The sequence below is a fragment of the Wolffia australiana genome, chromosome 6 (genome assembly GCF_029677425.1).
Source record: "Wolffia australiana isolate 7733 chromosome 6, ASM2967742v1".
Taxonomy (NCBI): domain Eukaryota; kingdom Viridiplantae; phylum Streptophyta; class Magnoliopsida; order Alismatales; family Araceae; genus Wolffia; species Wolffia australiana.
In genome coordinates, this window is record NC_135840.1 from 12838683 (window position 1) to 12979601 (window position 140919).

General features: G+C 42.0%; 4 protein-coding genes across 8 annotated transcripts; 2 read left to right on the forward strand and 2 right to left on the reverse strand.

Moving 5' to 3' along the window:
* The first annotated feature begins 9692 nt into the window (after positions 1–9692).
* On the forward strand, positions 9693–11377 carry LOC144704899 (cryptic loci regulator). Its single transcript, XM_078577478.1, has 2 exons — positions 9693–10144; positions 11038–11377. Exons 1-2 carry the CDS (start codon positions 9779–9781, stop codon positions 11191–11193), a joined length of 522 nt encoding a protein of 173 aa, XP_078433604.1. The 5' UTR covers positions 9693–9778; the 3' UTR covers positions 11194–11377.
* Positions 11378–31389: 20012 nt separating this feature from the next.
* EMB3012 (embryo defective 3012) lies at positions 31390–90129 on the reverse strand. Of its 4 annotated transcripts, XM_078577151.1 has the most exons (36): positions 89653–90055; positions 89089–89354; positions 87301–87476; positions 86993–87209; positions 85576–85919; positions 75560–75739; positions 75295–75433; positions 75077–75225; positions 68740–68851; positions 68079–68650; positions 67814–67937; positions 67447–67724; positions 67086–67202; positions 66944–67006; positions 62435–62626; positions 56917–56976; positions 56779–56847; positions 56356–56502; positions 56140–56259; positions 55817–55933; positions 52621–52776; positions 52472–52534; positions 51920–52032; positions 44468–44873; positions 39767–39869; positions 39546–39673; positions 39352–39423; positions 39105–39189; positions 34226–34333; positions 34006–34147; positions 33842–33913; positions 33507–33753; positions 33373–33427; positions 33198–33289; positions 33066–33126; positions 31390–31968 (listed from the first exon to the last, which is right to left on the reverse strand). In XM_078577151.1, the coding sequence occupies exons 1-36, from the start codon at positions 89829–89831 to the stop codon at positions 31613–31615; spliced, it is 5880 nt and encodes a 1959-aa protein (XP_078433277.1). In that variant the 5' UTR covers positions 89832–90055; the 3' UTR covers positions 31390–31612. The 4 variants fall into 4 exon arrangements, with proteins under 4 accessions (XP_078433277.1, XP_078433281.1, XP_078433280.1 ...); XM_078577155.1 differs by lacking the exons at positions 31390–31968; positions 33066–33126; positions 33198–33289; ... (2 more) ...; positions 33842–33913; positions 34006–34147 and having other exon boundaries at positions 39069–39189; positions 89653–90128; XM_078577154.1 differs by lacking the exons at positions 31390–31968; positions 33066–33126; positions 33198–33289; ... (3 more) ...; positions 34006–34147; positions 34226–34333 and adding an exon at positions 37472–37787 and having other exon boundaries at positions 89653–90128.
* Positions 90130–94565: 4436 nt separating this feature from the next.
* Positions 94566–95951, forward strand: LOC144704661 (cytochrome b5-like). Its single transcript, XM_078577156.1, has 3 exons — positions 94566–94724; positions 95410–95476; positions 95537–95951. Exons 1-3 carry the CDS (start codon positions 94632–94634, stop codon positions 95785–95787), a joined length of 411 nt encoding a protein of 136 aa, XP_078433282.1. The 5' UTR covers positions 94566–94631; the 3' UTR covers positions 95788–95951.
* A 13705-nt stretch (positions 95952–109656) lies between these two features.
* LOC144704534 (Pentatricopeptide repeat (PPR) superfamily protein) lies at positions 109657–118705 on the reverse strand. Of its 2 annotated transcripts, none has more exons than XM_078576983.1 (13): positions 118583–118705; positions 118350–118503; positions 118108–118270; positions 117919–117984; positions 117661–117758; positions 116030–116147; positions 115739–115945; positions 112930–113006; positions 112169–112259; positions 111760–111825; positions 111610–111687; positions 110593–110694; positions 109657–109856 (listed from the first exon to the last, which is right to left on the reverse strand). In XM_078576983.1, exons 1-13 carry the CDS (start codon positions 118611–118613, stop codon positions 109764–109766), a joined length of 1344 nt encoding a protein of 447 aa, XP_078433109.1. In that variant the 5' UTR covers positions 118614–118705; the 3' UTR covers positions 109657–109763. The 2 variants fall into 2 exon arrangements, with proteins under 2 accessions (XP_078433109.1, XP_078433110.1); XM_078576984.1 differs by having other exon boundaries at positions 118586–118703.
* Positions 118706–140919: the final 22214 nt, after the last annotated feature.

A 140919-nucleotide genomic window follows, 5' to 3' on the forward strand; every position in this document is an offset into this window, starting at 1 on the left:
CCGTCATCCTTGATTTAGCATTATCTGTTAACTTACAGTCATCCGTCATCCTTGACTTACCATTATCCGTGGTCCATCACTTACCGTCATCTGTTATCCTTAACTTACAGTCATCCGTCATCCCTGATTTAGCGTTATCTGTTAACTTACAGTCATCTGTTGTCCTTGACTTACCGTTATCCGTTGTCCATCACTTACCGTCATCTGTTATCCTTAACTTAGAGCCATCTGTCGTCCTTAACTTACAGTTATCTGTTATCCATAACTTACAGTCATTCGTCATCCTTGACTTACCGTTATCCATTGTCTGTCACTTACCGTCATCTGTTACACTTAACTTACAATCATCCGTCATCCTAAACTTACAGTCATCCATCGTCCTTGACTTACCGTTATCAGTTGTCCGTCATCTGTTATCCTTAACTTGCGGTTATCCGTCATCCTTAACTTACCCTTATCCTTTGTCTGTCTCTTACCGTCATCTATTATCCATCACTTACCGCCATCCATTATCTGTCACTTACCGTCGTCCGTCATCCGTCACTAACCTTCATCCAAAATCTGTCACTTACCGTCATTCATCATCCGTCACTTATCTTTAACTTACTGTTATCCTCAACTTATCGTCATCCGTCATCCTTAACTTACTGTTGTCTGTCCTCCATCTTGACTTCTGACTGGGAGCAGAACAGAAGCCTTAACATGAATTCAATCAAACGTGTAATTGATATTTCAAACTTGCGTTTTCAATATATTTTAACCCGATAGAATTAGATTCTAGTCTAAACTGACGTAGAAGACGATGCCCATAGCTGTAGGTAGATTGAGATGTAGTATCGTTCCTTGTCCCCCAGAGATGTGTAGTATGTTCTCCTGCAATGTGTTCCTCCAAATTAATTATTTAGGGCCTAGATGTCAAGCGATCCAACTCTACGGTAGAGAACAAGGCAGCAAGCGAGTGTACCTTTGTTCGCTTCTTCACCAAACACTTAAGTTTAAGGATAACTGTAGGTCGGTGGCTACCTAAGGTAACTCCAATTTGATGGGTCCCCTTGCTAGGAGGCATCTACCTCATCCCGATCACAAAGAGAGGTTCACCATGATGGGGGGTAAGGTACTTTCTTTCAGAACTTGAACGAAAAGAATGAAAAGGGGAACATTCTTTTTCAATATGCTCAATTACCCACAATCACTCTTCAATATCAAACTTTGAATTTAAGATAAAAAAGGTCAAGATCAGTCGACCCAAATTTAATAAATATGGCTTCCATTTAGCTTCTCTCTATCTCAAATAGCCTTGTTATGTTTTATCCCAAATATCAAGACACCTCAATTAATACAAATAGGGTTCATGTTAAATATCAAGGAATCAAAACAAAATTGATATGTTTGATCCAAATCAATCTCAAGCAGATAATAATAAAATTATGTGTCTGATTTTCTCAACTTATAAGTTATCTCCTATTTTATTTCATTTAAAGTTATTCATTTTAGTTACACTAATTCATTTTTTATCTATTTCAATACGCTACTAAATTGGGCATAATTTTTTCAAATTTCAGAAAGTTTCTCACCTTCCAATCAATCTATATCAATTCTAGTCCTAAATAATTAATGTCCTCTTCAATCAATGATCACTGTTCTCAAACTAAACACACCGTAAGTTTCTTTAAATAATCTCCGACTTAAACATCCTTAATATTTCTATTCAGTTATTATAAATTATGATTCTTCAAATTAATAGATATGTTATCAATTGAGGAAGTAGACATTTTACTCGTTGATTCCACCTTCATGAAGTTGTAGGTTTTCTTGTTCATTTTCATTCTTTAAGATAGTAATCCATATGTAGAATAATGTCAGTTGGACCAAATGTTTCCATAATCATAAAAAATTAAACAATCATAATTCAGTCACCCTAGATTGAAATTTTTACGCAGGTTGATTCCTTAAATATATATATTTTTTCCTTCTTCGTTTTTATCTTCAGAAGAGCTTAGGTGTTATGAAATAAAACGTGAATTAATCGCAAATGTTAGAAACATAGATATCAGTAACAAAAATGAATCAAATATTTTGAAGATCCAATATCCATCCAGGTCCACGAAAAATATTCATAGTATATTTTCATTTCATATTCAAAATAGTAAACATATTTTGAAGGATATTGAAGAAAAAAATAATCACAAGATTTTATTTCATTGAATTAAGATTAAAAGATTAAATGAAATAGGTTAGAAAGGTAAAGGAGAAATTGTTGGAGGATGCACAACAGGGCATGACTGCTCTGTAAAAAATGGGTTGTTGGGCAGACAACTGACACCCTTGTGGGTAGTTATACGGCATTCACAGCTTAGGGAGAAATCAAATAGAGCTTGGATAGCCGCTGCACCAAGGAGTATACTGTTAGTATATGAAGAATGGGGGAGGTGCCAATAGTGATGCATCACCACAATGGTCAAAATACAGATTTTGATGGCTCCCTAAGAAAAAAAATGGAATTTGAAAACAGTCAACTTGTTTTTCTTAGGGTGTTTAGGAAAGAAATTCAAGTTTTTCAAGATCAAGAACCTTCTTAGTGTCTGAATATTTTTCCTATACAAAGAGGATTAGTAGGGAAGTAATCAATAACCAAGAAGAAACATTTGTTAAATCAAACCTCAACCAGGTGTATTGACCTGTAACCTAGGACAATTTTTTTCCTTATGGCCAACCTCTTCTCCGGAAAATTTCAAAATGAGGAGAGAAAAAAAGTAGAATAATATTTATACATAGGGTTTGATTACTAAGTTTTCATTGTTTTTATTCATAATTTATTCTCATGCCATTACTCATTGGTGGGAAGCTAGGGGTTGAAATTTGTGCTCCCCTCCAAAAGGAAGTTTGAGGGATAGTGACCTGAGTGCCATATCCCTCTAATGGCCTCCCTGAATTCCATTTCCATACATTATTCTTCTTATGTCAACATGCTCTACTGACCTCCTTCTTCAAGCCCCATATCACTTCAAGCTTTTAAAATAACTCTCAAATTATGCACACATACTTCCTATGCATAAAATAAATAGTACAAAATATTCATCTGTAATATGAATACTAGATTTCTATTAATTCAAGATGTTTTAATCATAAAATTTAAGATAGTCATGCTTCATTTTATATTATTAATTTTTTTATGTAGCATCCTATGACCCTTTATTCTCAATTGTTTGGGCCATTTTTCCCTTTTTAGTTTTTCCATACTTATATCTTTCCCTAAAAGAGAAAACATAGCTAATCCATTCATGGTGGGGAATTATGATCTATATAAAAAATGCATCAGCATATTTTTCTATTTAAATCATAAATTAGATGAATAATCTTTTGTAGCGTTAAAAAATCTAGTAAATAAACTCGATATAGGTGTTGCTCAACACTTGTTTTGGAAGAATCTTTGTGTAATTTAGTATCGGTACTCATGGAGGTACCTTTTGATTGGAAATATTCTATGTTGAAATTTATTCAAAGTTCTTTCACAAACTTATCTTGTAATTTTTAGGATGTTATCCTTCGTCAAAGTAATTTGAAGCCCTAGCTAGGAACTCATTTTTTATCATTTTTTTAATGTTTGTGAGAATTCCTCACATCAGTTTGTTTTTTTATACAAATATGTTATCATCTACATGTAGTTGGACTAGAAATTTGCCTTAAATATATTTTTCAAAGAGATGGATATTATGCGGACGTCAAACCAAATCATACAACCATGTTTTTACTTATGTTCATTGAATAAAATATTATATTATTATAATTATAATGTGATGTTTATAATGAAGTTCATGAATACGTGCAATGACCTAGTGAATAATGATGAGATCATAATACAATGATTGCTAGTTTTTAAAATGTATTCTAAATATTCCTATTCGATAGATACTCAAGATGGACATCAAATTATCCTAATAGAATAACATTATCTGATCCTACTTATATGATGAGTATGGTTTATCCTATGGCTATTAGTGTGGCAAAACTAAGGACAAATAGTGGGTGCTCTTTGGATAATGAGTTCACTTAATTGATTCAAAGAATCCCTTAATGGTATTGTACCTAAACGGTTGTTATAAGTGATCCATTAACTCGAGACACCAAAGCCATATCGTGGATGGAAAACTATATTTTGACTAAGACTTATGAGTCTCTAACCACATGATTCAAACAAGTCATATCTCAGACGTAGGAAGAAACCCACACGAATGATTGAGTTGTCAATATTGGATCATATGCCCTCGGTATTAGAGAAGATTGACTCAAGGAAGAAAATGCAGGTAACTCTCTGACCAGGGTAGTGAGGATATTGGAGAAGGATTTCTCCAATGATCCCCATTACACATGAGTACTCATAAAACTACGGCTTTGGGTTTGACGACCAATCATATCTTTAGTCATCTGGGAGTTTTGTGCGGATGAAGGTGATACGCTCTATAAGGAATTGGTAAAAGAAATCTGTAAATTGACTCACAGACCGCCCTCGCTTATGATCCTCTTCTTGCAAGAACAAGAGACATTGGCTCCAAGCTTCTCTCTAGCCATGGCCCTGGGCAGAAACCCTAGCCGAATGCAGCTCCCGGCTTCCCCCAGGATACACGCTCCAGAAAAGCTCAAAACCTCCGTGCCCCTTCTCCTTCCCGTCACCTCTATATATAACCTCTGCTTTCTTTATTTCCTTTCTAAACTATTATTCAAGAAACTGTTAGTTATTTTGCCAGCTCAGCGCCAGCTGGCCCCTATCTTTCTGTCCTCTTCTCTTTCTTCTTTCATACATCCTTATAGGGACCGTATCAGAAGGATAATACATACACGGTAGCCAATGATCCCTATCCATGAGAGAGTCTGAACACTACTCGATATCTTCTAGAGCACAAGGCATAGCTTGGAACCACATGGGCTAGAAAATTAACCTATCAATTGGGTTTAAAATATCCCAAGTTAATTAATCTATATGTTGATATAGTTAATTAGAAAGGTTGGCTAATAATTAGAAAGGTTGTGCCACTAAAGTTATTTACTAGAATGATACATGGGTCTAGAGGGTTACATATATAAGTTCATAGGGGCATTGGTGAATATATTATACTTGATGGGTTTTTGAGACAAATCTTAAGTAAAGTATAAATAGGGGAAGGGGCATCATCTATTTTTGGCACCCAGGCCAGCCAGAGCTCCTTGCCTCCTTTATTCATTATGATCACTTCTCCACTCAACCAAATAGATAGTCTTCATGTGAGAAGATCTTAAAGACTTTGAAGAAGAATTAGATAAGAAGTGCAAATCCAAGGGCAACTTGATTGCGTGGATATTTCTAGAGCCCATACACGTAAACGGCTACAGAACAGTCTCAACGCTAGCAAGTCAAGGGTGGAACAAGTTCCCCAATAGGTACATATGATGTATTCATTTTACAGATCGATAATCGATAATCACTTCCATTGCGTAGAGAAACCTGTTTTCTATGATTGAACCATGACACCAGAACCTAACACATAGATAGGGCACACTACTTTATGTGATATGAATGATAATATTAATAAAATTTTCAAGGATCTTGTTTAAGCCCATGCAGAGACTTATTCATAACTAAATGTTTTTTTTCATATAATCCTCTTACATTATACATTAAAAAAACCACTTGAATAAATGTAAGATCCTTGTAACTAGAAAATCCAAAAAAAACTCTTATTTCATCTACTGATATCTTTTTTATTTTATTTCGTCAAGTTGGAAAGTTCCCCTTATTTTTCTCATATATGCTTATTCTAGTGATATATTTTTCATAAAATTTCCTATTTAATATATATTAAGTGGAAATGATATTAGTGTATTTTAGTTTTGGTACAAACTCCTAAACTACATTTATATTAATTTGGGATAACTTATATGCAATATGTTAACACAATATAAACCCATCAGAGAATCATACACTTTATTTCATTAAAGTTTATTTGTGATGGGGATTTCTAAAAATTCCTATGTCTTCAATGCAATCACTCATTTCATTGATTTCATAATCTTCCATTTCAACCTTATCTATTATACAAATGATTTTACACATTATAAAACCTTAAAAGTTTTAGTGGATTATTTTTTTCATTTAATACTTGTAGCATCATTTTGTAACTTTTTTATTTTAAATCATCGTTATGACCTTGAAGTCCTCATTTTGATAATTCAAATCCACAAAATTAACATAAAATATTGCTGTACTCTCCTAGATTTTGGGTTTTGTGCAGTGGAAGATCGTAAAATAAATATAGAGTTGTTTTATAAAATCATAGATGATCAAATCACCTTGTGGGGTGATTTTATGTGAGTGGAATGAGAACAAAAGAGGAACAAGGGGTGCTCAGGTCTGGCTGGAATAAGCACCTAAAATTAATACATATTCCAATAGGATATATAATAATATGGGATTTTCCACCCTCAGTTTAAGAGGAGATATCTTAAGGAAGACGATTCGATAAGGTCCTTGGTCAAGGTATGGAATATCAGTGAAGAGTTCTTTGATGATTTCTGAATACAAAAGTGCTAACTTGGATGACCGATTATGGTTCAACAATTTACCGTACCCTGAGTTGTCTGAGGAGTATCAAGTAGACAAGGGACTATGCATAAATGGTAATCGATGAGAGACAGGTTTCATGAATGATTCGATAAGACTCCTTTGTACCTTCTAGAGTACAAGGTGTAGCTTAGCGCCCCATGGAGTGGAGACTCAACATATCAATTGGGTTAAATTAATCTTTTATTAATTAATCCATTTGATGATAGAGTTAATAAATTTAGAAGGTATTATAGCTTATTAGGCCATTAACGTTATTAACTAGACTGATACGTGGGCCTAGAGGGACATAGAAAAATAATATTTTTGATGTCAGAAGATATACTTAAAATTTGGGGGTTTTATGAAAAATACCCACTTAGTTTATAAATAAGGAAAGACTCTGAATAAGATTCACCTAGTCCAAAATATTTTAGGGTCCATCCCCTTCTTATCCCTTCACCCATTGGCTTCTTTCCATTTTCACTGTGATTGGGATGACATAACAACAACATTGGAGTGTGAACATGGCTCGCTGAGGTAAAGGAGGAGATTCAAAATGCCAAGGATCACATGGATATGTCTAGAGGCAGTACACTTCAATAGCTTAATACATCTCACTAAAGGATCTAATAAATCACAAATCCGATCCATGACAGACTGATTCAATCAATGGTTTTATGGATGTTGTTTTGATTTCGTTCAATGTCTTCCATTACATGATTCCCAACAATTTCATACAAATGAAGGCCATATAACCTAATAGGGTAGACCCATTACACCCATTGACGGGAGCACCTTACCTAAGTTATAGTTTATTTTATTATTAATATTTTATTTTGAAATAGATCGGCCTGACCAATTCAACTCGCTAGTTACTTAGATTGGGTTGACGGATGGGTCAAATGATCAATTTGAGTCTTGACTCCTGAGTCAAAAACCTAAAGTTATGTAACTTTAAGTTGATAAGTCATGTTATTAAAATTCATGTATCTAGAACATATTTAGTACTTTGTATCGTAATGTTAGTAAAATTAAAATAATATGTTATGCATGAAAAAATCTGATATTAGTGTCTATTAACGCCATCTAAACTTTAGACGCATGAAAATGCCGATATTGCGATAGATATTGATATTTGTTATCAGTAGCGTAGCAATTGATATCTAATGTCATCATATTCGTTATGGGTTGTATTCTGTTTCCTTTTTCAATACCCAATTTTCCATCCATTCAAAAATCGATATCCAATATCAGTATCCAGGATGGTCGAACACTAGGATTGGATGTCACATTTTTAAAATAATAAATGCAAGTTGGGAGGAGAATCTAAGAGACAATTGTAAGTATCCAATGTGAATTTAGGCTGATATGTGCACATTTTTGTACTATTGGAGGTTTCTGCATCAAATTTTTTGAAATAAATTTGGGGAGAATTATGAGTGGACGACTCTTCAAAATCTGGAGATCAGTTGTTTTTATTGAGATTTTTGGGATTTGTACAACAATTGATTTGGTCTCCAATTTGATTCTCACAATCAACACGCCCCAACAGGAAGTTAAAATGGAAGGGTGGACAGATGGGAGCTCCCAATTGGTTCGACCTAATATGTGCACTGATTGATCTGATATAAAAATTGAATCTGATCAATGATCCAAGATTGAAGGCTGCATAGGTTAGATCAACCCTTGAGCACAGCCAAGATCCAATCAAAATGATATGTTGCACAGTTGATCAAATCATTGGTGATCTGATCTTATCTGATTAGATCACCATTCCCTTAATGACATGGACAAAGAGTCCTTTAGAATAAAAGATGTAGTTTAGGAAGGCATTAGCACAAATTTGGGAGTCTAGTGTTTTTTACGTTAGAAGTGATGATCATTTTCATATAAATCAATGTGGGGAGAATTCCAGGGATGATAAAAGAATTTAAAATTAATTTAAGGCTGATATTTGTGCTTGTATTGAAGGTTAGATTTCTCTGACCTAAAATTAAATATATGATTAACATATTAAAATTTTAATAATAAATTTGATAATTTTAGTTGATCAATTAGTCAAGTTTTAGGGATCAGTGGTTTCTGGAGATCAGTGATCTGACAATCCTCCCTACTTAGCTGATTGTTAAAGGATTTTATTCATATACCCTATTTTGAGAGGCACACAAAATTTGAGTCTCCTTTTTGTCTCAATCTTGAAGCATCTCTCTCTAAACAGGTTTTTAATTTTAATTTTTAGAAATTTTCATGGTTCATTTTGCCCAGAACTTTCACATGTGAAGTGTGGTCCATCTTTTTTGCAAAATTTTTAGCCAGAAAAAGTATCATAAAACTTCTCAGTCACCCATCCTGAATTGGTCCTACCACAACAAGATTTACTGTGTAGTTCCCTTCTCATGGTATTCATTTAGTCACGCCAAAGCAGATTGAGTTTGAATTCAAATTCCTCATACTTAATCAAAAGGATACAAACTTCATTGCATTAATGGGTTTCTCTCTACCTACCTCGTAATGTGGGCATTCATGATCATTTATTTTTAATGTCATTACATAAATAACATGCGTCATATTATACTGCTGGACGTATTCCAACCCTCCTTTAAGTAATAGTCTTCAAGGATTTTAAATGAAGATGATCTTGAAAGCAAGGAATTCCTTGTGGATTCAGTGAAATTTGAGGGCTCCTCAAGAAATTTTGCTCTCCAATTCCAATTTGGATAATTAAATAAGTTTGAAGGCAAAACTGTAGCATTTTAAAAAAAATTAGTAAGCTTTATCCTTTTTTTACTAAACCAAATTATGGGTAGGATGCTAATTAAAAGAATTAACAGGTTTTTACATTCTCTGCTTCTGAATTTACATGAAAAGAAGATTATAAATAGAGAAATCTATAGTTGTGAATTCCAATTTGGATAATTCAATAAGTTTAAAGGCAAACTGTAGCATTTCAAAAAAAAGTGAAAGAAATTAGTAAGCTTAATCCTTTTTCTACTAAAACAAATTACGAGTAGGATGCTAATTAAAACAATTAACAGGTTTTTACGTTCTCTGTTTCTGAATTTACTTGAGAAGAAGATTATAAATAGAGAAAATAATAGTTGGGAATTTCGAACGAAGAAGATCGGCTAATTTCCCGCCTTCATCGCGATTTCTCCGATCCGCGTTCTACTCCGATGCTGCAGAGATCTTCGGAAATCTGAGATGGAAGGCGAAGAATGGGAGATCTGCAACGACGATGGATTCATCTACAAGCGTCGTAAGAGGAAATCGACGGCCGACCCACCTCAACAGCCCATTTCGGAAACCGAGGATACCCATCAAAGAGGGCAGCTTGTTCGGAGAAAGTTGACTCTTTTGGCCGTCAGGGAGCGGTATCGCAAGGAAATCAAGAAGTTGGATGAATTAGCTGCTCTTTTAACGGCGGATGGCCGTTTTGGAGGCGATTCTGAAGTGCCAGCGGTGGAATTAGCCCTAGAAACGGGAGATTATGGACGTGAGAAGAATGGGCAGGAGGCCTCTGGACGTCTGAACCCTTTTGGTGCCTCGATCGAGGAACTTTTCTTGCAGGTTTGTGCTACCCTTTTGCTTCCTCTCGGAATATTTGATTTGGGTTTTGCTAATTCGTGAAGAAATAAAGAGACAATGTATGAATACTATGAATTATATCACTGCGGAGGTGTGCTGATCTTCCAATAAGGGTTTCGGTTTATTTTGATGAACGACTTGAATACCTATTATCAAAGGGTTTTCTGTTATTATTTCTAGCATGAAATGATTCAATCATCTACCTCGGTACATTAGTGAATGTAAAATGGTAATATTGCTGTTCCTTTTATCAAACATTTCAGTCTTCGGGAAGTATCATGATCATCCGATTGGAAGAATTCCAATTTGTTTTAACGAACGATCTGAATACCTGTGTATTCTAACAACTGATTGCAGAGTTGATCGCTTCTAATTTTGCCCTTCCATTTATCAAGGATTTCGGCCTTTTGGAAGTATCGTGATCATCCAATAATAAGGGTTTTAGTTCATTTTAATGAACGATTTGAATACTTATGGATTTTAAAAGTGCTTCTCTATTTTTTAAGATGGTCGGTCTTTGGGAATTATCATGACCATTCAATGAGAAGGGCTTCGATTTATTTTAATGAACGATTCAAATGCCTATTGGATTTTAAAAAACTGATGGTAAAGTTGATTGTCTGTACCTTTCCATTCATAGATGTGGATCTCAGCCCGCGAATACAGATATTTCCTGTACTCTTTCTTCGGGAAAAAATATTTCCAATAAACTCACAAAGAGAAAATAAGTGTCTTTTGTTAAAAAAAGTGTCTTTGTCAAGAAGAAAATAAGTGATTTTGCTTCATCTCAGGAGATTTTACATGGGTTTTTGCAAACAAGTGAAGAAAAATAGATAAGTTATGTAGATTATGAATTATGTTGGGGGGATGTGCAGGTGGAGGCTCAGGAGGCAATTCTTACGAAGCTTTCAAACATCTGTGATATTGCAGACTCACTCTGCGATGTGAGGGAGAAGGCTGTCGTGGAGTCTTTGCTGAGTCTTCCTGTCTGGGAAAGTCCAAGATCTCTCATGGCGTCATTGGTAGACTGATCTTAAGTTGATCTTATCTCCTCCATAAAGCTGCAATTTGTATAAGTTCATAGTTGATATTTCGTCAAATTGCTCCCACCCTTTGGGCGGTTCATGTACAATGAATTTGCAAGGTAGAAAAAATGTAAGGCCTTCTTGCTGTGAAGTCTAAAGAACTGTCTGGTTTTTGAGAATCTTTTTTGTATTGCTATGGAAAGAAAATTAAAACTCTCATGGCTTCTGTGGTTGACTAATAAAATGAACTTTTGGCCTTTGATCTGATCACCTCTGCAAATCTTCAAAATGTGTAAGATGAAAGCAGATATTTTCTTGAACTGTGCATGCTCAATAAATACGCAGGATATGGCCTTTCATTTTGAGAATACCTTGCATGAATTTGGTAGGATATTGAGGAGCCGTGTAAGATTATCAGTTTCCCATATTTATTTTCTTATTTTATCTGAAACTACAAACTAGGAGATAAACAGAGGAGTAATTGAATTTGCGAGGATCTTATTTTTTGGTTAGTCTGCCTTCAGAAGAAATAAAGTTCTGATAGCTCCAATTATTTACTCTTTAAACATTTCAATTGTTTGTTAAAAGTTTTTTCTGTAATGCTTAGGTCATCAGAACTTTTCAGTATTTAACTTATGCTGGTATGAGGTATTTCTGGTTGTATATTAATTAAGTTGGTTGACATTTGACAATTAATACTCATTTTTCATCGCATTTTGCTTCATTTCTAGTGCAGGCACTTTCTACAATGTACAACTAGGGAAGGTCGTGCGGTCCGGTCCAATTTTTTCGGCCGGCATGCAATTTTTTCGATAGCACAAAAGCACAGATTGATGTGCAGTCCAAATTTGTGCGAGAGAGAGGAGAGCAGAGAGAGAGAGAGAGAGAAAGAGAGAGGGAGAGAATAAGAGAGAGAGAGAGAGAGAGAGAGAGAGAGAGAGAGAGAGAGAGAGAGAGAGAGAGAGAGAGAGAGAGAGAGAGAGAGAGAGAGAGAGAGAGAGAGAGAGAGAGGGGGAGAGAGAGAGAGAGGGAGGGGGAGAGAGAGAGAGAGAGAGAGAGAGAGAGAGAGAGAGAAGAGAGATAGAGAGAGAGAGGGGGAGAGAGAGAGGGAGAGGGAGAGGGAGAGAGAGAGGGAGAGGGAGAGGGAGAGGGAGAGGGAGAGAGAGAGAGAGAGAGAGAGAGAGAGAGAGAGAGAGAGAGAGAGAGAGAGAGAGAGAGAGAGAGAGAGAGAGAGAGAGAGAGAGAGAGGGGAGGGAGTGAGGGAGGGAGGGAGGGAGAAGAATGCCAGAGGTCTAGAGAGCCAGAGCAGAGTGATAGAGAGAGGAACAAGAAAGAGAAGAGCACTAGAGAGAAAGAGAAAAGCTATAGAGTGAGTAACGAGAGAGAGAAGAGTGCGAGAGAGCGAGAGAATAGCACCAGAGAGAAAGAGAAGGGTGATAGAGATAGGAATGAGAGAGAGAAGAGCACCAGGGAGAAAGAGAAGAGCGATAGAGTGAGTAACAAGAGAGAGAGAGAAGAGCGTGAGAGAGAAAGAGGGAGAGAGAGGAACGACACAAAGAGAAAGAGGAACGACAGAGAGAGAAGAGCGAGCGAGAGAATGAGGGAGAGAGAGGAAAGCAATGAGGAGAGAAAATACCACGAGAGAGAGAGCGAGAGGAAAGAGAGAGACAAGAAAACAAGGAATGGCAGAGAGAGGAACGAGAGAGAGAGAGAATAGAGGGACGAGAGGTCGATGTGCGATATGAAAGACTGTAGAACTGTCCGATGTCCGGTCCGGAAAATCAAACCGGACAGCACATTGGACCCTTTTCGCACCGGTCGCACGAAAGGACCAACCCTATGTACAACCCTGACAAATATTCTGTGTTTGTTGAGTGTTGTGCTCATGCTGATGTTTCATTTAAATATATCATTCTACGAATTGGCAACAAAATAAGCATATGAATTTTCCATTTATTATTTTTCAGACCTTCTGTCTGAAGTCATGATGGTACAACAATATCTACGATTGTTTTCTCCCACTTTCTTTTTTTCCCTTTTCATTCATTTTCATTTACTATTTTAAACCTCTCTCCCCATCTTGGTTCTTGTGTACACAACCTCACATCTGCAAATTCAATCTCTCTCCGATCAATTTTTTTAATCATCATTATAGTATGTGATAGTCTCAACTTTAGGGGTTTTAATTTCGTCGTTGGTAATTGAGATTATTAAATAAAACTCATATTTAACCGTACTTAAGAATACTTAGTGATGAGTACGGATCGTCTGCACAGTGAACAATGATTAAGGAATTAGTTTCTTATTATAGTGATGATCAACAAGAGAAGAGATGAAGACGGGAATAGAATGTGTGAGCTATCGAGTAGGAGGACATAATAGTTATATTTTAATTTAACTTAGTAAAGGAAGGAGTAGGTGAACGTAGAATTTTGCACAAAGATGTGCGGATGAAATAGAGAATGCAAACGATACGATAGTGGTTAAATGTAGAATGGTGTGATGGAAAGGATAGAGATGAGATATGGGTTACGTTGGGAGTGAAAGAGTAGCTAAAAAGAGAATAAGAAACCCTATTTAAGCTTACGATGGTGTTGGGAAAAGATCAACATAGGGTGAAAATGCTTACCTTAGATCCTTTTGTTCTGGCCGTATCACGATGATTTGCGAGTGTTGGTAAGCTCTCCCCCTTCTCTAATGCTTTTTCCCACACACCCGGGACACCAAGAACACACTTGATGGATCTCAAAACTCATTATCTTTCAATCAACCCACACAAGTAGGAAGCAAGTTCAAGATGAACTTCACAATGATCCAGGCCTCTATTTACGGATCAGAGGGTATGGATTGAAAGAGGAGGGGAAGACAATGCAACGCTGAAAATTTCAGCTCAATCGAAGTTGTAGATCAAAAGTTATGGCTCGAAGATGAGCCAATCCTAGCCCTTGATTTCCTTCTCTCTCCTCATCAGTGTCCTCGTTTTTCATTTCTGTCACAAAGTCAAATCACTTGAGATTCCACACTTTTCGTATTCTGCGCATGTGCTTTTTGGAGTCCAAGTGTACCTAAAAGGAAGATAAAAAGGGAATAAAATTCAAAAGAAACAGAAAAAATAAAGATTCCTCTCGCAGCTGACGCAGCGGCGCGTCAACGGGCACCGCATTAATGCGAGACCTTTTTTTAATTATACATATATTTTTTCATCCTCTCAGTGGCAGCCACACGAGCGCCACGTTGATTTGCGTGGGCCACGTGTACACGTGGCCTTGCGTGGCACGGCCACATCGACCCCCGCTATACCAAGAAAAAGGGAAAAAAACAAAGTGGAAATTGGTTTTTTGTCTTTTCCTCCCTTGGCCCATGTGCACATTTATTGCAAAGAAAATGCTTTTTTTTTATTGGGCCACATCATCGTTCACCAAAAAAACAGACAAAGCTTTGCGTTAGTCATAAATGCAATCATCGCTTTGCGAATCGCGAAGCAACAATTGCCTGGGTAATGCCAATCATTAACTTAGCTAATGATTGGCTGTCGCCAATCATCATCGAGGGCTATGATTCGTCGCTGTTTGACAAATCGAATGGCGACACGTGGCGGCGCGATTAAAAGGACTAAAATCTTTAAAAATTCATATTAAATAAAATCAAGGCCCAAAAAATACATATATATATATATATATTTATTTTGACTTAGAAAAGTCATATAATTCCCAATTTAATGTCAAAAAATTCCATCATATTCAGTCTCAAAAATTATAATATTTTAGAATCTATTGTTAGAAAATTCCCAAAAACACATAAAATGTAGAAAATCCATGAATTCATTCTAAATTAGTCATTTTAAGCTTGATAACATGGAAATATGAGTGATCTAATGCAAATAGACATGTAAATATGATCATATGAACATACTAAATATGCATGTTATGGTATGATGCTATAATTTTCACCGCTGTCATTTTGAGTCTCACATTTTAGTTCTTCTAATTACAATTTATTGATTGTTGCCACATGAATCTGTCTCTATGATTATGGGTTATAAGGACATCTGCCGTCACCTTAACTTTTGACAGAGATAGTAATGAGAAAAAAACTTTGTTGATGACCTCATTCATTGAATACATCAAATTATTGGTTGTGTTACTAGTCAAGGATAATCTTTTTTGGACTTGATAAAACATCATTGCTTTGTACTAGCAATCAACTGAGTATGTATAAAGCACAAGAAATAACTAGTTGATTACTGATTTTTTTTTTGCAAATTGAAACAATCTGAGTTTGGAAAGAAAATATTACTTTGTAAGCACGAGCCTCTCACTCTCTCTTTTTCACTCTCATAGGCATACAATGTCGCCATATGAAATCGGAGGCTTTTCGGGCTTTCATTTCAGAGTCATTACTCCAAGAAATGGAACCCACTGACTGCACATATACATGGAGAAGCACAATGGGCCTTAACAGGATGCAGAGATAAGACCAGTTTTTGTGCTCACTAGAGCTGGTAGAACGATTCCTATTAGTAGATATGAGATCTTTTCCACGGCCACTATCAGATCATACCCCCATTATATGGGCTGGAAACAAAGCAATCAAAAGGCCCATCTATTCAAGCTCAACAAGTTGTGGCTGCACGAGGCTGGCTTCAAGGACGAGATAACGAGAAAGTGGTCAACGCAGGTCCAACTCGGATCCGAAATGGATACACTCGCAGCAAGAACTCATGGGCTAAGACACCATCTCATGGAGTTCCAGAAGCGCATCCATGAGAAAAGAAGGCAATCCAAATAAAAGGCCTTGCATTGGATCAAAGTTTTGGATGACCTGGAGGATACTTAGTTTTTAGAAGAAGATGAAGCACATGAGTGAAGAAAAAGGAGATGTGTGGTCGTAGAAGAAGACAAGAAGCTATTGATGGAATGCAGACAAAGGTCTAGACAACTGTGGCTAAATGCAGGGGATGCAAACAAAAGATTTTTTCATCTAGCTACTAACGGGAGAAGAAGGATCAACAACATTCAAAAACTGAAGGTGGAAGGCCAGGAACACGTTGGACTACAAATAGTGGGTTGTGACACTGCAGAACACTTCCACTCTTTTATAAAAAAAGGAAGACATAACCGGTGGGTGTGGTGTGGTAAGGGTGTGCGAATGTTGGATTCGGTTCGCAAGGTGGAGTTGATCCGTCCTTTCTCAACGAGGAAGGGGCGCCGTGCCCATACGGTCTGCCCGTATTCTTCTAGAAATGGTTTTTGGGAACTGGTGAGACCGAATGTGATGGCCACGCTTGAAGAATTTCACCAAGGGACCGGTAGTGTGGAGAGAATCAACCGGGCTTACCATTTTCTCCTACCAAAGCTACTAGGCACAGATAGAATCAATGAGTTTAGATCAGTCTTGCTATTCAAATCTATCTATCTAATTATTGCAAAGGTCTTGGCGAACAGGCTGAGAATAGTGATCGGGGAGCTTGTCGGACCCTCCCAATCAGCTTTCATACTGGGCCGCTTACTAGTGGACATTGCAGTTGCAATGGGGAGATCGTAGCTTCATGTGGAAAGTTGACTTCGCAAAACCCTACGACACACTAGACTGGGGCATTTTGTGGGCATCAATGAGAAGGTGGGGCTTCCCAATGGAATGGATCACATGGGTGAAGAGATGTATAACATCACACTCATTCTCAGTGTTTTTGAATGGGAAGCTAGAAGGTGGGCGTATACAACTATAAAGTGGGGTAAGGCAAAGTTTCCCGCTTGCCCCCTACTTTTTGTCCTAGCGACGGATGCACTGGCCACATGCACCAACCTAGCAAAATCCCAAGGTCTCCTAAAGGGATATCATACAACAAGCCATCTAGAGGGTATTCCACTATCGCAAGATGTAGATGACACCATTTTTTTATAGAAGGCTTGGTGGAGGAGGTGAAAAACTTGTCCACCTTACTAGACTTATTTGCAGACTTCTCTAGTCTAAGAATCAATCGGGCTAAATCAGCTTAGGAGGAGGCATCAAAATGTGCAGAGGCACTTGGCACTCCACTAGGAAGCCTACCTATGAGATACTTGGGTTTGCCATTGACCATAGGGAGGATGACTAAGGTAGATTGGCAGCCAGTGGTTGAGAAAATTGAGAGACGACTAGAAGGATGGCAAGCCAAGGTACTATCCAGAGGAGGTCGATTAGTGCTCGTGAGGTCGGTCCTGTCATCAATTCCCATCTTCCACCTCTTAGTGTTCAAGATGCTAGTACAAATCGGTCATAGACTCGAAGGCCTGATGCGTTGTTTCTTGTGGAAAGTTTCTGGGCCCAACGAGGGTTGAGGGCTGGCACTAGTGGCATGGGATATTGGCTGCAGACCTACCAAAAAAGGAGACCTCAGCATTCTACACCTACACTGTATGAACACAACACTACTAACAAAGTGGGTGTCATGGCTTATGTACCCTCGGGAGGACCTAGCCATCCAAATTCTATGGGGCAACTATGGTCGGAGTTCAAACTGGGATGAGAAAGCAACCCCAGGCAGAGGAACATTGCCGTTCTGGTAGGGCCTTAGATAGATTTCCCCCCAAGTTAGAGACTTCTTCTCTGCCCGACTTGGCGATGGCTCCCTATTTCGCCTATGGAAAGACCCATGGTCTTCGGATAGCCCTCTGAGGGAGACTTTCCCTCGGCTCTGTGTGCTGGAGATGTCCCGATGCCTAAGTGGCAGAATGTTGAGACAATATATGGAACCCGAGGGTAGAAGGTGCTCTCTCAGGCCAGAGGGCGGCAGACTTCCTAGGCATGCAACATACTTTGATTCTGTGCCAGCCAAGACATGGCGACCAAGACAGATAGGTTTGGACAGGCGCCCCCTTTTCTGTTCGGAAAGCCTACATGAGGCTATGCCAAGGAATCGAGGATCAACTAACAATCCAGGAATGTCGGGCCATTTGGCGCCTCAAGATTTCACTAAAGCTTAAGATCTTTGGATGGCTCTTATACGCAAGAGACTGATGACGCACGGCTTCCATCGGAGGATATACCATGATACCTTAGCAACGTGCACTTTGTGCACAATTGGTGACGAAGACTGCAACCATTTATTTTTTAAGTGCCATGTCGCTCGTTTGATCTGGACCATCCAAGCGCACCTGGTGCAGAATGTGACATCATAGGATGTCTTTTGGGAGTTCATAAGGCAAGGCGGCCCTAAGAGGAGGGAGGAGGGGGTCAAGCGTTGGTAGTACTATGGGCAATATGGCTACACCAAAATGAGGAATTATTCAGGGAGGGCAAGGTGTCCAAGGACGGGCTAGCACACCACTTTGAGGGCCTCATGGCATCGTGGTTCGCTAGAGGGGTAATCAAATAAGGGAGGGATTGGCCAGGTTGTGGGGAGATTTAGCTACATCCACATGTAAGTTTGGGTGGTTACCACTTTGTCAGGAGGTCGTCTAAAATATCTTTTCAAAGAAAAAAATGTCGCCATATGAAGCTAAAAATAGAAATTATTTTTTCCTTTTTCATCTTTCCATTATCAAATAATGTCTCAACTCTAACATCAGAGCATGGGGCTCTCATTGTTCTCCCCCCAATACTCTGGTTGTGGTTTTGAGGGTACCCTTGACATCTCACTGGATGATGCTGCAAGGAACCAACCATGTAGGTGAGGAGGGTAGAGGATAATGCAGCATGCATACTACTCCGGTGCTTATCTAAGTTTTTGAGTTTACTCTAGTGTAATATACTGGAATATGCTGTTCAAGAAACATTGACCTTTATCCTTGGTGTTTAAGGAGAAAAAGGTTAACTTTGGTTTTCATTTTTCTTGTAAACTCTAGGATATCCTTTACATCATTTTCTATATTCCTAGATATTGGACATGAAAGGAGGCAGAGAAAGTGAGATGCATCAATTTTTAAGCTCTTACCCGTTGAATTTTTTTTTCGCTCTCTACCATTGTCTATCTGCTTGCTCTGAAATGGGAGGGTCACTCTCTTCTCCTCTCTGCAGTTGACACACAATCTGTCTTTTTGTCTTTTGATAGACCTATCTTGATGCAGAATTGTAGCTGAATCCATCAATTTTGATTGATATGGAGTGGAACTTCTGAACTTCAGAGTATTTAATTTATAATAACACTTAATGAAAAATAATGGTGTGTGATCCCCTTCATGAGACCTAATGTAACCATTCTCTCACTGTCTCTAACCATCTCTCCACCACCGTATCTCTATTTCTCTAGAGGATTTTGTGCATCAAGATGCTACAGAGATTGATCGCCGGAGAGAAGCACTGATATTCTATGTGGCCGGTGAGGTAGAAGGCAATGTAACTGGGTAAGTTATGCAATGTGTTGACGTCACTGATATTCTATGTGGCCAACTCTGGATGTTTCCACAAGACTTGAACGGGGTTGGCCATTGACGGTTACCATTACAATCTAGTCAACTTCTTCACGTCACACTTAAGAAGTTTCAAACAGAGATGAAATTTTGGTGGAGATACAACTTGCAGCCTCATGGAAATGTAAATAAAATACTTTATAAAATACATGAAATTTATGAAGGAAATTCTATCCAATTATTCCATCAAATCAACTGCCATACTAAGTTGGATGAACAATACTCTTATATGCACTGATACACAATAGGTTGACAGGAAATAATAAATTAAAGCAATGTAGTAACCATGTGAATTTTGGCACATAAGTAGCAGAAAAGATTACATTACACAATCAAGGGTAATACAAATTTATTCAATCTAATATTAATATAAATTATGAGAATAAACTCATTTACTGCTTAGCAGATTATATTTAGGGTTTGACAGTCCCAGTCCAGTATGGGCTTTTAGCATAGACCTAAACCTTACGTAAAGTTTGTTTGGTTCCGACTCATTCTTGTTTGGTCCCGGTTTGCTCCAATCTGGTCCTGGTATGGTCACATTGATTAATCAATATCAAAGTCAAAGTAGAAAATTGATGTTGATGCTTATGTTGAAAACCAACATAACAAGCTTTAGAACAGCTGTTAATGAATGCCCTTTCGCCTTCCCTTCTTTGTCCCTTCTCTCTCAATCTGCTCTAGGTTGTTCTCCCTCTACACCTCTATTTCTTTATAGAAACTATCAGGGTGAGTATAGATGGGAAAAAAGCTCAATTGAGGAAGAGGTTTGGATGAGTTCTTGTCAGCTGATTTTAAAGAAGAACTCCACTTCATTAAGTAGCTGCCCGCAGATGTTCAAATACACCACATCTATGCTGAGCTAATATATTATGAATTTTACAAAAAAATTAAGTAAATATTTAATAATTTACTTCAAGTTCTGGCCCGGTTCGACCTTTGGACCTTAATCTGTCTAACTAGCTGGTCCGCCCTCAAATGGGGGACCTACTATGCTGGTTCAATTCATTCTGCCCAGTCCTTGGTCAATATTTTCCTACCCTAATCAAAATATGTCCATTACTATTCTTATGTGTATAATTTTTTCTTCTTCTCACAGATTTCTGATTCGTTGGCCATGTTGATGAGGGTGACAGGGCCACTAGAACTATGAATCAAAGCATGAAGCGCTGATGGAGTAGCTGACTAGGATGCTGACACAGTCCGTGGGTGCATCAGATTGAAATGAGGTCAATGACAGAAATTTAATTATAAGGAACATAAAAATAGGGAACTAACACAGGGAACTAACACCAGATCCATCGATCTCTGACCCTGGTCATTGACTTTGTTAGGCAGATGGTTGTTTCCAGTTGAGGGGGACCAACATAGGGAACAAGGGGTACTGGGAGGACCCTCGAGGCTGGTTCACACTATCCACAGCTGAGGAAGGCTCTCGTGAAGGCTTAAAAAGAGGCCTTCAACCCAAATTGAGATATCTTCTGTGATGGCAAGAGATCTGTCCTGGGATTTTCCAGCTAAATTGGAGCTTGTGACAGCTCTAGGGAGGCTCAGCTGGCTCAGTAAGGCACCGGAGCCGGTCCATATTTCCTAGGATTCACGCTAGCATTGATGAAGGCAGGAAGAGGCTCATACCAAATTGAACTCTTAGTATATATGAATGCTTATCTAACGTATTAATACATATAATTAAATAATCTATTTCTTACTACCATTAAAATTCTTATCGCCTTTCCTCTTCATCTTTCCTCTTATATCTTACTAAAATAAGATTCCTTATTCACTAAGGTCAACATGAGTTTCCTCCATAGATATATATCTCTATAATTACTATTAATTACAATAAATAATCATACTAAAAATATCTTCTACTATGAATAGTATCTTAACTAATATCTCTTTGGCTTTTTATCCCTTCAACTTAAATAAGATCTAACAAAATAATTCCTCCAGTACCTAAATTATTGTATCCCCTTATTATAATATTATAAATTAAAATCAATATGGACTACTGTTACAATCAGAATCTTCAGATGTTCCAAAGATTTTGTGTTAATTTTGGTAGTTAAACCTCATTTTAATCACTAACTGACACATGTTTGCTGTCAAAAAGTGGCACTAGTAGTCCGCAAAAAGCTTAATTTGCAATCCTTAAAATTCTGTTTTCCCACCTGCATGTGCATTTTTAATCATTGACTGATACAGATAAAAAACACCCCTTGGATTCCCCCCAACATAATCTACATTATTCCTTCTCCTTAAGTAAAAAAGCACAATGTGTATGCACTTTCATGGTTAAAAAATAAAATTTATTATGATTTGGATCCATTTTCTATTCATCCTTGTATCCCTCCATTCTTTAGATTTAAAATCACTTTTATTGGGATTCAAATCATCTGATTTTTTTCAATTAGTCCATGCTGTCATGCAGAATCATGCGAGTTCAGACTCAGATTAATCATTGACTGTTTTCGTGAAGTAAATGATTAGTCATTATGACATTGTGATTCATGATACCAAAAGGACAACTGTTTGCAATAATGAAGGTGTCAATCCTTGACTGCAGCCATCAGTGGAAGGGTCAATGATTATGTGTAGTCTGAACTCCAATGGTTATGGCACGTGGCAACATGTGAATTAAAACAAGGAAAAAACATATAAAATCACTTTAAAAAATTCATGAAAATTTATTATATGCAATAAATATCCTGACATTTGTTTCTACAAAATAGATATTTCATTCAAATATGTATTTTAATTAAAAGACATATTATAAATTCTGTAAAATTATTACATGATATATATATATAACACAGAATCTAATCATTTCACGCATAATGTAAACATATCTAATCATTTTATGATTGATAACACACACATAATCATTGTAATGAAAATTATTATTGAAAATTCATGTGCCATAATATATATATACTAGGACGGTATGTGATCATCTTCGAGCCCCCAACTTTCGTTCTTGATCAATGAAAACATCCTTGGCAAATGCTTTCGCAGTTTTTCGTTTACTGTAAATCCAAGAATTTCACCTCTGACTACTGAATACAAATGCCCTTGACTGTCCCTATTAATCATTACTCCGACCCCGAAGGCCAACATAATAGGAGTAGAATCCTGTGATGTTATCCCATGCTAACGTATGCAAAGCATGGGCTTGCTTCGAGCACTCTAATTTCTTCAAAGTAACATCATTCTAAATTAGAGTGCTCAAAGCAAGTGCAAAAATGGGAACGACCCGCCCAGCCTCGCGCCGGTCCCCACCCCACTAGGCAGGGGATAACATTGCACGGGAGAACCCAACCAAGACGGCGCTTGTGCCCATAGTCTGCTGCACTGGGCAAGGGATCCCGCGGGCACCAAACGCCCATCACTACTCGTGCGTCGACACACCAGCGCCACGCCCCTCCTGCTGCCCCTCTGTGTGCTGCCCGTCGGGCTTGGAGAGCCCAACAAACGTTGCACGAAAGTGGGCAACGACCGGCGCGAAGTGCCACGCCATACACGATAATGTAAACCCGCCTAGCCCATCGTCCCCGTCAACCGCCACAACAGCCCCATGCCACCCTTGGGCCACCCTTGGGAGACCCCGGGCCAATAGGGAGATGCAGTGCCGCCGGGCGAGAGCACTGCGTGTCACCAATAATGAATCCCACAACGGCGCCCCCACTTGGCGCCACAGCAGTCCGCATCAACCCAACCATTGGGCTTTGTGGGCTGCGGTGCCGCGAGGGAGATCACCACAAGTGACCAAGTGCGCATCGTATGGGGCCCGGAGGACCCCATCAGCCAACCCAGCCTCCGCGCACTGCCCATGCCAAGCATCACGACAGCCCCCTGCCGCTTGGGGAGGGCTGTAGTGGCAGTGAGATGCAGTGCCGCAAGGTGAGAGCGCTGCACGCCACCGAAGAGAAATCCCCATAGACCCAACTGGGGCCATGATGATCTGCTCCACCCAACCATTAGGCTTCGTAACCCACCGTGCCGCCAACTGAGAGTGGTGTAAGCAACCAACCAACCGGGTGTGCATCGTCTAGAATCCGGAGGGCGCCGTCAGCCAACCCAGGGGCACCATTATCGCAGACCGAACTTCGAACCCCGCCACCGCCCAGGGAGAACCCACGATTTTGTAACCCGGCGCACTGACCGCTGGAGATTGCCGGTTGGCTGGATGGGTCACCCACCAGCCTGATTCTTTCGTCGACGACACCCTTGATTTCGATGGACATCTGCAGGCGCGACCGACACACTCGCACTGCTTGGGATATTCAAAGAGATGACAGGTCGGCCGGGTATTACTGACAGGCACCATTGCCCCCCTCTCGCCCCCCGGGCCTGCTGAAAGATGCCCAGCTGGCGGCTGGACGGCTGCGCAAGTGACTGACACAACTTCACATGCGCGGCAGCACCCCCGGCATGACCATCAGTTGAGTTCCAGGCTTGATCCTAGCCCACACCCATTTTGGGGAAACCGGGGAACCATGTGTTCATCGCCCCCCCCATTTGACGCGCGCCTCAGTGCACTCTCAGCCCAGCACAGTGTTTGGCCGTGATCTGGCACGTGCAAGGGCGGCTCTGCCGGCGAGATTGGCAGCGCATTTCTGACCTTTCTGACATTTCCGAACCCACAGCGCACACAACGGGATCCCGGCGACCGATAGCTAGCGCTACCGAGGGAGTCTGGCAACGCGTGGACCTTAAAATGGGACTCGATCAGCCACTTTTTTTTGGATCACCAGAGCTCCGCCTTTCGGCGGTGGATTGCCACCAAACTTTCAAAAAGGTGCAGAAATCTCATGTAGAAACAATAGCCGAGATAAAATTAGTTTTCCTCGGAGATCCCGGAGCAACCCCCTCCGTCGCCGCTCGTCGCCACACAAGCCCCCATAGAGGTTGGGGGTGAGACGACGATCTCCCTATTGGCTGAACAGAATTCGCTGAAATTTTGTCAGCCCTTCCTGGCATCGAGAGCGACCTGCCAACAAAATTTCAGCCCAAACCGAGGCCTACAGCTCCGACAAAATCGTTTGGAAGGTTTTGTTTTCAAAGGAACTCCCCTAATCTGACGTCTGTAATATCAAACTAGAAAGACAAAAAATTTTGGCCCAAACCGATGCCTACAGCTCCGGAAAAATCTATTTGAAACTTTTTGTTTTAAAGGAACCTCCCTTTTCCAGCATCTATTGGGCGCCAAATTTTGTGTGCACTTCTTTAAAAAGCTAATAGAGCGGCACACAAAATTTGAGCCCAAATGGAGCACCAAAAATCCGGAACAAACAAAAGAAGTTTCAAATAACCTCCATAGGCGTAAAAAATAGATGTCCATGCGTGGGCATGGGCAGGCGCTGCGCGTGGGCGGGCACTGAGTGCCAGCGGGCGCGTGCGGGTGCCGGTGCTGCGCGGGGCTGGGCGGGGCTGGCGTGGGTGCCGGTGCTGCGCGCGGTGATGGGCGGGGCTGCACGCGCCAGCTCTGAGCACAGGCGACGGTGCTGCATGCGGGTGAGTGCGGGCCTGGGTGGGGCTGCGCATGGGCTGTGGGCAGGGCTGGAGGCGGGGCTGCGCGTGGGCTGTTGGCGGGGCCTGGGCGGAGCTGCACGCGGGCTGTGGGCAGGGCTGGTCGGGGCAGCGGGGGAGCTGGGGGCGCACCGCTGTGCGCGCGCGCGGCTGTTAGCCATCCGCCCGAAGGCACAAAAGGCACAGGCCATGGGCCAGGGACCCAGGCCCCTACGCGTGCACAGCGCGGCGAGCATGTGAGGGCGCGCATGTGTTTAGGAGCTCCATCGAGCCATCCTTGAGCCATCGTCGAGCCACCCTTCTCTGCCGACCATGGTGCACATGCGGCGCGCCGCCGCCGCCCACCAGTGGCGCACACAGGGCGAGGGACAAGGGCGAGGGGGGGGGTGGGCTCGACATCCTCATATATACATATATCCAAGCATTGATTGGAATTATGGTGTCTAAAAATTTGATAAAATACCTAAAAATCTAAAAGATGAGTATCAATCTAAAAACAGATCTAATGATTTTATGCTTGATAACACAATCATTGTAATGAAAGTTATTATTGAAAATTCATGTCATTAATCAAGTAATTATCATGTTATTAGAAGTCAGAGAGTTGATAACCTCGATTCAGGGGTAATCTTCACGAGAAGGAAGACATCAGGAGATGTGTGCAACGCTTGGAATTTTGAACAGTACAAACTACCATTCGACATGTCTACCAGATGGAATTCCACCCATGACATGTTAGAAGCCGCATTCGAGAAGGGGCACGCCTTGTTCAATATGGCTCTCATCGTTGAACCTCAACAGCGAAACATCCACATCATCAAGATTTTGGAGACATTTTCAGAGGACACAAACTCATTCACAAGCATGAGAATGTTGATAGTTCCACGCTTGTGCTGTGATAGTGATGAAAACTCTCTGGAGGAAATCGCTACTGAAGTTGGAGAACTACATTGGGAACTTGAAAGAAGTGTCACATGTTTCATTTCTCTCCACTACCAATCTAATGGAGACAAAGTTGTCAAACTATACATTTAAGCTGAAGTGCAACACTGTTGTGAACTTCGCAACAATGATGCACCCTTTTAAGAAATTTGCTTCCATGGTTCCATTACACTAATCTGTTGTATTGGGATATGCGTGCCATCTTCGTCAAGTGATGCCAGATTGAGATAGAAAACTTTTCAGCTGTCGGCAGTCTCCATCACTATTTTCCCAAAGGTTTGGAGTTCTACGTGACATTTATCATTGGGCCTCTATCAGATCATTGGTCAGTAGTATCAGGAAATGAATTGGATGACTACATGAATAGTTCTTTCTGTCATACTAAGTATATGTTTTCATGGTTTAAGGAGACTGGGAATGAAAATTCCATTGGCTCACAAAGAAAGCAAAAGGTTCTTTGTCTATTTTGTTAACCAGCACCCCAATGAATGGACTGCTTTGTACTGGTTGGACTTTCATCACATACAACAGACAACTTTGAAGTGCTGGTTGTGACCATACAAAAGCAAGTGTCATACACATAACAATACCACTAAAAAAATATGGAATGATGAGATACCATTAACACAATAAACACCCTTAGTGAGTTCTTGATAACTTACATAAGATCATGTTTTCACTTTATAAATTCAACATTATACTGTATATTTTTTGGATCCCTAAACGGGCACAAAAGGAGGATGAATTTGGTGGGACTAATAAATGAGGGTAACCTTTCAAAGACTACAAACTGCATTTTTCTGCTTAATTAAAACATCCTTTAAAGCATACATCAAAATGAGAAGAGATCACCATGCACTGGTTTTTGCAGTAAATCTGGGTAAGAATAGGGTTGAACGAGTGTTCGGAATGGGACTGGCTTTGAACTTGGAGATGGAAGTCCCCAAAGGCATTGTCCCATTCTAATTTAACTTATTTGTCCAACACAATTTCACTCAGCAGTTAATTACAAGTTTCCTCTCTATAGGTCTCATTCTATGTTTTATCTCTGCGGTCTGTTATAAACAGATGTGTCTTTAACTGGTAATTAAAACTAAATGAAGAAATTTTATTCAGGAATTAAAAATAATACACAAAAGATTATTGATTTTAATATAGTTGGAAATATTTTTGATGAGAATATTGGTGATGTTTGTCAAGTCATCTTGGTCGAACCTGTAATATAGGACAGTGATGTCACTCAAGTCATCTTCTATTTAATCTCATTGTAGGTGTTGTTTGAATCAGCTGGTACAATGACGTTGGCCAAGTCATCTCAGTCAATTTGGTCAGTCGAGACAATGATGTTGTCAAGTCATCATGGTTTGACCTGTCATATGGGTTGGTGAGGTCTCAATGATATGACCATGTTCGGTGAAGGAAAATAAAACGAGATTAGTACATATATATACATATATGTAGAGAGGGAGAGAGAGAGAGAGGGAGAGAGAGGGAGAGAGAGAGAGAGAGAGAGAGAGAGAGAGAGAGAGAGAGAGAGAGAGAGAGAGAGAGAGAGAGAGAGAGATAGCATCTGGTGGTCTCCCATGGCTGAAAACTGTCGTCCGATTGATGGTGAATCTTCCCCTAGCCATCCGATCTCCTAGTAAATAATTTGATGGCTGTGATTATATCACAGTCGTGGGTCTTAACCCGGTGCACCCACATGTGCTATGTCAGCATCCTCATCAGGCTGCCCTATCAGCATCCGCTCGTGTGATTCATCACTATTATTTTATGTGCAGTGAGGCTGCCCTATCGAGGGGTTCCTTTGAACTCGTCATTCACCATAGCCAATCAAGATCCTAGAAAAGAAACAAATAATAGTAAAATTATGTGTTTTAAATCTCATTGCCCAATCGTCTTTAAGATTATATCCCTGCACATAAAATCGATCCATTATGACACAGGCTTCGGGCCGGTTTGGCTCGAAGCCCAGTCATACTTTCTTTCCAATTCTCTTTAAATCACGACCCGTTGGGCTGCAATCCATCTCTAATATTCTCGACCCAGCCTATGCCACATTAGGAAACTTAAAAGACATTATTGAGCTTAGGATTTCTCAATCGATGAAGCTTCATTGCCAATCCTAGCTCTCTCATTTATAATTTTAACTTTTTATAGTATATATTTTAACTTCTTTGCTGTAACTTTAACTTCTGTACACCATTTATAGATAAAATGGCAGATTTTATTAATAATTGCTGATTTTTCACTATAAATGGCTGATTTTAGACATTCATTTGAACCCTGTCTAAAAATCCTGGTTCTACAACCTGTTTTGTTCTTAGCCGGCTGTACTTACCCACCTATGATCTTTGTTTTTTTTGTGGCTGGTAACCCTTATTTTCTCTTCTCATAATTTTTTTTAATAAGGTGGTAGTTTAGGACACATTTTTTTGGGCTTTTTCCGTTTTTTTGTCATTTTTTTATATTTTTGAAAAAATTCCTTTTTTAAAGGTTTTGTGCCAAAATAAAAATCTTGTTCTATGGCCTGTTTTGTTCTTATAAAATTATATCTACACTCCTATACTTTATGTACATATCGAAATAGCCAACTTTCTCTTCTCATAACTTTTCTTTGGCCTTACAAAAATACCATAGGTGTATTTTTGGTTTGGCCCGAAGCCCGTGTCATACTTTCTTTCCAATTCTCTTTAAATCGCGGCCCGTTGGGCCACAACCCATCTCTAATATTCTCTACCCAGCCTATGTCACATTAGGAAACTTAAAAAACCATCATTAATTCCATATCAAAACATTCTAAAAAAATTAATGATATATAAATCCTTTCCGATGTCATAGAATGAAATAAATAAACACTCCCCTCTCGTGTGTGTGCGTGGGCCACTCTCTAAGTGCTATAGGCCTCACATGGTTGTGGACCACCCTGCTGTGTGCCCTTGCACCTGTTGCTGTTTGTGCGCCGGCATTCACCGACTATGATGGGCTTGAGTGCTTTACGCTCACTCAAATGTAGTGTGGCAGCAGTTGCAACGAGCAGCTCAGCTGCTAGCACAACCCCCTTTATTTTATTTCTTCTTCTCTTTTTCCCTCTCTCTTACTCTTTTTTTTCTCAAATATTGACACCCATCCCTGTAAAAATATAAAATAAAATACTAGAGAGAGAAGAATTTTTAAAAAATTTAAAATATTTTCAATGAGAATTAATGGGTTCGTAAATTATGCAAAATATCATGTTAAAAATTATTTTTTATCAATTAGCTCATTTAATACTTGAAATGAGAACTGATACCAAAATGAAGATGATTCAAGTAAAATTAACCCAAAAATGGCCGTAAAATATGTAGTGTTTCATGCCTTATTTTTGGTTCCTCAGTGAGGTCATTGTACTTGATTATGTTGGGCTCATCATATGGGTCGATGACGTTGGTCATGTTGGTTTGATCAGACCAACAAATGGATCGATGAGATTGGTGTAGTCGATTTAGTTGGACCCTTCATATGATTTAATGACATCTGTCAATTCCTCTCAACCCGAGACATGGGTTGATTTAGTTGGACCCATCAAGTCAGTCGGGTTGGTGATGTTGATGAAGTTGTAGCCATTAGACATGTTAGAAGGGTTGGTTTTTCCAGTCATGTTGGTAACATCAGTAAAGTTGCCTTGGTCAACTAGGTTGGTAATGTTAGTCAGGTCGTCTTGATTGAATCCATCATATGGATTGGCGAGGTTGGCCTGGTTGATTCGGTCAAGTCCTCTTGGTAGGACCCATCATAGGGGTTAGTTTGGTTGAGATTGGTGAGAGAATGAGAAGAGGAGGAAAGAGAAGGAAAGAGATTGGAGAGAGAATGAAAAGAGAGGAGGAAAGAGAAAGATAGAGATTGGAGAGAGAATGAGAAGAGAGGAGGAATGAGAATGACCAAGTGGGGAGAGAGAAAGAGGAGAGAGGGAGGAAAGAGATAGAAATAGAGGGAGGAAAGAGAATGACGGAGCGGGGAGAGAGAAGGAGAATAGAGGAAGGAAAGAGATAAAAATAGGGGGGAGAGAGAAAGAGAAGAGAGGGAGGAAAGAGATAGAAATAGGGGGGAGAGAGAAAGAGAAGAGAGGGAGGAAAGAGATAGAAATAGGGGGGAGAGAGAAAGAGAAGAGAGGGAGGAAAGAGATAGAAATAGAGGGAGGAAAGAGAATGACGGAGCGGGGAGAGAGAAAGAGAAGAGAGGGAGGAAAGAGAAAGACATAGAGAGAGGAGAGGGAAAAAGAGCGATGATAGAGAAAGAGAAGAGAGGGAGGAAAGAGAAAGACATAGAGAGAGGAGAGAGAAACATAGAGCGATGATAGAGAAAGAGAAGAGATGGAGGAAAGAGAAAGAGAAAGAGAAGAGAGGGAGAGAGAAAGAGATAGGGAAAGTTCGGTGTTACAATGCTCAAGTTTGAAGTTCTCTCTCCACTCGACTTCAGGGATCAGATTTGTCTAAGAGAGAGAGAAAGAAAGAGAGATATGGTAGTGATAGATAGGGAGAGATAAATGGATCTAAGGAGATAAATAAAGAGAGAAATCTGGAATAATATCAAAGAGATTAAAGACACATAATAGGGAGAGACAGAGAAACATACTGGGAAACAGAGCGAGCTTTAGAGATAGGGAGAGAAAAAAAAGTGAGATCGAAGGAGAAAGAGGTGGAGAGAGATATTCAAGTGATAGATAGGAAGAAATAATTGGAGCATAGAGATAGTATATACATAGAGAGAAAGAGAGTGCAAGAGAGAAAGATAAATAGATATTTTTGGAAGAAAGATATAAACATAAATAAAGACAGTCATAAAGAGTAACAGAGAATCACAGAGAGAGAAATAGTGATAGAGTGAAAACATTATAATACCACTTTTTATTATGCGTTAAAAACATTTTTCTCAAACATTTTTAAAACAAGTGAAAATTATTTAAATTTTTTATAATGATACTACCCCCAACTCCACTTAAATAGAGTGGTACTCATGTTAGGATGGCAGGCTGAAAGTATTTTGCAATTGGAAGCTCCTCGTCTCTTTCTGCGATTCCCATCCCTCGTGATCGTCCCAACCTCACTGCATCTTCAGGCGGCTTATCCTCGGTTGATCCCTGTCTCGTCCTTTCCAAATGTCCTCTGATCATTCCTGTTCATCTCTCCGTCCCCGGAACACACACTCTCTCTCTCTTGTCTACCCATTTTCAACTGCGTCCCATCTCTCTAGAATTGTTGCCTTTCATCATCGAAATTAAGTCGTACTCTCGTCATGAACATAATCCACTCCCCAATAAAATCAAAAGTAAAAGTAAGAAAAAAAATTTTGGAAGCAGTCGTAAAAAGTCAACCGTGTCAAACTAAACCAGGGAAGTAAAAGTCAACCGTGTAGATTCTGCGGAATGACTATTAAAGAGGAGAAAAAAGGTTCATAATATTCCTAGACCTACCTGGCATGCCACATGGCAAAATTACCCGGTCTCGGATGGCATTAAGAGTCAACGGAACATATTCAGGCTAAAAATAAAATAAAAAAGTCAATGCAAAGAGTACTATTTTGACCTAGTAGGTGCGTTGTGGGTCAAACCTTCTCCTCCCTTCTCGCTTGTAGTACGGAGTCTCGTCCAATGTGTGCCGTAGATATTCCACAAACGGCTGTGGCGTGCGTGGCGGTGTTGACGTGGACCCAGGTGTCGAGGTTGATGCCAAATCACCCGACAAAGGGGGACGGGGTGGCGGCGGTGGGGCTGACCTGGCGCTCCCCGGTCTATCCATATATTGCAGGAATATGATAATAGTCAATGCCAGGAGGATCAACGAGACTGCAACGGCTGCCCATAAGAGGCGTGTGTTCCTCTCTCTAGAGCCTGCCTTTTCTCTCTCATCCTCTCTGCTCACGTTGATGTGGGCCGTCTGGCCTGTAAGTCCAAAAATAAATAGAACCGCAACGGACGATCAACCCATAAAAATTTACAGAAATGGGTATTGTGGGATAATAGCCCTAGTATCATAGTGGCTAAGCCACCTGCCCTTTTTTTTATAATTATAAAGGGATATTTTGGTCAAAACAATGGCGTACATAATGGTAAGTTTAAAAAGGACTTCCGGTCATCCCACAACTTATTGATCCTCATAACTTGAAGTGAATTAATAACTAAATTGACTTAAATTGGTAATGGACAACTCCGTCTTTAAGCTGCTTCTCCCCTTTTTGGGATAATCAGGAGGTAGTTATAAAATAATCAAAGACGTGATAAATAATAAGCCCATCTGGATTCCACCACACGAGACTAGAATTAAATAAGAACCTTTTCGTTAAACTACTGACATTGACAAAATAAAAATCCTCAGAAATTTTGTACAGTTAAATGTGATGTACCACGTGTTAGTCACATGATATGATTAGTTAGTTAAAAATAACCTTGTAACACTGTATCCGTATATATACTAGAGTGCAATAGAATTAGACTGTTTCTCTGATGGTTGTCAGTGGCCTAAGAGGACTTTTACGTCCTTGATTGTTCTCTTAATCTCACTTATTGTCTTCTCCATCTGCAACCTAGCCTAAACTCAGATTCTAGCAAAATGTATATGAATAAATCAAGAATTGAATTCCTTAACCCTCAGTAGGGTTAATGAATTCAATTCTTGATTTCCTTAACCCTACAACTCTTGTATAATACAATGCACCCTATTACATTGTATTTATAGGAAGGAGGAGAGAGAATGCAAATGGGCCCATTATCATGGGTCATTACAAGGAGATATCAGAAATACGAGAATAAGCCCATTCAACAGTATCAGTATATGGGAGTTAGATGATGATGGCTAAGTTTTACTTCAAACACTAATGAGCACTTTGACCTTTAAGCTGCTTATCTCTTTTAAATTAATTAAAGACAATTTTAAATTAATTAAAGATTTGATAAATAATAAGTCCATCAGGATTGTAAATTAATAACTTATAAATTTTAACCTTGTGATTAAACTAGTGATATTAACAAATTAGACGTACCAGTGGCTGGGAGCCTGATGACGATGACATCAGAGAATCTACCTTTTTTCAGAATTTCTACCTGAGAGATCAAGCAAATAACATAAGCTCAACCACAAGTCAAATACTATTACAAAAAAATCATTAACTCACCTCATATTCAGTGCGACCAGCAAAGCCAAAGTGCTCTTTCTGGACTGGCTTCACCAAAAGCAACCTCTTTTCCTCCCAAAATATTTCCACATCTATAATCAATAAAAAATAAAAGTAAATAAATGCAATCAGGATGACCACAACGAACCATGGAGAGTTTGAGCTGGAAAAGAACCTGTATTTCCCACAATTGTAAAGCGTGACTTGTTGAAGTCCGGGCTGAAAGATAACTGCGTTCATATGTTAGATTTAACAATCTTGGATAGGGAAAAATGCCCTAAAACTAATGAGTTTTAATCATAGCCATACCTTGTCATCTGAAACAGAAAATCCACCGATAAAGAGAACCTGCCCAGATGATCCCAAAATCTTGGATGGTGTGCTCTTTGGTGACACATGGACAGAAACGAATGACATTCCATTGGCGGTCAAACTTTTAAGATCGTTGACTTTGTCTTTTAACTTGGACAGAGAATCAACCAAAGATCCAGGGGATGATGGGAATAAGACGCAATACAAGGACCCAGTATTGTTGTCTCTCCATGGCATAACGTATCTAAAAATAATTAGATAAATTAACTATTTGCAAAAAAAGAATGATCAGATAATATGAAATATTGGAATATTAAGAAGGAAAAACTTGCCCTATAAAAGGAGGCTCCACATTGCAGTCGTATGAAATATCAGAATCAGACCCAAGACTGATGAGATCATCTCTTCATGAAGACGAAAAACAAAAATTAGAGATTATACCTGGAAATTCAGAACGACAACCTTTTAAAGCCTATGTGGCTGGGCCTACACCAACCTGAAGTGAAGAGAGAATTTGTGCCCCTTTACAGAGATAGGAATGTTGGTTAAAATCTCTGCAGGTGGGTTCACAGTGACCATATCCATTTTCTTCACAGTAGCTGTTGTTTTTAATTTTAAATTTGGAGATTCATATATCACTGAATATAAAAATGTAAGTATCAGGCATTAAGTTAGGTGCCAAAGGATTTATTCAATGAAAGCATAGATTCAGTTACCTTGAGTGACACCTTCGGCAATAGCATGGGCCTTTCCTGAATGTTTGTCAATAGATATGACACTCTGGTTTGTACTTAGCCAATGCCCAGTGATCATGTGTTCTAATCCTACAGACAAAGAGAGTCATTCCTTAAAAACAGATGACTTGGAAGACAACTTGAATGTATAACTTTAAAAAGTTAACCAAATGAATTTTGTGGGCTCGGATAAAATTCTGATCCTTTGGATAAAAGAGTCACCAAATCATCCATGAAAGGTGAAAGATGATAGGATCTTCATTGGGACCCTAATTTCCTTAACTTGTTGTACCAAGGGAAATGTTTTTTAATAGAGGACCGATCAAGGGGGAGAGATTACAGGGGTGGGAGATAGTGCAAGAAGATCATTACCAGGATGAGAGAGAGGACGGACTTGGAGGTATGTGCTTAGCCAAGAGGAGAGAATAGCGGCAGGATGGGCTTTGCCGAGAGATATAGGGGGACTGGGAACATGCGTAAGGAAAAGACTATAATATTTCTAGTGGGATGAAATGCCATGAATACCACTAAACGGGGCAAGGGATCATATCAGAAGAATCCATGAAACTCGAAGTTCAAGAGGGCCCTGGCTGGGATGAGCTGTTGAGACTGCCTGCAGTGGCGCCAGGATTAGGTCTTGAGTAGGCTGCTTCTGGGGTGTTGCGGGAGTCTCAATAGGATTTGTCCCCCCTGGCCAATGATGGCTAGAACGTGTTGATGACACCACAGCTTTTGACGGTGTAGCAGCCCATGGATTATAATATGATTCGCCAAGGCATCTATGTTTGGAAGAAGCCACAGCAGCGGCCCGGTCCAGAAACCTCGGCCCAGCCCGCTGATGATTCAATTTAAGCCCTCTCTCTTGAAAGTAGAGGGCAGGAAATTATCACTGTGAGTCTCCCTCTTTCACCTCCTCTCTCCCTCAGTCCGTGACCCTCATCCTCCTCGTGCCTGCAGGTGGACGCTACCAGCCTCTGTCGTGCGACACCCTCCTTCCTCTGGCGATTCCTCGCCATCCCCTCACCATTCCCATTCTTTCCTTCTCTCCCGGGAATCTCTCTCTCTCGCTCTTTCCCCTCTCTTATCCCAAACTATCTCTCTCGAATTGAAGACATTGTGCTCTACTGAATCTCCGTTGTTCACAGTCAAGAACTGTTACAGCATGTTAGATCTGGTCCTGACTCGGGATCTAATCAGATTATATGTTGTGGTGGTCAACTGATAATCCGGAGGAGAAGACACCAGTTGATTGGAGAGGGGATAGGTTAGTGTTAATCTGCAGGCAGTTATTTCTTCCTGTAAATATGGGACACATATTATAAGTATCCAAAGGATAATTCTCTTTCCTTTTGCGTTTATTTCGTGAGTGTACCATGGCTAATAACTGGCCCACACATAAGGACTCACATTACTTAACCTCACGTGGGAATAAGAAGTATAAGTTAGGTGGGCCCACAGTTAGATGTGTTATTTATTCCATGTCGGAATACATAACTTAAACAAGCCATTCGCCCATCTTTTACGAGAATGGTATTTAAACAAGCTGTTCACATGAATGGAGCATTATGTTCTTTTTCCAAACCCTAGTTTCAGGAGAGTGGTTGGCTGCACTGTCAGAGAGCAGACCTCACAGTTAACATATCTTTGGTTCATGTTAACATATCTGGACTGTTGCTTCTCTCAGGCAGTTCTATCTGTAGTGTGGTAGTGACTACTAATTTTTGCTATTTGGCTGCATCCTGCAGCACTTCTGCAGGGGGCAGAACATCTTGCTATTGGAGAAGACTAAAGATGGATGTCGTTTGTGCTTCCTACCGACATATGTGTGGAGAAACATTGTGGAAGTGAGAGAAGAGTGGAGAGAGCACAGGGCTGGGGGGTCCCTCCAACTACCATGGGAGTTGGCGAAAGACACGGGAACATAATAAGCCAGACATGGGAGTTGGTGAAAGACACGGGAACACAAGGGGGCAAATGCGGGGGAAGGACGGGTCATGGCGCTTGTGTCATGGAATGACATGTGCACGCCAATTAAACAGGGGGGACTTGGGGTGCCTGACCTAAATACACTAAATGTGGCATTATTGACGAAATGGGTTAGACGGATTGTGGGACCGGAGGATGACTTGATTAAGGAGGTGGTGAGGGACAGATACGGATCCAATTTGGATTGGGAGAAGATGATGTGTAATGTGCGAGGGGAGTCGGCTTTTTGGAGAGGGCTGAGGAAGGTATGGACAGTGGTCAAGGAGTTTTTCCGGGCTCAATTGGGGAATGGCACCGGCTTCAGGTTCTGGACGGACAATTGGTCGCCGCATGGACGACTCTGTGATCTGTTCCCTCGCCTATATTCCCTTGCCCGTCACAGGCATGCCTTGGTGGAAGAGTGTTGGGATGGAGTGTGGTGTCCAACTTTTGCGGCCATCTTATCTAGTCAACGGGTGGAGGATTTCTTACGCCTTCAGCAAACTCTGAGCAACTGGAGGCCAATGGAGGGGACGACAGATGGGTGGGTATGGGCATCGGGTCCGTTCTCCAGCCGAGGTGTTTACCAGATTTTGAGACCACACCACTCTGAGGACCCAATCATCTTAAGGGCATGTCGCTCAATTTGGAGGCAAAAGATTCCCTTAAAGGTTAGGGTGTTTGTATGGTTGCTCGCCAGGAAGCGGACAATGACCCGTGTGAGACGGCAAAGGTTCTTCCCTGCTGAATCCTCACTATGCCTTGTGTGTACCGAAGAGGAAGAGGAGTGCGAGCATCTGTTCTTCCAGTGTCGGCTTGCTCGGGCGCTGTGGGCTAGCCAGGGGCTGGCAGAGGTTACGTCGAGCTCGCAGCTACGGGCCACACTGCCGCGGCACAAGCAGGGGACTGACAAGGAGCGGGGGCTAAGATTCGCGGTGCTTTGGGCGATATGGACTCACCGCAACGAGGTCGTTTTCAAGGGGGCGGCAATGTCGGTGGAAAGGGCAAAAAATGATGTTAGGAGACTGATTTTTTGTTGGTTTGGTCCTGGATGAGGGGGTGGATAGGGGCGGAAGGATGGGCTTTTTGGCCTAGACCCGTCTGTGTGTACGGAGGGTCACCAAGCTGGTGATATTCTATATTATTCAAAAAAATAATAACAATAATAATAAGCCAGACTCAAATCTACAAGGGGGTTCCCTCTCCTCAAATAGATAAAGGAAGCCCAAAATAGAACCGAGTCAAATACCTTTATCCCCAACACAATCTCATAGGCTGAAGAATGGATTTTCCATTTGAAGCTCGGAGGAAAGCTAGAGACAAAGGAAAACGAGAAGGAAAAAAAATGATAGAATCTTCAGAGACACAAAGGAGAGTGGCTGAGGAAGGATGAATGCCATTTGCCGATCGATGCTGCTACCAATGGAAGACAAACTGCCAATAAGAGCGCAAGATCCACTGTCAATAGTATTGGGGGAACCAAACAGAGCAACTGTCCCATCGCCACATAACCTCTAGAGACAAACTAAAGCCCAGTGGACACACTTGGTTGAGATGTACTCCGCAAGATGTGGAAGACCTGAGCAATCAACAAAATTGCCTGATAACCTCAATCAACAAAACTAGAGCTTGTAGAAATAAAATAAAGCACATGGTAATGAGACGAGTTTCAATACAAAATGGCCAACACGAGCTTTTATATATCGCCAGTATGAACCCCAGAATTGAATAATAATGTTTTGTATGTCCCCACTCTTCCACTGTCTTGCTATTCTGTTCTATCACAGGAGGAGATCCTTCTACTGATCTTCCCTTGAGGTTGACCAGTTTCTTCATCGTATCAGACCCAGAGGTACCTACATCGTGATTTCTTTTCCCGTCAGGTTGGGTATTGATCCAACTCCTTGTAACACAACCTGTCGGCATCATTTCTCTTTACCATGCTGACCTATCCACGGGGCTTCTGCGTGTGTCTGCAGCCACCAGCATGCCTCAGGCACTCATCGGCAGCCTCATCCTGTCATTGTTGCAGACAACTTCTTCCCATGCATGGACCATCGTGGGCGGCCATTGGCATGAAATTGTGCATTATCGCTATCATAACTCTATGGGTGTTTGTAGGTGCGCATTATGCAGGTTCTCATGTTGATCGCAGATCAATGACCAGATATTGTACCTTCCTCGTTGGTGACCTTATTTCGTGGCGCAGCAAGAAACAGCCCGTGGTTGCTCATTAAAGCGCAGAGGCAGAATTTCAGGCTCTTGCTCAAGGTATCTGTTAGGCCTTGTTCCTCAAGAATATTGTGGCTGAACTGAAGATGTCCAATGATCAGCCTATCCAACCCTTTTGCAAGAATAAATCTGCCTTTAGTATTTCTCCTGATCTGATGCAAAATCACTGCACCAAATGCATTGAAGTGGATAGTCACTTTACTACAGAGAAGCTGGAAACATGACAGTTATTTCTTCCGTATAATCCTCCATCTCAACAACAGACAAATATCTCCACCAAAGAATTGTCAGCTCCTTGATTCCAAGAGTAATGTGATGAGCTGGATATGCATAATATCCACTCGCCAACTTGAGGGGGAGCTGGGAATGGAAAAAAGCTCTTTATTAGTGGTACACTGTGGGTTATTTATGTTTATTAAAGGATGAGATTCTTATACTAATCTTCCCCCTAGGTTGGTCAGCTTCTTCAAGCAATAATTACCATGATTCAGATAAATGACCCTTGGTATAAATTCAATGACCAAGTTGACATAGGTATGAATAGAATGAAATAAAAACAGAGAGTTCCAGTGTCACGTCAAGTTTAATAAAGAAAGAATAAACATTATAAAAAACATCCAAAAATTACATTTGAATAATCTTCAAAGGTGGACAACTTATTTACCATCAAAGCCAGTGACGTTAAATCTTGCAACGCATCCAGTATATATGAGTGGATTTTCTGGATACAAACGAGGACCAGCAAAAACCTGGTCATGCAGAACTAGAATATGTCAAGAAACTGCATGGGACATGTTTTAACCATCACTTACATTTTCACATCTCATTATAAATAGACAATTGAATCCTAGAGTGATGTTCCCCCTTGAATCATTTGGTCATTATAAAGGCATTAATAATTTATGACATACCAAAATGTACGCAGCCTTCAGTGGATCTTGCTTGAAGGAGATCTTAACAAGGGCCCCTCCATGACTTTTAGCCTGAAAAGTTTTATCCCCAAGGAAAAACAATGAGATTAATGAAAGTAGTGTCTTAACATATCCAAAAAATAAAGTGAGGTCAAGAATTGAGGAGTCATCAGCAAACACGAAAAGGGAATCACTTTAATGTGAACAATGTCCCGGCCAGGAGTCTTATCATTTTCGCTGGAACCGAGGATGGACACCACATCTGGGTAATTAGTCTGAACTTCAAGACCAATCACATCAAAAGCCTCACGAAATGGATATCCTTAAAAAGAAGAGGGAAAACTCGTTCAGTCATCTTCAGACGTTATAAATGAGAGGTATTTGATGAATAACAATAAGAATGTCCATAACTTACCTAATTTATCACAATAACCAATAGATACATCGAGCACACCATCTAGTGAAAGATAAGAAACATGAGAAGGAGAGGATCCTGTGTCTGCTCTAATTTGAGTCACCTGTGAAGAAGAAAGATGACATTAGTATAATTCAAAAGTGGAAAAGTTGTTGAAACAAAAATAGCTGATTTATACAGTAGACCTTGAGATTTTTAAACCCCGATTACAGTAAATTTTCCAATTGAAAATTAAAAGCAAATAGTAAATTTGGCTGTCTGGCCCAGCTGGAAAATCAAGCAACTTGATGCAGCATCAGATTGAGGCATAAATCTTTGTCAATATAATTGTAAATATTACGGTGCTTATTAATGAAGCCTAACTGGATGAAAAACCAATTAGATCCAATACCCAGAAATGCTCCATGTCAAGAAATTCATAGTGAACTGCCCTCTCTTCAGAGTACTCAATTAGATCCAATACCACGAAGGTGGACCGGTGTATAAGAGAACTGAGATGGCTTGGGCGCTCTACATACGATGTAGACTCCATCAGATGCATATCGATTTTTTTATTATGGATTCAACATTTCTATCTATCTTGTCTCCAAAATAGATAGAAAGATCAAGAAATGCAGAACAAAATCTCTTTCGATCTATCAAAACAAACCATCTATCAATCTATTTAAAACGTTCATCTCGCTTTTCGCTAATTTCCGCCGCGCCATAATAAGAAAGAAGCTGGTGAAACAGCTTGATGAGCTAATATCTCAAGCGCCCAACAATTCTTATTCACAGGAAAGTCAAAGATTCGATTCGGATTTTGTAGAGCCGGTGCTGCTGCTGCCTGCACGTAGCAACCGAATCTGTATCCTCTCTAAAAGCCGAGCTCGGCCAGGATTGACCCTCACGCGCTCAGGGAAGGAGTATCTCCGTAACCGTCAGAAGCTAACAGCTTTAGTCTCAAAATAAATAGTTGCCTCCTTCAAATACTTTCCTGCCTTTATTAATAGAAGACACTTCCATCTCCCGGTTTTTATTTTTATTGTGCACACGTCCATCAGGCTGTGTCCGAGTGATGCCGCTGATGTCTTTTGGAATTGTGATAGGTCCGTAAAGGGACCTTATCACTGAACCAGCCATATATTTTTTCATATTTTTTGTTATCTTTTATTTGATATTTTTACCCCGTGTCCCTGATATAATCGTAATACTGCTCTTCTGAGGTCCAATTAGAAGTTAACTCTTGTAATGTGCCTAATAACGGCCTGAGAAGACTCGCTCATGTAACCCATAAAAATATGGGTCTCACAAATGATCAATTTGATGTAACCATATAAATATTTCTCAAGTCCCCCTTCCATGCTAGTCGCACAACCATGGGTTAGAGCAAGCATCATCATCGTCGCGATAAACTCTTATTTCCCTAAACCCTAGACCTTCTGCCTTATGCGTGCAACATGAGTCTTGATCAATAGGTTCCAGATGCCAGCAAGGTGAGAAGTTCAAGAGGCACATGCCTTGAGGACTAATATTTGTGAATCACATCAGCAAAAAACTCCAGCATCAGTTAATCTAGGTTGTCACATCATTAATTCCTCATTTAACCCGTACCAAATTTGAGCACCTTGGTCTCAAATGGTATTTTAAATTATGATGGCTTGAATTCTAATTAGTGGAGTTAATATGAGGAATTAATTCTTGTCTGCAAAGGTCTGTGCGATCATCTCACAACAGTTAAGGATGCCATTATTCATGCATGACTTCTTGGACGAATGCTAAACAGATCCGGTTCCAAGTTCATAAAAGTTTTTTCAACAGGAACTATACTCCTGTGACAAAAAGCTATGTTTCATATAAAGGAGGGAAATCTTCAAATGAATAATCTGATGAATCGAAAGTCATCTGGAGATGGTCAATCATTACAGAAAAGTCAAAAATCCTGTGATCATTTTCAGGTGTGGGTATGTATCATGAGGGTCAGACTAAACATTTTAAAGGGTTTCATATGGAAAATGATGCTCTAAGAAATTAACTTGTTAATAGAGAGAAAGTTCCAAGCTTTGAGGAGGACATCTAAATGGTAACTTTGGAAGAGACAGACTGTTAGGATACCAAACAGCCTAACAATTGAATAGGATAACCTTCGCTGTAGAACTCCAATTCAACGAAAATGCATATATCTTTCACTCAGATCGCACTATCGACCCTTGAGTATCCGGATCATTACAAGAAAGAGAAATAAAGGAATGAATTGAGGAAGGAGGGATATCTCGGAACGAAGGACAGTAGAGGTGACGATTTGGGATAACCGGATCGGCAGCCCGACGCAGGAGAAACTCCAGGAGCGTTTCTTGAAGTAGATTTCCAAAAAAAGTGCCCCTCGAGCCAGCCCCATTCTTCTATTTAAACCAGTTTCCCCCCACCTTTAGTGCTGCTCCTTTCCTGCCCTTTTTATTTCGAATTCTCCACGTGTGGTTCACTCCACACGTGCGGTATCCTTGGCCTTTCGTTTCTTTGTCATGTATGTGCGTAGAGGACACTTATCACAGACATGATCCAAATGATGACTGACAGGCCACTCCAACCACAAGGCCAGTGAGGCAAGTGAGCAAAATAAAGAAACAGTTATCCACCTGAGCAAATGCGTGACAACCCATTGGCCAAAGCCACTGTCCTGGTGAGGCAAATCAAGGAATAAATTTGGAACAAAAAGAATGTTGGAAAAGTGGTTACTGCATCTTCAAATTAGAGAGTGTTTCTTGGCAAGTCTGGAATCTGGGAATGTGTGGAGACTGAATGTGGTGAGTGCAACATCAGAGGTTGCAGTTGGTTAAACAATCGTCAAATGGTTCCGAGATTCGAGTGAGTAGCTGCATTGCTGCAATGTCACGTTGCTACTGTCCTTAGTGGGACCATACAGGAGGAATTCTATCTTTAATCAATCACTTAAACTTATCTTTGGAGGGATCATTTAGGGCGGTCACGAGGTAACAGGAAAATCTGAGTCATCGTATTCAACTTTTCTACTTTGTTATCCTATCAGATGGTCACAACTTGTACCAGGTGCTAACGAAGAACAGGAGAGAGATTCTGGTGGAAAAACCCAAACCTGAAAGGCTAAAACCATTATAATGGGGAAGATTTCAGGGAAACAGAGCTGACATGATACAGGGCCACACATAAGAAGCAGTGGGCCAGGGCTGTTTTGAACCTGTTTTACCAGCCCAAGCCTGGAAAGGGCCCCCAACTAGAGATCACCTAACATCTTTAAAATGAGGTCAAGAACAGGAAAACAGAAGACAATTACCATTTTATACTCACTTCTCTCTATACCTTTTCCCACTCTTACCCTTCATCTCTCTAATCCTCTCTCACCCTCTCCTGCAGACATCCATCTCAGCACATGGCATCAACCATTCTCGCCCTCTCCTGCAGATTTCCATATCTGCTCAGGGAATTGGATTCATACTTGGACCATCTTCCAGTTTTCTTCTAGGAACATCTAGAGAATTTGATTCACTTGTCCAAGGGCTACTGATATCATCTACCTCATCCACTCTAGACTTGACATGCTTTCTACCTTTGTGACGGAGAATTTGCAATTGGTGCTGCACATAATCAAGCTGAACATGACAGAACTGAAAAAACTGAGGTAGAGAAATGTTTCATCAAAGAGAGGGTTGTTGAAAAAAGCATCAAGATGGCCTCCATGGATGGAGTTCAACAGGGAAAATCCTACATGCTGTCTCACAGCTAGGGTCGAAGAATATCTATGCATCCACTTGAGTACGGATGTAATACAAACACCAAGCCCTCTATGGGTGATTCGGTCTCCTAAATCCATTAGGGCCATTATGGTCTTACATCCCTGGAGTAGCTTTACCCTGCCCTTTTAAATATATGTAGTCATCCCTTCAGGAAAAGTAAAGAATTATTGGTGTTGACATTATTGTCTCCTTTCCTTTTTTTCTTTTCTTCTTTCTATTATTAGCTCCTTTCTATTATTAGCCCATTAAGGGCCCTTTCTATTATTAGCCCATTAGGGCTCCCTATAAAACCCCTTGTAATCTCTTTGTTTGAGTATCAAGAATTGTTCTTTCTTCTTGTCTTCAATTGGAGAAGTTGTGTTTGGTTCCTGGTCTCTCCTGTCATCCATCTTGGTCTTTTTGGCCTTCTACACATTCCTGCCCCGTGATCATCTCTAGGTTCTTCCCCAGTCTATTCCTTTACCCTCTCATAGATCATTCCTCACCTCCTTCTCAAGAAATCAATTCCTTCATAGGAACCTAACCCCAGACTCTATCAGATTTTTAGCCAGCAGTATAATTCTTCTTGTTTGTCTTCAAAGGAGATTCCCCTTCATGGCTGCCTACCATGAGCTCTGGATTGTATTTCTAATAGAGCTGTGAAGAAAGGAATTGATTTCCTGATATGATGACCCTTAAATCAGCGGGTCCCATGCAAACTCCAACAAATTGTACAAACATCAAATATTTACTATAGAAGGATTTAAACAGAAAGAAAAGAAATATAATGTAACCGAAGTAAGACATTTTTATATTAGGAGGACTAAGGCAAAAAGGGTCAACAGAGCAAGGAGGATTTGATAGAGATTTTTCACTAATCAAGAAGAGGTAGTTGCATAAATAATGAACACTTTTGGCAACAAATTTCTAGGTGAATATCTGTGGGCGAAATATTAAATATATTCAGCATTACCTCTGCTACTCGAACGCATGCCGCTATTTGAAGTCTACCTGACTGATCTTTAGCCTGAATACAACCCAGAACATCAACCCCTTGTGTTTTGATTTTTGTTCCAGAAACCACTATTTCCTCCTGTTGAATGATATCATCCCTTCCACAGGAAGACAACACCGAGTATGTAATGCTTGTTCTCCTTCTATGCAGGTCAGATGGCTTATGCACCTCAGATGTCCCAGGTAAAATATTTGAAGTCGTATAATAAGGAGGAAGAACCCAAGTTATTGGCAAGCCAAGAGCAAGGGGAAGCTCAGGCACGACCATTACTGACCCAGATGCGTTAAAACGGGTCGCCTTAGATCCACCAGAGATATCGAAGTAACAGGAAAATGAGACAGAAAACTTTCCTACACCTTCAGATCTGTTGAAATGATTGCCATAAAATTTCAGAAGCAATGAATAAGATTGTACAATTCTTTCTAATTAAAGGGAATATATGGCAGTCCTTGAAGGAGATGCAAATTTGTGAGAAATTAGAACTAACAAAAACAGCTGATTAATAAGATCTTAATACTTTAAGGTAGGTGGATACACAGTCTTGTCAATGACCCAATTTGTCCGCAGAAATAAATCATTCACCGAAAAGTTTACCAAGAAGATGCCAAGAGAGTGTTCGGACAAAAAAAAAGTTATAACAACTGAAATCATTTAACATTGCATGTGATAGAGGATAATGGAATGTAAAAATAAGGATGAAATGTTTTGTATTCTGTTTCAAATATGACTATTAGAAAATCACTTGCTGTAATTGGAAAAATTAAAAATTACAAGACCTATTGTTGAAATACTGCTTAAAGATAATGAGTCGCGCCCTTGCTAATAGCTATAGCTTGTAGCACAGTGGGTGAGGGATTGAATCTAACATCGTATCAGAGCCAGGTGGCAGGTTCAAATCCCAGAAGCAACACACTGCATGCTTGGTCCATAAATTGGCCAACAGCTGGTTTTTTGGGGAACTCTTGAAGTATGATGTCCTTAAAGATGAAAAGTAGAGCCCTTTCTAAAAGCTATATAGCTTTTAACACAGTAGGTACGTGCTTGAATCGAACATCTATCATTAAATATCCAAATATCAGTGCAGCATCTATCTACTCAGTGCGATGCTGGAAGATTTTGGGCCCAGTATTAAAGAACAGATCGCCATCATAGTACGAGGCTGTAGACATTTCTATTGAATCCTAGTAGTCCGTCAGCTGTTTAGTGAAAAAAATTAAAATGAAGAAATGAAGAACTCAAAATGGAAAAGTATTAAACAAGACTTAGTGTTAGACAGCCTTTATTTTTCTTCTTTTCTTTTCTTTTGTTTTTCTCTTCTTAATGTACTAATGGGCCACAGGATATAAGTGGCCCATTTCGTTTAAGTGATGCGGGCCCCACCTTCTCACTCTGTATGGCCTTTTAAAGGCAAATCCCGTTCAATAGAATTAAGTGTGTTTTTGGCCAAATCCCTAGCCGACAAAGCTTCAGGGCAGAGAGCAGCTGGAGAGGAGAGAGGGCTGATGCAAGTTTGACATGGTATCAGAGCAAGCCTGGTGAGCACATTGCGCCTCCCTTCTCTCCAGTAGAAACCTTCCTCTCTGTTCCACTATCTCTCTCTTGCTAAAGGATTCACTGTTTGTGAAGAGGCATTTCGAAATCTGGAATGGAAGACCAGAACAAGATCTCTACCACTGTGGCCATCACAGACCGAGACAGGGTCACGATTTTGCTCCCTGATATCAAGATAAAGTTCAATGGGCTTAATGCATATCAATGGCGTAAGCTGGTGGAGTTATCTTTGGAGGCTAGGTTCCTTGGAGACCACCTTGTGGAGGATCCAATAACCCCTGGAGATCCAAGGTATAAAGTGTGGAAGTCAGAGGAGTCCGTTATCCATCAATGGCTTCTTGGAACTATAGCCTCTGATATGGTAGACGATTATCTTTATGTGGAATCTGTTAAGCAGATGTGGGAAGAAATTATCAAGAGCTGTTCTAAGCAGCGGATGGATTGGAGAATTTATGAACTCAATGCACAGGCCATTCATGCAAAGCAAGGGGAAGCAACCATCATGGTTTATGCTAGCAGATTGAAGGGAATTTGGAGAGAAATCGACCACTATTGGCCAGTTGAGAATCCCCAGTCCAAGGAAAGAAAATACACCCTCAAGCAGAGACTCTTTACCTTTCTCATGGGTCATAATCCAGAATATGAAAGTGTCCGAAGTCAGATCCTTCATCGTGAACAGCTTCCAGACCTTGATGAGGCAGTTGGAATGCTTTTAGACGAAGAGAAGAGACTGAAGCTTACTCCAGATGCACTTGGGGCAGGTGGCACATCTGGAGCATTCTCCACTAAGAAGAATGATTCCAGGGCTATCCATGGTGAACCAAACGGAATATCTCAGTATGCTGGAAACTCAGTCCAGAAACAGATGCAAAAGGGAGACACCAGGGACACTCTTTTTTGTGTTTATTGCAAGAAGCGAAATCACACTAAAGAGACTTGCTGGAAATTAGCCAACAAGAACCATCAGCAGCAGCAGCAGCAGCCTCAACAGTACAGGAAAGCATATGTAGCGACCTCAGACACTCAAGAAATGGGAGAGATCCCCTTGGGAAAGAATCAGGTGGATGAAGCACAACAAGACACAGCGGAAAGTGTTTATGCACTGAAGGCTGAGGTGAATCGCCTTAAGGGACTATTGGGCTCTACATCCTTGGCTCATTCAGGTAAAACTTTGGCATTGTTGGGATTGACTTCTTTCCTAAATTCTAGTGAAAGCACCTGGATTCTAGATACTGGGGTAACTGATCATATGACCCCAGATCGGAATCTGTTTGCTTCGTACCTACCAGTCAATGAGCCCCACAAGGTAATAACAGCTGGTGGAGGAATTTTGACTGTTGCTGGGATTGGAAGTATAAACCTCAATATTGGTGTACTCAAGAGGGTGTTACACGTACCTGGCCTCAGGGCGAGACTGATTTCATTGCAGAAGTTAGTTGATGACAGTGGATGGAGGTTTGTTCTTGATAATAATGGGTGTTTTCTCTGTGACAAGGTAACCGGGAGGAGGACTTCATCATGTAGAAGGGAAGATGGCTTGCTGCTCCTCGAGGGCTCCCCCGTCACCTGTCTCACCTCCATTAAGCTTCCTCAGGCTGTGGATCGGGTCCTACTGCTGCATAAGCGAATGGGCCATCCCTCTTTTGAGTTACTAAAACTATGTTTTCCCTCTGTTTTTGAAGGAGTTGATATTAGTACTCTGTTTTGTGATGTTTGCCAACTGGCTAAGCACCGAAGGATATCTTACAAAAGTTTAAATGAAAGGAGTTCAACTCCATTTGATTGCATTCACAGGGACGTGTGGGGCCCATGCCCAGTAACCAGTCTCTCTGGGCATAAATGGTTTGTGATTTTAGTGGATGACTGTTCCAGGTTAACCTGGCTATATTTGTTGAAGTCGAAGGCAGAAGTATCGTCTGTGATTGTTCAATTTTGTGAACTAATTAATAATCAATTCGGTGCGAGGATCAAACGACTCCGATCGGATAATGCTAGGGAGTACTTCAATGTGACAGTTAATACCTACTGTGGCCAGAGAGGTATTCTTCATGAATCTTCATGTGTCAACACCCCGCAACAGAATGGGCTAGCCGAAAGGAGAATCGGACATATATTTGCAACAGCTAGGTCTCTACTCTTTCAGGCAAATATGCCCAAGTCATACTGGGGAGAGGCAGTATCAACTGCAATCTATCTCATTAATAGAACTCCGACAAAGGTAATTGGATACAAGAGCCCTATTGACCTTATGTCCTCAATCTATCCTCACGTGACATTGAGGGCTGGGTTGATGTCCAGGATATTTGGGTGTGTTGTGTATGTTCACATGTATGCAGGAAAGCTTGATCCAAGGGCGACCAAGTGTGTGTTTATTGGGTACTCTAATACTCAAAAGGGTTATAGGTGCTATCACCCTGGGTCCAGAAGATTTTTTGTTACAGCAGATCTGACATTTAATGAAAAGCAGATGTTCTTTGCCCATGAGGAGGAGGACACAGGAGAAGCTTCTGTGATAATACAGCAAGACTTCCAGTTCCTAACTCTACCGACGGGAATTCTAAGTGTGGGAGAGGCCATTCCACATGAAATTGGTCAACCGGAGTCAGAGGGTCCAAGATGTGATGAAATGTTGCCACTGGCCTCTGAACAGACGATGGAGATTCAGGAGACATTCAAAGAACCGATTGTGCCCAGTGAAGGAGAAGCCAACGATGTTCCAGTAGGCGATGAAGAACAACGTATTGAACAACCTGATGAGATTTCTGGAACTGATCCAGTTATTGATCAGGAAGAGGAAGACCTGGGATGGCCAATTGCATTGAGAAAGGGTACGAGGAGCTGTCGAAACAAACCCAGATATCCGTTGGAGAATTATGTCTCTTACGCCAGACTGAGCCCACAATACCAAGCATTCTTATGTGCTCTCAGAGGAATATCTGTTCCCAGAAATGTTGAAGAGGCTCTAAAAAGTAGAGAATGGAAGACTGCCATGGATGAGGAGATGGAGGCATTAAAGAAAAATCATACTTGGGACTTAACTTTCTTACCTCCAGGAAGAAAAGTTATTGGGTGTAGGTGGATATATACACCAAAGTTCAATGCTGATGGGACTCTAGAGAGATACAAGGCAAGGCTGGTTGCCAAGGGTTACACTCAATCATATGGCATCGATTACTTCAAAACTTTTGCACCTGTAGCCAAGTTCAATACTGTCAGAATCTTGATTGCTCTAGCTGCAAAGTTGGGATGGAATTTGCTCCAGTTTGATGTTAAAAATGCTTTTCTGCAAGGTGATTTAGAGGAGGAAGTGTATATGACTACTCCTCCTGGATACCAACTAGCAGATAGACCAAATGTGGTGTGTAAATTGCGGAAGGCACTTTATGGCCTGAAACAGTCGCCAAGGGCCTGGTTTGGAAAATTCTCCACAGTCATGAGAAGTTTGGGATATCAGCAGAGTAATGGTGATCATACACTGTTTATCAAGCACAGTCCCTCTGGCTCTATGGCAATTCTTAGTGTCTATGTGGATGATATAATCGTCACAGGAAACAATGAGGAAGAAATTCAACAACTTAGCCAGCAACTTTCTGAGAAGTTTGATATTAAAGCATTGGGGGCCTTGACATATTTCCTGGGTATTGAGGTTGCATACTCAAAAAGAGGAATTTCATTTCACAGCATAAGTACATTCTGGATCTACTCCATAAGACAGGAAAACTTGACAGCAGACCGTTGGGAACACCAGTTGACATCAATGTTAAACTGGGTAAGGAGAACGATAGTCCTCCAGTGAATAAAGACTCGTTTCAGAGGTTGATCGGGAAACTCATCTATCTAAATCATACCCGGCCAGATATTTCAATGCTGTTAGTACTTTGAGCCAGTTTATGAATAATCCATGTGAAGCTCACCTCCAGGCAGCAAACAGAGTATTGCAGTACCTTAAAGCTACAGTGGGACTAGGTATATTGTTCACAAGAGATGAAGATGTGTCAGTAAAGATTTATTCTGATGCTGACTTTGCTGGTTCAATAACAGACAGAAGATCCACCTCTGGCTACTGTACTTTTATTGGGAACAGTCTGGTGACATGGCGAAGTAAGAAGCAGAAGGTAGTTGCTCTCTCAAGTGCAGAAGCAGAGTTCAGAGCCTTAGCACATGGTGTACGTGAAGCACTTTGGATTAAAGGCATCATGGAAGACCTTAGTTTATTCTCCAAGGGGATATTAAACTGTGCTGTGATAATCAATCAGCCATTGCAATTGCTCAGAATCCAGTTCAGCATGATAGGACGAAGCACATTGAGATTGATCGGCATTTCATTAAAGAAAAAATTGATGGAGGAGTTATCACACTCCAGTATGTGAGGTCATTGGAGCAAGTTGCTGACATCTTCACCAAAGGCCTTCCTGGTCCCCAGTTCCAGAGATTCATCTCCAAGTTGGGCATGATCAACATTCACGCCCAACTTGCGGGGGGTGTTAGACAGCCTTTATTTTTCTTCTTTTCTTTTCTTTTGTTTTTCTCTTCTTAATGTACTAATGGGCCACAGGATATAAGTGGCCCATTTCGTTTAAGTGATGCGGGCCCCACCTTCTCACTCTGTATGGCCTTTTAAAGGCAAATCCCGTTCAATAGAATTAAGTGTGTTTTTGGCCAAATCCCTAGCCGACAAAGCTTCAGGGCAGAGAGCAGCTGGAGAGGAGAGAGGGCTGATGCAAGTTTGACACTTAGAAATGAATTTTATTTCATTGGTCTTTTGATAACCAAATATATTTTAGTTCCCCTTAGGCTAAGCCTTGTTTTCAATCTTACACTGCTCGTTGGATCCATATCTATCCTAAACGCTTTTCCAAACTGTGTTTGGCCACATTTATCATAGGGAGATACAATATTGAAAAACAGCTGATAATTTTCATTCTTTTCTTGCACCATTTCTGCCTGCTGTTAAAGCAAATGAAATGATGAAAGCTCAAATTCATTACGAAAAATGAAGATTAGTGATAAGAACCAGCCGGTTCGTATCGGGGTGAAGACGGAGGAGGAAGAGTGAGGGCACCGGGGTGGACGTCGGCGTGCCAGGGTGGACTATGGCAGGGAGGGATCGGCGGAGTGGACGTCGCCGGAGAGCTCGACGGAGTGGACGTCGCCGAGGGAGAAGAGAGAATACTTGAACCCAACCAGTTAACAATTCATGTCCTCCCCTCCCACAAGGAGGGCTACATACTTAAAGGAAACGTAAATGGAATGTTAAGACGGGAATGCCCCTAGTGGGCCTACTGGATCGTATCAATTAGCAACCTATTTTTGTAAAACTCAAGCAAACAGCTGAAATTGGCCTGTGAAGCGCTCTCAAAAACGGCCATTTCAGCTCCAACAAATTATTGGCCACTTAAACTCAATAATCTAAATCAGAGCGGTCATGCATCATCCATCAATGTTAGAATTTGAATTTGAATGAACAGAGTCTTTTCTTAAGCTCAACTTGCATTTAAACAAACAGATGATAATCAGATTTTCTTTTCTTGGACTGAAAATAATTCATGGTAAATTCTGTATTGACAAAAATCAACATACAAAAATTTTTTTATGTCTTGGAATGACCAGATTTTTTGGAAATAGAATCAAGCGGGAAAAGATTGAATGAACATAAATCAATTAGTAATTAGATTTTGTTTGTTATTAAATGATGAGAGTAAAAAGGGGATGTATAGCTCGAAGACATAGAAAAAATCTCACTTCTATCAAGCTTTTGAGGGGCCATGCAAGAAGTCGTTCATAAACCATTACACAACAGAAATCAAAAGCTTCATATTTTTCAAACGAATTTCTTAAAATGTCAGTGTTTGTACGTACCGGCCATGCAAGAAGTTGATGAATCCATATTCTTTGTCATGCAGGCTGTCAGAATCATCTTTCTTCAGATGACTATCCAACCTGAGATGCTGGGCCAGTCTCAAGCTTAACACCTAGATATCATAAACATCGGCACATAAATCACTTTTCGCATCAAGAGACTGATACTTTATGGGAACAACCCAGGATTCAAGAAGAGAGTGAGTAGAATGAGGCAGAAAGAGAAAAAATGACAAAACGATGACTAATTCAGTAGAGGTGTGGTATTTATAGCCCTATAATTTCAAGAAATGCTTATTATTCTTTCCCACCCTAAGAGGATCGTATTAGAGACTTAACATAAGAGAACAGTAAACAGATAGCTTGAAAAAATATGATACAAACATACGATGAAAATAAATTCAACACACGAGACACTTGTAATTTCCAGAAGTTATTTCATGTACTAAACAGAAAGGAAATGAAAGATTATAAGAAATATTCTGAACTTGGCATCCTAAATTCAATAAGCAAAGCGGAAATGAAACAAATAATTCGAGAATTATCATATACCTTCTCATCCTCCACACTCCATTTGTAATCTTTGCAGACTTCATAGAATGAAAATAGGTCCCCCTATCATAAAAGTTAATTAGTTTTTTCAAAAAAAAATGATAAGAGGAAAATGGAATAAAAGTTTCAGAGGAAATCTAGCCTCTTACCTTGGGAAATGAAGGGAAAACAGGCATTTGGCATCCCACACAAAGGTGTTCACTTTGGATATTCAGGCTCCAAACTGATGGAACTCCAACTTCAACTTTGGCAGACGCTTCGCAAAACAAAGACCCTCCATGTTTAAACATAGACACACGAACAGACTGCAAAAGTAGGGTTTAGCAACGAGAAGACACTGAACCCATCATGCAAAAAAACAGACGGAAAGCTCTGCAAACTATGCCCAGTGAAATAAAACTGGAGAGTGAAAAAAAAATTAGGACAAAATTTGTTAAATACAGGGGAAACTAAATAGTAGTTAGTGGCCACATGAGAAGAGCTTCCAGAAGAAATTGAAAGGAGAAGAAATGGTGAAAGAACATTCACAATAGCTCCAACAGAGTGACCGGGGTCTATACACAACAGGATGTTGGACCTGATAATGGAACAACCCAATATATAAGACTAACACTAAATACAAGATTGCATTAAATGCATTTTACGAATAGAAAAAATAACTTAAATATATAAAACCTTTCCAAGATTATGAATGAATGTTTCTCATTTCCAGCTTGGAACGTAGATTCAAGATTTGTCGTCTGCACAAACCTTGGACATAACCTCGTTAGCATATTCCAAAGCTTTATGGTTCTCTTGAAGTAGATGCATCAATCAGCCTACGAAGTCTGCAATCTTGCATTCATCCTTCTGCTTAGAATATCTCTTCTGATCGGTATTCCAGACTTCTTCGACATTGATCATAATCCATCTAAGATTGACTCACAGCAGGAAGCATAGAATCTAGGACCGACGTAAAGAGGATGCCTTTTTCACAATGCTTTATGGTTCTCTTGAAGTAGATACATCAATCAGCCTACGAAGTCTGCAATCTTGCATTCATCCTTCTGCTTGGAATATCTCTTCTGATTGGTACCCCAGACTTCTTCGACATTGATCATAATCCATATAAGATTGACTCACAGCAGGAAGCATAGAATCTAGGACCAACGTAAAGAGGATGCCTTCTTCACAATGCCATTTTGTATATTTCAGATTCGTGGGCAGAGGATCATCAGCAAGGTAATAAGCTTGACCCCTAGGATGCAACGCAAGTTGAACATATACTTTGAGCTCAGCTATTTCACCATGAACACAAACTAAGCTTTGAGGATACTGTTCACAAAGTCCACACTGAAGAGCGTCGACTTGGGTTCACCTCTCATGACATAGATTTTCCTGTTGTTTCGAACTCTGCCTGCTTGGTCAAGCCTTTACAGTACACTAATGGAGCACCACGGCCAGTGCACATACCATAGTCCACTATCAGCCAAAGGGCCCCCAGAGATGATAAGAACCGTGGTGTAGTCATTGTCACAAACATTGCAATACCAAGGAAGCCTGCTGGAGAAACTTGTGGAGATCATTGATATTGTCTAGGTCAATACTAAGCAGCAACTGGCCAATCTCCAGACCAAATGCCTTGCCAAAGACCAACATAAAGCTCTTATGACCAAACTGGATGTGATGGAAATTCATTCCTCCGCTCAAGAAGGTATTATGCGGTCACGTGCTATACAGATTTGAGGCAAAAACCGAGCCCTTGTAACCGAGTCTGGGATCGCTGCTAATCGGGACCAAAATGAGTCTGTATTTATTATTCTCTACATGAATGAAAACCTAGCTATCTTTTTCTTTCTATCTCCTTGTGCTTCGTCTCTTCTTTGGTCATGTTCCTTAGTGTCTCCAAGGGACGCTAGGCGTCGTGACAACTTGGAATCTTGAAATCTTATAGAATCTTCCTAAACTGGAACACTTTGCATAGTACATATGTTATATCCTGAAATTTTCTTGTCTTCCCAGAATGATAAGGGGAAAAAAAGATTGGGTCAAAAGAAAATGCTATTTTGGAGTCTTATCAACAATTTGCTTGTGTAGGTGGGGAGTCGGTATTTCTGAGCCCTTGATTCCATCATACATGATTGAGTAGCAAAAACTTCTGGATAGGTATCCTACGTCAGAACTGAATTCCTTCAGGTTAAAGACTTTCTTTCTAGTTTCTCAGAAACAATTAAGAGATTCTCTGGAAGAAATACGGGCCTCTGCTTCTGACGGCAACATGAATAGACTCTACCTCAGTGCTTGACTTTGATACAGCCTTCTGGTTTTTACCAGAACCAGGTGCCTCAGCGACCAGATTCCACAAAGGATGTTGACATTCCCTATTTCGAATCTAAAACCATCAATGAACCTGCATGGACAGAATCTGAATAAACCTGTTAACAGATATCATCATATTATCCAGATGTGAAATCTAACCCCATAACATTAATGTGACTCAGCGTCCAAGTGGCAGCCTGCATATGGGACACCTTAAGAAAAAGCAAGAATTGACTCAGAATATGAATGACATATGAGCTGTCAGGTCAATTTTGTAACAGAGATCAATCTACAAGGTAGACTCTGATAAGAGTCCTGATTTTTTTCTGCCTCTTCTGACGCTTAAGTTGGTTGATTGTTCATCTCTCCAGGACGTTGATAAGATATCCTCATAAAGGCTTTATTGTCAAGGTCTCCATGTCAAAACTCATTCTTCACATCATATTGCCGCAGTTCCCAATTCGGTTGTTCCCACCACAGATATCAATACCCTCTGTTGTGTACATCCTTGCAACTGATGCAAAGATTCCTGAGACATCATCTATCTGCATATAACCCTGAGACGTCATTTATTTGCTGTGTATCTTCTGACCAAACCATCAGCTTGATAACTGATTGTAGAAACTCGTAATCAGAAAATAAGCGTTGAAAAAGTAAGTCTCAGTTTCCCCGTTAGGGTTTAATACATCTTCTTATAGAGGAGAGAGAGAAGAAGTGTAATGGGTCAGAATAAGAGCTCATTAGGCAGTGGAACTGTTATTAGATATCTAATAACAGAAATACATGGTTTTAAGGACATCTGCTGATAGTGTTCGTCCTACAGAATTCGCCCCTGGCCTCTGGGCACATCGGAATCACTATGAGTTGACCGGTGTGGAGCACAAAGAATTTTATATGCTTTACAGCGTACTGTCTACGTAAGGAAACGATCCAATATGCAAGACTAATATTTATGCATAAAAATGTATTGTATTCACTTTATATAATTCACAAATAGTATAAAAGAAAAACAATTTAATAAATTTCCATGTTCTGAAATTCACTCACTGTATTTCCCATGGAGATTGCTGTAACCCTGCCTTTATCATTAATAAATGCAATATTTTCATCCAAACTTTCATAGTCCATCCCAGATCCCAGGGTAGGCCCTCCTTCTACGGAGAACTAAAAAAGAACACCGAAAGTGTAGAAGTTAAGATGGTCATTTTATGATAAGAAAGCAAGAAAATACTCCATTTAATAAAGAATAAACAATAATGCCATTAAGCATCGGTATACACTCAGTCATTATATCCTGAACTTGAAATCAAAATTTGCTTTGAAATCACTTCATCGATAGACAAAATGTCAACACTAAGTAGAGAGAGTACCATGTAAGAAGCCCCTGGTACAAGGAAAATAGTGGAGGGACTAATGCGAAGTTGCTGATAAACCTCCACTTTTAGAATTTGACTAAATATGTCATGACCAGATCTTAGGCGAGCACTAAACTGAAACGACAAAAGTCAAATAGATTATAGAACCTCTACATAAAGAACGTATAACTGTCTGAAAATCAATGTTAGAGATAGAAAAGATTAACCTACAGAAAGACTGGTAAGTCCCAGATTCCGAGCCTTAAGAAAGAACTTGGAAAATTTTAGTTTTCCATTACTAGCCGCTGGTGACCCATCTTCGTTTTCCAGATCAACAACGCCATCTTCAAAGTGGACATAAATATCCATAAAAGAGTACTACAAGAAAGTGAAAAAAAGAGTAAACAATCCAAGAATTCATCTACGTTGTGACTAAAAGTACAATAATGATTCCATGGAACGGGTACTCTGAGAAAAATTGGACAGCGAAATAGAATATTGGAAGAAAACACTCACAAGAGAGAATACAATGTTTTTTGAAAGGACCCAAATATCGAATAAAAATTTGAATAAAAATTCTTGGAAAAAGACCCAAATATCTTTGAATAACTAAAAGATCATAGGTAAGAAAAGAATATCACAACAATAAACTACCATTGAAGAGTCAAAAATACTTCCATCGGTTGTTCCAACAACTATCTCTAGAGGACACCTTGTTCCCTCCTGTCCAAAAAATGAAGAGTATCAAACAAAAAGATTGGAGGCATCGAGAAATTTCAAAGAACTCTATACCATTATGCTAATCTCATCAGGTCCAATAATCTTAATCCAGCTGATGTCAGCCACAGTAACCTGATAAATTCAAGCATTGAATAAAACCACTGAATGAATAGACTGAAATAAAATAGGAAAAAACAGAGCGCAACCAGATCTTTGAAAATAAGCACCCTTTAAAGGGCGCATTTCAGTGATTGTGAATAGATGTTTTACAGTGTTCAGAGAAAGATGAGAGAAAAAGATGAACAAATAACATTGAATAAACTAAATGTCGATATGTCAATTTAAATTGATATAATCATCAACACTTCTAAGATTAAATTGTCCTTTATGCTTTACCTATAGACTGGAACAAGAATAACTGTAACTGGCATACTTATCAGACCATCATGCTCTTCACAGAGCATTCTCACCAATGGATCAGACTAGTCTTGTACCTCTTTTCTAACTAGCACTTATAAATAGTAGACTCAACCCCACAATTTCCTGTCGGCCATTCCCAATCCCTTGTTGTCCCCGTAGTACTTTCCCTCTATTGAAGACACCTTGTGTTCAAGGTGCCTATGGAAATTTGGGGGCATGTTCTATGGCATAGAGTTCATGTCTAATGCCAACTGAAGTGTTGAGAAGTTAATTTCCCTCGATTGTGGCACTTAAGCTAAAAAGATGGATGTGCTGATATGATAATGTCCTTCAAGTGAGGGAAGAGCAACCATCCAAGTGGACCAGATGACGTATAGGATTATTCAGGGGTTGTCATTGATGTCAAACAACATCAGCAGAGCTGACGAGCTAATTGAATATCTAAAATATCCTATCTCCATCAATTCCACTAATTTTCAATATCTTTTCTATTTCCCAGGCCATGAAATCAACATATATTTATATTATTAGGTTTATCATGTTGATGCCAGAGCACGGATGTTTAACCCACTGTTGATTGAAACCACTGAAGTCAGAGTCTGGCTGTGGCCTCTTCTAAATAAACTTCAATTTTCAGATTCTATAACCTGAATGTAAAATATTGATACCCAAGATTTTAACTGGGTGTTTCACCAACCAATCTTCTTAGAAAATTTAAACAGATTGTCTTATCTTCATCATCCTCTCAGAAAATAGTTTGGTTTGCACTCACAAATCCTGCTAAATCTCAGTATATGCAAAGCTAAATGAGAATCATACTTTCCTAATCAAATATTAGTCCCCTAAAGGGAAATTACTATTTCATGCGACGATTTTTTTTATGTAAAGATGGAAGTTCAACCTAGATAGATAATCGACCCGAAGTTAGTAATGTTGCGTTGCACACCCAGCGGGTCAGAGTGCGTGCCCAGTTTGCGCAACTAATAGTGGACGTGCGCCAACTGATGGTGGACATGTGGCAATGCCGAGAGCAGCTTGCGCACAATGTTAAGGCTGTGAGGCCCCCCCTGATCTTAGGCAATGACTTACATAGAGTCAATGCCCTATAAAGCACATGCTGACTAGGGGCGGTGCCAACACAGGGTAGGGAAACATGTGCTCGGTACAACAGCCTTTGGATGCTGCACATAATGTGTCAGATCCAATGAGTCAATGTTGGGAATGTGACAAGATTGCAGACCAAGTGTTTGAGGAAATGCCAGTCCGAACCACCTGCCAGTGTGTGGTTGAAGTTAGAAAGTGACAAGATTGCAGAGTGTTTGTGGTAATGCTAGTCCGAGCGACCTGCCAGTGCGTGGTTGAAGGTAGAAAGTGACAAGATTGCAGACCAGGTGTTTGTGGAAATGCCATATATGTCTGAACGACCTGCTATTGTGTTGTTGACACCGAGAAGTTACAAGATCGCAGACCAGGTGTTTGTGGAAACGCCACAAAAATCAGAACCACCCGCCAGTGTGTGATAGAAGCCAGGATTTTTCTCGAGTGAGCCGCATCCGACGATGGCAACCTCCAGTATGGTTGATTCATCCAAGGGTGCAGAAGGAAATTGGAGTGCAACCTCTTATAATGTACCATCCATGACTCCTCCCATTGCAGAACCCTTACGATACAATGGTCATACTTTTGACCAGTGGGGACAGATGGTGGAGCTCACTCTTCTCAGTAGAGAATTGGGTCATCACTTGCTCACTAAGGTTGACCCAATTGACTTATCCTATAAGGTGTGAAAAACGGATAATGCTATTGTTCATGCGTTCCTGTTGGGAAGCATGACAAAAATATACTTCTGACAAATGTTTTTTTGAAGACTACAAAGGCGATCTGGGATTATGTTTGGAAGACAGCTCTTAATAGACGCAACCTCTGGAGGACGTGTGACTTGGTTGTGAAGTTGTGGAGCATACAACAAGGAGAAAGGACAGTGACAGACTATGTTAATGAGTTGCAAGCTATGTTGCTGGAATTGGACTTATACCAACCAATCCTGAATCCAGATGAGAGGGAATACACCCTAAGAGATCGAATGTTTAAATTTCTTATGGGTCTCAATACAGAGTATGAGGAACTGAGAAGCCAAATTCTTAATCGAGAGAGAGTATCTGATCTGGAGAAGACCATTAGTATAGTGTAGAAGAGGAGAGTTGTCGTCTACAGCTGGTTCCGGAAGGTTGTGTCACGTTCCTTCTATAAATTAAAACATCATTAAATCAACATAAATTATGGCACAAAAGGTTGGAACAGGTTGTTCGTCATGCGTTGAAACGTCGTAGGGACACTCATGACTCCAAGCAGCATCCCTCTCAATTTATAGCAGGCCCATGGGTCTTGAAAGCAATCTTTGAAATATCTTCTGTAACCTAATCTGAAGGTATTCTGATTTGACTTCAAGTTTAGAAAAATGACAAGCAACTGATGAAGAAGTTCTTCGACAACACAAAATCACCATCCAATCACCGGACCTGTAAATGGGTTTTGGGAGTCTCAAATCAACTCTGCTTCCAAAACTTCAGCACCATTAGCCCAATCTCATCCTATAGACTCTTGTATTGATACAGTACCTAATTTAAAGGATGAGCATTAGGGAAAAGCTGGATGGCACGTGCAGCATTGCTCTGGGGTGGCTGATCTACAGGATCTTCAAAGACTTTGGGAAATGCATCACTAAGTTGTGGTTCAATGCAAGTCTTTAATTTGACCCCTAAGTGTCCTTCCTTGGACTACATTTGTTAAAGTTCAAACATCATGACCTGGTTGGATTTCATCGCCTTCTCCACACCCTTTGCGGACATGTCAGAGCATGAAAGAATGCCATCGCCCTTCAAGGTCATTGTCTTCCCCTTTACTCTGAACATTTGTAACAGCAGTCCCAATGAATGGATGTCCACCTCATAAAGGTTAACTTGGACATTTCCAAAAGAAGATATGTGCCCGTAAATCCGAAAGTCAGGAAGTCCGCGCAAAGTTTGACTTGTTCAGGGAATTATACACCTCTACATACCCCTCGGCCTTGAGTTTGATTATTTCCCAACCCCTTACTTGAAACTGAACCAAAGGGTTGACCCTAAACTTGATTTCCTCCTTCAAGATGACATCTACAAAGCAGTGAGAGGCTCCACTGTCAATCATTACTGTGACCACTTGGCCGTGCACCTCCCCTTTCAAATTCATAGAATTAGGATTAGTAACTCCCTTTGTCGCACTAAGTGGCACTTTTGCAAACTGCATATTTCCCACAACCTCCTGTCCTCCGTCGGACACTTCCTTGCTCTCTTGAACAAACTCTGCTTGATCCAAATCCTCTTCAGCTACAAATAAGAACTACAATGCCTTTTTACAATGTTCTCGAATATTTTCCCAGGGCCTGCAAATCATTGGGGGGCATTCATTGGTAGCTCAAATATCTCATTAACAGGTATCAGTTCCTTCCATCGATGTTAGGAATAATCAAGGTGGTGGTTGGTTTTCTAAGTCAAGAAATTCAATGCATAACTGTTTATAGAAAATGGAGGCATAAGATAAGTGGGAAGATACAGAAGAGCAGTGAGAGGAATCCTGCCACCCTGGGAGATGAGCAAAGCAAAGAATAAAAATCTAACTTACTTAACAACAAGGGTTTTCTCTACCCTTCATATAAGAGAGAGCACCCCTCATACAAGTTGCATATAAGTCTCTATCTCCAATTTTTAGGACCCTAACTAGGCGGCATTCCCTGCCCAGAGGCCTGCGTGCTTATTGGGAGGGCGTGTCCGCGAGAGACTCACGACATTTAAGAACTCAGTCATATTTAGTGCTACACGAACTAAGGGTAGCGATGCCCATCCTGATCTTTCAGGCCATCGCCCCCCCCTGTGCTGATACACTACGAACGGTGCGTGTGCCCGTTCGCGCTTAAGGTGGAACAGATCAAGTGAAGTCAGCGCGTGCTGCGCGCGGGCCGACAGGCGTGAGCACGCGCGTGCACCAAGGGCTGCGCACCAGTGCCAAGCGCCACGTGCGACCACCAACGCTACATGCGAGCGCCAAGTGTCGTGCTGAAGTGCTGCATGCGGGCGCGGAACGCGCAAGCCAGGCAGCGTGCCGCAGGTGCAGCGCGCGGAGTTGTGCGAGGTGCCTCGCAGCGGCCACGCGGGCAGCGCGCACATTGCGCGTGCGGGGCGCGGGGTTGGGAGACATCCTGCCAGGAGACTAAGGCAAGTGGCGCACTGAGAGCGCCGAGGCGGCATGGGGGCACGCCAGTGCCAAGCGCCACGCGCGGCCACCAACGCTACACGCGAGCGCCAAGTGCCGCGCTGAAGTGCTGCTCGTGGGCGCGGGACGCGCAAGCCGGGCAGCGTGCCGCGGGTGCAGCACGCGGAGTTGTGCAAGGTGCCAAGCAGCCGCGCGGGCAGCGTGCACATTGCGTGTGTGGGGCCCGGGGTTGAGAGACATCCCGCTAGGAGACTAAGGCAAGTGGCGCACTGAGAGCGCCGAGGCGGCATGGCGTTCCCGAGGGTAGTGCTGGGCGCACAGCCCCCAGCTTCAAGCGCCGAATGCGGCGGCGTCGCGCAGGCTGCATACGAAGGTGTCAGCATGGGTGCTGGAGGCGTGTGTGATCGTCAAGGCAGCGGTGGCGTGTGTGATCACGGCGCCTGGCCCTAGGGCACATGAGCAGCTGTAGAGCGGGCGCATGCGTGCGGAGCAGCGGCCTCGAGGCGGAGAGGCGACACTACCCTGGCGCGATGTGCCTCATCTCGTTCGACGGATCACCCCTCGTCTTCCCCCTTGTAATTGTCCCAACTATGATGTAACATTTCTACAATATTAATGCAATGACCCTATTCCCCGACGGGGCTGCATCCCCACCATCTCCTTTAACCCCCTTCTATGCGATCTTAAGCAATTGCAAAGACTTCCGCTGCAAGAGATCAAGGCTGCTCAGTGTTTTGTTCAAAGCACTGAGACCGGCACGTGTCAGATTCGAGCCAGAGACATAGCTCGGCATTTGACCGCGTGACACCAATACATAGCATCAAACGAACTAAATGAGGCGCTTGAATGGATACCTCTTTACCGATAAATTAAATGTCACAAATTGAACAACGATTTAGAAAGCCATATCAGAAACGCTCACCAAGGCTGAAGAATGAACCGTAGGAGAAAGGCCACTATCATAAATAGTCAAAAGTGCCACCCCTAACCCCCTAGATGCTAATATCAACAAGGGATAGTGTTCATTTTTTGGAAGCTGAACAAGCTCTGCCACTTTTGTGTCATTCACAACAGCATCAATGAAACCAGTGCCTCCACAAACTGACAAATTAACCTGCATCATAACCCACAATTTTTATTGTAAGAGAAATTGAAAAAACTCTGTAAATGACCTAAAAGTTTTTGAGCATGGAACGTTAGGAGTAAAATGGAAGTAAAAACAAAAATAAGCCACAAAACTCATGAATTTATATAGACTTAAAGGAGATGTCAAAAGTGCACTCAAAAATTATAAAAATCAAGAGAACTGAACGACTTAAATGTGAAAGAACAAGGGAGCATGGGATCCAAAGTTATTCTGGTCAGTTTCTGTTTTCTGACCTTCTAAGTCGTCAACCTCTAAGACTGCAAAAGGTCCAAATTGGTTTTACAAGACAGCTCCAGCTTGTGACTTTGTGATCTCCCACAGACATTCTAATGCTATTTCAATGTTTGGCCATCCCCGTGCATGCCAAAGTTTTCTTTCTCACACTGCTGTTCCCACCCAGCAACATTGTAACCAGTGCCACAGCCATGGCCCTAGGTACCAAAGCCATTACTCTCATTGCTGTTGCTCGCCCATGCTGCCAATGAGGTTCAAAGCATCAGTATAATTTGTTGGCATAAATTTTCTTTCTGGTTTTCCTAAGTTATTTCTGACTTGGCCTAATTTACCAGCCCCAACTTTTGTGGATTTAACTCAGAATGAGTTAATACAAACCAACTTGATCACCCGTACGGTTTTGCTACCGAGTCATAGGGTTCCTTTTTGAAGAAAAAGAGGGAAGACTGCCAGATCAGTGATCAACCCAAAATTAATAATATGTATGATGGTGAAAGATACAGGAGTGACCAGCCAGGTACCTTTTCCATCCTTCACTTCCAACTAAAACAGTAGTATATACAATTCTTCACATAATGTGGTACCGAGTCCAGCGACATAGCTCTTCCCCTAAATACCACCTCATTGTCGTGCAGCCATTGCATCCAGAGCACCGCGTGGAGCCTTCCCAACCCTGAGCGTCCTTTGCACGCACCCCCCCCCAGTGATCTCCAGCATGCTTCATCAGAAGCCACAACCACCACAATGAGCTACTCCAATCTCCAAATTGCCAGCACAAAAGAAAACTCAAAACACATGCGAGAGCAGTCTTCCTCTCTTTGGGCACAAATGGGGCACAACGCTGATGTGTCTAGGATCACATGCTTTTGGAGGATGTGTCATAATTCATCTCCTATGAAGCAGCCATCCAAAAATTTGCACTTGTAATGGGACCTTCTGTTTCCATAAACATCGACAAGTACAGATGATGACCTCACCCTCTGTTGTACGCCCCCCCCCATCCTCTTGTAAACCTCCCAAACTGAAATTGGCAGGCCCCTCCATACCCAGCCATCCTGTGTTCCAATGGTGGGACACAGGTGCAATATGGACTGTTGCATGATCAGGAGGTCTTCCAATCTCTGATCAGACTGAGCACCTTCCATGATTGGATTCCATGTGTCGTCCCAACACTCTCGTACCGACTCTTGAAGATTCCGTGTCAATTCAAAGAGGTGGGAACACTTCTCACAGCTTGCCTCGGGCTGACTAGTCATCAGTCCAATATCAAAAGCAGACTCCATCCCCTAGTTTGGGTTCAAAAACCCCTGAATTTGCAGGAAAATCTGTCCCAGGACCCTGTCAAAAAACTGGATGCCTCTATGATTAAGGTCAATTGCAGTTCCCAGTTCAGCTCTGTGCCATAAGTGTCTTTCAAGACCTTTGTGACCAGGTCTTCTTCCGGTTCCATAATCTTGCCCACCCCGTTTGTCAACAATGCCCTGCTCCTGGCTTGCAGGCGTGCTAGATCTATTGTCTGATACCATGATTATTTGCATCATGTTGTCAGGTATTCAATGAGAGGATGATTAGCATTAGACATACTAATATGTAAGGCCTGAAACATTGCTGAGGCACAGAATGCCATTCTAATCCTTCCTCAGGCCAATGGAAACTGATTAGAAAAATGATAAGTAACTTTCATAGACCACGAACGCTCCCACCGGCTCTAGATCTGTTTGAAAGATCCACAGACCAAGTTCCATCAAACCAAAACACGAAATGAGAGAGTGCGCTCTGTGTTTGCTGCTGCCCCAATATCAATGGACACGAAGAATAACACTTGTTGGACAGCATCCGACATGCAAGGCTTTCCAAGAACTCAACTAAAGAATGAGAACGAGAAATACACTTGAGTCATGTAGGCAGTTGGAAGCCTGACAGGAGGCCCTCCATTGTCCCCCTCCTCTCGAGTGGCAGTAGTGATGGCAGCAAAGCATCAGCTGCAGATACCACCGGCAGCAGCAAAACCAGTGGCTGCAGCTGATGTTGCCGTTGCATGAGAGACTTGCTGCCACTGGTCCGTTGCCACCTGCTGCCGCTTTTGCCATCACTGCTGCCAGCTCACAGAGTGTTTTACTTTCAACCCAACAGAGCCTATCACCAACTATTCCAGTTGGAACAAACTGGTACATTAAATATGTTGATGAATGGATATAACAGGTTAACTACCCTGCCTCACAGAGGAGATGCCAATGCATGCCGTTCAATCTTCTCCGGCACAGGCCATATGGGGGAATACAAAAGCAATTAACCCACAATCCTAGGTCTTCAGAACCATGCTCGTCAAGCAGAATGCCACTTTATCAAAGTATTCAAGCAACCATGATCGTCAAACTATTTGCGAAATTATGGCATCTTGTAGGGATTCTGTGTGTCATTTTTGGAAAAGACGCGTGGGGAGTTTAATGGCAGCTGCACTTGGATAAAATAATTTCTCATTTTCTTTCTTTAAGTTATATGTTTATCTGTAAGCCGATAACGACACATCATTCACCTTATCAAAGTCCACCTAGCCTCATTAACAACTTGCACCCACAAAAAATATGAACTCTCTAAAGCCCAGGGATAAATTCACCAGCCTAAATAAAATTTCCTTCACTCTCTATCTTGTTGTAAGGCCCCAAAGTATGCGGCATTCCTGCACAGAGGCCTGCGTGCTTACTGTGGGGACATGTCGTGTACCGGACTCATGATTGGAGATTGAGTTCTCAAGTGAGACCACTACAAACACACACTCCGGGTGAAGGCCGACCCTGATCTTTAAAGCCAAGGCCCTTTTGGTGTTCGTGTTTGTCGCGCGCAATGGCAGTGGATCACGGCAAAGCCACGCGTGGCTGGGCACGCGGGACTATCGAAGATATGCATGGGGCTGGGTGCACGGGCGCCACGCACTGTGTGCGCGCACAGGACGCACAGGCTGGGTGGTAGAGGTGTGGGCTCGGGCGGGAGACTTCCCGCCAGGAGACTATGGCATTGGCGCACAGAGAGCGCCTGGACGGTTGCAGGCCATGTGGCGCTCCCGCATAGAGTGTTGGGCGTGCTGCGCCCAGCTTGGGGCACCCAACAAGGCGGCGCCTACGCGGACCACGCGCGATGGTGTCAGCGCAAGTGCTTGGCCCGCATAGCGCCAAGGCTGGAATTGGACCAGCAAGTGTGTCGAGTGCCAAGGCCCACTGGCGCACGGTCCCCAGCCCGAGGGCACGCATGTAGTGGCGGTGCCAGCAGGCATGCGCGCAGGGCTGCAGGCCTGATGGCGCAAGGGCAACACTACTCAAGCGCACGGTGCCTTGTCTTGTTACTTCAGTATCTTCCCTGGTCTTCCCCCGTATAATCATTACTACTACTATGTAATCCTCTCTGATAGTTAATGCAATGACCCTATTCCTGTACGGGGCTGCGTCCCCACCTTCTCTCCTAACCCCTTCTAAGCATTCTTAAGCTATTGCAAAGACTTCCGCTGCGACAAAGCAACGCTGCTCAACTTTCTGCTCCAAGCACTGAGACCGGCATGTGTCCAATCTGCACATTATTCCTACCTCAGGATTTGAATGTGTGACACTTGTCCATAGATATATTTACTCTGTTAAGGATATATTTCCTCTCAGACAGTAAATTCTTCCCCAGATAATAATGTTATATTTCTCTTCATGTACCAGCCACCTTGCAGATAAACACCATTACACTATCATCATGTTGCTTGTCTTGAACTGCTTTTGCATTAAGTAAAACTTATTACCCGCGGGATACTCACAGTTCAAAGAAAAAGTAAGTGGGCAACCTACAAGATGTTGGCCACTTTTACAAAGCTTGGAAGAAAGGAAACCCTGCCATAGATTGACTGACTAACAAAACGTAAATAACGCCTTTGTAAGTTCGATTAATGGTTGGGAACACTATAGATTTCCCTTGATCTAGATTTCTCGTAAAAAAGTTAAAGGATAAAATGTAAAGTAAGTGAAACTCTTAAGACGTACCCCTTCAATAACGTTCCAATAATTGGAATATTACCTTTGCATGTGGATGAAAATATAACAGCACTGATTCTGGGATAATCCTGAGCGAGGAGACAAGCTGCATAAGGATAAAATAAAGATCATATCACAGGCAGAAGAATTGACGACCAATGAATGCAAACTATCAAAGAAGGTACCTGCAAATACACAGCATCCGTAAGAGAATCCAACGAAATCTCTGGCAGTGGGTATGCATCTTCAGGATTTCTGAAGATTCTTTCAGAAATACCAGTGACAGTTGCTCGAACAGTACACTGAAAGCAACATCCCAAGAATATGAATATCAAAGGAATCCAAGAGGCCACACTGTGCCCCCATTTGATTTCTCTCCATTAGATTCAAGTGGCTAATGTTGAACCTAAACTAGAATACTTATCTCAAGTAAGAATAAATTAATCTGTCAAAAAAGATTGTGTCCAATGAAAAAGCTTGAATAAATGTAAACCATGGATAAATAAAAAGTAGAGCACATAAAAAAAACAAAGGTCCAGTGATTACCAGTCCTGATGAATTTTCCAGAACCAAAAATCTCTCCCAGTTCATTCCCATGTTTGGAGAACTGTCTATTCCAGCCCATTTTCCTAAGCCTCCACAACCAGTTAACTCCCATTTGAGGGCAAGGGAAGAGGAATTAGCAAAAGGCTTTCCTGATACATGGGTCCCAACAGCAGCCAATCTAATGGTTTGACCATTTTCCACAATGTTTGGGGAAAGATGAACGTTACCAGAACCACGTTCTGCTTGCATTGAAGAGGATATAGCATCCAGAGTATTGGCTGAATTATAAAAAATATATACATAAATGTAAAAAAGCTACGATCTACAATCAAAATGTTAAAGCTGTGAGAGTAAGCACAGTCCATACATTCCTCATTGGCAATCAGTACAATAGAAAATGGGAGACTGCATACAAGGGTCATTTCCACCAATGAGATAACAGCAATTGGATGATTGTCTCCGGCCAAATTTCCACGATAAAATATGACATTCTGCACCATAAACAGAAAAATAAAATATGATAAAGTTTATTTTCAGATAAAAAATGAAAAATTCCAGATAAGGGTTTCACAATGTGAATGGAGAGAAGCTACAACGTAATACAGATGAAAACATGCTGAAACAAAACTTACAAAGTTTCCCACTTCTTGGCATAAAATTCTATACAATGTGCCATGATCTATAACTGCCATCTTTGAAACAACTCTTTCAGAATGCAAACTAGGTACACTTTTTACTTCTGCTGCATCAATGTACTCCACGCCATAGCCCCATTGTACAGGTCCCCCCAGGATCAAGACATCCATAGAAGATCCAGGGGCAAGAAATAATTCATTAAAATTTCCAGAAAAATAATTCTTATCTACTCCTTGTCTTGGAAATTCCCAATGGTAACCACCGTACTGGTCACCATTTCCTGCTTGAGTCGCAGATAGGTCTGGGTACGCAGCAATTTGCACAGATGTCTCCAAAGCAATGTCTCCATTTGGAAGGTGATAACCTGACTGAGTGTTAATAAGGAAGCTTGCATGAAGAACAGCCTGACCAGGATTAGAAGCATAAAAAAATCTCCATGAACAATGGGAGCCAGATCTCCCATCAGAATCGTCCTCTGTTTTATTAGTAACAAGAAATGCCTTGATTTCAGATACAACTCTCCACTTCACAACGAAATTGAAAGCATCACACTGGTCATAATAGCTTCCTGCAGGAAAATAATTCGTTAATAAATAGTCAACATCAGAATGAATGACATCATCAACCTAGGTAACAAAATTTTTTTGTAAGAATCACCGTCAGAAGATTTCAGTAGTACTCCAGCAAATAGATGTGTTCCCACAGCAGCCTCAACGGGAAATTTGTGTGAAAGAGCCATTGAAGCTGGAGTAGAGACCTCTACAGTGATCTGGTGCACATAGGAGATCACAAATTTAGGTTGGACAAAAATAATGATTATGAGAATTGTATATTCTACTGGTTCAGTGGGAAATAACAGAGGGACAAGAGGCCAGGCAGGCCAGGCATATATTTTGTCATGATCATATATATCAATATTAATTTTGGGTTGACCACCGAGTTTGGGTGGTCTTCCCTCTTTTCTATCAAAAAAGAAAGATGATTTGACTTCATGAGGACAGATATCATCAACAAATATGAAACAAGCGAACCAATTTAAATGAAACAAGTTAAACACGTAAAAAATTAAGATGGAAGCGGATGTTCACGGGCCTCGTTACACACTCTGTATTTATTTTACGTTCCGTACATGTCTCTGTATCCGATAATCTATTACTCATTGAATCCAGTGACAAGTGTGCTTTAATCCTTGGAAGAAAGGATATGCCCTTCTCATTAGTGTGCAGGGAACCTGAAGCATTGAGGCAGACACCACGGCTTGTCGATTCAAAATTTTGAATTGACAGGAATGGGAATTTAAAGTACTAACATGAGGACAGATATTGGATTAATCAGATATCAATTAGCTTCCAGGAAATGGCAATGAATTTCATCTACTATGCCCAAAACATAGATTGTTCTTCTAATCAATTACCTCAAAGGGGATAGATAGAACATACCAATTAATTGAGGTATTAAATAGATAATGTCAAAGAAGATGATATGATCCCCAGCATATCTAGGGCAGATTTGGCATTTTGCCCGCTAGTGGTATTTTGTCATTTCCACTCTGCATGTAATCCTCTTTAAATAGTGCAGCCCTCCATCGAGGAGGCCAGCCAAGAAGTAAAAAGAAGCGGTTGATTCTCATATCTCTTTCTCCGTTGATCTTCTTTCTGCAGCCTACCTCCCTCTCACAATGATCCTTCTGGTGCTCTCTTTCTTTGAGTTCTTGCAGATGATCTTACAGCCATTTCTCCAAAACCCATGTTATATCTTGATAAGAGCTCTCAGGTTCTTATCAGAAGTATTAGTTGTCACATCCATGAAGTGGTTCAATAAACTACCAAAAAAAGCAAGAGACTTCATTTTTTTTTGAAAATAAGGAAGGCCACCCGGAGCAGTGGTCAACCTGATACTATTAAAATATAAAGCTGTGTACAATCCATATACAAACTGACCAAAATGGTCTGCCATTCACCTCCCTCCAACCCAAAAAAAATAGCCCATTAAGGTCCTGAATGACATTCTCCATGGAAGCCATCTTCCCCTTGAATACCACTTCATTACGATGCAGCCATATTGACCAAACCACTCATACGAACCTTGATCTAGGCTCGTATTGGAAGGGGGGTAGAGGACGAGGGGAGGTAGAAATTCCCAGGTAAAGAGGTGAAACGGGAAGGATCCAAGATGACGCCGAGCAGAGGGGGTAGGTATCAGCCGAGGACGAGATGCCTGAAGACGCAGTGAGGTAGAGACAATCTCAAGGACCGGGGATTGTTGAGGGAGAGTGGGAGACCAGACCTAGACGAGGAGAGGGGAGACAAGAACACTTCTTCCTTCTTCTTCTTGGCTGCCCTCCTAAAGGGAGGGCATTCCTATTTAAAGGAAATACAATGATAGCTAAATGATTGTAATGCCCCGGTGGGCTAACATGATGAAACTACCCCCTAGGATCCTATCAACCACCACGAGGAGTCTCCCCCAATCCAGCTTGCTCCTGTATCAACCGTCACCAACAGCAGCCCAAAATGCCATGTCAGAGGACACATTCTGATATCGATCCAACTAAATTAGTGTGAAAGATGATCAATATCTTGTGCTATAGTGCGACAGATCTCGCAAAAGTTGTTCACAATGTTGAAAGAAAGAATGGAGGATGACGAGGAAGAACTTGAAGAAGGTAGAAAAACCCGATGGAGATCTCCTCGAGCTCTCCCCTCGGGTTGGCAGGCACAATCCTGCTCCCCCAGCCTTCTCACCTGATTCGGCAACTGAATTATTGATTAAAGACTTTCCCGCTTCTTCTTTATTTATACTAGATCCCGCACATGCTGAGTCCATACGGGTCTTGTCACATGTGTCTTCTTTTCTTTACTCGATACTGCTTGGAGAAGAACCGTTGCGTATCACATTTACACCCGCCATCTGTTGTGATGCCCATACTCCCTGGGCAAAGGGACATGTGAAGAATAGGTGGGAGCAGTCTTCATTGTCTTTGGCGCACATAGGACACTCTGTGGAAGCCGTCTGGAACCATTTTTTGCATAAGAGTTTTGTAACCAATAGTTGCCGCCTCAACAACCAGCTGAAGAGCCTCACCTTGAGAATGACTTTTTGTTTCAACAACATGGAGCATATGGTATTGATTGTCGAATCCTCCAGCTCTTCCCCTCTGATCTTCATATAGGCATCCTTTACAGAAAAAGATGTCCCGCGCCACACTAAACCATCACGTCACTCACTCGACGGGCTAAGATGTAGGAGGGCCTGTTGTATCCCCATCCGCTCCAAAAACCAGGGCTCTGATAAGGCCCCTGCCAGGGTTGGGGTCCAAGCTCCGTCCAAACACTCACAAGTTGTGGCGTGCGGGTTCTTCCAGTGCAAAAAGTCTTGGGAATTCTAGTTTCAGGATGCCTTTATTGGACCAGTTATCTGTCCAGAAACAAAAACCAGCACCATCTCCCAACTTGGAGTCAAAAAACCCGCTGATACAAGGTATGGCTTGACGGAGACCTCGCCAATATGGAGATTCCCCTCAAGTTCTTGCCCAACGCCTCTCCCAATCAATCTCTGTGCCATTTCTGTCTCTCAGGACATTCAAGACCAGGTCCTCCTCTGCTGATCAAAGTCTCACCAACCATTTGGCCAACAATGCCAAATTCATGGATTCCAGGTGGATGATCCCCAAAACCCCCCTAATTCACGGGTCTACATATTACATTCCACATGACCAGAGGCACCCCCTTGCGCTCCTTGTGTTCACGACCAGAGGAATGGTTTCACTATCTCAGTCTTTTGCCTTTGCGTCACTTTGGATGCACTTCTTCCACTCCACCTCCACCAGTTTTGAGGCCTCCATTTAGTTACCACTCTGAAGTGATCTGCTAATGCTCCTCCTACAGCTCGTGTTCCGACATATTCACGGTCCCCCACCTGCACTTGCAGTATTTGGTTCAACAATCGTCTCCCATTCACCATCAAATGAAAGAAGCAAGTGTCGGCGTCCCCCTCCTTCAGCCAAAGCTGTTGTGAGTGCTGCCTCCAATCAAGCTCTAGCTTCTTGTCTTCTTCTTCCACCACCTCTCTGCATGCTTTTCTTTCATTGAGTTCAGCTTCCATTAAGCACCGTGCGTTTTTTATGTCATCCAGCTGCTGAACTCTTGACAGAGCATCATCCCTTCTGCGATGTTTCCCTTCTCGAATTTTTTTCTTGAGCCCAATAAGGTGTTGTCTTAGTCCTGCCAGTTTGGTAGCCAACCTCACCATGGCCGTGTGTCGATCGGGTTGCAATGTCCACGACGATACCACTTCTTCCTTGAAGCCCTTCTCCCATAGCCACGATCTAACTAACTTCAAATATGTAGATCTATTTTGGCCAACATTATCTTGCCAAATAATTGGGATGTGATCCGATAGCGGACTAGGAAGTGCTTGCAGGTCGGCCAACGAGTATTCATCCAGCATTTCCACTGAGCACAAATCTGTCCAAGCGGGAGAGTGTGGTAGGCCCCCTCGTGCTTCGCCATGTATAGGTACAATTTGTAGGCTCCATTTCTTGCAATCCAGCTCCCGAAATGAAGGACCAAAAAGCTGTCGATCCTAGGTCCTGCCCTCCAGTCCCCATTGGTCTATCCCCTGACTCCAGAGTCACATTGAAATTCCCTCCAAATAGTATTGGGTCCCATGAAAGAGTGAGGTCACTCCTTCCAGCTCCTCCAATAGCCTGTCTCGACGGGCTGCAGTAACTAGGCCATGGACCGATGTCACAACACATTGAAAATTGTCACCCCTCCTTTTCATTTTTACTGCAACCACATACTGTCCCATCCAAGACCCTTCTCATTCCAAGAGATGGACTTCATAATTGCTCTGATGGCTGCCCCCCTTGCAGCCACTCCGGCTGCAGCTCCACTTTCTCGGCTAACTCACACACCATTTGATTCGTGATCTGATCCTCCTCTATCTCAATTTCCACTCTGTGGCTGGATGGCTCTTCAATCTCCTTCTCCTTGGTGCTCTGCTGACTTGTTTTGCCCCTAATCATCTCTCGCCTTGGTACCACTTTCCTTGGCAGCCCTTCTTCTAGCAGCCGCATTTGTCCGTTTTTCCCGTTTGTCACCCATGCCTTCTTGCCCTCTACATCAGTCAGGGCCAGTTTCCCTCGACAGTGCACCATGTCGTTAAAGCGTATAAGGTCTATATTCGTGATCCAATGCGTCCTCTGGGGTGCCCTTACCCTCCATTGTCGGCTTTGGGCTTCCTTGTTGATTTCCCCCAGTTGGGATACCCCCATGTCTGACTCACCCAGAATTTCTGGTGGCTGCAGGTGATCTGAGCAATTTTGCTCTGCAACTTCCACCGTTTTGGTTGGGGACGACAGAACGACAAGTGTCGGACATGCCCTGTGTCTCCCTCTTGTGCTGGACTTCCCTCCATGGTCTGTCATCCCAGTTGTGCTCGAATGGGGGAGCCCCCCTCCAGCTTGTCTCGTCGAGCCCCAGGACTCCCGGTGGTGCACAGTGCTGGCGGCAGGATCTTGGGTCGGAGCTCCACTCTAAAGATGCCCCCGTAACCTTGGAACCGGACCGACTCTGGGATCTGATCTCCTTCTATCATTTCGACTTCCAGTAGCACCACATTGGGGTCCCCCAACTCCAAGCCCGTCGAGATGATACTCTTGAGCCTCCCAAATGATGCCACCATAGAGTCCAGTGTCGACCTTCTCCGATGCATAATTGGGACCCCATACGCTTCCACCACAACCCCCACCTTTTGTCACCCTTTGATTCCATCCATGGGGAGAACCCGACGCCATCTTATCTCTGTGATGTCATTGATCCACTGTGTCTAGCCGCAAGTGGTGACATATATCGTCATGGATACCCCCTGGAGAAACAGGGTATTGGTATCCAGCCTCCACAGTTCTGCTGACCCTAATGTCGTAAAGTTCTTCCATAGCCCACCAAACACTTCTGTAGATAACTTTGCATGGATCCACCTCTTTCGCAGCTGGCCAACTTGCTTGCTGCCCTTGGATCAGGTCTAGTGTCTCCACCTGCATATTGCATCCATTGGCTTCTTCTCCTTCTTCCCCACAGTTAAAGTGGCGATGACCTGCCCCTTTACACTGGCGACAGATTACTGGTTCTCTGCACTCTTGAGTGTGGTGTCCCGATGCTAGGCATCTGAAACACTTGTTCTCATCATTGGCATGCCAACTATGTGACAATGGGTTTTTGGGCCATTTTTTTTGGCACGATGGGATATTACTGTCATCCATCCTTTTCATCTTCGCCTCCCCTTGACTCCCAATTGCCTCCGTCTTGTTCCTCTGCCCGCCCATGCTGTCTCTCCCAGAGCTCTTTGTCTCCCCCTTGTCGAGTTTGGAGCTGCGTCCCTTCTACACGCCCCTTCCTCGCCCGGTCAGTAAAGGGCGAACTTCTTGGCTTTACGCGGTGTGTACTCCTGACGTCCTCTTTCCAGTTTTGTCGGTATACTTGTGTGTCACTCAAGCCGCGCACGTACACTAAAGTTTCTGCATGCGTGCGATGATTCACCAACCTTCCTCCATGGCCTTGCACACCTGAATCTGATGAACTCTCCGGCACCGCCTGCCCATGCCAGCCCGCTGCTTCACTGTATTTGCCCGTAAAGTTAGTTTCAGGGTCCTCCATGCACCCAAGAAGAGACTACATTTAAATCATAAATAAATCGTTCAACTTCAATTTTGAATGAATTCAGCAGCATATAGGTTTTGGATTTCGCACAAAATTATTGTTCTGAGGTAAAACTAAAATAGATATGTTTTGAATTCTGAAAAAAAGATATAGCAACACATGGTTCGTAAAGTAGGAGTTATGAAAAAAATGGGCCATTGTCATTCTCTGGTCTCAAAAGTTGTACTTTCGGTGAGCTAGATACTTTTCTCTAAGAGAAGAATTGGAAAACTGATACTACATTGTCTAGGACTGGAAATAAGATAGAAATCCCCTTTCTCATCATAATTTACCTCATCAAAATTTAGCGGGTCAAAGAAAGAAGTCACCCTAATGGTTGAGCGACCAGGATATTTTGCCTGAATATTACCCGAGGGTGAAACAGAGACACAAGCTAAATTGGATGACGACCAAATGTAATCTCTCGAAGACAATCCACAACCTGAAAGAATTAAGCTTGATCAGCAACAGTTTCATACAGTAAAAAAGGCAAAGCAAAGACACAACTGACCTCCAAAACCATTCAACTCGAGTTCCTGATAGACTCCAGGAGCCCAAGGCAGTTTAATGATTTTTGGTTGGCTTATCCTGTCCCCAATTTTAATTTTTACTTCTGAGCATACAATTACCCTCTGATCAACATTGAGAACCTGAAAGAAGGAATCACCGAAGTACCAAAGCCTGTTAATTACTGATAAACAAATGGATAACGGTCCTCATAACAAGGCACAAGAATTTTTACAAGGAGAAAATATATTATGACCAAAACATGCAACCTCTGCCGTTTCTGAGTCCTCAAAATAATATGATAACGATCCAGACAGATATCCTTGTCCTGATGAGCGAGGCTTCAGAATTCTAAAACTGTGCCGTCCATATCCGGCTACTACATCATGAGAGGTTGGGAATACTTCCCATAACTCTAAGCTATCGCCCCCCAGAGCAAGTCTGTTGCTCTGAAAATTATTGAACAGGATAAGGCCAAATAATTAAGATAATCACATTCACAAATATACAAAAAAAAGCATGACGAATATCTATTCTGTTTACTTTTCAAAATCTTATTCATCATTCAGAAATCAAAAGTGAGCTAAATATTATGACTGGAAATGCAAAATGGTTTAATCAAGTATTCCACCCGAAATGGCAGCCAACATGGATCATGTGTGAGCCCTGACGAAGGAGAGAAAAAGAGCATGGATTATTATTCTAGGTATCTCTCCGTATGAATCATAGGAGGAGACAAGAAAGGTTTCTAACTATCCTCTTCACTCGCCTTTCTCTGCACTATATCCAGTTGGTTTTGGTCAGCCTTCTCTATTGTATGAAGTACTGCTAAGTTAATGGATCAAATCATCATTCAAAGGCTATAAGACTTCACTTATGCATCTTCTAACTCTTATCAAAGGAAAATTGACCACCCCAACTATTCGTCTTCAGAGGGTTGTTTTTCCAGTGTTTTATTATCTCTGACCTCAGTAATATCTCTTTGCACAACGGCTTGTGACTCCCATGGTTCTGCTTTAATTGAATTTATTTATTCCTTCTCATTTCCGTGCATAAAATTGCATTGTGAAGCCTCGGCTGTGTTTCTCCTTAGGTAAAATTGAAATGTCTGAATAAGTACAGCCTCTGGAGGAATGAGAAATCTTTCATTGGAATTTTCCACTGGAGAAGGCATCAGGACATCACTTTCCAAATAGTATGTCTCATTTTTTTAAAGAAACAAAAGCAAGAATATTAAATTTCCTGGTGGGAATGGCAACCAGTGATCGAGAAGGTAGAGAGGCAGTTGGAAGGCTGGCAGGCCAAAGTGCTATCAAAAAGGGGTCACCTGGTATTATTGTGATCAGTGCTTTCAGCGATCCCAATATTTTACATGTCGGTGTTTAAAATACCATCAGTCGTGACAAAGCGTCTGGAGGGACTGATGAGGAGGTTTCTTTGGGGAACCAATGGAGAGGGCATAAGGGGGTACCCCAGATAGAATGGGAAGAGGTCTGCAGGCCCATGAAAAAATGAGGGCTGGGGATACTCCACATAAACTCCATGAATCTGGCACTACTGACCAAATGGGTGGAAAGGATTGTGACGTCAGAGGAGGGCCTCGTCCTCAATGTCCTTAGGGACAGATATGGCGCGGAGACTGATTGGGGGAGAAGGTGAGCTAAAGTTCAGGTGGAGTCCCCCTTTTGGCACAGTTTGCGTAATAGTATACCCCACATCTGTGAGTTCTTTGACCCCAGGTTGGGGGACAGGCCCGTTTTCGATTCTGGGCCGACAACTGGTCCAATCAAGGCGTCCTGAAGTTGAAATATCCAAGACTTTTTGCTCTAGTGGAAAATCCAAACGCCACGGTCAATGAATGATGGTTTGGAGCTTGGGTCCCCATCATGCATGGGGCGTTATCAGAGCCACAGTTTGAGGAACTGATGGAGATGCAAGAGATCCTTTCGCATATCAGACCGTCGAATGTATATCGAGATGGCTGGGTGTGACGAGGGCCATCGTTCTCCGTGAAGGATGCATATTTGAAGATCCGAGGGGAAGCAGGGGGAGACTCGACAACCATCAATTCATGCTCCACGCTGATGATGCAAAAATGTTCCTCTCAAGGTGCGGTTCTTCGGCTGGTTATTGAGACGACAGAGATTGGTCACACGGGTCTTTTGGAGGATCTGTAATCCGACGGCTTCCATCGAGTGTCCTTGTGTGCACAGGACGACGAAGACTGCTCCCACCTATTCTTCACGTGTCAGTTCGCCCAAGAAGTATGGGCAGCGCAACAGATACCAAGGGTGAATATCTCCTCCGACGAGGCATTTTGGACCTCAGTCACTGGTGGTAGGTACCAGAGCAGACTGGAATGGAGGAGGATACATGCGGTGCTATGGGCGTTATGGCTGCACTGGAATGAGGTGGTGTTCAAGGGAAGGCGGGTGTCAGTGGTGAACATCATTCACAACATTGAGACACTTGTGTCTTTTTGGGTTGAAAGGAAGTGACTGGTGGACCATCTCGGTCATATATTTTTCTTGAATGTACATATTTTCCATTGCTAATGGTAGCAGGTTGACCACCAATTAAGGGTGGTCTTCCTTATTTTCTTCAAAAAAGGAATTCCTGGAGGGAATATGATAAAAAAATTTGCGTTTTATGGATCAAGGATCAAGTTTCCTCAACTGGATGTACTGTATGAAGATTCATCAATCATACATTTTTGAGCGAATTATGTAAAAGCCATCGCATTAAAATAATATATTGAATTATTGAATCTAAATTGCTAAGTTTTTTCCCCAACTAAGTCATAGACCATATCAAAAAAATAAATCAGAACCTAAGAAACTCAAATTTGAGGTTTAAGAGAAATTCGTACAAAAAGAGTAATGTCGTCACCAATTGAAAGATCACTATTTCCTTGAGATCCCTGGAGACTGGACGCAGCCCCCAAATGTCAGGGTGCATACAATATAGCATTCTACTTTTACAATTACTTTATCAAGAAACAGAGCGTTTGTGTGTGGCCTATTGACAGACCTCACATGCCTAGATGTCCAACAAGTCCGAAGACGGATGTTATATACTATGTAAAAGTCTTGCCCTATTATGCAGAATCTGGTCAGGATGTAAGATATCAGATTTTATTTTGATCCTCCATCTATAGAGGCCATTTTTTTGCCTCACACGCTCAGTCTTTGTCGGATCTCCTTAAAGGTACAGATGCAATAAATAGAAGTTGGAGGAATAAATAGCACAAACATAATATGAACCACAAACGTCAAACAGCCACTTAAGTATAATTTGGGTTTGAGGGGAGAAGGGCGGACGGCAGTGAAAGAAGGCGGTGAGGGAGAACCGATGAGGGAGAACCTGTGAGGGAGAACGGCGGCGAATCGGCGGGGAAAACGGCAGGGAAAAAAGGCCGACCGTTGGGGCAGGTCGGAGCTCGCCAGGGGAGAAGGGCGAACGGCAGTGAAAGAAGGCGGTGAGGGAGAGCCGGTGAGGGTGAACCTGAGGGAGAACGACGGCGAATCGGCGGGGAAAACGGCAGGGAAAAAAGGCCGATCGTCGGGGCAGGTCGGAGCTCGCCAGGGGAGAAGGGCGAACGGCAGTGAAAGAAGGCGGTGAGGGAGAACCGGTGAGGGAGAACCTGTGAGGGAGAACGGCGGCGAATCAGCGGGGAAAACGGCAGGGAAAAAAGGCCGACCGTCGGGGCAGGTCAGAGCTTGCCAGGGGAGAAGGTCGGAGAAGGTCGAAGAGGGAGAAGGGGAAAAGATCGCCCGTCGGAGATCGTCGGAGATCGTCAGAGATCGTCGGGAAGAAGGTCGTCGGAGACCATCGGAGATTGACCGCCTTGACAGGAGAAGGTCCGACCGTCAAAGGTCGACCATCGGAGATCGTCGGAGCACAGGGAGCTCGACCCTCGGAGAAACTCATCCGTCGGAGATCGTCAGAGCAAGGGTAGCTAGACCGCCAGAGATCGCCGGAGAGTGACCGTCGGCGATCGTCAAACTCCCCGTCGGAGCTCGACCAGCGGAGCTCGGCCAGCCCGTTGGAGAAAAAAAAAAAAAGGAAAATTTCCCGACATCGGGCGTTTTAGCTCCCATGGGCGCCAGGTTCTACGCCAAGGGGTTGTACGACGAGGAACGATACGGTCGTGTCGGACGAGATGAGCGACTCGATGGGAAAAGACATGCCGCTGCTCAGCGTGGATGTGTCGAAAGGGGACCCCAACATGTTCATCCGGGAGGAAATAGATTGTGGGAAACATACCGTAAAGCTCCTTCTGGGGGGGTCGGCGACCTCACATCCCGATGTGTTGGAGGGCACCACGAAGAATTTCAGGCCTTCAACCAAGCATGCGGGAGATCTCCTCTGGACCAGCAAAGAAGATTACCCCATATCCTCGACAGGGCAAGATTCCTGCGGCATTGTCCAGGCGGCGATTTCCGGTGGGAGGACCTCCGACAGGGCATCCGGGGACCACTGCGACAAAGTTCTTGGAGTTACAGCTACCGACCATTACGGTGGCATCCAGATGACAGGCTCCACCGCGGCCATGGGGGAGGGTCCCACCGTGCCCAAGGTGAAAGGGCCCCACACACTTCCACATAGAGGGAGGGGGTGGGGGGAGGTCTTGAAGACCAAGGGGGTGTTTGGAGGGGTTCATCCCAAGTCTTAGCAGAGCCGGAACAGAACCTGATCCGCCAGGATGGGCAAGATTGCAGCACTCGGATGACGGGAATGGAGAAGGATAAGGGTAAGAGACCCATGTATGCACATCTTGGGGAAGGGCCAGAGCTCCAGGATAGGGGGAGCAGGGTCATCCAGAAGGGGCAAGCGGAAAGAGGAACCACACCACACGAAATGGAGAAGAGGGGGGTGCCACCAAGAGAACACCGTCCCCCCAGGCACACAAACAAGGATGGGGATCTCAAGAGGACCATATTTTTGCTGCCGCGGATAGAGCCAAGCCAAGAGCAAGCCGGAATTGCAAGACGGGAAAGGAAGCCAGGGACGCGGAGGTAGGAGACAACGACGGCTGGGTGGAGGTGAGATCCCGTCGGGCAAAGAGGGGCCAGCATGTCCCTCAGAGGCCATCTGGGGAGAAGAACATATGCTTCAGGTGTTTATTGTCGGGCCACCACGCGCGCCTCTGTCGAGATCCGGTGGTTTGCCGCCGTTGCAGAAGGACAGGGCACCGTCAATATGAGTGCCGTCAAGAGGGAGGGGAAGGGAGCAATCGCCAGGCGCAAATGGGACCTCCGGTCCGAAGCCCAGGTCAACAAATGGCCCAAGGAGAAGTAGACGGAGATGACACATGTTCCAGCATCCTCCAAAAGTGCTTGGTGGGCGATGTGTTCGGGGACTATCCCGATGTCGAGAATGTTCGCGCCGGCTTATGGCAGAAATTCCCTCAGTTGGACCAGGCGGAGGTGCAAAGGATAGGTGCACATTCCTTGCTCCTTCGAGGGGCCTCATTGGCCGCCATGTCGCGGTATGCGGATGGAAGCAACGAGTCACGGATACCACGAAGGTGAGGTGGCGGCGAGTCCTCCCTTCTGATGGGGCTGAAGGAGTTAAAAAGATGGGGATACTAGTGGAGGTGCACGGGGTCTCACTGGTGCACCGCCGAGAGATGACATTAGCAAACCAGGTCGCCTCTTTCGGCCGACTTAAAAGCATCATCTCGACGGGGTTAGAATTCGGGGACCCAAATGTGGTGCTGCTAGAGGTCGAAGTGATAGAAGGGGAGGAACTGCCTGAGTCAGTCTGGGCTCAGGGATACACGGTCATTCAAAGCCAAGATAAGGGCCAAGACCCCTCCAGCCGCGCCAGGAGAGTTCGGAAGACCGGATGCCCATCGGGAGGCAGTGGAGGGGAAGGGTGATTCCCCCACGGGAGTGCCGGAGGACGGAGCCTTAATGGAGGAAGACGTACAGGATGGGGCAAGTGGGGCCCCGGTCCACGTGGAGGGCACATCATCGGCCATCGCGTCGGCCTCGACCATTGAGGATAATGTCCACAAAAACCTTGAAGATCAAAACCCAGGAAGGAAAAGGGTGAGACAGATAACTAATGACGATCTCCGCCGATTTAAGGGAGTTGTTTACCGGAGGGGAAAATTGGCGCTTACAGAGGAGGACGGTAAGAAGACCTGGGTGGTGTCCGGACACAACAGTCAGATACGCCTAATCGCCGACGGACGATCGAAGAAGATGGCAGCTCGTCGAAAGCCACATGGGGCTGCGCCAAGAGATCAGCAAAACAGCGGGAAGAGGCTGTAGAGTCCTCTAGCCACACAGAGGCCACGGTGACGGAGGAGGTCCATGGCACACATCCGACGATGGCGGAGTTGGCCGAGGAGGTGGGAGTAACCCCGGAGAGGGTGCAAGGGGGGCAAGCATCGGATCATCAATGAAGTGTCTATCGTGGAATATACACGGACTACGGGACGAAGGGAAGCGGGGAGTTGTGGGCAGCTATTTGCGTCAATGGGGAGCGGATGTGGTGTGCCTACAAGAGACGATGTTGGAGAGATGGGACACTAAGGTATGGAACTCGGTGGGAAGGGGTGTTGTGGCCGTAAATGCCACGGGCAGATCAGGGGGCTTACTAGTGGCATGGAACACAGCGACCTTTGCTAAGGAAGGGTCGTGGACAGGACAGTACGTGGCGGCTGTTAAACTACGGAGAAGAAGCGACGGATTTCAATGCATGGTGGCATCGGTATATGGTCCGGTCATTGCAGCCCGACGTCACGGCTTGTGGGAGGAATTAGAGGTAGTCACCTCCCTCTTTCAGGGGTCCCCAATGCTGTTTGGCGGGGATTTTAACATCACTCTGGAGTCAAGCGATAGACCGAATGGCTTGGGAGGGCAGGACCCAGGATCAGAGGTGTTCTGGGCATTCATCTCGGGGGGCGGGACTGCAGGAAATGGGACCGATGATTTGCAACTACACATGGCGTAGTACGAGATGTCCTACCACGCTCTCCCGCTTGGACCGATTCCTGTGCTTGGTCGACCTATTGGAGGCACATCCATTAGCAGATGTACGAGCTCACCCAGACCTTTATCTGATCACGCCCCAATTATATGGCAGGATAACGTTGGGCAGGTTAGACCCACTTACTTCAAATTGGACCGATCGTGGCCACGCGAGAGGGGCTTCAGAGAGAAGGTGATAGCATGGTGGACGGGTCACTCTTCGCAGGGCTCAGCCATGATGAGGCTGGCCACCAAGCTGGCGGGCCTGCGTCATTACCTCATCGGGGTGAAGAGACAGATTCGAGAGGGAAGACACCGAAGACGGAATGAAGCCTTATTGAGGGTCCAGCATTTGGACGCCATTGAAGATACCAGATGCCTGTTAGAAGACGAACTCAAGAAAGGAAAACATGTCGAGAGGTGGTGGAGGAGGAGGATAAGAAACTTGAGATGGATTGGAGGCAAAGATCGCGGCAGATTTGACTGAGGGAGGGAGATGCCAACACTCGGTTCTTCCATATGGTGGCGAATGGAAGGCGGAGGTCAAATAACATCTCCACAGTGAAAGTGGGGGATCAAGAGTTTGTAGGGGCACAAGCGGTGGGAGCAGCACTAGCGGGCCATTTCCAAACAGTAACTAAGCGAGGACCCCGAAACCAGTGGCGATGGGAGGGTCAGGGGGTATCCCGATTATCACAAGCACAACAGGATGAGCTAGTGAGGACTTTTAGTGCGGAGGAGGTGAGGACGGCGATCAAGGGTTTGAATGGAGAGGGAGCTCTGGGCTCTGACGGCTTCCCAGTCTTTTTCTTCAGCGAATTCTGGGAAGTTGTCGGCCCTGACGTGATGGATACCTTGAACGAGTTCCAGAGGGGCAAGTTTGGCCTGGAAAGACTTAATTGGTCATACTTATTTCTGCTGCCCAAGTGCACGGGGTCAGTGAATGTGGGGGATTTCAGACCCATTGCTTTGTCAAATTCCATCTATCTCATCATTGCCAAGGTGATGGCTAATCGTTTGAGGGTGATAATCGGGGGTCTAATCGGTCCATTCCAATCGGCCTTCATCCCGGGTAGGCAATTGCAGGAGAGCGCGGTGGTGGCAGGGGAGATCGTATCAGCATGGAAGAGAACGGGGACAAAGGGTTTTATTTGGAAGGTGGACTTAGCGAAAGCTTACGACTCCCTCGATTGGAAATTCCTATGGTCCGTCATGAGAAAGAGGGGATTTCCTAAGATGTGGGTGACCTGGGTACGATAATGTGATACATCCCACACTTTCGCAGTCTTGGTCAATGACCGGGCGGAAGGAGGGTGGATCCGCCCACAGAGAGGAGTCAGGCAGGGTTGCCCTTTAGCACCACTGTTGTTTGTCCTTGCGGTAGACACATTGGTCAGTTGTACCTTAAGGCGTGCGAACAAGGCTTTTTACGAGGATTTCACACGGCGAGCTATCCGGGGGGCATCCCATTGCTCCAGTATGCAGATGATACAACATTCTTTATGCAAGGTTTGGTAACAGAAGCTCACACCGTATCGTCCCTGCTGGAGTTGTTTGCGGATTTCTCGGGACTATGTCTCAACCGGGAAAAGTCTGCGTTCGTGGGATTCGCCTATCCTCGGAGGAGGAGACTCTATGCGCCCGCGCGCTAGGTACACCCCGAGGCTCTCTTCTGATGAGATATTTGGGGCTCCCTCTCACGGGGAGACGGCTCTTAACCGCAAAATGGCAACCAGTGATCGATAAGGTGGAGTGGAGGTTGGAGGGCTGGAAAAGCAGGGTACTATCACGATGGGGTCGTATGGTACTCTTGAGATCGGTGCTCTCCGCTATCCCTATTTTCTACCTCTCGTTGTTTAAGGTGCCGGTAGGGGTGGCCAAACGACTCGAAGGTTTAATGAGACGGTTTTTTTGGGGAGGGAATGGAGGAGGTAGAGGGATACCCATGGTAGCCTGGGATGTGGTCTGCAGACCCATGAAACAGGGAGGGCTGGGTATCCTCCACTTGGAATCTATGAACCTCGCATTGCTTGCTAAATGGGTTGAACGAATGGTGTCATCGACGGAGGGGCTAGCCTTCAAGGTGCTACTAGACGTATATGATCCGTCGTTGAATTGGGAGAGGGGATGGGCGCACAGGAGGGGGGAATCCCCTTTTTGGCGTAGTCTGCGTCAAACCATTCCTCACATCCGGGATTTGTTTGACCCCAAGTTGGGGGACGGGGGAGGATTCCGTTTTTGGATTGATAACTGGACAAAGCACGGACCCCTGAAGATACAGTTTCCAAGACTTTTTGCACTGGCAAGGAATCCCAATGTCGCCGTTAGCGAATGTTGGGAAGGGGCTTGGGTCCCTAACCTTCCTGGGACTTTATCGGAGGATCGTTTCGGGGAGCTGTTGGGGATGCATGAGACCATCCTACCTCTCAGACCCTCGGGAGTCTCCCGAGATGGGTGGGTATGGCAAGGGCCGCCTTTCTCAGTAAAGGACGCATACTTGAAAATCAGAGGGGAAGCGAGAGACGACATCTCAACCAGTAATACATGCCATATCATAATGAAGCAAAAACTCCCCCTAAAGGTGAGACTTTTCGGTTGGTTGCTGAGGAGGAGAAGACTGGTCACACGGGTTTACCGCAGACAATGGGCACCAACGGAGCCCGTCTCGTGTCCTCTGTGTGGTGAGGGCGATGAAGACTGCTCACACCTTTTTTTCGCATGTCCTATTGCCAGGGGAGTATGGTCATCACAACACATTTCCGGGGTGAATGTATCCTCAGACACCGATTTTTGGGCATCACTCACGACTGGTAGATACCAGAACAGAGCGGAATGGGGAAGAATACTAGCAACACTTTGGGTGATATGGATGCATTGAAATGATGTGGTGTTCAAGGGAAGGACGGCATCGGTTGAAAACGTCATCTCAGACGTTGCGGCTTTATTATCTTTTTGGGGGTTGGGGGGATAGAGTGAAGGCCTTAAATGGCCATATCTGTATATGATGTGTACATATTCCTCCTATTTTTAATGGAATAGGTGGACCACCAGTTTCCGGGTGGTCTGCCCTACTTTTCTTTCAAAAAAAAAATATGATTTGGGTTTCTTCAAAAAAAATAGTGTGATTTGAGTCCTCAAAATTGTTTTGGTCATTTGAAGATAATAGCAGGGTTAAACCATTCTAAATGAGCACTTGAGCAATATCAAGTACATTGGTTTTACCTCTAGGAAATGGATACAAACAAAATCAGAACCAAGAGAAAAAAGAAAGCTTGAAATTGTCTAGAGACAGAAATAATGACCTCAGTAATATATATCTCATTTACGTCAGGTTCATGAGTAAAAGCTTTCGCATTGATAATATATTCTCGTGCAATCACGACGAACCATGGAACAGAGGGTGAACATTTTGAAGTCTCCAAATTACTAATATGGCCTCCTGTCGGCATAAGGTATAAGCACAACTTATCTGGAATAACAACGTGCATGCTTGAGATTTGGACGTGGCCACTGACTCTAGTGTCTTCAACTATTACATTTGTAGTTCCCAGTTTTAGTGATCTTGCATAACCCATGGCAAAATCTATTTGAGCAACGGTGGAGTTTGAAGAAGCCCATCGGTGTACTGGCGAAGGCAAATCAACAACTACAATCCATTGGAATGGTGTTAGAAAGAAATAGAAACTTTTCAATCACCCACAAAAATATTAATAGAAAAGTGAGTAAACAAAAAAATACAGATTAAATTCAGAACCATCGACAGCAAATAGATTCAAAACATAAGGATTGCCGCGTCGTTTTTCTAGGTATACCAGATAAGAAGAACTAGCATACAAGTATTTCAAACTAGTACCGACGTCTAGGATACAACAGCTTCTTCGAGTCAAGCCTCCAAGCATCGAGGAATAAATGGTTAAAAAGTATTGAAACAGATCATATGGAGGTATTGATAGGGTCCCAACTTGGACCTATCAGAGAACGGAGAGAAGCCGACAGTCAAGAGACTCCACACGTGACGCGGGAGCAGCACGTGTGACACCAAACTAATGACTTCGTCGGGATACTAAAATAAAGCACCAGAGGACTCATCAGGGATCTTTTTTCATAAAATCAAGAAGACATTGGCGCTGCGGCGGGAGCGGAGATCCTCCAGCTCGAGGGAGAAGGAGCTTGTGTCCGATCTGGCCAGTTCTTTCTCTTTGTCACTCTCAGTTCCTCCCTTTCTCTTTCCATATTTCTATTGACGACGAGATTCCAAATCGTACATTGCATTGTATATTGGAACTCTGTGATCTCGATTTGATAATCAATTACTGTTCTTTTTTTTTTGAAAAGTGATTTAAGGTGGTCACCTGACACTTGGGTTCTTCTCAACATTGGAGTTCCTATCAGGAACTCAGCGATAAGATGGTGCTGATTTCTCAAAATCTCCATCCTATTTGATGTTTTTGTTCTCTAACTCTGGTTTTCAAGCCCCCAGTCATCAAAATTGGGATCTAAGCCAAATGCTTTACTGACTTTTATCTAATAGTTAACAGCAGAACCATTCAAAAACCAGGGAAATTAACATATCAGAATGGCATACTCCAATTGACCAAAATTAACATCCCACGATATGAAAAAGGAATACTCAGTAGAAGAGAGCACCATGGGAGTTTTACACATGGATGGCAATATCTTCCTCCTACATTAAAATGAAAAACATGACGAAGGTACTACCTTGGGGAACATTTTGGTGAACAATTCTGAGTTTGTATTGAATCAAAGAACCCACTAAGAGAAAAACAGGGGATGGAGGATGCAGTGACATGGCTTCAGCAACTGTTAAAACGATCTCATCGGTCACATTCTCGTACTGTATCTCACATAATCGAGCAGTGATAGTCTCAAGGCCAATTTCAATTCCCTTTACGACATACAAATCCGATCCCATTCCCTGAAACAGCACAGAAGTGATAAAATTTGGCACCATAAATAGCAGATAAAATTTTTACATAACAGAAATATGATTTCAATATAAAACCTACACTCTCTTCCACTCTTATCTGTGTATCAAGATCGCCACAGAAACCCCCGCAGTCAGTCAATGGAGTTTCCTTTAGAGGGACATGAACAATATGATGAATGTCGTGACTCATTTCAACAGTCTTAGGTGTCAGTTGCCACGCGAACCGCAAACCAACTAATGAAGAAAATACATTATCTGCAATGAAATGAAGTTTGATGTCACATAGCCAGAGGTTCACCGAAGTACACTAGAAAAAGTAATATCATGTAGCTGATTGTATAATGAGATCCAAATCTAGATAAAAGACCTAAAACAACAAGAGCTGAGAAACATGGAAAATGCAGTTGCACATCAAAGACAAGCTCCACTGATAATTGACTCCTATTGTCACAAAATGTCTTCGCCTAAATTAGTCTTTTGTCCTTTATCAGGTCATTATGTTTTCATTTACTCCCTTACAGGATATTGATGAATTGTCAAAGAAAGATGACTTGAAGGACTTTGATCTTCTCAAATGAATTGAAAAATTACCAGAAATAGAAATTGTTCTTCCAAATCACAGAAGATATGTAATGTGTGTGTATACGTAGGCAGAATGGAGATGATATGCAGAATGGGAGAAGAACGAGGTGGAAGGGAATAGAGTAGAAGATATAATGGCAAGTTGGATTAATCTCGCAGCCTTCTGGAATGGAGAATCTCCAAGCTCTAGCCCAAGGTTGCCCTCTTCCTCAATAGACTTCATGAAGTGCCATTCGCCGCCAGTTGTCCAGTTATTTATAGAGCCCTGCTATTCCTCTCAATAGATTGCCTCTAATCGTTCCATCCTGCATATGTCTTAGCCGTCCCGCATCACTCTATCCTGCCTAACAGAAGAGATCCTAATGCATGTCTTTCGATCTACCCTGGCACACGCAATATGGGGGGAATTTAACTGGCCATCGATCCTAGGTCTTCAGCACCATGCTTGTCAAGCAGAATGCCACCTTGTTGAAGTCCTCAAGCAACTGGTGAGGAGAGCTCCACAAGGGAGCCCACCGAGCCAGCCCACCTCACTGATGACTTGCACCCACAAAAAAGATGAACCTCCAAACCCCAGGAAGCCCATGGATAGGCTAGTTACTTATGCCCTTCACTCTCTATCTTGTCCTTGCATGTAATTACTCTTTTTTGGCTATTAAGTGAACAAAAATATCCAGTTTGTTTCCAAATTTTTCTTGTCTACATAATAAGTACGGGTATAGTAGAGATTTAAAATGGTATTTCATAAAAATTAAATCTAATTAAGACATCAGGATAGCAGGTATGTCAAGCATTCCAACAGTAAGACCAGACATTGATGCAAAAGACTTACAACATTTAGTTAAATAATTGTCAAAACTAATCTTCAGTCACCCGATTAGAAGGCAGGTTTATCATTTCGGAAATAATTGTTTTTTGAAAATGTCTTTTTAAAGAAATTAGAAGGCAGGTTTATGCCACTTCCCTATCAAATACATATTGAGCCCAAGCCTAGATATACTGTCCTTTTCACTCTTTCTTATTCATCGATAAATTTACTCACGTATGGTTATTAAATGAACAATAATACTTTTTCAGTTTCTTTTGAAATGTTTCTTGTCGTATAGTAACTACAAGTATGACAACAGATTAAAAATGATGTTTCTTCAAAATAAAATCTGATTAAGACAGTAGGAGAGATTTCAAAAGGTAAGGTCAGACACTGATGCACAAATATTAGTAATCTTTGCTAAATAATGATGAAGGCTGAACTTCAATCAAGCAGTCAAATAACATATTTGCGCACCTTCACGGTCAAACGCACGGATTTGAAGTGTAGCAAACCCATCCAAGTCAAGCTTTAAAGAGTGATGAAATATTTGAATCCTTGATATCTTATCAACAAACACTTCGCATCGAATAACAGTTCCGCTATTCACATCCGTCGCATAAACCGCTGTCTCCTTCCGTCCACTGTAAGGGGCAGTCGATACCAAGCGAGCACTCACGGAACACCGACTTGTGCCATTATATTCAGGCTCCACTCGCAAAATGTCGTGATGATCCCAAGTCCTACAGAAAATAACCATTACAACAATATGAAATTCAAGGATAGGAAAGATTTCCACCACTACAGTCAAGGTGATGTAGAAAATTCATTTCAAGTCTAGTAAGACCGAGTTCACACCAGCCTCCGCTGATAATAAGCTCAGGCACAGTAGAAATAACTCGGAAAAGAAACGACGACGAAAAATCGGGCAATAAATCGTATATTAACACCGTTCTAGTAGAACCGAGTTCATCGTAGCCTATGCAGATGATAATTCAGAGAAGAAATGAAACAAAAAACGGAAAACAAGCCATAAATTACCAGGAGAAGCATCCGCCGGTGCCGCGCAGGCGGTAGTGAACAGGATTGGTCATGCGAGGAGGAAGCAAGACATTGAGGTCCGCAATTTGAGGTCCAGAGTGAGATACCAGAGAATCTGTCACTCTGAAAGCAAAGAGCAGCAGAAACAACGATTGAAGATAGAATGGGGTTGAAGCCATCGCGGAAGACGCTGCAACAGCTTCGTCTTTCGATTATCAGGATGAGATCCTTGCGATCACATGGCGTTTCAAGCCATTGAAGAGCAGTGGAGAAGGTACTGGATTGAAGGCGCCAAGGTCGATGTGTAACTGCTCGCGGGCTCTGGCGCCTGGACAGGGAGTATTTGTAAAGTTGTACTGGAAGAGTTGGGAGTGAGAGAGATGGGGGGGCGGGGGTCAAGTGAGACGGACTTGGGCTTCTAAGTCAATAGTCCCGTCCACGGGACGGGACGGGACGGGACGGGACGGGACGGGACGGGACGGGACGGGACGGGACGGGACGGGTTCGCCCCGTCTAACATCCGGATTCAGTACAGGGACGAGGACGGGACGATTTTCCGTCCGACGGCAAGAAAACCGTCCCGTCCCTCGTCCGGAACGGAAAAAACCCATTTTATATAGAGTTCGAGGCGACGGGGCCGCCGCCCTTGTGCAGGGTGAGCTAAGCAGAGGGGAGGTCTCTGCACTTGGCGTAGGCATCAACGAGGGAGCTTCGGACGAAGAGGCTGCCGCCATGGCCGGAGCAGAGGAGGGAGGCGTGGAGCTGAAGAACAACGACGGGGGAGGAGGTGGAGACGGAGACGAGCGCGGTGGGGAAGGAGAAGCGGTTGGGAAGAACGTCAGCGGAGCGCATGTCGAGGAAGAGGCGGCGGGCGGTGGTGGGGTTGCCATTGCGGGCGAGCCTGGCCGCCATTAAATTCCAGAGGACGGAGTTGGAGGTGCGCTGAAGAGGGAGGGAGTGGAAGAGGCGCAAGGCTACGGTGGGGAGGCCAGGCCGCACTTGGAGAAGACGTCGTCGAGGCCGGCAACAACAAAGGCGCAGTTGGCGAAGCGAGATTTGAAGGCGAGGGTGAGGAGCTGCTGCCCGCCGCGGAGGAGAAGCTGGTTGGCGCAGTGGCGGAGGGCCGCGCCGAGAAGGTAGCGGTCGGGGGGCATACCGCAGCGCAGCCTTCGCCAGAGAACGTCGGCCATCACGGCGGAGCGCTGCCGCTGGACGGAAGAAGGCCAGCCGGCTTTAATTTTAATGTATATTTTTCTAAGCTTTTTAGAGAAATACGGAGGAGGGAGAATGCAAATTGTCATAGCCACGTGGCTACATCTCAACCGTCGGATGTGAATCCAGCAGTTATTCGTCCAGATTCGTCTGTTCATCGTCCGAGACCTCCAGACGGATGGTTTTTTCATCCCACGGGATGAAAACCGCCATGTCCAGTGGTCCCCGGAACTAATTTTCGTCCATAATTTTGTCCCTATCCTTGGACGGGACGACCTTTTCGTCCCATAATGAAAAAAACGTCTCGTCCACGTCCCTGAACTACATCTGTCTCTCTCTCTCTCTCTCTCTCTCTCTCTCTCTCTCTCTCTCTCTCTCTCTCTCTCTCTCTCACTCTCTCTCTCTCTCTCACTCTCTCTCTCTCTCCCTCTCTCTATCTCTCTATCTCTCTCTCTCCCCCATACATTGACCTTCATAGACTTTTTTCCGCATCTTAGCTACGGGGGTCTGGAATTTCAAGATTGGGAAATTCATAGGTGATAGTCAAAGTATAACAGTCAGTCCACAAGGCGTCTTTGATGCCAATGTTTAAGGAGCAGTAACATAAATAAACTTATTTCACAATAATGGCATTCAGGGATTTCTATGGTACAATTTAGTGAATTATTTCTATTACATAGCACACATTATCTATCATTAACATCTCTGCAATAATGGATATGGGACTGGCCATTCTCATCATATAAGTGGGACTAGATAGTGTTATACTATCCGTATAATTTTATGTCCTTCTTTAGTATCCTCTAAAAATAAATATTTAAAATACGTGTGTTAATCTCCAAATTGTGATATCGTTGTAATTCAATGAGTTGGATCGTGTATGTGTAGACTTCTTGATAAGCATCGTGTGTGCATCGTAGTGAATAGGATGTATTGATTAACAATGTGAAATATATGGAACATATGATTGATGTGCTGACCAAATATTTTCATAACTATAAGCCTCAAAATGCGTAGAATATCTATGCTAAGGCTTGTCATGCCTATGATCCTATTTTATCTTGATAGTGTTATTGCTTCCATTATTTAAGTTGTCTTTTTAAGGGCCCTATCATTATGGATGATTACGAAGCTTTAGTGGCTAGTATAAGGCTATGTTTTAATATCGAAGGATCATTATTGAACTATTTTGTTTTTTTTTTAGAAACACGTTTCTCCCCTTAAAATGTTCTCTTTGTCATAGAATGTTGCGGTGCTTGTGGACTATAGCAAAACCCTCTTATGAACTCAAGGGTCAAAGAGGTTAACTTCGTGGATTTTAGGTTTTTGTGCCTCAGGTAGAAAGTTTTGTGAATTCAAGTCATGTGTCTGCACCATTCTTTTGCCAAAGAGGCATCAGAAACCCATCTTGTATCACCATAGTTTTTGCTGCATTATTATTTAGAGTATCATAAAATATGATGAATCATCACCACCTTCTACTAATCCTCTAGCTGCTACATCCATATTGAGCTTGAGGAGACCAAGTGGCGATGATTGCCATCGTAGAGGCCATAGAGAGTACATCTTGGTTTTACATGTCCAACTATAAATTTTGCTTTTGTTCATTTCCATTTAATGTCTCTAGTGTGTATTATCTTATTTAGTAGTAACTAAAGTACCTCCAAATGACCCCTTACAGATGTACCAGAGTTAAGTAGTGTTGAACTACCTACGCATTTTTTAATATTGACATTGTAAAATAAAATTAAATGATAACATATATTTCTACTTTTCAACTTTCATATGATTTTTTGGTTTATGTTTAATTTTAATCTAAATTTAGCAAAAACCTTAACCTAGACCTGCAATTCGGTCCAGTCTCGGTCAAGTAATGTAGTCTGGTCAAACTCAAAGTCAAAAAGTTGATGCCATGGTTTTGAGCAAAAAATAAGAGTTCAGAGTCAAATTTAATCATGCAATTTTCTCATGGAACCAATAGAATAAATCAAATTAAATCTTGACATGAATATGTCAAACTAAATCTGGACATAAATATTGACACGAACCAATAGAATAAACCAATAGATTGTCTTATAAGTATTAACTCAATATTGAAAAACATAATGTTCAACTTTCAATGGATTCAACAAAACTCGGTCTCTCTTTCAAGATAATTATCTTTCACAAGCTGGATATAAAAGTATTTTCTGATTTTTTTTGAAAAAATCAGAAAAAGGTTTCTAATTAGAGAGCGTGAGGCAGAGAGTAAAAGGGATATAGATAGATGTGGATTGAGGGAGGAGTGACAGTGAAAAAGATAGAGTTGGGGGGGTGGTAGTGAAGGGAAAACACATAATTAGAATGGGAGAGAGAGCGAGGGAAGGGGATATAATTAGAGAGTGAGAGGGGAAAAGATAAAGTTAGAGAGAGGGAGAGAGTCAATGGAAGGATAACTTAGAGAGGGGGAGGGAATAAGATGGAAAAAGATAGGCCTGGAAATGGGAGAGAACCACATGGAACGAGAGAGTGTGTGTGAGTGAAAGATAGAGACACAGAGTGTGTGAGTGAAAGAAAGATGTGGGTATAAGGAGAGAGGGATAAGGAATTATATAATGGCAGATAGAGGAAGAGAAAAAATGAGGGAAGGCTACAGAGAGAGAGAGATAGAGAGAGAGAGAGGGAGATAATGAGCGAGGGGGATCGAGTGAGAGAGAGAGGGAGGAAGAGAAAGAGCCGGAGAGAGATAGATCAGGAGAGAACAAGAGAGAGAAAGATCGATGGAGAGAGAGAGAGAACTACAAGAAAGAAACCAGGAGAGGGAAATATATATAGAGAGAGAGAGTTAGAGCCAGGAAAAGAGCAAGAAAGACGAGAGAGCTAGACCATGGATGTCAAAGAGAGATCACTGGGGCGAGGGAAAATAATAATAAATATATTATTATTATATTTTTATTATGTTCAGCATTTGATCTAAAGTTCCAGATTATCCGGGACATGGTGGAATGGACGGGACGAATTTTGTCCAGTCCTACGTTCCATTTTTTAGAGTTTCGCCTAAATCGTCCCGTCCCATTTTTTTTCATCCACGTCCCGTCCCATCCGAAACCGTCCCATCCAATAAATTCTCATCCCAGGACAAAACAGGGCATGCGTCAGCATCAGACCACTCAGAAATTGACACGTGGCACAGCACATTGTCCAGGTGGACTTGTCAGTCGCATACTATACACTCCCACAGGATGAAATAACCGTCCTGTCCCTGTCCAAGGCCCCAGACGGGACAGTTATTCTGTCCATGGACGAAGCAATTGTCCCATCGGGGGACAAGCGGTCGATTCTTCATCTGTCAATCGTCCGAAGTCCTGGACGGGACAATTTTTTCGTCCACGGACGAAATTACCGTCCCGTCCGCGTCCCTGCACTATAATTTGGTCCTGGTTCGGTCAGCGCCGTCCCGTCGGATTGAACTTCGGTCAGACCATGACCTTCCTTACCTACCACCCATGGAAACCACTTGCAGTGGTAGTTATGGAATTAGGTGGGCGGCACTAGCGGCCAAGGAGTCTACCAAAACTAAATTTTAATTACTCCTCCAATAAATCAATATTCATATAGTCATTTTTGGAGACTTTATGCCGATACATTCAATGTAAATTTTAATCTGGAATTTTCGATGAATTTAAAAAAATGAAATTTCTACGGGCAATTTGTACTCCACCGGCGTCTTTTTAAGTCTCACATTTGAACCTCATCTTCATACTGTGGTTCTTCCTTGATCTCGCGTGATGGGTGGTGCTGATAACAGCGTCATCTACACTCTGGCTGAGGTTTCTAAGCATAATTCGAGAGAAGACTGCTGGATCGTGATCAGTGGCAAGGTATTTGGTTTCTGTTTTGTAACTTTTCGATTTTAGATTCGATGTCTGCTTTTCGTTGCATCTGGGTCACGAATGATGCTTCTGTCTGAGAATTCTACATGGCCATGCCCATTCCTCGTTTTTATTTTTCTTTTTTATGCTTATATTTTTTAAGATTACGCCGTGATGATAGCTCATTGGTTGTTCTTCATCAAATTCGATTTTGGAAAACCCCTCATTCATTGATTTGTATTATGGTGGAGTCTCAGTTTGGACGATGATTGAGATGATTGAGAGTTAAGCCTTATTAATTAGAACTCTGCGGATGAAAGATAGGAGGAGCACGATAAGATCTATTGATTATGAAGCTCATGCCCTTTTTAAGCGATTCATAAAATATTTCGTATGTTATTTGAGCTTAAAATCTTGAATCTCTCGTAAACAAGGAAATTTCTCTGATCAATTCTTGACAAATTAAACGAGAGTAATGCTCTTACTGTGTGGGTTGTATGATCGTATGCATTACTTGTTTTGATCCACAGTTGTTATAAATAAGTTTATTTCCTGATTAAAAAGTCTGACCTCTCTCACTTTAGAGGGATCTTCCTGCTTATTAGACAACAAATTGATAAAATCTTGTACCCCCAGCTAGGGTTCTACACTCATGACTTATTATGCTCACGTTCTGTCATGGGCTACATCACAGGTTTATGATGTGACAAAGTTCTTAGATGACCATCCAGGTGGAGACGATGTATTGTTATCATCCACAGGTGATTTCCTCTCTCTTCATCAAATTCAACTTTTATTTTGACTTTGATGTGAATTTTCAGGAAAGGATGCCACAGATGACTTTGAAGATGTTGGGCACAGCTCATCTGCAAAATCTATGCTGGATGAATACTTTGTTGGACACATAGACTCAACCACAATCCCCAAAAAGGCCAAATACACTCCTCCTAAACAACCACATTACAACCATGACAAAACCTCTGACTTTATAATCAAGATCTTCCAGTTTCTCGTGCCCTTATTGATTCTTGGTCTTGCCCTCGGAGTCCGATCCTATATAAAATCAGACTAGATGTGAAATCTCATTTGCTGTAATAAGCAGGTTCCGCTCATGCGACTGGCGATATATTCGATTGATGTGGGGAAATATTATTTCCTTAGAAAAGCTATGTTTTGCATCATTTGTGGGTCCTCATCCATTTGATTAATAAATAGTATCTTATAAGTTTTGATCCAGTAGTCTCTATTGTTAATTCTTCATATGCTCATTTAAGATTTCCCTTCATAATTCAGCATGTGATTCATCATGTTCATAGTTTTATTAATAAAAATCTATTAAAAATCTAGCAGATGTCCAATTTAGATGGAAAATTATTATATTCATTTGATGAATAAAATATTACTTCTTGGCAGTTGTGGTTTTGGGGAAAATTTTTGTTTTTTAGCAGATTGTTATTGTCCAATTGATTGAGACAAAACTTAATTCATCCATAAAGCAAACGTTTCTGAATGAAATCATGATAACCTATTTAAAGTAATGATTAAATAACTTTGGGGTGAATTAGGACCATGATTTGTCAATACCTCGAGGGAGGCATATTGATTTATTCTTATGTCTAGTCTATTGGTGTTTCCATGAGATCCTTAACATATCTAAACACCTCCATCTTGATAACTCTATGTTTCCTACATTATCATCGTTACGTCGTTCTGATTGCATCGTGAGTGGAGAGGAGCCAAGGGGATAAGGGACAAGAAGGGTGGGCACCTAAAAAATTGAGCTCAGGTAAATTCTTTTTGTGGCCTTTTATATTTATATTTATAAGTTCTTTTCATAATAACCTTTAAACTTTAAGTATATCCTCCAATATCTAAAAAACCATTGGTGTGTGACCTTCTAAAGCTATATATTAGTGTCTTTAATCACTTAAGTAGCTTCAAAACCTTTATTGACCTTCTAAGTATCTAGATCATTGTATAGATTAATTAATCATGGATCGAGAGGTCTAGTTTCAAGCCCATCAGATACCAAGCTACACCTCATCATCTAAAGATATAAATAAGTGTTTTACTTACTCATGGTGCCTTTTTATCATTGATTACCATATACATATGATTTAATACTCCTAAGACGACAATATTATAGTCAACTATCAAACTTTAATCAGTCATCTGAATTAGTATTGATGCGTTCAAAAATGATTGAACAGAGTTTCATCAATATTCCATTGCATTGGTCTAGGACTTGATTACATCGTCTTGCTTGAGTTGTCTTCTTTAATAATAAGGGTACATAATATCATCTTGACTACTCAATAAGCTTCATGGACTTGTTGTAACTTAGTTAGGCCGAGTTATGATATCATGATTGGGAACTCATAGGTCAAAATCAAATTACAATTGTCTGAACCCATGACATCTTTGATGTTTGAGGGCTGCTTACACAACTGTTACTTGAATCAATTAATGGATATTGTGTTGTCATTTAGCCAAATCACACCATGTTTTATTTAATTTCATTAAATAAAATATTTACATTCATTATTATTATGCGTGATGTTTATCATAAAGTTCATAAATACGTGTAGTGACATAGTGAATTATGATGAGATCATGATAAAGTGATCACTAGCCTTTAAACATGTATTTAAAATACTCCCATTTGATGGATAGTCAAGATGAACATCAAATTATCCGAGTATAAAAATACTAGCTGATCCTAATTATACAATAAGTATAGTTGATCATGTGGCTATTAGTGTGGGGACACTAAGGACATATAGTGGTGCTCTTCGGAGAAAGAGTTCACTGAGTTGATATGTACGAATCCCTCAATGGTATTATACCTTAAAGTCATTCAGGTTGATTCATGCCACGGTTGTATAAGTGATCCGCTGACCTGAGACACCAAGGACATCTCGTGAGTGGACGACTACGTTTTGACTGACTTACAAGCATCTAATCATGGAATTCAAATATGTTACACATCAGATGTAGTAAGAAGCTTATAGAGATGATTGAGTGGTCAAGACGTGATCATCTGCCCTTGGTATAAGAGGAGATGGACTCGAGGAAGACGATGCAGAAAAATTCATGGCTAGGGTAGAGAGGATACTAAAGGAGTTCTCCTATTATGCATCAATCAAATGACGGATTAGGGTTTGACGATAAACCTCACCTAAGTCGTTTGAGAGTCTCCAGGGGATGATGGATTGTACGTACATGGTAGCTGATGACAGTAAAGGTTCCATAAGAGGGTTCAACACTACTTGGTGTCTTCTAGAGCAAGAGGTGTAGTTTGGCACCCCATGTGCTAGAAACTTAAACTATCAATAGGTTAAATCGATCTTTCTTTAGTTAATCTATATTTTGACATAGTAATTAATAAGATTGATAAATAATTATTATTGTTCCACTAAAGTTATTAAATAGAACAATACATGGGCCTAGAGGGTCACACACACAAGGTCATACGGGCATTGGTAAATATATTTTATTTTTAGGACTTTTCAGCAAAAATCTTAAGTGAAATTTGAAGAGGGAAAGGGCTCTCATGTCAAGCACCCATGCAAGCCATATTTGAGATCCTCTCCCCTTCTCCATTATCTTCTCCACTCATCCAAGGAGAGTTTCTTCATGGTGAGAAGATCTTCTAGATTTTCAACAAGAGTTGAAGAAGAAGATGTGGAGATACAAGCGCCGAGTGATAGCGTGGATACTTCTACAGGCCGGGCGTTTGAACGACTTTAGAATGATCTCGAAGCGGCAAAGTCAAGGGCAGAACGAGTTCCCCAAAAGCTTCACTCAATGTATGATTTTGAAGATTGATCATGAATATATCGACACACGTCCGCATCCACGGAATTGTGTCTTCCATGGATGAACCAAGGTACAAAACCCAACACTAAGTCGTTCAAGAGTCTCACGCGTATGATAGAATATACATATATAGTAACTGATGACGATAAAGTTTTCATGAGAGAGTTTGAACATTACTCAGTATCTTCTAGAGCACGAGGTGCAGCTTGGCACCCGACAGGCTGGAAATTTAACCCATCAATTGGATTAAATCAATCATGAGTTAATTAATCAATCTGTCGATATATTTAATTAATAAGGTTGGTCAATAATTTTTTTGGGCCACTAAAGTTATTAAATAGAATGATACATGGGCCTAAAGGGTTACATGCATAAATAAGATCATAGCGGTATTGATGCATATATTTTACTTAATAGGTTTTTCGAGAAAAACTTAAGTGAAATATAAATAGGGAAACAAACATTTTAGGCACCCAGGCCAGCCAGAATTGAGAGCCTCCCCTTTTATCCACTCCACCACTCAACCAAGGAAAATGTCTCCATTGTGACAAGATCTTCAATATTTTCAAGGAGAGTTGAAGAAGAATAAGTTGAGACCCAAGATCAACGTGCTCGCGTGGATACTTTATGAGGTTGGGCACATGAACAGCTTCAAAATAATCTCATAGTGGTCCATTCAAGGGTGGAACAAGTTCCCCATAAGGTACATATGATGTATAATTTCATAGATATGTTTTGAATCCATAACACGCTTCCGCATTCATGGGAACTATGTTTTCAATGATTGAACTATGGCACTGAACACAACATCAACTTGATTGATAGTTTGGTATAATACTATTTAGCAAGTGATATTATTAAATTAAATGAAATCCATAAGGGATGTAGTATTAATAGCTTAATATGATAATATGTATATATTAATTTGCATTAATATGCTTGCTACGAAGCCTAAAATGATTAAACCTATTTTCGACTGATGTTTTAAATTTTTTATAGACTTTAACGATATATCTAAATAAGATAAATTTTGAGTCGTGATTTGGTTTTTTTCTGAAATTTTGAACATTTTAATCATCAAGATACAAAATTTCTAACTTAGAATGTATATATTCCTATTTTTTGTTTATACTTAATTTGATATGAATTATTAATTCAGTTTTGGATTTTATTTCCCATGTGTCACCTGCTTTTATAGGATTGATTGAAGAATAACCAACTGATGATTACAGTTAATGACTGGCATCAGCCCCTCATTAAAAGCAAAATGATTATGACATCACGATTAGCAATGTCATAGTGTCATTTAATGCCAATGACAATCTCTTCGGTTTTTTTAATCGCAGGATGATGTGGCCCAATAAAGAAAATATGACCTTTTTAGAAAATAATGCATGCGTGGACCAAGTCTGTCTAATCGTAAAAACCTGATTTTTAATTCTATTACTCATGTGACACACATGTCTCACTATTTCATTGGTCCTATTAAGGAAAAAAAGCTGACGGAGCACGTAATGATACAGTGCCTTGTCACACATCCTTATGTTATTTAATATTATTATATATTTGTATTCCTAGCCTTTTTTCCCTTTTTAGTATGTGACATATGGCTTAAGGAGAAGTGCAATCGAAGATGACGTTAGACAATCCCCAATCTATAAATAGAGTGCCCAATCTTTGTAAAAAAATCTTTAAGCCCACTTCCTCTTAGATAGGCAGATAAAAAGAAAGTGAAGTTTTGAAATTCCGTCAGGAGTGTTCTTGGTGTCTTGAGTGCTTAGAGAAGGTCAACAAAGAAGTGGAGAGGGTGATCTTCATCTGAAAGAAGCCTTGAAATTGACGGAACATAGTGATCTAAGGTTAGTCGTATCTTACATTGATAATTCTTCAAGATATCTATTTTAGATAGATCATATCCATCGTCAGTGTCCACCATCATCCATCACCATCTAAAACCACATCATGTGTCATCTGCCACCCACATAATATATCACCCACAATATTGAGATCTCGTCAAGTGTTTCCTTCTCTATCCACCCAGTAAACCTCAATTTGACATCTTCCTCCATCTTATTACTCACTCATTCTGTACATCCACATCCTTCATTCCAATGTCTCACTCCATTATCTCCATCACGTCTCATTATCAAACCATTTTTTCCTATATTAAACCCTAATTTGAATATTATACCATAAATCAGATATTTATTATTATTTTTTTTCCTTAGTTATTCTCCTGTCTTATCATCTCTTTATGTCTTCCTCCATCCCACTCTCATGTTTTGAATCGCTTCATTCATGATCCTCTATCTCCTCTCATGGTAATAATCTAGTTATACTTATTAATAGTTATTATCTCTATCGCTAATCACCATCTTCATCTTATTGCTAGTTCTTATCCTATATTTATCCCTTCTCATTCTATTATAATCACCTATCAAGAGAGGTAGTGCCCTAAGATTTTTTCCTTTCGGAGATGACCCATACTCATCCAATATATAGTGCATTCAGGTGAGTATTGATAAACTCAAAATTTGAGTAAGAATTACATTGTTGAGAATTTGAGTTTAATCAATAAAGTTTATAAAATTATACCCTTAAATTATTTAACTAGCTAGTGACGAATAACAATCGTCTCCACAAGGGACGTATATTAGGGAAAGTACAATCTCAATTGGGTGAAGCAAAGATGAGAGTGAACGATAAGATGAGAGATGCGTAAATAGGGTTTTACTAATTAGGGATTTAGAGGGATGAGAATGGGAAGGGAGATGGTATCTTGATGTCATCATGGTAGCAGCGTGGTGGGTGGTGGATACGGTGAATGGTGTAGAGATATTGAAATAAGATGATGAGTGAAGTAAGGGGATAGTAATGTTGGCTCAAATGGGAAAGGTAGAGGTACGTGATAATTTCATGATGGTGTAAGAGGGGGTGTGAAATGGGTGAGAGTGGGTGATACAAGATGATGACGGAGTCGATGTAGGGTGGAAAATGATGAATATGATGGGTGAAGGTGGTGGATGAAGAAGATGATTAAACTAACTAAATGTGTTGGGCAAGAGTGAGAGAGAGAGGAAGATTAATAGATCGACAGAGAGAGAGTGAGGGGGAAAGAGATCGATAGCGAGAGAAAGGGAGAGGGAGAGAGGGAGAGGGAGACCAAAAGGGGGAGAGAAACAGAGAGATTGACCAATGATAGAGGGAGAGAGGGATAGGGAGAGAGAGAAGGAGATCCAAAGAGGGAGACAGGGAGATTGACCAAGAGAGAGAGAGTGTTTGAAAGAGGGAGAGAGATATTGACCGAGACAGGGAGTTCAAAAGAGGGGAGAGGAGAGATATTAACAGAGAGAGAAAGTTAGAGAAATGGTGAGAGGGAGGGTGATCAAAAGAGGAGAGAGATTGACCAAGAGAGAGAGAGAGAGATAGAGAGAGATTGAAAGAGAGAGAAAGATATTAATAGAGATATTGACTGAGAGAGGGAGAATGGGAGAGAGGGAGGTAAATTGAAAGAGGTAGATAGAGATTTCCAAAGAGAGAGAGAGGCAAAGGGAGAGCGAGAGAGAGACGGAAAGAGGGAGAGCGAGTCTGAAAGAAAGAGCTTGTGTGTGTTGGAGAGAGAGGAAGACCGTAAGAGGGAGAGGAGGGCTGTTAAACAGCTGGGCAAGTTGATGGTTACCCTAATGGGTGTTGTTAGACCCTAACTAGGTGGCATTCTCTGCCCAGAGGCCTGTGTGCTTATTGGGAGGGTGTGTTTGTTGTGGACTCACCATCTGTAATGACTGAGTTCTATTTAGTGCTATGACGCACTAAGGGGGGTGACACCCAACTTGATTTTTCAGGCCATCGGCCCCCTAGTGGTGACACACTACGGATGGTACGCGTGCCCATTCTTGCTTAGGGGGACATGTCAAGTGAGATCTGCGTGGGCTGACCAGAGCGCGCGCAAGGGCGCCAAGCGCCGTGCGGGGGTGTCAACGCCTCGTGTGAGCGAGCGCCACGTGGGAGCCCCAAGCGCTGTGCAAAAGCGCAAAGCACCGCGCACGGCCACGCGATGCACAGGCCACGTGGCAGTGCCAGTGTGCAACACACGGAGTTGTGCAGGGAGCCGCGCAACGGTAGAGTGGACATCGCGCACACCGCGTGTGCAGGGTGCGGGGCGGGAGATATCACATTAAGAGACTAAGAAAATTGGTGCATAGTGAGCGTCGAGACGGCATTGGGGCGCATGGCGACCCCGCGCGTAGCGTTGGGTGCATGGCGCCCAGCTTGGGGAGCTGAGCACGGCGGCGTCCAAGCGAACCAAGCAAAAGGTGTCAGCGTGGATGGTGTAGCGTGTGCGATCGTCTAGAGGCTGGGGTGGCATGTGTGATTGCCATGCCCACAGGGCATGACGCCTGTGTTGGGTTCTAGAGGCTTTAACATGGATGAACAAAACAAAACATTATGAAGCGGAAGCCTTGAACGGAATCTAACGACATTGAAAAAAACATTAAACGAAGTACCTTTGCACGAATCTGTAGTGTAGACGAGTCGAGCTGCTCAAGTGTGCAGCCTCTAGACATATCCATGTGATCCTCGACACATCGGATCTCCTTCCCGTTGACGAGCCCCGTTCTTTCTCCGTCGGCGTCGTTACATCGTCCCAATCACATCAGGGATGGAGAGGGGGTGTGGGGAGAGTGGAGAAGAAGGGGAAAGGCCCCTGAACAATTCTGGCATGGATGAATTTCATTCAGGGCCTTCCCCTATTTATATTAAGTGGGTATTTTTTATAAAACTCCCAAAACTTAAGTATATCTTTCGACGTCTAAAAGACCATTCGCGTGTGACCCTCTAGGCCCATGTATCAGTCTAGTTAACGACTCCAACGGCCCAATAACCTTTATTGGCCTTCGAAATTAATTAACTATATCATCATATAGATTAATTAATGTCAGATCGATTTAACCCAATTGATAGGTCGAGACTCCGACACGTGGGGTGCCAAGCTACACCTCGTGTCCTAGAAGATACACTCATGGAACCTGTTCGTCATCGGTTACCATATATGTGTAACCCTCATCCACTTGACGCTCCTTGGACGACTTAGGGTATGGTCAACTGTGAAACCCTAATCGATCATTCGAGTTAGTACTGATGCATTCAGAAATCATCGGAGAACTCTTCTCTGATATTTCACTACCTTGGCCAAGGACTTCGTTGCATCATCTTCCTTGAGTTGTCACCTCTTATACCGAGGGTGGATGATCCCATCTTGACCACTCAATCGCCTTCATTTACTTATTGATGCACTCGAACTAAGATCGTTTAGAATCTCATGATTAGAGACTCGTTGGCCATAACCAAAGTACAACCGTCCGTCCACAAGACGTCTTTGGTGTCTCAGGTCTAAGGACCACTTACACAACCGTAACGTGAATCAACCTGATTGACAGTTCGGTGTAATACCTTTCAGGGATTCGTACAGATCAATTCAGTGAACTCTTTCCACTAAAGAGCACCCACTATCTATCCTTAGTGTCGCCCACTATCTATGGGATCGGCCATACTCATCATATGAGTGATGCTAGATAGTGCAATTCTATCCGGACACTTCAATGTCCTTCTCGCGTATCCTTTGAATAAGAATGTTTATAACACATGCTTAAAGACTAGTGGTCTCCGTATTATGATCTCATCATAATTCACTAAGTCCAATCATGTATTCATGGACTTCATTATACGCATCACACGTGTAGTATAATGAATATGTTCTATTAATAAACATAAAACGAGATGTGGAATGTGTGATTGGCTTGTCGGCCACATATATTTCCATCAGCCTGGACGGGGGGCAAGTGTGTAGCAGCGGTGCCAGCGGGGGCGCGCGTGGAGTTTTGGGCCTCAAGGTGTAGTGGTGCCCCTACCAAGGCGCAAGGCGCCTCGTCTTGTTACTTTGATATCAATCTTGTTCTTTCCCATGCAATGTTCAAGACTACAAAGTAACACTTTTATGATATCAATGCAATGACCCTATTCCTCAACGGGGCTTGATACATACAATATTTTAGTGCTGAATGATATAATTTATTTCTATTTTACATGAATTTTCTAATAATAATCTTATATGAAAGATCATTTAGCATGTATTTCATCGTATGCACTAAACGCACACGGATCCTTAGTCTTCTCCATTTTTTTTATGACCTTACTTGACTCAATGAGTCAAGGGGAATGAGTATAATCCTTCTTTGAGAATTTCAGGATCCAGGTTTCAAAAGATTTATGGGCTATGTGGAGAAGTTTGGATGAGCTTAGTCACATATCAAGAAGCATCAAAGAGAAAATTGAGTTTATGGAATGGGCCTTTCATCCCATAGAAGCCCAACAAGAGAGTAACCCAAAACTCAATTGTTTATTGAAGAGAATGGAAGCTTTAATATGATTAGAGGAGCCATCTACACCAGGATTCAAGTGGAAAGAAGATCTGGCCATCCGAAGCCTTGAGAAATCCAAGGGTTCTCCTTCCTCCAATCTATTTTCCTATATAAACCCTTCATTACCAATGTAACCGTCATTCTTGTTCAACCTAAATCATAGATTTAGTGGCCTGAGAGCAGTTGTTCTTGAATCCATTCACCTTTGTGAGTGCCTGAGAGAGTTGAGGGCGTCCAAAGCAGAATTTGCTGGAGAAAGAAGAGAAGTTTCGCTAGCCTTGGGCCCTTGCGGGTGTGACAAAGAGGCCAGTTTCCTTCTCATCTTTCAACCCCTTTTCCTCACTGTTTTTCTGCAGGTTTTCTTCTGGAGGAAGCCTATAACCAGAGGAACATTCACCCAAAATTTCGTAGTCAAATTTGTTCTAGGTTTTGATCTAGGGTAACCGCAATATACCCATTTCATCACAAATCGCAGCCCACTAAGGGCCCAAAAATGCCCAAATTTGTGCGGTGACATGCACGATTTTTTGGACGTTTTGGGGCGTTTCCTTTGTGCGAAAGTTTCGTGCACCTTCTCTGCACAAAACCCTGGTAGACTGACCCTTCTAAAGGTCAGTTCAAACTGATTTTTAAAATTCGTTTTAGGATTTGTTGTTCGAAGTTTTTCCCACACCTCAAATTGACAAGAAAATTCTGATTTTTGTTATTTCTTTGATCTTTCAAAGAAAGATCTCAGCTTTCTTTTAAATCAATCTTAAATCCAACTTCTGTGGTTTTATCCAGGCCTGAATTATCCATCCAGAAGTACTTTATAGTAAAGAAAATAAGATATTGAGACAATCCTTCACTAATTTTACCTAGCTCTTTGTGGATCGACCCTTTCTCACCATGTGTGGAAGGAAGTATAAATTTGTTGTGTGAATTCAGATTCTTCCACCCTTTCAACCACACATAATTTCATCATTATTTAACATAAATTCTGAATTCATCAGGGCTGCGTCCCCTTCCTTTCCTCTAACCTCTCCTATGAATTCTTAAGCTATTGCAAAAGACTTCCGCTGTAAGAGATCAAGGCTGCTCGAAGCACTGAGGCTGGCATGCACCAGATTTGAGCAATTGTCCTAGGTCAGGATTTGATAGCGTTACAGATAGCATTATGACATAGACAGAATGTAAGAGGCATTTTTATTTCCTATTTTTTGAATATTTTTTGTTTTTATTTTATGTCCAAACGTCACAAAGGTGAAGGCTCTAAAAGCCCCCTGCCTTGACGTAAAAGTTGGTGAAATTCGAATATATTAAGCCTCGTTTTCACCCTTCGAGTGGCTTGTGGCTCGTTATTGCTATTGTGCCAAGGCTCCCCCCTCCTCTCACCTATAGCGAGCCATATCCATTCCTGCCATCCTCGTCAACATCTCCAAGTAGTATTTTCCTTCATTGTCTCCACTACTGCTCCCCATTGTCATCTTGATTCGGGGGGGGGGATTGAGAGAGAGAGAGAGGGAGACAGATAGAGAGAGGGAGTATGAGAGATGGAGAGGAGAATGAAGAGAGAGAGATTTTGAGAGAGAGAGAGAAACTGACAGAGAGAGGGAGTATGAGATATGGAGAAGGAAATGAGGAGAGAAAAGGAGTTCGAGAGAGAGAGACGGACAGAGAGAGGGAGTCCAGGGAGAGAACTGAAAATGTAAAAAAATTAAACAATAAGTGCCGGTGTGTTCTTTCATCATATGTGATGGGCACTTTGTCTAGTGATGGAACAAGGAGGGGATGACTGCTCTAGTGAAAGGTTAAAAAAATGAGATGAAATTTCCAAAATCCTGGGACGCATGACTGCTCCATGTCACACTCTTGTTTGTCACCACTCGTCATCCATCGCGTCACGTTTGAGGCGTCATGTCCCAGACATGTCGTTCCCTAGCCGTGGCATGCTATTTTTTGTGGCGGCATGATAGAGAAAGGATGGTGCAGCAGTGGTACAGAACAATGGGGCAGCAAGGCGATTGTATGAAGGAACTAACCTGACATTTTTATGATACCATGTTGACTATTAATCATGTCAGGCAAACAAACCTACTAAAAACAATTAATATGTTAAATAATACATGCATAAAATATAGGAGAAAGTCAGAGAGAATAGTCCATCTAATAAGTGAGTGGAAATAAGTGCAAAAGGATGGACGAATAAATAAAAAGCATGAGGTTGAAAAAAATGAATAAGTTTTTGGAGAACTATCCTCATAAAAAAAAATTAAATATAAAAATTGAATTATAAATATAAGTTAATATCTCAACATTTAAAACACATATTGTAAGTCAATGATAGAATGTAATCTAACAGAAAACTCGTCAATCCTTCACCTTTCAAATTAATCCAAAGAAATTGTTTGAGGCTGCATGATATGGGATGTATTAATAAAATTCATGTTCAAGATTAAGAGAAAAAATACTTTTGGAGAAAGACGAACTGAGAGAAGAGGGAAATGAAAGGTTTTAAGTTTTGTCATAACCGTTATGATAAGAAGAACAATGTAAATGGTTATTATTTGATAATATTAGTTTAATATAAAATTATAATACCAAACTACCTAATTATCAGTTTAAGTATTGAAAATCCAATACTTTGAATAAATTTATCTTTAAAATTTTGAATTATTCATGTATGAAATATAATATAATAAATTATTTATAACATCTCATTTTCTATGACATCCATTTTATACCATGAATGAATGGATGGAAAGCTTTTTAATAACACATCAATGTACGTCATTCTTGAATGAAATATGAGTTGGTATATGTTTCGTACTCAAATCAAATGATTAAACCATTATGACACTAGTCGTCCATATGCCGTTCTATTACGGCTTCAGAGAAATGTGGAGAAGTGGAATCTTTCTTTGATGAAACTTAAGAGAATGATATGTTCCCCTTAAGGTGCCCATTCCCAACAAACACCAGAGAAGAGGATTTGTAAAGTTACGTTTGTATTATGATGAGAGATAAATATATCATCTGTAATGGGATGGTTTTTTAATGGTGTGTCCAGAACATTATCCTTATAAAATATCATAATTCAAAGCACAAGTATCATGAGTTCAACTATGATGTAGATGATACAGAAAAAAAATAGTGATGCATCCAGTTTCATTTTAGCAGACTTCCAATCTGTTAAAATTTTATTCACAAAAAATAAAGAGGGATATTGAACGAATTTGTGAAAGATAATCAAGAGGAGCATCAATTTTAGTGGGATTATTGCCATAAATACAACCTTCACATGGACTGATTATCCTCTCCCCCAAAATTGTTCAAATTTTTAATATTTTAAGTCATCTTTAAATAAGAAGAAATGATATAAATATGTAAGGGTAATTTTCTTGCATAAGTTTCTATTAGGACGATAATTTCAGACAACTGAAAGTAGACCATCTAAAAATAAATGCTTTTGTTACTGGCCACGAAATTATTTTAATTTTTCTTGAGCACAAATAAATTGAAATAAAAATAAATCCGTATTGTAAATTAAAACTTATATAATGATATTTTTTAATATAGTAAATTTTAAATGCCAAAATTTATTTTCTTCCAAATATTAACCAAATTTTGGTTTTAAAAATGTCATATAACTCAAATTTCTCACACGAGGCCAAAAGTTAGACATTCCAAAAATATAGAATAACCAATATATTTGAGGTTATTCTAAAAAATATTACATTTAAGCATGGCATCTGATTTGAGGAAACCACGCCACTCATGCATAAAATGTGTTCAAGGTACAAATATATTTCCCATTTGTATAGTTTGTTTTAAATTTATGAATTCTCATATTTAAGCAAAGTATGTTTAGAATCAAACTGAATATTGGTTACCGTTATCTAAGACTAAAGTTTTTTTTTCGCATCAAGTAGAATATTCCCCTTTTTGGCATCCCATCCCTATTCAGGATCTACTAAAAAACTGTAATATGAACTTTATTAGGTTAATTAATGTCCTAATTATTATTTTAAATTATTTATTAGAACTTCAAAAAATTAATGTGCTCTCTATATGCTCCATGTTTAGTTTTTTGGACTTGATGGAGCTATTCGATCTGTATGTACTGATTATTGCTGGATGTATATGGTACGAATGCATAGTAATGTTGAGATATTGTATCATATATTTCTGAGTTTTAATTTGGGGAAAACACATTATAATGTTTTTCAACTGGAAGGAAGATTTTGTCCATCTATTATTTGTTGCCCCTTTTCCTCTTTCTCACGTTCCTCTCATCAGAGCTGAAAACCCTACTGCTCTTTTCTTCCTCTTTTTTCTCATTATCATTTTACCCGTGGCCGGCTTCCTCCTGTTCTTCACCATGCTCTTCAAATGAGAAAATTTGCATATTTATTTTAATGGCGTTAGATACTTTCAGTGGATCTTGTAAATACTTGTACGCACGGAACATTGATCTTCCCTACCTCTTAACTATACACAGCAATTTGTTGTAATTTTTAAAACTTTCAAATACAATATCTGAATAAGAATACATAGCAGTATTAACTTAAAGATCATGCATTTACAGTTTCCTCAAGCCCCTGTACAAATTCCTGTGACCATACAAGTGAACATTTCGGACTATAATTTCATAATTTTATATCAACCACTATTTTAATTTTATCACTATCCAAACATTTGAAAGGTTCATAATCACCAAGAAATCTAAAATCATTGTTCATGACATTAAAATAAATTTTAATCTCTTCTAATCTTAACCTATATTTCTCATCAAGGGTCACTGAAGAAAAAAAGAGAAGAATGTAGGAAATCAAGGCCTGATAGAACCAAATCTGGCCCTCAAATTCTCCCAGCTGCGTTTAACCAGTAGCAATCTGGGATCGTCCGCAGGGATGTCCCTTTCCTGCGGAATAGGGAAGAAAAAGTTTAGGATTTAATCAAATATGAAGCATCGGAAATTCAAAGAATATTCAGCTGCATCAAGGAATCGATGCGATGTCTGAGGTATCATATACAGCGCTGTCATTTCCAACATAAATATTTTAAATTATATTTTCTGTTTCATCAACGGTCTACGATGGTATTGGAATTTAAGAAACCAAAATTACCACCTATCTCTATCAACCTATCAACCTATCTGTCTGGCTGTCTGTGTGTGTCTCTCTCTCTATCTTTATATCTATATATTTATCTCCATCTTACTCTCTCTCTTCATCTCTCTCTCTTCCAGATAGTAATCTGTCTTAATCTACTTATCTTGCTATCTCTATCACATCTATCTTGCTCTCTCCATATCTTTCTACATATCAAATCTATCTATCTCTCTCTATCTTTCTCGCTCTCTCTCTCTCCATATTTTTCTATATATCTATCAATATTCTTCAATCCGTCTTGCTCTCTCGCTATCTTTCTATATTTATATATATATCTCCCGATAACGCTCTCTCCATCTATCTTTCTAAATATCTATATATGTATCTATCTATCTCTACATCTCTCTCTCTATTAATCTTGCTCTCTCTATCTTTCTATCTATCTCTATTTATCTCTCTCTCTCTCTCTCTCCACCTCTATCTATATATCTCTATATATTTAAACATACAAAATTTGATTCTTCAAAAAGAGGATTCATTGTGCACCTTCAAGCCATTGTAGTATGCATCACAAGCGGCGAAATTCACTGGAACTTTTCGGCTTTGCATCAAATCCCACACGTAGTTTGCAGTTGTATAGCCACCAGTCTGCAGATAGTGATGGCCTCGTAAGGAATATGAAATTTTAAAAACAATTCCTTGAAATCGCCTGATACACTGATGCGAAGGGTAACTAATTTTTCGATCTAAGATTTAACTGTAGCGTTTTAAAATGGATTTTTCCCGTTGACCTGGGTTAAATTCTTTGGCATTGAGGATTCATGGATTGGGGTTTATCATTAAATATTCTTGGTCTTGTCGCATAAATGATTCTAATAGAAACTGGAGTTACATGGATCGAACAGTTCACGATTTAAAATAATAGAATAAATCTGCAAGAATATATTTATGGTGTAGAATTAATATTTATGGTGAAAATAGAGAATATATTTCCTCAAAAATCTAGAACGAAAGAGAGCTCTATAGAAAAAATGCTTCATTCAACACTCTTATAGGAGAACACATCATGAAGAACAGTCTTAAAAAAAATGTGATAATGTGGTTTCAAAACTTCCGACATTTTTTCAGATAATGACCATGGTGTGTTTTAAGGTTTGCACACTAAAAGGGATTTTGTCTTCGTCATCGTCGTCGTCATCCATGCATCTTACAAGAACAACGATGACAAAGTCAACACATGGATGAAAAATGACGAAGATGATGATGACAAAGTAAACACAGATGAAAATGACAATGATGACGATGACAATGACAGTCTTTGGTAACCGGATATCATGACCATGACTACAACGACAATTATTAAATGCTCCATCTTTTTTTTTTAATTATTCAATGCTCTATCTTAGATTGAAAAGCAATGGACGATGATGGCGATGATGATGACTTTTCTAAGAGATCAAATGATGATGATGATTCTGCGTCAATCAATGGACAACAGTGGCTCTTGGAAACCAGATAAGAATGACCATGACAATTCGCCAAACCTTGAGTACTTTGATTTACCTTTTCTCCGGATGCAGCAAGGAGGAGGTCGTTCCCCATCTTAGCATTCAAGAAAAACCCTTTGCCATTCATCTTCTCCTGTAGAAACGGGGAAATTTAACTTGATCAGAACGGAAACCCAAACAAAAAGCATAAAAAATTCACGGTTACCAATGTTTCTTGTGCAACTTTCATGCCCTTCTCGGAGTAACCTTCCATCGCTGCCTCAGCCAACGCCTACAGAAACAAAGAAATTAGATAAATTTTATTTCTAAGAATTCCAGAAAAATAAGAAAATTTTGGGAAAGTTCACCAGAACATTATGATTGAATTTTGGCTCAAGAGTCTATGGAAATATGGATGAGTTAAATGCATATGTTTACACTGATAAATACATGTGATCCTAATGTACATTCTAATGGAATTGTGTGATGACAACATGTCGTCACACAAATTACATGTGATAAGTACATGTTTTCTAAAACAGAAATCAAATGTCATCACGCAAATGATCGTGTGAACCACAAATCAGATGCGCTTAAAGAATATTAAAACTTCTGATTATTAAAGCTTACCGTACCACATAGAAATCTGCTATTGCCGGCCTTGAGCTCAAATGATCCTCAAGTGTCTGAACACTGCGATCAACATCCCCGGACCGTGCATAGCACCTGATCCATGAAAAAAACAGAACTATGCTAAATATCTGTCTTCTATGTTTGGCATGTCTCAATGGTGTTGTCGACCACTGTTGATGAAGGTCTCCTCCACCTGAAACCCTGGTCCGTTCATCTCTCTCTCTCTCTCTCGCGTTTAACCATAAACGAATAGAGAGCGGATTTTGAGAAATGAATACTTCGTTGTTGTTTCTGAGAGAGTTCACTGTTTAAATACTGCGAGCACACAACAGAGATGGGATATCCGATAGCCCATAACTGATAGACATAAGGTATATAAATAAAGATACAACGCACGATGCAAATAAAGAAATAATGGGCTTCTCGGCTGGTGGACGATGACTTGGGACGTTAATGATTGGTTAATTAATTGATGATGATGGCGTCACCTCAAATGGCCATTAATGTCAATATCAACTGTCCAGGGCACCCGTAATCATCAATATCAATTTCATTGTTAATGTGATGACAGTGGTTGACGCCTGCCTCTATCTATTTGGGTTATCCTGTTCATGTTAACGCTGTTGCCAAAGTCAACAGTTCATGGCATCCAATCAATGTCATTGCCGTTGTCAAAGAGGGTCAACAACGTTGACATTGAAGGGTGCCAGACCTAGCTGCGAAAATCCGCGTTGAATTTTTGATAAAAGCAGGAAACAAGTACCTTATAGATTGCATTACAATGTACAAGTCTGGAGAGCGACCATCTTGCTTGAGAATCTCCAGTATCTTATCAAAGGTCTAAAAGATCAGAGAAAAATCATTAGAGGGCAACGAGCAGAACCAGTATGGGTGGCAAAATGAAATAACATTTCCTGCAACTCATGGTTTAGATAATTGAACAGAGTTCTGGAAATTCGAATCTTGATTACATTCGAATTGTAAAAACACACATTAAGATCAAGACGCAGGCTAGACAAATATGAGAGGACAATGATAATGATGATGAATGGATCTGATTTATTACCTAAATATGACTCTCTCTCTTTCTCGACTTCGCATCTACGATGACAGCGACGATGAGGACTGTCAGCAAGGGATCTCGTCAAGCTAATATATTTTCTTTATGTTCCTTTTATCTTATTTGTATTTCCTTTTTAAGTACTTTCTATGTATAAGTGTCTTAGGCCCAGTAAGTGGGCCTATAAGACTATGGGAACGAATTAAGGAAGTAAGTCTTTTTCTCTCCAAAACCCTAGCCGACGAATCTCTGCTGAGGAAGCTCGACCGTGAGCGATCTGGACATTGTTTCTCACAAGGACAAGTCGTCATCGTCCTTGTCCTTTGCCTGCAGCCATGATGAAGATGATGATGATGATGATCGGCATGGATGGAAATGACAATGACGAATTAATCATTGTCCTCCGATCCTCATGGAGGCTCCCTTCCTTTCATCCACCTTCCATTCGAAGGTATGCCCTCATTAAGGTACAAGCACTCCAATTCAAGGCAGCCGACTGTGACCCTTTTCTCATCATAACAAAACATTGACAAGATCGGATAAACAAGATCATAGTTGATCGGGATCTACATAAGTTTAGAATGTCTGCTGCTAGGATCTACGACTTCATTAGGTTCTTCTGAATGCGCGATGTAAAGGTAATTTGTCCTCTCAAATGTTCTACTTTGAATAAAGTAGCAGAGTATGGCATGAAACCTGCCCCTAGGACTATAACAACAGAACCTGAAAATTGAAGAGATATTCAGGAGAACCTGCTCCAACCAATCAAATAATATTTTTCAATAGACTTAAGATGCTGCTGATTTCGGACACCATTTATTGTTAAATAATGAGGCTAGGGGTATAACTTCAACAAGATTTCGGACACCATTTATTGTTAAAAATACCCAGAACTATAACTCAGCAAGAATCTGGGAGGATACTGTACCTATATTTGGCATGTCCTCCACAAAAAAGAGGCTGAGAAGAAAACGATGAGAAAAATCTCCTTAAAATTTAGTATAAGTAAAATCTCTTTTTCTTATATTTCAAATTCTCAATTTGTAAGTGTTAAAACAGAATATGAGTGATCACCCTTGAATATATGCCAATCTTGGCTGAGGAGAATACATCATGATGAACTACAGAAATCAAAGAAAAACAAACAAATGTTTTGCCAATCGTCTATGGACATGGACTGAGAGAGATTCATAAAAAAATCGCAATGTGATTCCAGAAACCAGTACACAGCAGCACTCTGACAATCTTGAAGGAGACCATACAAAGATATCATGTGACTCGCTCAATCACGGTTATTCATCAATGACGGTAAATTTTCGAACGAGATGTTAATGCTCTAGAATAAATCAACCATTGTAAATGAGGAGATCCCAGTAGAATCCGTAATAAATTACAGCCCTTTAAGTCACCTCGTAAAACTTTACCATGTCACTAAATCAAACAACACATTCCAATAAGGTGTTGACAAAACGTACTGTGAATCTCCTATCAGAATCGTAACCTTTCCATAATGTAGACAACCATAAGTTATAATGGAGAAGGATGAAGATCAATGTTGGATAATAGAACATATACCCATAACTTTTATAAATGGTTAAAAATCAAGTGAGCACATTTAGGACAAATTCTTCCTTGAAGGACACTAAAATAAAGTATGAAAGGTTGTGATAAAATTATAAGAAAAAAGAAAAATATGGTTGTCTGCATTATGGAACGAATGCATTATGATAAAATTATAAGACCATAAATTCAGGACGTGAACAAAGAAAAATACAGGATAAGTTATCCAATCTTTGGAGTCAAGCTTACTGACTTCGTTCAATGATTTCTTTTTGTTGCAATACAGGATGACATTAATGTCTGAAAGCTATCAAGAGATGGAAGCTTCTTGCAAAAAAAAAAACTGGTGGAACCGACCGGACAGCCATTTTAAGAAACATGGGCTCGATACCAAACTAATTTTAATGCCATTCAAGAAATATGAAGACACTGATACGATCCCAGATCTAGGTTTGTATCGGAGGGACAGTAGAGGACAAAATAAGATAGAAATTCCCGGGGTAGAGAGAGGTGGAATGGGAATGGTTGGGGGAAGGCCAAACTGAGGGGTAGGGATTGGCCGAGGCCGAGCCGCCTGAAGACGCGGTGAAGGAGAGATGATCACGAGGACGGGGATCTTAGTAGTAGGTGGAGCTTCGACAAGACGAGAGGGAGGGAGAAGAACCACTCAATGTCAACTTCCAGTCTGCCCTCCCTAGAGGGAGCGCTGTGCTATTTAAGGGAACATAAAACCAAACATGAAGAGAATGCCCCCAACGAGGGCTGGGGATCCTATCAGACACCACCCGGATCTGACGGACGAAACGAATTACAAATAATATTTAGAAAAATATTGTCATGTAAATCTTGCAAAACATCTTTATGTAGACGGCAGACTCAGAATTCATGAAGGCATGAGCTTCGTTATCTGTTTTTAATTAAACAAAACTTACGTTTAAAGGGGAATGATTACCTCCATACTGCGCAAATCAGCACAAGTGTTGCAGGCAACATGATAGACTGTTAACTGTGAATTGACAAATCCACGTCTATGGGCGAATTCTGCAGTAGGAATATTATACAGTTCTTCCTCTGAAACACCCATCATTACATTCTCTGCAACATCAGTGTAACCTTCAACAGATGACCAGCCCTTCGACTGATTAACTAGCTCAATGATCTTCCACACAAAAGCAAGAAACAAAACTAAGTGAGATAGAATAATCGATATTATGAGTGATGAAACATAGATATAGTACCAGACCTTTGAGTTAATATCATCTGTTAGCGGAATCTTGTTTCTATGTGCACTTATCAGTCCTGCATAGCAGAACTTGTTCAAACCAAGTCCAGCTGAGGTCATGTCACGAACAATGGCATACCTAGAACAGATGGGAATAAACAGAATAAGCATTCAAAAAATTTAGTATAAGATAAAGTTTACAGAACATCTCCACGATTTTCGTTCAGGAAATTCTCGAATCAAATAACTGTGACTTGTTATACCATATCACCCTCCTTGCCTCAAGAACTGCTCTTATATTTTTAACTCTTTCGATGATAAGCCCCACATGATATGGAAAATTTTCTAATTATCTCCTATCTTTAAACATGTGCTAAGTAACCAGAGGCCTCTACATTGCCCTCTCCATTTTTATAGTCCGGTAATGGGCCATGAGCGTAGTATGATCCTATAGCCCCAATGTTATATTCAACACTTTAGCACATTAGGGGCATTTTAGTCATTCCATATTTTAAGTTAGAATCGCACCTTTTCTCTATAAATAGATGTATCCTTCCCTTAGGAGGGCAGTCAAGAATCATGGTAAGACCAGCCACTTGGCTCACTGTCTTGATCCTGACTCCTTGACTGTTCAGCGATCGACTAACCTCGTGATTGCCTCACCATATCTTCATCCAGCGCCCAATCTGATTTCTAACCCCTGTCAATTGGTTCTCTTCTAGTCTTCAACAATTCCCATCCCCCATCATCATCAACCCCTCATCGCATCTTCATGCGACTCTTCCCTGATTGATCCCAGCCTCCTTCATTTGACATCTCTTCTGGATATTCCCGTTCTAATCTCCTACCCCAGGAACATCAATTATTCTCCTCTATCCTCCCTTCCCCAGTACAAAGCCACATCAAAGTTCTATCAGAATGAACTGTTAGTGAGATAGGCCCTATATGGCTAATGGGCCCTGTTCTATTAGCCCATTAGCCGTTACTCACATTCTCTCTCCTAGGGTACAAATACCCTTTCTCGTGTAACCTCTAAGCATGAGATTATCATTCTCCTTCTTCCTCTGGTCTCATCATCCTTCTCCATCTTCTTCCTCCTAAACTAACCTAGGTTAGGATTCCACATGAACCGTCCCATGCTGGTTTAACCTTGTTTCATTTTTTCTGTCTCTTAGTCTGGGCCAACTTATGAGTTATCCATGATGGACCCACCCTTTGTAACTGGTATTTATACCACACCCTAATTCGAGATAAGTGAGCTTTTTTCTTTCTAAACTTTAGGAGGTCTCAAGAGCTGCTGCTGAAGCAACGGCTAACAGATATCAACATTTTTCTATTGCAAAGGAAAACGTTCACAGTTAGAAGACGAGATCACATTGAAAGATGCAGTACGGATCCATAAAATATACATTAATCAATAATGATTTTCAGAGAGCTTTTACGAGTGATCAAGAAAAATTGTAAGCATTTAAATTACCATAGAAATTATAACCGATGGCATGAATAAAATAATCAAGACATGTTTCTATGAATTTAAATAGAAATATATAATATAAAGATAGGATGCATTCATACGTGGAATAATGACTTTAAAACAATATTGCTAGTGAATAGAGTAAAGGACTTTAAGGGTTGGGAGAAGGAGCGCATACACCCTATCAGTAAGTCCTGATGCCGCACAAGCATTTAGGAGACAAATGAATGTCTGGCCATTTGGTTTCACCCCGTTCACCTTCATTTCTTCCAAAAGCTTCATATGCAAAGAATACGTAAGTCAGCAGACTGAACAGGCATAAAAGCCTAAATAATTAGAAAAAAAAAAGAGAACGAAGAAAATAAAGTTAAAGTTTTGGAGAACAAAGAGGGAAAATAGCAGAAGAGGAACTGGCATAAACTTTCCAGTCAGTTACATTTAGAGCTGCATCAGCTTGCTTGCACTTCCCGCAAGTAGAAATCAAGAAATTGTACAAAGAAACCTGGAAAATGACACGGTAGACATTCAATGAGACTACGTCAAATCCATTCTTAAAGAATTTACCCTCATTAAAATGCATTAAATTATATCAATCAACAGTAAATTTTATCAAGTTAACGCATACATCAGGAAACAAACCCATTGCTTTCATCTCATCTCGGAAGTAGAAAGCATCTTGGAGTCGGCTCCCCTTCATCGTCCCAACAATCAAGCTATGAAAAGTATCCCGCACGGGCTGAACGCCATCGAGCAGCATATCATCATACACATCCCTCAGCAAGAAATTCCTGCAAAAAAACCCATCATCAAAAGGAATTTCTAGGGCAAAAATCTCAAACAAAACCAACAATCAGAGTCATTCTGCACCTTCTCTGTCCAATGAGCGAACCCAGGACGGTATTATACTCGGAGATGTTCTTGGCGTAGTTCCTTTTGTCATACTCCGGTGTGCTGGAGTATTCTGCAAGCCGTGGTGAGATGGCGAGTTCGGCCTGGAAAATCTCTCTCCGTCGGCTTCTCACTGCGAGAAGAGAAGCGATTCAGATCAAGAAATTCCTAAGAAAACAGTATAAATTCTAGTAGAACTTGGCGGAGATCACCACCGGAGACGCTCCGGAGAAGTTTGAGCATGGTTGCCGGCGGAGTCGACGCTGCCGCGATAGCTCGGCCGGAGCAGAGAGAGAGAGAGTTAGGACATTTATTTTATTGAACATTTTATATCATAATTACATTAATATTATATTATCATTTTATATGTCCGCCCGTCTGTCTCTCTTTCTACTAATATATTTATCAATCCTACTCCCAAGTTCCAACAGATTGGATTAGCAAGTTAACTATACTTGATTAACGACGGGTCAAAGAAATAAACCACGAATTAGGTCATAACAGGGGAGTATTTTTCTGATTTTGGTTGAAAAGATTGGGAATCGTAGAATAATCAGTACTGCATGTTGATCTAGAATGAAGGGTTGACCTGAATCGCGAGGATAAAAAAGAAAATTTGAATCAATTTACACTGAATTGATATATTTCATTCATTGACACGGGATAGACGTCTCAACCCCTCCGAACGGTACGTCCTGGACGTGGCGCCCCGAATGTGAAATGATGGATAACGATCAGTGACGGACGGTGACGTGATGAAAGTTTCGTTACGTCACCATCCCGTCACACGTCCACGTATTTTGGATAAATCTGTCCTGTTTGTGTCACGCGTCCCTCTTTGCGGCATCCAGTCACATCCCTGTCACCAGGCGACATCAACGTCAAGTCTGACGGGAAAAACATGGGGAGTTTTCTATGGTTTTTCTAAGGGAAATATGGAGGAGAGAAAATTGGAGAGGCATATCTCCAATTATTATTGGGCGGCATCCTTTTGCGCGCCGAATTAATGCAGGGAGTTTTCTGCGAAGTGCCAGAAAATTGAGTTAGCGATGCCACATGGCAAAATCTCGACGATTGGAAAGCTTACATATAACGATTTTTAAGCTTCTTTGGCCATTTTTAAACTTAATAAAAATACGTCATGGCCGTCATCTGTGACGGTTGTCCTGTCATGTCACCCGTGAAAGGCCCCCCATCACCATCACGTCATCATCACGCCCAGGTCATCATCCATCACCGTCATCATCACAGGCCCCTTATTTTGTCACCGTCACGTCATCCTTCACGTAGCCGTCAGCGTGACGTGTGACGTGACGGATGACGGCTGCCGTTCCCTAATAATAAATAAGGTTGTGGACAGATGACAGTATGTAATCAATTGCCGTCATCGGTCATCAATTTCGATCAGGGAATGTAAATGAAGAGATAGAGAGATGTAGATATTCAGTTAGGTCATTTATTTTATTGAAAATTTCTGTCATAAATAAGGTTATGGATGGATGAAGATATGTCATATGTTCATCCCTTGCTGTCATCGGCCATCAATTTTGACCTGGGAATGCAAACGAAGAGATAAAGCGAGGTACAGATTCAGTTAGGCCGTTTATTTTACTGAAAATTTATGTCATAAATAAGGTTGTGGATGGAAGACAATATGTCATCTGTTCATCCCTTGCCGTCATCCATCATCAATTTTAACCAGGGAATGTAAACAAAAAGATAGATAGCGTTACAGATTCAGTTAGGCTGATTATTTTACTGAAAAGTTATGTCATAAATAAGGTTGTGGATTGATGACGTTCAGTCATCCATTCGTCCCTTACAATCATCTGTCACCCATTTATTAGGGATTTGGGTTCCGATCAAATAAAATCGATAATCATTATCAAAACACAAACATCTATCCGAAATATATCCTTGGTTTGATTGATAGGAATGAGATTCGGTCCAAATAGATAAATAAAATATATTTTTTCATACAAGGTTTTTTGTTGAGTTCACTCCCAAAATTTCCAGTGATTTGATTTTCATAATCAAAAGATATCAAAATTTTATTTGAACTTTTTGAGCAAAAGAATGATTTTGAACAGTTCAAGAAAAACAATAACTCCTTCTCTCTCATCCTCCCTCTCTCTAACTCTCTTTCTCTCACTCATTCTTATTGGGGAAATAGAATCAGGAGAGCTGAGTCAGCAACTCGCCAACCACGTCAGCCATAAAGATTGAATAAGTTGAATAAAAGATTCGTCACTCAAACCTTGACACCTACCCTATACATGATAATGGGCAGGATAGTCAACTATAATCAAAGGAAAAAATCCAGTACAATCTAGCCATTATAGTCAGTTCCAACTATTACATCATAACAGCTAAAACTTATTTTTCTAACTACACAAACTATAATTACGAAAAAATCTGTCTACTCAGTAAGAGATTTTTATTCTTATCAATCTTATTAATCACACATCTTGGCGTGTTCTTCTCCTTTCTTCTCTCATCTCTCCTCTATGAACTCAAATTTAAGGTGTTCATTTATTGTCAAACTCAATATGGTGACGGTGCTTGTCTTCCTTAGTCTTCATCATGGTCTTTGCAAGGTCGAGGTTTTGGCAAAGCAGATCAAGATGGGCATCGTGGTTTTTGAGGAGAGCATCCACCACATCAATGGGGGACGGTGCAGACTCGTGTCGGAGAAGGAGGGGCGGTTCCCTGCCGTATATGGCTTGGAAAGGCATCATCTTAATGCTTGAATGGTAGGCGGTATTGTAATTGAACTCTGCCAAGTGTAACTATTGACTCCAACGTCGAGGTTGATCTCCTGAAAAACAGCGAAGGTAAGCCTCAAGGCTGCAGTTGAGCACCTCCATTTGGACGTCCGTTTCAAGATGGTATGCAGAGCTGTGATGTAGTTGAATGCCTTGGAGATGATGAAGTTCACGTCAGAAGCCACTCAAGAATACACTACCGAGGTTTGATATGATCCTACTTGAAGGGCCAGGGAGTCTGACAATTACGCCATAGAATTTGTCGGCGTCATCGCTAGCAGTGAATGGATGGTGCATGCCCAAGAAGTGTGCATACTTGTTGAGTCAATCAGTCACCACGAGGATTGTGTCAATACCCCCAGATATGGGGAGACCCTCAATGAAGTCCATATAAAATGTCCTCCGAGATGTGAATCAGTGTGGGGAGTGGTTGAAGAAGGCATGCTGGAGTCAAGTGTGATGTCTTGAATTGCTGACAAATGTGGCACGTGTTGAAAAATTCCTTAATGGTGTGTTTCATCCCTGACCAATAGAACTGTTGAATGATACGCCTGTAAGTCTTGAGAAAACCGCCATGTCCCCCCACAACTTTGTGGTGAAATTCCTCAAGTACAACCGGAATGTATTACGAAGACTTTTGAAGGACCATTCTGCGATCATATAACAACGTGTTGTTGAAAAATGTGAAGTGAGGGGAGGGCTTGCCCAATTGGATGTGATGGATAATTTTGGAGAGTCCTGACACATCAACCACTTCCTTTTGAATTGCATCCCAGTCCTCCCAATGGGACCATGAGATGGCATTAAGAGAAGGGTTGTCATTGCAAGGCTTACGCGAGAGAGGATCAGCATTTACATTCGTACGCCTAGCCTTGTAGTGAATGGTGAAGTGGTATCCCATCAGCTTAGATAACCATTTGTAATCTCCTTGCACCTCACATTGTTCCAGCAACTGCTTCAAGTTGGTTAATCTGTGTAGCAAAGCGCTTGAACATAAGATAATGTCACCATTTGTGCACGACGAGAACAATAGCCACGAGTTCTAGTTAATAAGCAGATCATGTGAAGGCTGTTGCAGGAAGGTATTATTGAAGTATGAAACAGATCATCCCTATTGAATCAGTGCTATGCCCACGCCATCTCCTGATGCATATGTTTCTAAGATAAATTCATGTGAGAAATCAGGAAGGACGAGTACTGGTGGCCCAAATACTCGACTTGTTGGAGGAAAAAACATTTCTTGGGATTGATGTGGAGGTTGTGACGTTGAAGCAGCTGTAGGGCCCATTGTTAAGTGTTCGACATGGGCGTCTTGAGTGTGACTATAGATCAAAATAGCATCAAAGAACACCGTCATATTTGTATGATATTGTTCATGGGGTCCTGGAAGGTGGCTTGGGCATTGCAGAGGATGAAAGGCATGATGATGTATTTGTAAGGCCCAAGGTGAGTGAAAAAGCGGTCTGGGTTATGGCTTGCTCATGCATTTGGATCAGGTGCTAGCCTGATTTGAAATCCAATTTAGAGAAGAAGTACATATCGTCGAGTTCTTTGAGTGAGAAGCTCGTCCACCACTGGAATCAAAATATGGTTGGGAACCATTATTTTATTGAGGGCGCAATAGTCAATGCAGAAACACCATCTATTGTCTTTTCTATGGGCCAGGAGCGTGGGGTTGGAGTAGGGGCTACTTGAGGGGTGGATGAGCTTAGCGTCTAGATGTTGGCGTACAAGGCGTTCAAGTTCATTCTTTTGGCGGTGGGAGTAGCAATATGGCCATGAGTGGACCAGTCCCGAGCCCGATAAGAGAGGGATTTGATGGTCTAGTAGACACTATGGTGGAAGGCAGGTGAGAGCGCAGAACACTTGAGGGAATGATGTTGACATGTGTTGGTGAAGTGCATTAGAAGCCGATGAGGATGAGCTAGATGGATAGATGTATTAGGCATTCAAGGTACCAATGGCGAGTGCAGGTTATGGACACTTGAGGGTGTGGAAACTGAAGTTGGGGTTGCCTTCCAAGATGTGCTACACACCACTCGCTTGAAAATTGAGGAAGAGATCGCAATTTGCTTTAGTCCAGCCCAGTGTGCGCAACCAAGAGTAACCCACAATGACGTCAGAGCAAAGGCCATGGACATGCAAGAGGGTGATCACCTCCATGTAGCCTTGGAGTTCAACGCGGACATCAGGTGCATGGGTTGAGCCTCTGTTGCGAAAATGGACGAGATATAGAGAGGTGGGCCCGATGGAAAGTTGAAGGGATTTGGTGAGATGACAACATATGAAACATGAGGGGGCGCCCATGTCGATGAGCACTTAGACCTCTCATCCCTTAATCTTGTCGATCATATGGAGCGCGTGGGGAGAAGTGGTGCCCAAGGTAGTGAGTGATTTTACACGAACCATTCCCAGCTAATGGTTTTCGTTCGAGGTGACTGATGTGGCTTCATCCTCCGAGTTGGTCACCGATTCATCGAAATGGGCTGTGATGATCTGAAGGTAGATATCTTTTTGGCAGTGATGGCTCAAAATTTGACATGTTCGGCCTCGTCATCTTGCAGTTGGGCCAAAGTGGATTCTGCCTTAAATGTATATTTGATGAGTTGTATCTTTTATTGGGTTTGGAAACAATTAACCGATGCGTGTATGTTAGAACGAAGAGTAGCATGGAGGGCAGGCATGGCATTTGAGCCCAGAGGGACGAAATGTTGCTGACCAACTCCATGAAAGTGGTCATCAAGTAGTCCACAAATCTGGTATGCCATTAGTGAAATCGAAGATGACTGGCTTCATGGGGGTAGATGCCAAAATGCTGAATCAACTTAAGTTTAAAATCACGTCAATCACTAAAACCTGTTCGGTCATTGGATTAGCAGAACTAGGCAGATTCCTTCCCGTCCATGCAGTACAACCATTTTGACCTTCTCTATGTCATTAGTTGGGGCTTCGTGAAGGTATTGTTCCATGTGTCTTAGCCAATGATTGGGTCCCCATCCGAGAAGGTAGGGGATTCCGTTGTATGGAGGTAGATGGGGTTAGATGCCAAAATGCTGAATCAACTTAAGTTTAAAATCACGTCAATCACTAAAACCTGTTCGGTCATTGGATTAGCAGAACTAGGTAGATTCCTTCCCGTCCATGCAGGACAACCATTTTGACCTTCTCTATGTCATTAGTTGGGGCTTCGTGAAGGTATTGTTCCACGGGTCTTAGCCAATGATTGGGTCCCCATCCAAGAAGGTAGGGGGTTCCGTTGTATGGAGGCGAGGACATCCCTTGTCACAGTCTAAATGCCATTGATGAGGGTGGTCCGGTAGTAGTGGACGTTAGAGTGGAGGGTTCCACTCATCGTCCCAAGGTGCATCATCCATGGCGTCACCTTGATGCGGGCTCCCTTTTGCTTCCTCTAGATAGTCCTGGAAAGGGAGGGTGGGAGGCAAACAGAATGGTTGGTGGGGGGGGGCTCCCAAGGTGATAGGGGGGTGAGTGGCTTTGGTCGGCGGTGTGTATGGGGGCTAGCGTCCCTACAATCAATGCCCTCATGGCGACATAAGAGAGTCCCTCTCATAGGAACTCAGTCCCTTTTAGCTTAGCTACGGGGATTCTCGGACATCTTCCATGAAGGGCTAGTGTTGTGGAGAGCCATTCTGCCTAGAAGGAGGGACCGGATCCTCGGCCAATGTTGCAGGATGAAGGTCGCTGGGGCGGCCATGAGGAGGACCCACAATGCCTTTCCCATTGAGCGACTGTGCCAAAAGTTCCTGTTCAACAATTGGGGAGGGAGGGAGAGGGAACCCATGGTGTCGTTGGCAACCACTCGGTGATGAAATTGGGAGCCGGATCCCAATGTCAGCTGATCAGAGTCCTCAGCATCTGAAAGTGAATTCAGAGCAACGTGGTCAGAGTCTAGTAAAGGCTCCAATGGATGGCGTGGTCCTAATGAGATGTCATGCAAGGAGACATGAGGAGGCATCTCTTACGTCTGAGAAAGATGTTGATAGAATGAAAGCAGGAGCATCTTCATCTGGTCTTGGATGTTGCTCATCCGCACGGACAAGGGAAAGATGATTCAATCGATACCGTCAAAGTTGGTTGTCGTACGAGAATCTGTCAAGACGTCCATGTCAGAGCGAGGCATATTAATTGATATGTTCTCGATCAACGTATCTATGCTCTCTCTCTCTCTCTATGTAATATATTTCCAGCTCGAGAGCTCATATGCATGAAGTCTAGAGAGAGAGGGGGAGAGATAACATCAGGAGAATAGATAAGAGGGGAGAGAAGGGGATAGTGCAGCAAATAGAATGTCGGGAGGTAACCACTGCTTGCTGGTGACAATAGACTCGTAAGTGGAGGGAGGTGAGGACTGCTGGTGAAGGAAGGGGATCATAACGAGAGAGAGATAGGAGGGAGAAGTGCTTATTGACAAAATGCTTGCTACCTTGATGGCGCACACAACCATGCCCCATCATCCGATGTGACACCACCACCATAGGAGGAGATGACCCGCGTCATGACACATCATCATCGTCAATCTTAGACAAGGGATCTGAATTTCATTTATTATTAAGATTTGATTTCTAAACTTTATTTGTAATTATTAGCTATTTTCTCTCTCCTCCAAGGCCTATAAATAGGCCATTGTTGTAATGGATCATTGGTGATTTTTTAAGTTAAACTCTCTTCCCAAGAATTTGATGCAGGACAACTAAGGGAGACGGGAATGACGACGAGGGATGGATAATGTAGGACGCTCAGGGGGAAGATGACTCAGGTGGCGGGATTGACAATGACGGTGGAGGATAATGGACGGGATTGGGTAGAGGAAATAAACAGGCACAGAGTTCATACAATCGAGTTCAAAAACCTAAAACCGATGAAATGATGGTGGTGCAGCCCCGTTCCTCATCGAGAGCGGGAGTACTGTTTTCAACCACCGCAACGATGACAAAGCACCAAATCCAATACTCGAATTCACGTCACGGGGAAAACTCACGATGGAGAGAATTTTTGGAAGTTCCAAATCAAATCAAATCTGTCGACGATGGAGAACTCTCGCGGAACACTGGACGAAGAACACTTCGACACCAAAGAGTTCAGGCGTACATCGGCACTATAGTGAGTGAAGAGCTTGCGGGGAATTCTATTCGTGATGAGACTGGGCGATTTCGGGTGTTGAATGGCCCACTAGACGAGAGGGTCTGGGCGTTCCAGGCGTTGAACGGCCCTGGCAAGGAGCGTGATGGACGAGTGCAGACACGGACGGGGCTGGCGTGCGCGGGCACCGGCGTGGTTGGCGCGCCTTGGGCGGCCCTAGGCGGGTGGCCTTGGGCGGACAGCCTTAGGACGCCCTGGGCAGGTGGCCCTGGGCTGTCTTGGGCGGGCAGCCTTGGGCGGCCCTAGGCGGGCGGCCTGGGGCTGTCCTGGGTGGCCTTGGGTGGGTGGCCTTGGGCTGTCCTGGGCGGGCAGCCTTGGGCTGTCCTGGGCGGGCAGCCTTGGGTGGCCCTGGGCGGGCGGCCTGGGGCTGTCCTAGGCAGGCAACCTTGGGCAACCTTAGGCGGACGAGGTAGAAGGTTGGGGAGGAGAAAGGAAGAGAAGGAAAAGAAGGAAGAAGGGAAGAAGGACGACGAGAGAGAGAGAGACGGTAGCCGGCGGCGACGAGTGGCGGCGGCGATCGGAAGGAGAAGGGGAATAGGGGAGGCTAGGGCAAGTCCTCCAAGAAGTCTAACAAAAACTCAATTCTTGAATTATGACTTGCCTAGCTGTTTCTTGAAACATTGGCCTATACATATAGGCCTTGGAGGAAAGAGAAAATACAGTTAAAAGAAATAAAATAAAGACGAGCGACGTGACGAACGACGTGGTTTCGCGTCACGTTAGGGGGCAGTTTTGGATCTGCCTTTGGTGACGTGTCACGATGCATGAAGGGGCGTGCGTGGGTGGAGACATGCCTGATGTTGGTGTTGTTGACTGGATCCAGTGACAATGGCGGCATGTCTTCGGCGGTTGTGTTGACTTTAGATGACGGTGGTGACGCGTCCGGTGTCAATGCGTTGACGGCGTCGCCACCAGAATTGCCTTGGTTTCCTCTCTACTATCGCCACCATTGCTTCTCATCATTACCGTCGTTGCCGTTGTTAAGAGAAGGTTGTCCATCTCTCACCTTATTTTGACCGTGGAGCATCGTCCATGCCTATGCGCCACCGCCCGCCCATGCGACTGTCATGTGCCATTGTCTGCCCGCATAGCCACTACGTGTCGTATGCCACATCACATAAATGTGGCTGGCAAGCCAATCACATATTCCACATCTCGTTCCATGTTCATTAATAGAATACATTCATTATACTTATAATGAAGTCCATGAATACATGATTGGACTTAGTGAATTATGATAAAATCGTAATACGGAGATTAGTAGTCTCTATGCATGTGTTCTAAATATTCTTATTTGAAGGATATGCGAAAAGAACATCAAAGTATCCAAATAGAATAACACTATCTAGCCTTACTCATATGATGAGTATGGTCATTCCTACAGCCATTAGTGTGGAGACACTAAGGATGGATAGTGGGTGCTCTTTAGTAGAAATAGTTCACCAAATTGATCCGTACGAATCCCTGAATGCTATTATACCGAACTGCCAATCAGGATGATTCACGCCATAGTTATGTAAGTGGTCCTTAGGCCTGAGACACCAAAGATGTATTGTAAACCGACAGTTGTACTTGAACTATGACTTATGTGTCCCTAATCACGGGATTCTAAATAAGCTTACTTCGGGTGAATCAAGAAGTTCACGAAGACAATTGAGTGTTCAATATGGGATCGTCCATCTTCTTTATAAGAGGTGACAACTCAAGGAAGAGGATTCAATGAAGTCCTTGACTGAGGTACTGAAATATCGGTGAAGAGTTCTCCGATGATTTCCAAATGCATGTATACTAACTCGGATGACCGATTAGGGTTTGTTAGTTTACCATGCCCTAAGTCATCCTAGGAGCATTAAGCAGATGAGGGATTATACATACGCGGTAACCAATTACGAACAAGTTCCATGAGTGAGACGACACACACTCCTTTTGTATCTTCTAGAGCACGAGGTGTACCTTGGCACCCCACGTGTTGGAGACTAAACCTATTGATTGGGTTAATCGATTCGACGATAATTAATCTATATGATGATATATTTAATCAATTTGGAATGCCAATAAAAGTTATTAGGCCGCTCAAGTTGTTAACTAGATTGATACAATTTCCTAGAGAGTCACACACAAAAGGTGTTTCGGACATCAAAAGATATACTTAAGTTTTGGGGGTTTTATGAAAATACCCACTTAGTATAAATAGGGAAAGGCCCTGAATGAAATCCACTCAGGCCACAACTTTTTAGGGGCCTTCCCCTTCTTCTCCCTTCTCCCAACACCTTCTCTCCACTCTTGATGCGATCGGGACAACGTAACGGCGATGACAGATTGAATGGAGCTCGTCAACGAAAAGGAAGAGATCCAACATGCCGAGGGTCGCATGGATATTTGTAGAGGCTGCACACTTGATCATCTCGGTTCATCTTACTTTGGGATCCAAGAAATTATAGATGCAATCTGTACATAAGTACTTTGTTCAATGATTTTAATGATGACGCTCGGTTCCGTTTAAGTCTTCCAGTAGGATCAAGAAAGGGCTGTGAAGGAGATAAACCAATGTAAGGTAAACTAACGGGCTGTGAAGGGGATAAACCAATGTAAGGCAAGAGACAAACCTCATATCCCTATGCTCTGTTGGGATTAAGAAAATTTTATGATGCAGATCAGCCTCTCCACTTCTCTATTAATCTTTCCCAATCACTCAAAACACTAATAAAACCTTAACGGACCTTCAAAAACCTCACTCTCTTTCAATCAGCCCCTCTAACAAGAAGTGAGTTCAAAGGTTATTTTTACAAAACTCCAAGGTCTGTTAATAGATCCAACATATGGATGGCACTATGTAGGGAAAGGAAGCTCCACTCAAAATTTCAGCCCAAAACTCCTTCTGGATTGTCAGATTTTATGATTTAAATTTGGATAATTTTAAGCCGCTGATTTCAGAAAATCCAAAAAATAATTCAAAAAATATATATTAATCCATAAAAAATTATAAATATATATTTTTAAATTAATAAATTCAATAGTCTTTCGAAAATAAATTTAATCATTTGAGGCTTGATAACATGCATATCAAGTTGAGGCAAATAAATATGTAAATATGGACGTATGAACCTACCATAATATGTGTTATCACTTCTCTTCTATTTCCATTCTCTCCCTTGCTGAAGATTGTCACTTAGAGAAGTTGATGGAGCGAGCAGTCCCACTCCATCGGAGACATCGCTAGAGCCATCACCCTCGTCATCGACAACCTCGCCGGTTTGTGTGCAGCCTGACTGGCATGCCAAGTTGAAGGTGAAGACACCTGGGTTCAAATACCCAGGGTGAATCCAGCCAGTATGCACGTTCGAGTATTCAGGTGTTTTGATTTGCCCTGGTAAGTGCTTGTTATGTTTTTTGTGTTTGTCTATGTGTTTGTCGTGTTTTCCACGTTTGTTGTGTTCGTGTGTTTGTCGTGTTGTTGTTTTGTCATATTTCACATTGTCGTGTGGTCGTGTTTTTGTCTTAAAAAGGGGGTTCCAATGTTAAAGGGCACCCCATATTGGGCTTCTTGTAAGGAGCCCATCATGACCCCTATATAAGTGATGATGGGCGCCTAACTTAGGTTAGACCAGTAGTTTTGTTGTTGATTTTGGAGTTTGTTCAGTCATTGGTCTCTTGGAGAGAAAGAAGAAGGAGAGGAGAAGAGAAGGAGACGGAGGAAGGGGATGACACCGCCGCCTGCCCGGCTGCCTCCGCCGGCTTCTTGCTATGCACCGCATGCGTAGACTGCATCGCTCGCGTCTCTCGCAGCTAACATCGCCGCTACACGCCGTGTACGTAGACCGTCGCCCACATCCCTCGCAGCTAGCGCCGGTGCACGCTGCGTCACCCGCGTGCCCCGCGCATCATTGTGTAGCCACCGCTCGGTGGCCGTCGCAACCATGTCGGAATGCCACGCAACTGCACAGCTTCCCCTTGCCTTGAGCCGCGTGCAACTGTGCCATTGTCGCCTAATCTAGTGCACGTGTGTGCTGCTTGTCTGCCCTACAGCTTGTCACCCACCGCGCTCTGCGCCCCAGCCACCGGTGCTGCCTCGCACTCGTCGTCTCTCTGCTTGCTGCCCGCTACGCACCATGCCACCAGCCATATCATTGCCGCTGACCCCGTTCGCACCCGCACTGCCAAACTGCCTGCGTAGTTGGCCGTCGGCCATGCGCCACACCACCAGTCGCACGTGCTGCATCGCGGTTTGTCGCCACCCAGCCCACCGTTGCTCGCGTCGTCTGCACCACTTGTTGTGCCCAGCACTCTCGTACCATGCCGGCGACACTGTCGTGCCACCTGCGATGTGTTGTGTTGTTGGACTCTGACACATCGCTTGCTGATAACATGCATTTTTAGTACCTTATATGGTTACATTTACATGTTTATTTGTATTAAATCACTCATATTTGCATGTTATCAAGATTAAAATGATTAAATCTATTTTTAGAACTATTTTCTAAATTGTCTACATTTTTTAGGATTTTCCTAACAATAGATTCTATAAGGATATAATATTTGAGACAAAATATGATTTTTTGGAATATTTTGACATTAAATTTGGAAACATATGAGTTTTTTTAGCCAAAATATATATTTATACCTATTTTTTGGCATTTTATTTTATTTAACATGAAATTTTGAGTATTTTAGATTTTTTATGGTGTAGGGTGACGTGGCGCGTTGACACGCCGCCATGTTAGCGTAGAGAAAGAGGTTTTTTCTATTTTTTTGTCCTTTTGTCATGGCACGCAATACAAAAAGCCACGGAATACGAAAAGCCACAGAATATGAAAAGCCACAGAATACCAAGTGTTTTGACTTCTTAACAGGTACAAAATCGATGACATTGATGAGGAGAGAGAAGAAAATAAAGGCTAGGATTGCTTCAACTTCAAACTGCCATAACTTTTGATCTACCACTCCGATTAACCATAAATTTTTAGTGTTGTTTCATCTTTCCCTCCTCTTTTTATCCTACCCTCTGATCTATAAATAGAGGCCTAGATCATTGTAAAAATTATCTTGAACTTGTTTCCTACTTTTGTGGGCTGATTGAAAGATAGCGACTTTTGAGATCTATCAAGAGTGTTCTTGGGGTCCTGGGTGTATGGGGAGAAGCATTGGAGAAGAGGGGGAGCTTACCGACACTCATAAATCTTAGTGATCCTGGCAAAACGTAAGGATCCAAGATAAGTATCCTTGCCTTACGTTGTCTCTTTCCCAACGCCATAGTTAACGTAATTAGGGTTTATCATCAAACTTGCACTCTCATTGTACTCTCATTTCTCGACTCTCATCCTCGCCATCGTACCACTCCATATCCAACCACTATCCTCATTCATACCGTCGTTCATCGTCATATCCATCTCAATCACTCAATCTTCTCTTTAAGTTAATTTAACTTATAAATTATCTAATTTTTATGGATATCACTAGCTAACATCCTCAAATCTTGTTTCCGTTGGTCTTCTCGTCAATCATCACTAGTATAAGAAAATAATTTTTTAATCATCGTTCCTTGTGGAGACGATCCGAACTCATCACTAACTACGTATTTTTTAAGTACCGTTAAATATATTTTTATTGAATAATCTCAATCACTAACGACGAATTTTAATCCTAAAATTGAGATTATCACCTGCACCGTGCCACACCCCCGTCTTGTTTCATGCCATCCGCGTGATATTGTTCCCTCACCTTTGCCTTCTAGTGTCACGTCTCTTGTGTTGCGTCTCCGCTGCTAGTTGAGCGACGCCTTGCCTGTCTCTAGCATGCCCCATTGACCCTGTCCGCACTGGCTACTGCACCAAAAAATACGCTAACAACTGGATGACATTACCAACAAGGTACCTCGCTCCCCTTGCTCGCCAATTAGTTTTATCGCCTTTTGTATATCTCTCAGCTGCGCTCCATCACGCTTGGGTTAGAATAGGTGAAAAGACATTACATCACGAGGGATACATCTTGAGTGATTTCTTAAGTATGGGTCTATCCCATCTGTTGCGTGTGGGTGCCAATTGATTCAATTTGCTCGTCACCATAGTCACCATCGTCGCTCAGACGAGGGTTAGGAGGTCACCATCACTATCACCGGTCATTTATCCTGGAGCTTGGAGCTTGGAAAAACCCCATGAGTTGGGGCCTGCACGTACTTCCGCCTAGCTTCACTTCATCATGTTAATTCATCCCCGTAGGAAATTACTCGTTAGATGACGTCACCTATGACATCCGTGATCAGAAGTTCTAACATGGTATCAAAGCCAGGAAATTATCATAATATTTCCGAAACATGCACTTTTCAGGAAATTATCATAATCTTGCATCAAGCATGATGGGCATGACTACCTTTGGTCAACTGTGTGTCGCAAACCCTATTGGAACATCTATCTCTATAAGGCTACACCCCAACAACTACAGATATGGAAAAGCAACATCCTAGCTCTACTAAATGGGCATGCTTTAACTAAGGTTACATAGAAGAGACACCACCTCCCGTATCTATTGTGAATCAGCGAGGAAACATAGTAGAAAACTGATGTCAGACGTTGTCAATGACTTCATCTGACCGATAGTTCACTAAAGTGAATGTAACTACGTGGATGCAAATATCCTTAGTGGAGTGTACGTACAGGGCCAAAAAGTTGGAATTCACCGAGTTTCGAGCTCCGAGGCGGCAGCCAGTGATGATGATGGTGACCTTTTGACCCTCGACGGAGCGACGACAACGACTACTGTGCCGAACAGAATACTTCAGTTGGGGCTCACACGTAACAGACAGGTTTGACTTGTACCTAGCAAATCATTCGTGACATAGTTTTTCTTGACAATCCCTCTCACCTATCTAACCCGAGCGCGATAGAGTGCAGTCAAAAATATACTGAAAGACATAATATAACTGACGGGCAAAGGGGAACGGTGTACCTCATCGGTGGCGTTCTTCGTCATCATCGTCATCATTTGTCGCTTCACGTTGCGGAGAGGACATGTACAATGTGAGATGTGTCGTAGGTGATTACAGCTGGGCTCAGCGATGCAGACGTGCACAGGAGTTGAGGGTTAGTGATCGTTCATGAAGCGAGGAGAATGAATACTTGCGTCGACGGGCAGCTGATAACAGCGATCAGAGGTCGGCACTACGACTAGGGCAAGGCGCGATGACCAACGGGGAGACGGGGGCACGACTGCGGTGTACGTGGTCAGTGGAAGCAGCGCTGCAGCGGTCGCGAAGACGCACTGACGCGATGCGACGGAGTTCACGGTGGTGCGACGTCGGCGACTGATCGTGACCAATGACTGGGTGGGTCACAACAGATGGCGGCTGTTGACTATGTCGAGTCGCGACAGACCGTGGCCTTCAGCTGCGACTGATCTAGGCTGATGACTGTGACTCGTCAAGACTGCGGCTGCGGGTGTGACTTGTCAAGGCCGCGGGCTGCGGCGGGACACGACCGTGGGTTGCGGCTAGTCGCAGCCCGGGTCATGGCTATACGTGGCCGGAGGTCAAGGCTGAACACAGCCAAGGGCTACGATGGATCGCGACCATGGGTCGTGACTGGTCGCGGCCCGGGTCGCAGCTGACCACAGCCGCGAGTGCAACTAGACGCGAGTGCTGGCGACAGCCAATCAAAGTCATGACTATGACTGATTGCAGCCACGGACTGTGGCGAGTCACGACCGTGGGGTCGCTGCTAGTCGTTGCTAGTCGCGGCCACAGTTCACGGTTGATCACCACTGATCATGGACAACAATGGCTGCATCCAGTGTCGAATGGCATTGTCGTGGGAGGAAAATAGGCGGTCTATCGGGAACGGTGGCCAGCGAAGGGAGGCAGGATGGTGGCGGCATGCGTCCAGTAGCGGGCATCCAAAGGCGGGCGGCGGTCCTCAGTCCCTTCCCTTCTCTTCTCCTTCTTCTTCCTCCTCTTCTCCTCCTTCCACTCCCTTTCTTCTTCAAACGTGAGATCTAATAACCGAAAACACAACTTCCACAAAATACCAGATCTGAATGTGACGTGGTCCCATCATGGCCTTATATAGGGCCATGATGGGCCCTTACAAGGAGTCCATAAAGGGGAGTTCAATAAGGATCTCCCCCCTCATTTACAACACAAATACGAAAATAACATAATAAACGATGTGAAAATGAAAATGATATGAAGGGATATAAAAACATGGTGATACAAACACGTCACGATGAGTAGGGGCACTCATCGTGACGAACACAAAACAGAGATTAAAACAATGAAAACAGATAATGGAAAATGTGAACATGTGCTTTACCTGGGGTACTTAAACCCGGGCATCTTCACGGATGCTTTGGCGTGCCGGTCGGGTTGGACACAGACCGGCGGTGATGTTGTCGATGAAGGCTCTGCTGACGATTCGTAGTTGTTGTCTGAACATGATCCATCAATAAAAAAACCCAGATTTAAAAAGCTGGTGGAGAATTGAGCATGAAGCTTTGAGATTTCTACATTTAACTATTTCAGAATCAATCATTCTGTGCGTCAACAAAGCAAAATCATCGAGGGAAGAATGGGAGAAGTTAGAAAACACATTTGCAAGCAGGACTCAATCAAGATTCATGGAGGTACACAAGCAATTCCACAGCATGGGTGAATTCACAATGACAAAATATGAGTATGTCAAACACTTCAGATCTATCACAAAAGCAATAGAAGCAATAGGTCATGTTGTAAGTGAAACTTTCATTATCTTTACCTTCTCAAGAGGATTATGCAAAAATATATTCAAATTTTTATCAACATAAATGTGAACATTGATCACATGAACTTTGAACATTTTTACGAATTGTAAAGTCCATGATGCATATGTGATGGATCATCAAGAGGAGAGCAGAAGTGAATCTCCTTTGATGGCCAACTCTGCTAAATAACAAGTGTATCAACCGTCTAACTTAAATCATAATTTCAACCCCAAAAGAGAATACTACAAGAAGGGATATCCTCAGAATTGTAGCAATAATCAAGGAACGGGAAGAATTAATGATTTTAGAGTTGATTCTAAGTATGCTCCCAATTTGTACATAGAGTTAGAAAATGTCAAGATCTAATCAAGTTCTCTAGAGGCAATGCTTAAGGCTCCTTGGGCTACACTCAAAATAAGACCCCACATAATCCTAAAGCCTATTCCCCTGAACATCAAGGTTGGTACCCTGCTAGGTGTGCAATTCATCACATAACTGCTGATCAGAATGTTCTCCATCAAACTCAAATGTACTAGGGCCATGATCATCTTGAAATCGGTAATGGAACAGGTTTGAACATTCCAGCTATTGGATCTTACAAATTTCTATTTTTTACAGAACGCTTTATCTTGAAATCATCGTAGATTTCCATAATTCACTAAAAATCTGTTTTCTATCCATAAATTAACATCCGACGATGATGTTTATGTTGAATTTCATGCCTCTGATTGTCTTGTGAAGGACAAAACCACCAACAACACTCTCCTCCATGAAACAACTAAAGACGGGCTCTACATCCAAGATCATCCATTGATAAAATTTGCGCACATTGGGGTGCTTCTCAACTGCAACTTGGCACTCAAGACTAAGTCATTCACAACTTAGAACTATGAATGCGATTACTCGTAAATTTGTGCTTCCTTGTTCATACTCTCAATATATATATACCTGTGTGTGTGTGATTCTTGTTACATTTCAAAATCAAATAAGCTTTCATTTTCTTCTACCCAACATGTCTCTAATGATCATCTCAAACTTACTCGCTCTGATCTTTGGGGACCTTCGAATGTTATCTCTCATTCTGGATATTCATAGTATGGTGTCTTTATCAATGATTTTATTAAGTATTCATGGCTTTATCCCCGAAAATGAAAGAGTGGTCTATAATAAACTTTTATGTGCATTTCCCAATGATCCGCTGAGTATTATTCGCAACACATCAGAAACGTCAAACTCCACTATTGAATCAACTAATAAAAACCCAACTGATTTTCAATCATCCACTGCAGCCCTCTCTAAACCCGCTTTAGTATCACCTTCTACCGGTTCTGATTCTAGTTTGTCAAGTACCAATAGTATCTCCCCTGATGTCTCTGCCATAATGTCTGACTTTGATCCACATAAACACTCCTACCCACACTAGACCACTCACCCGAATCCGGCGAAATCTTGAAAATGAACAGTCTGAAAGTTGTGTACTTAGAGTATGGCATGGCTCTTCCCCCCTCCAATTCCACTCTTCAACGACCACCACCTAAATGATGAGCATTCACTGCTGTCAAACACCCTCTTTCCCTGTGTTTCACTTCCATCACAACTATCCCGGAAGAACCTATTAGTTTCACCACTGCCTCCAAAGCCCTCCATGGATGGAAGCGATGACTATCAAAATGCATGCCTTACTATGCAACAACACCTAGATTTTGGTTCCCAAAAATCCCAACCTCCATGTGACCAGAATGCAAATGGGTATATAGAATCAAATACACTTCGATTGGTGAATTTGATAAATACAAAGCCCACGTGGTTGCCCAAGGTTTTTCCCAACAAGAGGGTTTTCACTTTACTGAAACATTCAGTCCTCTGATCAAGCATACCACCATTCTCCTCATGTCCCTTGTTGTTAGTTGAAATTGGCACATCCATAATGAGATGTGTCTGAGTGTTCCATCGTGGGGAATGGTTGAACACACTGGACACATCTAATTGATGGATGTGCCCAATGTGTACCACCATGGAACAATCACCCAGACATAAGAATTCCCACTGTCCGACTCATGTATGTCAGCTGCAAGAGTCTATTTGTGGCCTCAAACAGTCCACACAAGCCTGGTTCACAGACTCTCCAATCTTCTTCATGCATTGACTTTGTGGGGTTTAAAACACACATCTCTCTCTTCTTCAAATGTGCATCTGACTGTCCTATTTTTTATTCTGATCTATGTGGATGGTATTCTTGTACACTCCCCACAATCATTTGAGCTCATTCATTTAGTCTCTCAATTACACTCTATATTTGCTATTAGAGATCTTGGACCTGCTCATTACTTTCTGAAACATGATACGTGCTATATTTTGTCCCCATCAAAGTGTACTTCCCAGATTCTCCACCGATCGAATATGGCCTTCATTAAGCCTCTCTCTACTCCATGTAGCTTATCCAAACCTTCTATTGGTCACTCTACACCATTCAATCAAACTTTGTATCGTCAACTTGTTGGCTCTCTTCAATACTTTATGTTGACATGCCTTAATATAGAATTTGACATAAATAAGGCCAGTCTGAAGATGCATTCCACCCACCTAGGACGATTGTAAAATTCTAAAGCATTTGCTACGATACTGAAAAGGCACCATTCTCCATGGTCTATTTCCTCATAAAAGTCTGATATTTCCATAAATGCAATTGTGATGTAGATTGGGCAGGCAATCAAACCAACCAGCACTTTACCAGAGCTTTTATGGTATATCTGGGATGTAATTTAATGTTTTAGAGCTCCAAGAAACAACCCACTATGGCTTGATTGAGCACTGAGGTGGAATACAAAGACTTGGCTAACACCAGAGTGGAAGTCCTTTAGCCTCAATCTTTTCTCAAAGAAGTCCAAATCTCAAACCCGTCGTGCCCATCCTCTGGTGTGATAATATAGGTTCCACATATTTTTCCCGTAATACCATTTTTCATGCCAGGACCAAGCACATGGAAATAGACTTCCACTTTGTTCGCGAGAAAGTTGCGGCCAAGACTTTACATGCTTCATGATGCAGCCTTAGTACATAAAAAGTCTAAGAATAGGACGTGAATATACAAGCCTTGAGTCCTGCATCCATATAACTAGCTTCTCTAACCATTGAGTCCACAAGGCGGTTGTGCTTGAATCCACAAGCAATGAAGTACTCTCTTGCAAAGAGAACACTTACAAGGGAGCAACAAGAGTTTCGACAAGACAATTCACTTAAAAAATCATTCTTCATGGGTACATGGGGTCTTTATATATGGGCCACATCAGGTGTAGGGTCATCCCTAATGATATTAACCATGAAAAGACAACTCTAAACATGGAGAAAAACAAGGATTAGCAGCCTAACAGGTTTGGACATAGATACTCTGCCAATTTTAGGGCTTGTGGAATCTGTCAAAAGATATTGTATGTCTAAAGAATATTCTGACAAGACAAAACAAAATATCTCCAGCTCTAACAAGCTGGAGCAGAGATATTGTGCAACTTGTGGCATAGGAATTTGTTAGAGGATTCTGTGAGAGAAAAATCTGTCAGAGAAAACTCAGATAGAGGCTTTTGTGGGACTCTAGGTACTTTTATGCAGATCTTGGAAGCTTATAGAATGATTTTCTTCTGTTGCCACCAATTTCTAATGGGCCTAAAAAATGGGCTTTTGGGCTACATCACTTTGTCTCTGGCAAGGTTCAGCTCTCCGATGCCCTTATCAAGCCTCCCCTCATGCTCTTTTCCACTTCCTAATAGACAAGCTCAACGTATCCCCTCCTCCATTACGCTCGCAGGAGGGGATATATTGAGGAAGAGGAATCAGGAGAGCCGAGTGAGCAACTCGCCAACCACTTCAGCCATAGAGACAACCAATCCAAACTTGAATAAAAGATTCTTCACTTTAACCTTGATGCCTACCCTATGCATGATAAATGGTCAGGGTTAGTCGAGTATAATCAAAGAGAAAGATCAAATCCAATCTAGCCGCTATGGTCAGTCCCAACAATCACATTATAATGGCTAAAACTTATGTTTTAACGTAACTACACAGACTATAGTTACAAACAAATATGTCAAATCAATCTTGGTGTGTTCTTCTCCCTTCTTATCTCATCTTTATTCTTCTATTACCATTCTCGGTCTTTCTCGATACTGTCACTCAGAGAAGTTCTAATAGTTCTATCTAGTACTCTCTCTTGTTTGCTCTTTAGATCTCTTATTCTCTTTCTCTCTCTCGTGTTCTCTCTCACACCCCCTCTCTCTCTCTCTAGCTCTCTCTCTCTCTCTCCCTTTTTTCCCTCTCTCTCGTTCTCTCTCTCTCCCGCTTGCTCTCTTTTTCTCTTTCTCTCTCGCACCCTCTACCTCTCATTCTCTCTCTCCCTCTTGCTCTCTCTTTCTCTTTCTCTCTCACACCCTCTACATCTCATTCTCTCTCTCCCTCTTGCTCTCTCTTTCTCTTTCTCTCTCACACCCTCTACATCTCATTCTCTTTCTCCCTCTTGCTCTCTCTTTCTCTTTCTATCTCCCTCCCTCTACCTCTCATTCTCTCTCTCCCCTCTTGCTCTTTCTCTTATTCTCTCTCTCTCTCACTCATTCACACACACTATCTCTCTTTTGTTCCCTCCCCTCTTGCTCTCTCTCTCTTAGCTGGCTCTGTTTCTCTTGTTCTCTTTCTCACTCAATCACAAACTCTCTTTCCTGTTCTCTTTTGCTCTCTCTCTCTCTCTCTCGATTGCTCTATCTCATACACACTCTCTCTATTGATTGTTCTCTCTCACTCGTTAACTCTTTCTGTCTCTCTCATTCTCTCTCCCCCTCTGCCTCTCCTTTTTCTCTTGTTCTCTACATCCATATCTCTTTCTCTCTCTTGTCATCTATCTCTCTCTAATACTCTCTCTCATGTACTCTCATTCTAGCTCTCTCTTCTCCTGTTCTCTCTCCCTCTCTTTTTTCCCTCCCAGGATCTCACTCATTTTAAACCACTTGATCTAATCGGATCCAAACACTAGGTCAGATTGCTGAATACAATCTGTCTGAATCGGTTAGATTGAGTCCAAATTGAATTTTCTGCCCCCAGTGATCGAGGTTCAGATTTGATCATATGAATGCTCGATTTGATTGAACACTTGATTGATCATATTGAGTTCCCAATCCCTAACCATTTTGTCCCAAAGTAAAAATGAAAAAGAGAGAGAGGGAGATTCAATTAGACCGTTTATTTTGTTAAAAATCCATAAATAAGATCTATAGATGGATGATGAACAGTGGTTCATTCCTCCCTTCGAAAAATGAAAATTATGGTATTATTTCCAATGTTCTTATAAGTTTAACTAGCCTCAATCAGATAAAAATTGTAACTACATAAAATCACTCAAATATTTATGGGGACTGACTTTTAAAGATTCATATAATAGTTGAGTCACAGTTAGAGAAAAGAACATGATAAAGTTGAGTAAGAAACATGACGAGATGATGTAACGAGAAGACAGTGAAGGTAAAGATATCTGAGTAGAAATAAGTAGTTAGGGTAATGGAGAAATTAGGGTTATAAAATGGTAAGTGACAATTAGTAGACATAAAAAGCAGTAGGGAAAGGGAGAGGTAAGATAGTGCTGGTAGCGATTGTCTAGTGCGATCGTGATCATCCTGATGGCGATCGCCCTGGTAATGATCATCCTGGTAGCGATCGTGATTGTACTGATGGTGATCACCCTGGTAACGATCATCCTGCAGACGATAATGATCATCTCACTATCAGTAATGGTTGTCCAGCTGTCGCGACGGGCGTCTGGGCTGAGGAGATGGTGGTGAGAAGATCGTCCCACCTGTCAGGATTGCTCCATAAGCATTGGCGGTTACTGGCTTGGGAGACTGATAGCATCAGGATGG

Bases quoted from the DNA above. Each gene is read 5' to 3' on its own strand.
- LOC144704899 (XM_078577478.1), top strand. From the start codon at position 9,779: ATGGAAGGCGAAGAATGGGAGATCTGCAACGACGATGGATTCATCTAC. The intron at 10,145-11,037 runs GTTTGTGCTACC...GGGGATGTGCAG, and splicing joins TCGAGGAACTTTTCTTGCAG to GTGGAGGCTCAGGAGGCAAT.
- EMB3012 (XM_078577151.1), bottom strand. From the start codon at position 89,831: ATGGCTTCAACCCCATTCTATCTTCAATCGTTGTTTCTGCTGCTCTTT. The intron at 87,477-89,088 runs GTGCGCAAATAT...ATTTCATTGCAG, and splicing joins CCGTGCGTTTGACCGTGAAG to ATAATGTATTTTCTTCATTA. The intron at 75,226-75,294 runs GTCAGTTGTGTC...TAATTCTTTCAG, and splicing joins CGAGTTGAATGGTTTTGGAG to GTTGTGGATTGTCTTCGAGA.
- LOC144704661 (XM_078577156.1), top strand. From the start codon at position 94,632: ATGGGTGGTGCTGATAACAGCGTCATCTACACTCTGGCTGAGGTTTCT. The intron at 94,725-95,409 runs GTATTTGGTTTC...GCTACATCACAG, and splicing joins GGATCGTGATCAGTGGCAAG to GTTTATGATGTGACAAAGTT. The intron at 95,477-95,536 runs GTGATTTCCTCT...GTGAATTTTCAG, and splicing joins TGTATTGTTATCATCCACAG to GAAAGGATGCCACAGATGAC.
- LOC144704534 (XM_078576983.1), bottom strand. From the start codon at position 118,613: ATGCTCAAACTTCTCCGGAGCGTCTCCGGTG. The intron at 117,985-118,107 runs GTATGCGTTAAC...GTCATTTTCCAG, and splicing joins CAATGGGTTTGTTTCCTGAT to GTTTCTTTGTACAATTTCTT. The intron at 111,826-112,168 runs GTACGGTAAGCT...TTGTTTCTGTAG, and splicing joins CAATAGCAGATTTCTATGTG to GCGTTGGCTGAGGCAGCGAT.